Source organism: Syzygium oleosum, unplaced genomic scaffold, assembly GCF_021117445.2.
Source record: "Syzygium oleosum isolate NSW1041296 unplaced genomic scaffold, Sole_v2.1 Sole_v2.06, whole genome shotgun sequence".
NCBI lineage: Eukaryota > Viridiplantae > Streptophyta > Magnoliopsida > Myrtales > Myrtaceae > Syzygium > Syzygium oleosum.
In genome coordinates, this window is record NW_026607490.1 from 9852903 (window position 1) to 9997081 (window position 144179).

Genomic DNA, 144179 nt, shown 5'->3' on the forward strand with positions numbered 1-144179 from the left:
CTCGCCGGCGTTGGGCGGGGCTGGCCTCGCCAGATCTGGCGAGGGCTTAAGGAAAAAAAAGAAAATAAAAAAATTTATAAAGAAATTTGAAAAAAATAAAAAAATAATATTAAAAAATTAGTTGGGGTAAAATTGTCATAAGTATACCAGTTCGGGGTTTTTGATGGTTAAAAAAATAGTTCGGGATAAATTTGTCACAAGTGTACCAATTTGAGGTTTTTTGTGGTAAAAAAAAATAGTTTGGGGTAAAATTATCACAACTGTACCAGTTTAGGGTTTTTCATGGTATTAACCCCTTTGCTTTAATTTCGCTTCTCTTCTTTGTTTGAGACTTTTCAAGTGGATTGTTAGATATAATGTATAATTTAGGGTTTACTCTTCATTACTGTTCATTCTTTCCCTATATAAAGGGACTTGGCCTTGTAGTCTAAACTCATTTCAAACAATAATATACACAAAATTCTCTCATCTCAACTTGGTATCAGAGCTACATTGTTACCTGAGGAGCGCCCATCGAGCCTGCCACACCGTGGCCGCCACGACGCCAGCCGCACCGGCCGCGCCGCCCCGGTTCTCCGACAAGACCGAAGCTTTTCGTCACTGCTCGGTATACTTCCGCTGCTCATTTCGGAAAACCGAGACCACCAGCAGACTCGCCGCCCTCAGACGACCCACGTCCTGAAATTTCATCGCCAACAGCCGCCGGACGCCACTACACGCACCGCCACGCGCCGCCGCACTTCGGACCCAGGTAGCCCATTGCTGTTGACCGGTGTTTTGGATATCCTCCGCCGTGTTTTTCCAAAAGCCAACACCAACCCACGACTCGCCGCCCTCAGTATAGTCAGCCAGTCAAGTTTCGTCTCTTTTCGCCTCCGGACGCGCCCTCACGCGCCGCCCCAAGGACTGCGCGTGAGATCCACGCGCTTCCCCAGCTGACACGCGCCCGCACGTGCCTGGCACACGCCCGCCCTCGCCTGGCACACGCCGCACGCACCCGGCACACGCCCCAGCTGACGTCATCTGCCACGTCATCCATTTGACCGACCATTGACCGGCGTTGACCGGTGTTGACCGACCGTTGACCGGTTCAGCCCAAGCCGGTTCCGTCGATTTTCTGGCCATTTCGACCACTTTCTTACCGGTTTCCGGTGTTCTCCGACCGGTTCTTGAGGTATTCCGACGTCCTGAGTTCGTTTTTGCTGTTATTTTTCTCATATCAGCTCTCGGTATATTAGATTCTGCTGATTCCATAATAGTGAAGTGCATATCATGGATAGAATGGAAGTCTCAATGCCAATTCAGACTATTTTGAATGGTTCTAATTATATTTTATGGTCTCAAGAAATATCAAGTTTCTTGAAAGGACGTCGGCTTTGGCGTTATGTCACTGGAGAAATTAGGATACCTACTAGAATTGCTGAAGAAACTGATGATAAATTTGTGGATCGATTGGATGAATGGGATAGCAGAAATCACCAAATTCTCACATGGTTTCGAAATACTTCGATCCCATCTATCCGACTCCAGTTTGGCCTTTTTAATACAGCAAAAGAAGCTTGGGATCTTCTTGATCGTCGTTATTCTAGTTCAAATGTTTCCCATCAGTATCGGTTGTTAGGGACTTTATATCACATGCGTCAGGAGCCCAATCAGTCTATTAATGATTTTCTATCATCCATGCATACTATTTGGGATCAGTTGACCTTGTGTGAACCACGCATGGAAGGGGATGGTAATATCCGCAGAGCTACTGAACATCGTGATCGTATTCGTATCATGCAATTTTTGATGGCTCTGAATGATGAGTTTGAACCTGTGAGAGCCTCCATTCTACATAGAGATCCTTTTCCTTCTCTTGAGACAGTTATATCAGATTTATTGAATGAGGAGACTCGATTGGCCACCTTGAAAACGCAACGTCCTACTGTGCCCATATCCACACCGACGGATGCAGTACTTGCCACTCCAAGTTCTTCCTCCATGCGACGTCCATTTTGCAAACATTGTCGTCGACATGGTCATTTGGCATCGAATTGTTATCGGCTACGGCCTATGCAACCCACAGGATCGACCACTCAACCTCGTAGCCGAGGTCCCTCTGTCCGTCCATCTGCCAATGCTGCCATTGTCGAAGCTTCTTCCCATGGATCGTCCCACACACTAGTGTCTCTGGAGGATCTTCGTACCGTTCTCCGAGAATCTGGTACCTTTATCCCTCCTATTCCTAGCACTTCTGCTATGTCTACTGCTCCAGGTATTTCTGATTCTTGGTTCTTTGATTCTGCTTGTTGCAATCACATGACATCCAATTCTGCCTTATTTCAGTCTAAATCCTCCGCTTCACATGCACCTCATATTCTTACTGCTGATAATTCACATATGAGTGTTAGTCATACAGGAAACATTTCTACATCTACATTATCTTTAACTAACACCTTCCTGGTTCCTAAACTCTCACTCAACTTAATCTCTGTCGGCCAATTGTGTGAACTTGGTTTTGATATTCACTTCTCTTCTCATGGTTGTCATGTGCAGGATCCTCGGACGGGACAGACACTTGGGACAGGCCGTAAAGTGGGGCGCCTCTTTGAGCTTGTTTCCCTAAATATTCCGACCTCTTTTGCTACTTGTGCTGCCACAGTGTCATCTGAAACTTGGCATTCTAGGTTAGGTCATGCTTCCTTTTCTAGGTTAAACTCTTTAATTTCAAGTGGTCATTTAGGTTCCGTTGACACTAAACATTTTGACTGTCTGCCCTGTAAGTTGGGAAAACATCATGCTTTACCATTTCAGACTAGTGATTCTGTATCCCATGCTCCGTTTGATCTCATTCACTCTGATATATGGGGACCATCTCCCACTCCCACCATGGGTGGCTCTCGCTATTTTGTCATTTTTGTGGATGACCATTCTCGGTATACCTGGCTTTATCTTATGAAAAATCGTTCTGAACTTTCTCGTGTTTATCGTGATTTCGTTGCTATGGTTAAAACCCAATTTTCACGGGATATTAAGATTTTTCGTACTGATAATGCTATGGAATATAGAGATACCGAATTTCTTCGGATTCTTTCTCAAAATGGTACTATCATTCATCGCTCTTGCCCTAGCACCTCTCAACAAAATGGTAGAGCTGAACGTAAGCATAGGCATATCTTAGATGTAGTATGCACCTTACTCATCTCTGCCTCTTGTCCTGAACGTTTTTGGGGGGAAGCTTGTCACACTGCTGTTTACACTATAAATCGTACTCCATCACCTATTATAGGTCACATCTCTCCTTACGAGCGTTTGTATGGTAGCGTCCCAAATTACACTCTTTTACGTGTATTTGGCAGTGCCTGTTTTGTGCACCTTCATCCACATGAGCGCACGAAATTAGAACCTCGTGCCCATGTATGCTGCTTCCTTGGATATGGCATTGAGCACAAAGGGTATCGATGTTGGGATTCCACTTCCAACCGTCTTCGTGTGTCCCGACATGTCACCTTTTGGGAACACAAGATGTTCTCTTCTATTTATCTCTTTGACCCTTCTGCTCATGTTCCTTTCTTTACCAATCCTTCCGTGGACTTATTTCCAGAAGATACCACACTTCCATCCACATCTGACTCTTCCATTCCAGATGTATCTTTCCCTCATCTTGAAGCAGGGCCCTCTGATGACTCCACTTTGGCCACCTCTGACGTGTCTGCACCTTCCGCGGATTCTCCACCACCGGTCATTCCTTCCTCCTCTGATCGTCGCCCCACTAGAGTAAGTCAACCTTCTGTTCGGCTTCGAGATTACCATTGTTATTCTACGATAGCTTCCCTTCATGAACCTCGCACATATAGAGAAGCTAGTACTAACCCTCTTTGGCAGAAGGCAATGGCAGATGAGTTACAAGCTTTAGACAAATCTCATACTTGGGATTTAGTTGCTCTGCCTCCTGGTAAGTCCGTTGTCGGCTGTAAATGGGTGTACAAGATTAAGACAAAAGCAAATGGTACTGTGGACCGCTATAAAGCTCGCCTGGTTGCGAAAGGCTTCACTCAGGAATATGGTATTGACTATGAAAAGACTTTTGCCCCGGTTGCACGTCTTACTTCTGTTCGTAGTCTCCTTGCTATCACCGCTGTTAAGCGTTGGCCTACATTTCAGATGGATGTCAAAAATGCATTCCTAAATGGCGATCTCACCGAGGAAGTTTATATGGTACCTCCTCCTGGCTACACTCATTCTTCCCACCAAGTATGTCGATTACGTCGTGCATTATATGGATTGAAACAATCTCCTCGTCCATGGTATTTCAAGTTTAGCTCCACCATGGCATCTCTTGGCTTTAAATCTAGTCCCTATGACCACGCTCTTTTTGTTCGACATACTTCTCGTGGGTCTATTCTACTGCTCTTATATGTCGACGATATGGTTATCACTGGTGATGATCGTCCTGGAATTTCAAAACTCAAGCATTATCTTAGTCAACAGTTCGAGATGAAGGATCTTGGACAACTTAGTTATTTTTTAGGCTTGGAGGTTACCGCAAACACATCCGGTTATTATCTTTCGCAAGCCAAATATGCCACTGATCTTCTTTCTCGAGCAGGACTCACGGACACCAAGGTCGTTACGACCCCTCTTGAGATCAATGCCAAAATTGATGCCGGTGATGGGACTCCTCTCCAAAACCCCACCCTCTATCGACAGCTAGTTGGCAGTCTTATATATCTCACTGTTACTCGCCCTGACATCGCTTATGCTGTTCATATTGTCGCCAGTACATGACAGCACCTCGTACAACTCACTTTGTCTGCAGTTCTTCGTATTCTTCGCTATGTCAAGGGTACGTTATTTCATGGCCTTCACTTTTCTGCTCATTCGACATTGGAGTTGATTGCCTATTCAGATGCTGATCGGGGTGGTGACCCTCAAGATCGTCGCTCCACTACGGGTTACTGTTTTTTCTTAGGCACTTCACTTATCTCCTGGCGTAGCAAGAAACAATCCACTGTTGCTCGTTCTAGTACAGAAGCTGAATATCGAGCTCTTGCTGATACCACATCAGAGTTATTATGATTGCGATGGCTACTGGAAGATATGGGAGTCCGTCATCATAGTGGGACAGTCCTACATTGCGACAATCGTAGTGCTATCCAAATTGCACATAATGATGTTTTCCATGAACGCACCAAACACATTGAGATAGATTGTCACTTCATCCGCTATCATGTTCTTCGTGACACTCTACGACTTGTTTTTACTTCATCAGCTGATCAAACTGCCGATATCTTCACAAAGACACATCCACCGGGGCGGTTCCTAGATCTTCTCTCCAAACTCCAGTTGACTTGTTTCAACTCACCTTGAGTTTGCGGGGGATGTTAGATATAATGTATAATTTAGGGTTTACTCTTCATTACTGTTCATTCTTTCCCTATATAAAGGGACTTGGCCTTGTAGTCTAAACTCATTTCAAACAATAATATACACAAAATTCTCTCATCTCAACTTGGATAAAGATTCAAGAAGAGTCAAAGTCAAACTTGGATGCTTGCTCTAACACTCAAGGGTTTTGTTTTTTGACAACTTTGAAGGAACAAATTCTCTTGGACCGAGATAGGGTGGTGTCCAAAACATGGTACAATGAAGAGAAAAATAGGTGGGAAATGGATCCCATAGCTGTACCTTGTGCCGTATCCAAGAAGCTTATAGACAGTGCACGAATCAGACATGATTGGGGTGCTATGTATGTTGCTCTGAAGGGGGACACAAAGGAATATTATGTCAACATCACGGTGCTGCATCTTTCAACTTATAGTTTCTTCTTTACGTTATTCATTTCTTGGGGTTTTTAATGTTATTCTGAATGTTGCCAGGAATTTGAAATGCTGTTTGAAGAGTTTGTGGCTTTGATGGGTTGTACATGTAGATGCTTGCTTCTGGGATTCCTACTGCCGTTCAACTTATGTGGATACCTTTGTCAGAGTTGAATTTTCACCAGCAGTTCCTTTTGACGACAAGTCTGGGCCATCAATGCTTGATGGGATTGGGGAGGACTCGAGTCATATCATATGCTAGACGTTGGGTTATTGAAAAAGTCAGAAACATAAATGATGACATAGTGACAGTGATATTTTTTCCCATTGTTGAGTACCTAATCCCTTACCCAGTATTGATTCTTTAACCTTGCAACCTGTCTATTTTGATAATTTTTTTTTTCAAACTCACTGTAATTGTTAACTTTGTCCATAAGTTCTACTATTTTTCTGTGCCACAGGTAAGGATGCAATTAGGAATGGCATGGCCGGAGGAAATCGATCAAACTGTTGGCTCAACATGGTACTTGAAATGGCAATCAGAAGCAGAAATGAACTTTAAATCCAGAAAAACAGATGACCTCCAATGTTTTCTGTGGTTTCTGATTAGAAGTGCTGTATATGGATACATTTTGTATAATGTGTTCCGGTTTTTTAGGAGAAAAGTCCCCAGACTTCTTGGTTACGAGCCATTACGTAGAAATCCAAACGTGCAGAAGTTTCGGCTAGAGGTATTATTTTTTTCTTGCTTCCAATATCCTTTCTGATCCTTTGCTACAGTAACTCGGGCTTCCAATTCAGCCGATGCATGGCCGTTGACTTTTTGCTTTTCCTAAATGTCGTATGCAATTGGAGTTCTTCATCACTTTTGAGTGGAATCCTGTACTTGGTCTTTTGTGCTTTGAATTTGGAATGCATTGTGGATTGGGTCTTGACTCTTTACCAGCTAAAGTTCTTGTTAATTATATATGCTTTTCGGAGCTAGATATCCCTTGTAGATATTGCACTACGCTGTGATGAACTTACCCCTACATTGGGAAAGAAACTTCTCATCTATTCATTAAATTCTATGTGATCTTCACTGGAGTATTAAAATAGTCATTGAAGTCCTTTTTTCTGTAGCTTATGATGTGCAATTGACTGAATCAAATTTTACCTTTACGTCACCTTGCAGAAATCGTATATCCAGTATAAAGTAAGAAAAATCAAATAGAAGAAGAAGGCTGGCATAGATCTCATCAAAACTGCTTTTGATGGAATGAATGTTCTTATGCTGCAAAGTACTCTATAGTCTATAACCTGTTTCTCGAAAATTATTGTCTCACAATTAAACATTGTTTTGTGCAGAGAGTTAAAAATCCGCCGGTACCATTAAAGGAATTTGCTAGTGTTGAATCAATGAGGGAGGAGATCAATGAAGTTGTTGCCTTCTTACAGAATCCCCGTGCTTTTCAAGAAATGGGCGCCCGTGCACCTCGCGTACGTTTTTCTCTTGAAGATATCAAATGCCTCTATGCTCTTGGTTGTCTGCATAAAGTGGACTTCCGCAGTAGAACTCAATTTGTCTGGAAATGTTTCACCCCTGGTTGTTATTTCCTAGCATAAAGATGGAGTTTTGTCTTTAAAAATTCAGCCCAGATAAGTTGCTTGTCTACTGACAGAAATTATGCTGGACAGTTCCTTTTTCCCCTGTTCTTTGACACTAGCTTGTTTGTGGAGGGGCTCTGTGGAATCAATTAAGTCATATAAAGGGTTCTGAGTTGAACTATGCTTAGGTGGAATTTCCTATTCGGTGTGTATGTGTTTTCCATCAGCCACGTGATATTGTGCTTGCGTGAAGGCTTTGTGGATGACTAGTTGATGGAAATCTTTCTGCGGCAATTCTTCTCTCTATACCTACAAAATCGTATTGATAGTGTGCTTTTGAAAATTGATGGGCCATCACCTCTTTTGCTATCACTGATCAAAAGTTCATGGAAGAGGGTGGTACTTTCACAAGAGAGGTTCTCTGGTTCTGAGGCGAGGCATATTTAAAGCAAGCCTCATTTCCTATTTCCTTGTGCCCCTATTTATACTCTTAACAAACTGTTTTAAATAGGTCTGCTCTTGCAGAATATGATATTGCGTGAGCTACATTATGAGAATTGAAGGGTTATGTTGGACTTTTAGCAGTTGTTGTCAATGGTTGAATAGTCTATTGAAATGATTGCATGATGTATATAGCATAATCTAGTGGTAGTTGTTATTTTTTCAACTGATGGTGATGATTGAATTGTGTATCATTGTTTTAGGAATAGTCTCCCATCACATTTTGTATAAAGCAGTTTTACATGTCAGGAGCATCATGTTAGCATGTTTTATGTAACTTCCATGAGACTGGGGAATGTACCAGCTCACTAGATCAAGCATAACGATGCTGATTGTTGCTTCCTAGCTCTGAAGCCTTATATGTGGGGACAACGGGACATAAATGGAGAACATTTGCTATGTTATCTGTCGAGACTTTTGTCCAACCAAAGCAGCATTAGCAGAATCCTTTTCTCCAGTGTACCAATGAGAATCTGCCCAAGTTGAATAGACTGTTGAAATTGTGATTACATTCTGACAGATTGAGATTATGTGATTACATCCTGTGATGCTACTTTGTTTTCAGATGGAGAAAAATGTCAATGATTTCTCATAAAAGTAAATACAAGATGCAATAAATGAATATCTTGTCTAACAAAACAAACAAAAGAGTTTCCATATGTATTTCCCTCTATCCTATTTGTCGAATAATCAGTTCTGGGGTTTGTCATTCTTATATTGCAGGGTGTTCTTATTGTGGGTGAGAGGGGAACTGGAAAGACATCTCTACCATTGGCTATGGCAGCAGAAGCTAGGGTGCCCCTTGTTAAAGTTGAAGTCCAGAAGTTGGAGGCTGGACTATGGGTTGGACAAAGTGCATCAAATGTTAGGGAGTTATTTCAGACAGCCAGGGATTTGGTTGGCCTCTCTAACCCTTCATTTTATTTTTTTATTGTTTCATGTTGATTTATTTGCATTTAATTGTAGACTAATTTTTTCCCAATAAAATTTTACCCTTATTGTGTTAATCTTGATGTCCAGGACATTTCGGTTGAAAACAGTCTTGAATCTGTATCCATCGATGTTAGGCCTTGCATTTTTGCTTGAGCTTCTACACATTTTAAATACTGCCAAATACCTCATCATTTCCTGGTTTGGTAGTTGAGAAAAGGATGTTTCTGCACAAATGCATTTTCCTCCCAACTCGCAGTCTAAAGAGTTCTGAATCTTTTTTTCTTTTGAATAATCTGGCATCCTACGAGAACAGATGGTCTGTCTTGAAAAGAGAGAATAGAATTACTTATTATTCTCAAATTGTGATTATAGGGTTACAAATATATATATACATACATATATATATATATATATATATATATATATATATATATATATATATATATATATATATATATATATACACACATGCTTAACCCTACTCACAAACTAGATTACTATTCTACCCTTAATATTCACAATATTTCCCAACACTCCCCCTTAAGTTGGGACGTAGATATCAAATAATCCCAACTTGTTACATAAGAAGCTCACTCTATTCCCCCGTAGAGATTTAGTAAAAATGTCTGCTAGTTGATCTTCCATCTTTGTGTGCTGAAGAGTAATCTCGCCTTTTTGAACTTTTTCTCGCACAAAATGACAATCAACCTCAATGTGCTTAGTCCGCTCATGGAAGACGGGATTAGATGCAATATGAATAGCGGATTGATTATCACAATACAACACTGATGGAGTTGACAGTGACATTCCAATCTCTGATAGTAACATCCTCAACCATATTAATTCACTTGTCACATGTGCCATAACTCGATATTCAGCTTCAGCACTTGATCGGGAAACAACATGCTATTTCTTGCTTTTCCACACAACTAAATTGTCTCCCAGAGACACACAATAGCCTGAAGTAGATCTCCTATCCATAGGACATCCAGCTCAATCAGCATCAGAGAAACCTGCAGTGTTTAGATGACCATAATTCTTAAACTGTAGTCCTTTACTTGGTGCTCCTTTCAAATATTTGACAATTCGAAGCACAACATCCCAATGAGTAGTACGCGGAGAACTCATGAATTGGCTTACTACACTAACGGCGAAGGATATATCAGATCTTGTGATGGTAAGATAATTTAACTTACCAACTAATCTTCGATACTTCGCTGAATCATGTAATAATTCTCCATGTTTTGCGTCAAGTTTTACATTGGGATCCATAGGGATATCAACTGGCTTTGCTCCAAGAAATCCAACCTTACTAAGAATATCAAGTACATACTTCCGTTGTGATAAATTGATACCAACATGTGAGTAGGATACTTCAACACCAAGAAAATATCGAAGATATCCCAGATCTTTAGTACTGAATACTATATGTAGGAATTGCTTAAGTTTTTGAATACCACCTGAATTACTGCCAGTAATAATGATATCATCCACATATACAACTAGAAGGATACAACCAGCTAAAGAGACAGAGCTGAAAACTGAATGATCTACCTGACACCGCTTTAATCCAAATTTGATAGCCGCATCTCTAAATCTACCAAACCAAGCACGAGGAGATTGTTTAAGTCCATACAAAGCCTTGTGTAAACGACATATCACATTCTCCCCCTGAACAACAAACCCAAGTGGTTGCTCCATGTAGACTTCCTCAACCAGATCACCATGTAAGAAAGCATTTTTCACATCCAACTGATGAAGGAGCTAGCCAAATCGCGCAGCTAGTGAAATAAAGACACGAACATATGATATTTTGGCTACTGGAAAGAAGGTGTCATCATAGTCGACACCATAAGTTTGAGTATACCCTTTCGCAACTAATCGTGCCTTCAATCGATCAAGAGTGCCGCCTGGGTGAACTTTAATAGTAAAAACCCAACGACAATCAACAGGTTTCTTATCAATAGGTAAGGAAGTAAGCTCCCAAGTTCGGTTCTCCATAAGTGCTTTCATTTCATCCTCCATAGCATGACGCCAACCCGGATGAGCAAGAGCTTCATCAACACTACTAGGCATAGAAATAGAAGACAACGATGAGACAAATGCAAAGAAGGTGGGAGATAAACGATCATATGATAGAAAATTAGAAATAGGATGACGTGTACGGACACAATCAGAAAGACTGGAATAAGCAGCATACCGATCAACAGGACGACCAACACAGGAACGTGTACCTTTTCGAGAAGCAATGGGCTGATCAGGATCAAAGGTTGGTACTGTAACTGATGAGGGAGCAAATGAATCAGGTTCTGATGAAGACTTTACTATCATAGTCGGAACGGTACTGCGTCAATGATATGTGCGTTCAACAAACTGAAATTCTGTGGATGTAGCTGGAGAAATGGAAGGTGGTGGAAGTGTCAGTAGGACACAACCATCACCATCACCATCACCATCACCATCACCATCACCATCACTAGATGTCATTGGGACCACCGAAGAAGAAAAATATGACTGATCTTCAAAGAATGTTACATCTGCGGACACGAACATATGACGGCGAGTAGGACTGTAACATTTGTACCCCTTTTGAGTCCGAGAGTATCCCACAAAGACACATTTTTCAGCACGAGGATCCGGTTTATCAAGACCTGGAGTAAGAAAATGTACAAAACAAACACACCCGAAGACCCAAATAGGTAATGAAAAGAGAGGACGATTTGGATGTAAAATAGAGAATGGTGTCTCCCCCCGAAGAACAGAAGTTGGAAGCTTATTAATTAAATAACATGCTGTGAGAACAGCATGGCCCCAAAAATTTTTAGGTAGATGCATATGAAACATAAGGCAACGGGCAACATCAAGAAGATGCCGATTTTTACGTTCGGCTACACCATTTTGCTGGGGAGTGTATGAGCAAGAAGTCTGATGAATAATACCATGAGACTCAAGAAATGGCTGGAAACCAGAAGTTGCAGCAAGATATTCTCTAGCATTATCTGACAGTAAATATTTGACAGAGATATTATATTGATTCAATACTTCAAAATAGAATAATTGAAAGCAATGAAAAATCTCTGTACGGTCTTTTATTAGGAATAACCAAGTCATTCGGGAAAAATCATCCACAAATGTAACAAAATATCTGAATCCAAAGACATCATACACACGACACGGACCCCATACATCTGAGTGAACCAGTTCAAATGGACTAGACACACGACTCTGAATACGGGAAGGAAAATAAGTTCTATGATGTTTACCAAACTGACACGCTTCACACCGAAAGGAACTCACAAACTCAAACTCAGGAAATAGACGCCGAAGTATGTTCGGTGGTGGATGACCAGCACGACAATGCGTTCGATATACATCAGTGGATGTACGCTTTACAGCTCCAGCAGCTAACACCTTCTTATCAAGATAGTACAGGCCATTTGATTCATGTCCCCCGCCAATCATCTGTCTAGTCCTTAGATCTTGAAAGACATAACGAGAAGAGGAAAATGTTACGGAACAATTTAGTTCTTTAGTTAATGAGCTAACGGAAATCAAATTATAAGGAGATTTTGATAGGTGAAGAACAAATGACAAAGAAAGTGAGGGACTCAAATGTGCAATTCCTGTACCAGTAACTTGAGATTGTGAGCCGTTTGCTAATGTAACTGAGTTTGATAATAAAGGAGATGTAGAGTGAAATGAAGACAGTAGGTTAGAGTTACCAGTCATGTGATTGGTAGCTCCAGAGTCTATAACCCAAGAGTCAGATGCTGCAGACAACAAACAAGATGAACTACCTTTGGAGGTTTGTGCTAGAGTTGCAGTAGGAGCTGAAGATCCTATCACCTGTTGAGAGCGAACCAATGTATCATACTCAGCACATGTTAATGTAACTGAATCGCCTGTATCCTTCACATTAGTCGAACTTGGTGGACCTATTGAGGGAGGAACAAGAGAATCCTCAATTTCTGCATATGCAGCCAGGGGTGGTCTGAGTTCTGGGTGAAGTGTATAGCAATAAACTTCTGTATGTCCAGCTCTTTGACAATGATGGCAATAGCGTGAGCCACGACTATTCCTAGAATTCATGGTACCACGAGTACCAACTCCCCCATCGCGGCCTTCATGACCTCCACTATGAACAAAACCGCGTCCACGACCACGGTAACCACGACCTCAACCTCCACGTCCGCTAGGACCATGGGAAAGCATAGCACTCATCTCCACAGCCGGCGTGGAAGAAATCTTCTCAAGAATTGTGGAACGAAGAGCCTGGGAGAAGACTTCATCCACTGTAGGAAGAGAACTCTGAGATGTAATATGTTGACGGAGAGATGAATACTCGGGCCGCAATGATTTAAGATATAATATTACCCTCAAATCCTCTTGGCGTTTGGCCAAAATATCTGGATCATTCGAGGCAGGAAGATAAGTATCCAGTCGTTGGCAAAGGGTCGTGAACCGAGCATAATGATCAGATAAAGATTGATCTCCACGCTGAATATCAAACAGCTTTTCCCACGTGTCACATACTCGCATTTTATTATTTTGCGCCGAATAGAGTAATGCACATTTATCCCAAACTGCCTTAGCATAGTCACATTGAATAAAGTGAGGGCTGACCTTAGGATCCATGCTATTCCACAATAGAGTCCGAATCATCGCATCTCCTACAACCCAATCAGTAGCTTTACTCTTATCGGACGGTACCGTAGATGTGAGATAGTCAAGTTGCCTGGTGGCAGTAAGATAGACCTCAACAGCTTTAGACCAGGATTGATAATTAGTTCCATCCAACTTAACATATGTTAATTGAAAATGACCAAAAGGGATCTTGATCCTGAAGTTGATCCACTGTTCGCCATTAGTGAAAAAAATAGTGTGATTGAGCCCAAAAACTTTTCAATTCAGTAATCCAATCAAATACACGAGTAATTCCGAACAAAAAAGGACTCAATCCAATTGCCACCTGCAGTTCACCGACACTTCATAAAATCATTCCATCTATCAGTGGGTAATAACATAAATTACCAAACCACCAGCAAGCTTATTCTCATTGTTTCCTTCGATTCAATGTAATATCGCGCACGTAAATACTTAAGTCAGCAGCAAAAAGAATTTCAATGGAAAACGAAATGTACGTCACTTTCAAGTAGAGGAGCAGCAACTTTATCCTCTGTAGGAGCCATAAAATCCAAGCAACAGTGATATTTATGGAGAAGACGAGATTTCCTTGCGTATTCAGGTTCAATCTCGATTGAACATCGCTGGATTTGAGGTAAGCTAGGTCCAGCGACGTCGGAATGGATTACACAGTGCTAGATCTGGTCACCAAGGTTGAGCGACAGCAATCACAGAGTCAGGCGACGCCGGGAGACTCGAACGTTGCTAGATATGAGTCGTTGGGGCTCGACGATGGCTACTCGTGGGTCGCCATGGGTCGGCCACGGCTCGTCGTGAATCGCCGGGGTTTGGCGACGGCTACGTGTGGGTCGCCAGGGTTTGGCGACGGCTACGTGTGGGTCGCCGGGGTTTGGCGACGGCTGCTCGTGGGTCGCCAATCGGCGACGGCTGGTCGTGGGTCGCCGAGGCTTGAATCACCAATGCACGACCAGATCTGGGTCGCTAAAGGTCAGCAACGAGGTTGCTGAGGGTCGGCGACAGAGTCGCCGGAGTTTGTGTGCTGCCACCCGGCCAGGGGGGGTGGGGGGCTTCACTGGTGACGGAACAGTAGTTTTCGGCAATCTGGCGGCTAGGTTTGAATAGTTTTTTTTTTTTTTTTTTTGTGGGGCTCTGATAGCACGAAAAGAGATAATAGAATTACTTATTATTCTCAAATTGTGATTATAGGGTTACAAATATACATACGTGCTTAACCCTACTAATAAATTAGATTACTATTCTACCCTTAATATTCACAATATTTCCCAACATGTCTTATTATTAGTGGTTAGCTTAAATTGATCATAGTTAACATTAAATATAGTGAGGCATATATTTCGATCATGACTGACTAGAAATTTCATATGAGAAATTTGGTGCTGGGTATTCCCTCTTTCTTGCCTGTTCCCTTCTGCAAAACATTCTCTTTTGCAGTTGAACACCAAGTTTTATGTTCTTTGATGTAGGCACCTGTAATCATATTTGTCGAATATTTTGACCTTTTTGCTGGTGTCCGTGGCAAGTTCATTCACACTAAAAAGCCAGATCACGAGGCTTTCATCAATCAGCTTCTTGTTGAACTTGATGGGTAACTTCAACCATACTGTGTTTGTGAAATTTGTCTTTGCTTTTTTCTGTTTTCTTTTATCAACTCTAGATTTGCCACTAACCTCTCAACTGGTCTTTTTTCTAGATATTCTGCTCCTATTTTGCGTTCTTGGTCTTGGCTTCTACTAAGTCTTTGTGCTTGCTAATATTTTTTATATCATCTCCAGTATAAGGTTTCTCTGCATTGCAACTTGATTGCGACAATTTATTTCCAAGACCAGGTATTACTGAAACAGTATCATAGGCGAAACAGATATGAAGACATGCATATATGAGCTTTTTTTGTTTTCTTCCTGCTGCCCTATCTAAATGTTATTTTATTATAGGATTAACTTTCAGGACAAAAAAAAAAAAAAACTTTCAGGACAAAGGTTATTTCTGTGATTTCCCTGTTGTCTGGTGGAAGCTTCTGCATTTCTTCCATTCTGATCAGCATAATTATCTATGCAGATTTGAGAAACAAGATGGTGTTGTCTTGATGGCCACAACTGGAAGCCTCAAACAAATTGATGAGGCGTTGCAGAGACCTGGTCGGATGGATAGAGTCATCCATCTGCAGAGGCCAACTCAAGCAGAAAGAGAGAAGATACTACAAATTGCTGCTAAAGAAACGATGGACGATGAGATCATTGATTTTGTGGACTGGAGAAAGGTGATTCACCATCAAATAGACGTGCCCTATACTTTCCTTTTCAGTAAAAGATGTACTTTCAGTTGTCGACAAAAGCTGCTCATTTCCAGTAAAAATAAGCAGGTCTAGGACCTTCCAATTATGAGGTTTCTATGGCATTTGATAATGATAGTACTCTGAATGTCCTCTTAGTCTGCAGCTTTGGGATAGTTTGTAGATGGGATTTTCAGGTGCTAGCAATTACTGCCGACAGCTTGCCCTCCTGTTTGTTGGTGGATTAGCCCATTAAGACTGAAACCAATAAATCACTAGACAGTCTGAGAAGTTAGGAAACTTGTAGTTGTTTTTTTTCTTTTCTTTAGTGACCTCAATATGCAATTTATTTACCTTCACAGGTGGCTGAGAAGACTGCTCTTTTACGACCTATAGAACTGAAACTTGTTCCTGTGGCATTGGTAGGAAGTGCATTTCGTAGCAAATTTGTTGATGCGGATGAACTTATGAGCTACTGCAGTTGGTTTGCGGTAAGGTTATCATTAAAACTGCACTGGGCTTTGGGGTCAGTATATTGCTTGAGTGTTCCTACTGGTGCTTTCCTGCTTGATATTCTCAATATATCAAGTTTGTGTAAATGGCATCAACTGTCCTCAATCAGATTGCTAGTCTATCATTGTAAATAATTTTTCTTCTGAATCAATATTTGGTGAATTGGAGGGATTGTCCTAAATTAGAATATATTGGGATGATTCATGGCTATTGGGTCTAGTTACTCTAGTATGCAATTTTGTACGATATAGAATAATAATGCACAATGGTCAAGTAAGTGTTTATTCAAATGAGAGTGAGAAGATTGATTGGTGGTACATATAAATTCAATGGAAAAAGCTGGCTGATGAAGGATGCAGTAGCCGATAAGCTTATGTGCCAGCTGGTTTAGACATGTTGGGATAATTCATGAAAGTTTGCCATTTTTAATAAAGTGATTGAACTCTTAATTAGATGTTTTCCAATTCAATCGTGGGATATAAGAATCATGTGGTGTTTGTCATAATTTTGCCTAAAGTGACTGTTGAACAGGTGCCTGATTGTCTATTATAATAGGCATTATGGGATCTTTTCACGGTAAAATTTATACTGCTTGTTGACCGTGATTGATTTTTTAATGTCTCCGAAAGCATGGCCCGTAACTTCTCTGTTCGTGAGTCATGCTGCTGCTTTTTCTCCTCTTAGAAGTTTCCGTTCACATGACTTCCCTGACTATAATGTGAATTCTCCCATTTATATTTTTATGTGATATATCTTTTACTATATGCATATTATTCATTCATTATTTTGCATAGACCTTCAACCATATGGTTCCTAAGTGGATTCGGCAAACAAAAGTTGCGAGGCAGATTAGCCGAATGCTGGTGAATCATCTGGGGCTGACACTGACTTAGGAGGACATGCAGAATGTTGTTGATCTAATGGAACCATATGGTCAAATAACCAATGGAGTTGAACTTCTTAATCCTCCACTTGATGTATGTGTCCTTTCCAATCTATTTTGAGCTAGTGGAATGTGGAGTTGTGCTCAATTAATTCACTTGGATGCTTACTATTAGTTTGCTGGACTATGTTGGGCTATTGTCTTCTGAACAATTTTAAAATTGGCAAGATTCTGATCTATAAATTTCTATTGTTTCATTTTTTATGTGCTCTAAAGAATCAAGAGTACGACAAAGTAAGCTGTAAAAAATGGAACGTGGTAGGGTTATCACGACTCATCCTTCTAAAAATTTAGCTTGCTTGATATACCCAAACCAGCGAACAAATGATTATTTCTTTATGTGTACAAGTTTCTTTGGTTTCTTTGAGGCAACTAATATAATTTGGATGATTTGACGGTGGACAGAGGAAACCAAGTTCCCCCATGCTGTTTGGGCAGCTGGTCGTGGCCTTATAGCTCTTTAACTACCTAACTTTGATGTAGTCGACAATTTGTGGCTTGAACCATCTTCGTGGCAGGTTATTGTTCTCTCCTTCATTCTTGTAATGAAATAGCATGCACCTTACTAAGCTTGTGAGCAAGTACCTGCAAGGGCCATATTCCTAGTTTAGGGATTTATGTTCTACTGCTGAACGGTGAATGTCATCCTTCATGGATGTCAGCTCGCCATTTTAATCTTGTTTATTTTTTTCTTTTTGGCTCTTCTCAAGCTATGTGCACTGGCATGTTGTTCGTTATCGAACTTTTCATTCAGTAGTATTGACATCCAGTCATGCTCTCGACCTGTAAATTACCTTCTCTATCTGGGCACTCGTGAATCAGTCTCATGCTTCTGTTGGTCATGATCCGTGCTGTTGTATCTAAGGGCCTCCATCGGGAGTTTAATATGAAACCGGATATCAAACAGTCAAACACACTGACATGAGATGTCAATTTGTAGCTTTATCTGTTATTGGAGTAGTCTGGCAGACATATTATCATTGTGCTACATAACAGTGTATCCACGTGTCCTGGGTCGTTCTTGTTCTCCTCTTTGCAGGGGCAGTTACTTGCCGAGGCATGTCTTATGGGATTTTAGTGCCTTAGTCTTATAAAGATGTTTGCTTTGACCTCTTTCTTGCGGGGAATTGGCTGTACAAAGATCACCAAGGCACGGAGTGAAGGATCTGTTAATGCTAACTCAGAGTCAAGATCATACCTTGAAAAGAAGCTTGTATTTTTCTCTGGTTCGTATGTCGCTTCACAGCTTCTACTTCCTTTTGGGGAAGAGAATTTTCTCTCTTCTTCTGAACTGAAGCAAGCTCAAGAGGTTGGTCCGGTAACATTATGCTTTGAGAAATTTGTTGATATTCTCTACCTTAGGTTAACTTTTGGTAGAAAACTCTCACAGTGAAAGCTGAATACATGTAGATGTATATATTAATATACACACCCTGCGACGGATAGCGACAAGGACGGTCATTCAGTACGGTTGGGGGCCTGATGACGGTCCTGCAATTTACTATCACAGTAATGCGGTAACTTCTCTGTTCCATCTTGCATGCACTTTATGATCGTAAAATAAACCATTGATGATCAAACTCAACAATACTGTTATGTATTCAAGCTTCATGTTCCAGCTGGGAATCTTTGACGCGCTTTAGCTTAATTCTGGTTGTATGTTTCTATTTCACTAGGTTACAGCATTGAGCATGGGGAACAACCATAAATATGAGATTGCAGCTAAAGTTGAAAAGGCATGTGTCTGTTGCTGTCACGCCCTGTACCCTACGAAGCATGAACATCCGCGTATAGGTCGAAATGTGGTGCGACGCTCCCAGGTTACGTCACCGACCCGAAAACCCAAATCAGAGAAAACACGCCACATGCGGAAACGACGTATATATAATAGATATATATATACACCCAGACAATTTAAAAGCAACCATGAATAGCAAGAGATAACAAATTACGAACTATTAAAACAATATATACATTCATTATATCACTTATATACAACATCCATTATTATTACAAGCACACCGAACCAGTAATTATTAACTTCCAAAATACAAAAAGGATTAGCATTGTCCAACAGTGGGGCCCTCTCAATTTATTGTCTCGCTCCCAGAACTAGTCTCTACGCCCTCTCGGAGACGTCCACACTGACTCACTGTCCTCGGCATCACCACATGAATCCTCCTCAGTTGTCTATTCACCCGATGGCTCTGAGTCTGCCTCAATATGATCATGGCTCAAGCGGGGGCTCTGAAATGTCGGTTTTACCACAACCGTGAGAAATCTCAGCAAGTACAAACTACTAATCCTAAACTAGGCTAATGTGCATCTCCAGAAGGGTAAATAAAACACATAAATAATGAACCAGCACATCAACATAATTTCACCCGGGCTCACAGCCCAATACATTGTCTCATAGCCCTGCAGGTTAGGCATTTGACATTAACGCAAATCACGTGCAGTTATACCGACCCGAAGGCCCACAGTTGGAGATAACGACCCGTAGGCCCGACCCGAAGGTCACAAGTGATTATAACGTCTCGTAGGCCCGACCCGAAGGCCACAGTTAATAAATCGACCCGTAGGCCCGACCCGAAGGCCAACAGTTTGATAATATCGACCCGTAGGCCCGACCCGAAGGCCACAGTTTGAATATATCGACCCGTAGGCCCGACCCGAAGGCCACAGTTGGATATAACGACCCGTAGGCCCGACCCGAAGGCCACAGTTTGAATATATCGACCCGTAGGCCCGACCCGAAGGCCACAGTTTGAATATATCGACCCGTAGGCCAACCTTTGAATATAACTCAGACATGGATATCGTCACACTCAATTTCCACCAATCACCACTTGCTGTGCAAAACATATGCTCGGGAATTCAAGCCAAATACTGATGTCAAATTTACCAAGCATAACTATGTTCAAGTTAGACATATGCCACTCATTCCCGGCATTCCCAAACATTTCCATTCTAATCCAACCCATTTCAAGTTCATTCCGCGCATTCATTATACAAGTCAATTTAATGCACCTAAGGCCCGCCTTGGGCAAATCGATCTCGATAATTGTTCTCACTATCTCGGGGTCATTCAATAGGGTTTATTTAGATCCCAACCAAACCCCAATAATACCCAAGACTCAAACCGATATCCAATGAACCAATCAAGTCTCAAATTAAGTCCAAAATGTGCAATTCGGTTCTGGTGAACAGTACCAGAACCGAATGTCCAACATGCACTATATCACACTTAAACAATTCCATTAAACCTTAATCACATACCCTAATAATTCAACCACCAATTATACATAATTAAGCCTCAAATAAGCTTAATTAATCCTTACAATGCCCCAATCAAGGTCACTTACCAATGAATCCAACTAGTGCCACACTTAGACAATTTTACACAAATTCGGTGCCCCATGAAAAGTACCAGGGCAGGGTACATTTTGTCCACTAAACCACCATTAAACACCCTCATTAGGCTCTAGTCTCAAACCCTAATCACCCAAACACTAAATATACTTAATTAAGTCTCCAATAAGCCTAATTAGCCCCTAAAATGTCCATTTCTAAGTCATTAACAAATAAACCCAATTAGTGAAACTCTTAGACAAAAATGCACAAATTCGGTACTCAATGAACAGTACCAGGGCAGGGGGCTGTTTGGGCTTTAATCCACCATTAAACCACCTCATTAGGTCCTAATGACCTATACAAAACATCCCACACACAACTAAACATCATTAGGTCCTAAATGAGCTCAATTAACCCCTAATTACCCTCTAAGAAACACAATTAGACTAATTAAGGGTTTAGGGGTTTATACTCGCCTATTAATGACTCAGGACGACGAGAACGGGCGGTCGATCACCGATGCGCGGTAAGGATCGACGGCAGCGTTCCGGATGCAAGCCGGCGGTCACGGCGACGACGGGAACGACGATTTGCGGCTGGTCTTCTTCTGTTTGGGGCTGGAACCGGGCTGAGGGTGGCGGTTCAGGTGAGAGAATGATGGCTGGGAGTGGTGGTGCTCGGGGTACGACACGGCGGCGTCCGGCGAGGCCTCCCGGCGTCCGGCGGTGATGGTCCGGTTCTTGGCAGCACCGGCGACCAAACAGGGCAGAGAAAGAGAGGAACGGGAGAGAGAGAGTGAAGGGTAAGGGTGATGATCGGCTTGGGTGACCGGGACGGGCGGCCAGCGCCTCCGGCGGTGGATCGTTCGGCGTGAAATGCACTGGATGAGCAGAGTTGTCCACGGCAGAATTGAAAACGGGAAAGGAGAGAAATTTTGGGGAAAATGGCCGAATGGTCTGGGAAGAGAGAGAATAATCTGGTCAAATAAGGGTCAACATGGTGTTAGTGGAGTCCATGTGTCAAAATCTTGGGCCATTGGACAATTTTGCCCTTGATCCAAAGGCTAGGATTTGTTCTAACCCAATAATTTAGAGGTAAAATGGTCATTTGTCACTAACCCAAGGCTGACCAGACCTAGATTAAGCCAAACTCAGCTTGGTTAAACCCCCAAAATTTAACCAAATTCGGAATTGTCCAAAAATGGCTTAGGGGCATTTTCGTAATTTTCCAATCTCGGACTGAAATTCCAATTTTTGTCCATACCGGTCCTATATATTCACGGTAGACATAATATGGTGTCGGATCCTTAAAATTCATCCTTTAAGCCCTCGAAAATCAGTCCAAAAGTTTGGAGGGGCAAAACCGTAAATTCTCATTTTTCTCCCACCAAACGGCATCGGATTAATGCCGATCCTTCACGGAACTTTCTCGCCATAAAATACTGGTTCCAAAAACCCAACTTGCGTCTCGAACCAGTCATCACAGCCCCGTGAACAGTAATTCACAGCTTGTGAACAGTGATTCGCAGCATCTGAACAGTAATTCGCAGCCCCTATTAATCCGAATTTTCAATAAATATTACCCAATTTAATTCCTAAGGCCCGCCATAAAATTTCCACTCCCCATTCACGTAATTCCGCACCTAATTCCATACTGATTTTGCCCAAAATCGCCCGTCGATACCCGAAGTCCAAAATTGTGTTTAGAGCGCGACTTACTAAAATCAAACGAGCATTAACATACACTTCATTGGTCCCGGTAACGGGTCAAAATTCAGGATGTTACAGTTGCTATGAGGCTTTATTTGGCTTACTATATCCGATAGTGTGAATTGAAAGAGCAGCAAATATCTGGTTGATTGCTAGATTCTTTGATGTTCCTTCTTTGATGGATCCTTGTTTTGCAGATGTATGATTTGGCTTATTACAAAGCAAAGGAAATGTTACAGAAAAATCGTTGAGTTCTCGAAAAGATTGTCGACGAGTTGCTGGAGTTTGAAAACTTGACTGGAAAGGTGGATTTGGAGGTGTCCAGCTTACTTTAATAGCTTTAATATTATGTGGACTGAGTGATAGAATGTCACTTATATAGTTACAAGTCTATTCTTAGGAGCTTATCATACCACTGTATCTCATTTAGCTTCTTCCTTATAATACTTGAGGAAAAGTCTGTGTCCTCTCTTATCATCATAATACCTTTCTTAGCCAATTCTTCTCTTGATTTTTTAGTACCCTTTTTCCATTTGTCTTTGGAGTCCCTTGTTTCTTGCAGCCCTTTCCACAGATGGATGGTCATCTCCTTCGTCTCTTTCCTATCATCTTCATTTATGTCAATGTCAACCTGTTGAGCTTAAGTTCTATCCTGGCTGGAATGGTATTTGTAATGTGGATTAGACTCTGTTCTTTCACATATGAGCTATTGTGGTCAAGCTCTATCTGATTTTCTTTCAGTGTTTGAATGCTATTCATGAAAACTAATTTACAAAGCATGGAGCCATAAACTTTTTGTCTTGTTTGCTTGATTTGGTTTCTGCTTATGTGGGGATCATGTAAGTGCATACACCTTCAAATGCTGCCTTGCCTCACTCTATCAACGTAATCCAATTTTTTAATCAATTTGTTAGGGAATCCTCTGAAACTAGAGATGACATATTGATTGACCGGCAGGACTGGAAAAGGATGCTTGAAGAAAATGTTGGAATGCGGGAGAAAGGGCCATTTTCCCTCGTTCAACTTTTTAATGGACAGGTAACTCCGAGTTTTTACTTTGCCTGTCTGGTAAAAAATGTCAATAGAATGCAGTCAAGTTTTTATATCTTATTTAGTGAATTGATATATGAGGGACCAAATAATATTATCGTCGATTCTCAGAAAATTGAGGCGGCTTAAGGAGCTAAGTAACTCTGATTTTGTGCTTAGTGCTATGTTCTGCTGAGTGTTTGCTGATTTAAGTGCATAATTTACTAAGTTGGAATGGCTTTTTAAAAGATGACGACTTCGAGGTTGGCTTGTCACCTTGGATCCTGGAAATTGAAGTATTGACTGATCAGTGTCATTAGAATTGAAAACATTCTACTCAAACTGGGTAATTTGGTTCCTGAGAAAATTAAGGCAACGTAAGATTCTGGGTAACTCCAGCTTTGCGGTTGGTGCTGTTACGTTCTGTCGCTATTTGTGGTAGGAAATTAATTGGATTCGTTGCTGTCCCCTGTTTTCCCTTGTCGTGTCATCTTGTTTAACCAAGGCAGTAGTTTAGATCGAGTTAAATGTTTTGTGGTCTTTGAGTTTGAAATGTTTGGGATGCTTGTGCAGGCTGATGGCTGGACAGTGGAAAAGATCAGTCTACTGGCCAGCCCCAATCAAAAGCGTCCGGCTAGGTTTTGGGATGTCTACACCAAACTGAAAATATTCAACATGACTAGCTATAAAAAAAGGTGACTCTGGCTATTATGCATGTTTCTATGTTTCGGGATTGTTGGGGCAACAATGCCAACTTAAAATGGACGAACAAAGTGAACTTGTTCATTTTCAGATGGCTGAGTTTTTGGATTATCATGCGTAGATGATGTGCGTACAGATATTTTTCTTATATTCTCATATGGAGGAAAACATTCCCTTCTTTGTGCAGTTGTATACTTGGACACAGATACTATTGTGGTTAAAAGTATTGAGGATCTGTTTAAATGCGTGAATTTCTGTGCTAACTAGAAGCATTCAGAGAGGCTTAATTCTGGAGTCATGGTAGTGGAACCTTCTGAGACTGTTTTTAGTGACATGATGGGCAAAGTGCAAGCCCTGTGTTGTTACACTGGAGGTAATTGTCTTTTCTGAATGTTAGTGGCTGGTGATGTAATGTCAATTTATTTTGTTTAGTTAGTTCGAGTATGTTAGCTCCGATGATTTATGATGATTGGATTTTGACTTGATTATGGACCAAGGATGAGTTTGTACCAACGCATCTAAACAGTTATCCTTACTTATGAATTACTGGATGAAGTAGACTTTGTTGAGACGAGAAGGACATGGAGTTTTTGTCCCAATTTAATTTTCTTGAGTAAGGACATGCATGTGATGGAGTCTAATAGGGTCAAGATGCAAACCACAGATTTTCTTGCAGGCAAGAAAGATTTTGGCTTCTAGTGTTCACAAGTGGCACAAAATTACTCAGTCTCAATTGGATCACCAGTCTTCTTACTTCGAACTATTAGATTTGTTGTGGTTGTGTTTAAACAGTCTCAATTTCTCTATCCTTGTATAACCTAACACTAAAGAAAGTTATGTACATCTTCTTATTATATACACTCTGTTCCTCTTCTCCCTGTCTCTGACATTTTTCATTCCACTGGTGATCAGGGTTTTGTAAATTTGTACTATAGCGACTTTGCCAATGCTCATCTTGTCGAGCCAAATTTATCCCCAGAGGTGTTGAAATCTCGACCAGTGCCTGAAATGGGGCGACTTTCTACCCTATACAATGCAGATGTTGGTCTTTACATGCTTGCAAACAAGGTATGGCTACCTATATGTGAAAACAAGTCACTAAGCTGGCTCATTGAGACATTATTTTATCGGCATGGTAAGTGTAGATAAGAAAGTAGTGGTGTATTTGCTTCTTCTTGGATTTCTTTCCATCCTTTTTTATTTCCCTTTTAGAGTTGGTGTTTTGGGGGTAGGTGCGTCTTTCTTGACATTTTAATGAGCCCTTACTGTCTGAAAAACATTGCAATATTTTTTGTTTTCTGTAGGTCTTGTCTGAGGTTTATTTTATTCTTGTAGTAGCGCCTAATAAAACCTTTGATGGCTTCACTCTTATGATACCCGAAAAATGAATGCTCTAAAGAAAAAAGAAACTTTGATATACGATCTTGTTACATTTTGTGGATGCACAATATAGCACTTACACAACCTAGGCACATATGCAGTTCTATTGCTGAATGTGTATTGATACTGACGTCCTTGATGTTGCTGAACAGTGGATGGTCGATGAAAGTGAACTCCAGGTTATTCACTATACACTTAGACCCCTTAAACCTTGGGACTGGTGGACATCCTGGCTTCTGAAACCTGTAGATGTGTGGCAGGTATCATATCCAACTTCTTCTCTGGTGGTTTTTGCGCTGTTTAGATGAAAGGGAGACAGACACCATGCACGGTTGTGCAATTCCATGAATTCTGTTATTGTTTTATGCAGTGATCTGTATGTTTGGTGATAGAAACTCGTTTAACTTTGCATAGGACAGAATGTGAGGGAACAACTTGCTGATTCCCTTCCTGGAACTGGAGGGGGAAGAAATCCTAATGATGAGTTTCTAGTGAAGTTCCTTTTTCTGCTACCTCTTTGCCTTCTGCTCTTTGGGTACTACCGATCTCTTCCCCAGGTTGTAAGTCCATGGAAATCCTGTGGTTATTCTTCTTTGACATGCTGTTTCGTTAGGAATAGTCATTTTGATTATTTGATGTTTGATTTGGTGTAGGTATTGCTGCAATGTCGTTCTTGCAGAAGTTCGTTGGGTGATAACATTAGACAGCTTTTACATAGAATCAGATTTAATGGAGCATACGCATATTCTGGTGTTTCTACGGCATCTGGCATTACTTTTAACCAGCAGGTTACTTCCTTTTCCATGTTTATTTTACTAATATTTCATTGACAACACCTTAAAACGTTAGATTTCACAGTAATTTGCTCATGCTTCTGTTAAAGCATCAGTGGTGATCTTTCTAACTATAAGTTCGTTGATTTGCTCTCTAACAATTCTCACATGGTGCACCGTCAATGATCCCTGTGTATTTGGGTGGGATATCCATAATAGTATGTTTCGCTGCAGCTGCTGTGTCTCTCTTGCTGGCTCTTGCAGTTGTGCCTCGGCAAGTAATGCCGTGGACTGGTTTGCTATTGATGTATGAGTGGACATTTGCAATCTTCTTTGTATTGTTCAGAGGTTATCTCCATTTGGTATATAAACTTGGAAGGGCAGCAGCAGTTCAAAAGGTTGCACATGCTGACCATGAATCTGAGAAAGGTTGGTTGACTTGGAGCATTGGCATTTGATGTGCATATTTTGTGTTTTTTTATATTAACGAGGAGTCGTTTATACTGTGCAGGTCGTCAACGACAAACATCTTCTTGTAATATTACTACCTGCTGTTACTGGTCGGGCATGGCATTTTTGGCAATGGTGGCCCCAGCCTTACCATGCATTTTCGGGATTACTGCTCTTTTCGCGAGGTAATTCTTTTGGTTTGATTCTCAAAATGCCCCAATTCTCTTTACTAATTTAAATTACACCAAGTTTCATGATGATCTGTTGCTTCCTATATCATTTGGGATCAGAAATTTGATTGTTTATGATGTTTCTTTTATGTTCTTTGCTATTTCCTCGCTATGACGCTTGAGTGAGGATTGCAAGAACAACAAATTCGTGCATGCTTTGCGTCCTTCAACGGGTTGGGTTTGATGGCTGGTGGAGGCCTTATATTGGCATCTTTCATGACCTATTCTTCGGAGCACCTTGCTATCATATCGTTCATTAGAGGCTTTGAAGCGCGAGATTTGAGCCGGTAGCAGAAGCATATGTTTGTAATGTTGACAGGCGGCACCATCTCCACGCATAATTCTTTTTTCCTTCTCTGTTGTAACTTATCACATAGGCTACCCAATGATTGATGTGTAAAATATTGAGGAATCTTGGCCAGCTTAGAAGTTCTCCTTTTTCAAACAAGAGTGTCTAAACTGTAACATGCCTTCATGGAATGGGAATCCGATTTTCGCTTCAGATTTCAAACTTTTTGCCAACGAAAGTATGCATTTCTATTCAGGCGCTCAACTGTTCAGCTGAGATAATTCCTACTTTATGGCTATTCTATGCACTAATCTCATGAAGATTGCAAAATTTGGAAGAACTCTGCAAATTCCCATGGTGGTCACTTGTGCGACAGATTGAAGGGAAAAGGAAGGGAATTGGCATACAATTTGGTTTTTTCTTAAGCTGTAAAACAGGGCATACACAAGATTGACCTCATGGCTTCATTTAGTTCTTTAAGTATAAATATATTAAGTTTATCCACCATGGTGGACATGAAAATAAACTTCTGCTACCCTTGAAAGACAACTTAACCTAATCCAGAAAAGGTGGAGTAGCACTTTAAAGTTTAAAGTAAGGTGGGCAGCCCATATTAACCTTGTTATCTAAAAGCTCATTATTGAGTTGTCCAATGCGCTTTTGCGCGAGCCGCCATGTCCACCATCGATCCTCATGTGAAAAAGAGAGATCAAGCTGATTTCAAGAATAAGATATTCTTAAGATATTCATTGTTGTGTATGATGGTTTGTGTTATGCTTGCCACTTGAGCTTAAGATGCCAGAAGTCAAACTCAAATTCTCCTTCGACCAAAACAAAACAAAGAAGAAAAAAACCTCAAATTCTCCGAGTAATGTTTGAGTTTTGGATGGCCCGGTTAATAAATACGAAAAAAAAATTTCAAAGCTTGCAATTATTTCATCGAGTCATATCTACATTAATCATACGAGATCCCCAAGTCGAGGTCGCAAGGCTGGCCGGCATTCAAGCGAATCAAATCCTGGACATTCAAGCGAATCAAATCCAGCTATCCAGGATTTAAAAACAGCAAAGCAGAGCGCAATCCAAGTGAATCCGAAGAGAAAGGATAAATGTAAGGCCGTGAAAAGTTGTCCTGGCCTACAATTTGAAGAACGACCTAATAATGATTTAAGTAAAACAGACCTAACAATGATCATAGATCTAAGTAAAACATCGAGCCTCACCTATGCCAATGCTTAGCAGAAATAGTCATGGCGCCAGTGGATCCAACACGGCCAGTGCCTCCTCCTCTTCCGCCTCCGCCTCCATCACTGCTGCTGCCGCTGCCTCCATCGCCGCCGCCGGTGCCGCCGCCGGTGCCGCCGCCGGTGCCGCCGGTGCCGCCGCCGGTAGTGAGGGGACGAACGAACGGAAATTTAAGATGCGAATCCGTGCATGACGTTGTGTGAAATTCAGTAAAAACATCTACCATTTCAATAAAACACATCTAAGGGACTGAACTCAAGCAGCCAACAAAAGAGAGAGGGCGAAAAAAAAAACATACCTCATGGAACCTCCTGGTCTCTTTCTGCGGCAAAACAATATAGTCTCCACTGAAGGAGAAGACAAAAAGTCCAACATCGACTCCTATCATACTCATCGAATAGACCAGATGAACCCCGGCGGGCTGCGTCCCGTACAAATTAACTATAGCATCAACGCCGACGGCTCGCATCCCGTCGAAATCGACGTCGGAATTCGCATCGAAATACCTTCCGATCACTTGACGATTATGATCCATGACACTGTAAAACTCGCCGCCAAAATATCCTCCCATCTGACCGATATCCATGGTGAGAGCGAGAGGAGCGGGAGCTGCGAGAGCAGGACCAGGAGCAGGAGCGGGAGCGAGAGATCGGGAGGTGTGGTTTAGGGAGGGGACATTTAGGGTTTAAGATGGGCCGTGATGGGCCGCGTGTCCAGTCAGAGATTTAGCCCCCCCTCCCCCCAACACGAGAGTTCAATTTTAATATATGAAAAAAATAACAGGTTCTGAAATATCATGGGCACCAGAAAATTTTCTCATATTATGGTTAGGTCAAAGAGTATCCTACCAAGTTGAGTGCATATCTTGAATCTAATTAGATACAAATCATCCAAATCAAAGTAAATAAGAACCTTACTTTTACTTTTTATTTTATTTTATGAATAGTTGAATTATTCATAAAACAAATCTTATGTTTTCTTCATGTCCATGCAATTTTCTAGTACGCAGAAGTAAATTCTAGGCTTTTTATTATTATTTATTTATTAGTGGATTTAAATCAAATTTAAAAATAATAATTTATCGTGTTTATATAAAAATATATATTTAATATACAATGTGTCTTAACATGTCGAAATTCTCTATTTTTTAAGAAATGACGTGTCTCGTGTTGTGTCACATGTCGCGTGTCAGTGTTGGTGCTACATAAGTTATATGTTCGTGCATGCATACCTCTTTGAAGAAATATAGCATTGCATGCAACCATGATGTTCTTATGATAAATTGACAGGTATGCTCGTAGATTTCTAGTGCAAGGGAGACGAACTGAATATATGTCACGCCCCGAACCCTCGAGCGCGCGAACATCCTTCCTTGATCGTGAAATTACGACATCCCAGGACGCAACGTCGACCCATCCATTTTCACTTTAGATCATGCACATACGGAAGCGTATATCTCCAGACAACAACGGGGATAGACAAGAAAACATACAACATATATATACACATCATCAGTAGTACATCGGGGATTAATATATTACCAATCCGCCATGCCGACCTTCCCGATTACAACAACAACGGATAGGGGGTTAACCTAGCTCCTCTATCTACGAGGACAACCTCAATAGGTATTTCCCCCTCGACATAACCGTATCACAAGGAACGCAACGCGTACTCATACCTGAACACCTGAAAAGATGGTTAACAACAACGAATGAGATAAAATCTCAGTAAGTTAACGACCTAAGCCTTGACTAGGAGGTCAACTTATCTCGGATGCGCCTAAAACATGCAGCAATCTATCGATGACAGATCAATAGCAAAGAAACCCATGCTTTGCCCTAACTATTCACACGAGCAGGCTACCCAGCCCAACATAAACATACGTGCCACTAAACAATTGCAGACATTCTTACCTTACCTTGGCACACACGCCATGCACGTTATAAACCATCATATACAATCATAATGCAACAAGCATATAATATAATCAGAATACGCAACAATTTTCCCATGCACAATGCATCCACACGTGTCCCGATTATAAGGTGAAACTGCTTCGGCCCGTCCCATACCGTGCCTAGCAATTTCATCCCATAATCAAGCGCAATGCCACCACAATCTTTCACGCGTATTCCAATTACTACAGCCACACCAGGGGCTACGGCACAACCCGCGATATTCGCCTCAGGTTGGCAGTCTTCCGGTATATCCGGGCATCGTCCCGCCCCATCGGGCACGGCATCGTCTCACCCGACCACAATGACGGCATATCCCATAAATGGGTTCATTTCGAATCCGATTCGCGAATGACTACGTCTCCCCTGCTACCAGCGACGGCTTCCAATTACCAAATTGGGGACACCCGTTAGGGCCACGGCCAAACCCTAGGTTGGCGGTCATCCGGTATACGGTTTTCCGATATAACCGGGCACGAAAGGAACCTTTAGGTGATCATGCACACATAGCAACACTCAGGTTCCATCATTATAATTTTCAATAGCCGATGCAAACATAATCCGTGCTAATACGTTGAGATATCCAACTTCTCCACATAAAAATGTACTAAAATATTCACACGTGATTATGCACATATCAATAAATTCCCAAACTTGGCATGCTTCTATATTCAAGTATCCACAACATAATTCTCACATAAAACTTAACAAATAAACCCGACACCTCAGGGTTTATTAATTAAATACCCGACATGCTATACTTAAAATTAACCAAACAATTCAATTTGGCATACAAATCAATATATAAGGCAAATTCTAGCTTAGGCATCACAATTTAAGCCTAAAATAAACCCAATTTAATTTCGGAATTTCCACAAAAATATTAATAAAATAATAATATTTTTAATTCCGAAAATTAATAAAATATTATTATTTAATTTCCGAAAATTAATAAAATAATAATATAATTAATCCAATAGATTATCACTAATCCCTATTCAATTAGTACTAAGCACAATTAACTTAAACTAATCCGCTCTAATGAAGTTTAACCTACTAAGCAAGGGATTAGGGCGATAACTCACCCGTTAGCGAATCTGACGACACGAGCGTGACGGCGGCGGCGAGGCCTACGCGTTGCACGGTCCGAAAACGATACGGAACGATGACGGTGGCTGGGTCTCGGCTGAACAGCAGCTTTGGGGCGGCTGTTTTGCCTCGGCGAGGCTCGGTTAACGGTGGAAATGGCTTGGATGAGCGGCGTTCGGCTCCGGGGCGGTCACGGCTTGTCACAGCGCTTGACGGTTGGCTCCACGGCAGCAAAAATAGCAGCCAAGGGGCTGTTCTTGCTGCTTCAGCCGAACCAAAGAAAGAGGAGGGAGAGTTGGACGTGAATGAGGTGGGGGGGGGGAGGAGAGAGAGAGAGAAGTGGACGGATGGGGGGAAGAAGAGGGCTAAGAGAGATATTATTCTCAATAAAGAGAAGCCACCAAAGTCTAATTTCATGATGGCAAAGCCCCCAAAGTCTTCTTCATCAATTTCTTTTGTTTCTTTGTGATAAATGCAAGAAGGGCATTTTGGTAATTTCACCATTGAGACTATTCACGGTTACTATTCACGTGGGCTCGAGCTCGGGCCAGCAAACTTGGGCTCGGGCTTGAATGGGCCCAATTGGAAGAGAAATGGGCTTGAAAAGCTTAATGGGCTTTCCTTGGGATTTGGTCTTGGGCGTGAGGCCCATTGGGCTTTTTTCTCGGCCCACTCTCTTGTGGGCTTCCATTCTCGGCCCACTAGTTCCTTTGTCCAAAATTTCGAGGCCCAAAACTATTCCCGAGTTTTACCCCGACTAACTCGGACCGGAAAGTCTCGGAACAATCCTTAATCGAAAACCTATAATCGGATCAAGGCTTGTGGCAAAACTTCAATGGGAAGTGTCCCTAATACGGCCTATTCGAGTTAGGTGGCCTCTTGGGGTGTCGCTAGCGTGACTTATGGTTGATTCGTCAATCAATCCATATTCGACTCTCGTTAATCCATGGATCATTCTCGGTTGTCATGTAATCGTGTGGAATTGACTTATTTACCCGGGGCACGTGATCTGGTGAAATTGACTTAAGATCGTTCGGGTTTAGTATAATGATCATGCGGAATCACCTGCAATATGACTATGTATACTTTCGCCGAATCGATTCCTAACCTTTCACTGCTTGACCCGTGACATCATAATGTCATCCCACATCGATCCTTATGGTCGAGCTATTTCCATGGTCGAGTACTCTAGTCGATCGCATTGTCCAACCGTCAATTGCCTTTCCTAATCGAATAGTTGACCCATGAACGATTCGTGAATCGACTCATGGTCTAATCCTGCTATTAGAGCATTGACAATTTAAGCCACTTCACTTGCCGAATTAGGTTCCGAATCGAGGATGTCACAATATATGAAATGTTTTTTGGCAAGAAAAATTCCAGCACATCGATAGGTCAAATATTTGTGGACATTGCTGTCTATTCAAGCAATCGATGCTTTCCTTCAGTTTTATCATCCAAGGCAGGCAAGAGTTCCGTCTTTCAGTCGACTGGGCATTTCAAATGCAAAGACATGGTACGTTGCTCCTTGTTATTGAGGTCTAGAGACTTATGAGGCATGTTTTTTTTTATGCCTCTGTATTATATGAGAATGTTAGATTAAGACATGAGAAACTGTGCATATGCACACAGAGAATAGAGTTTATTGCGATAGTGTTTGAAATAGTAGTATCTCTCTTTCCCGGTTGCACTTTAAAGGTTCACGTGCTCATGGACGATGAGATCATTGGTTTTGTCGACTGGAGAAAGGTGATTCACCATCAAATAGACGTGCCCTATACTTTCCTTTTCAGTAAAAGATGTACTTCCAGTTGTTGACAGAAGCTGCTCATTTCCAGTAAAAATAAGCAGGTCTAGGACCTTCCAATTATGAGGTTTCTATGGCATTTGATAATGATAGTACTCTGAATGTCCTCTTAGTCTGCAGCTTTGGGATAGTTTGTAGATGGGATATTCAGGTGCTAGCAATTACTGCCGACCGCTTGCCCTCGTGTTTGTTGGTGGATTAGCCCATTAAGACTGAAACCAATAAATCACTAGACAGTCTGAGAAGTTAGGAAACTTGTATCTGTTTTTTTACTTTTCTTTAGTGACCTTAATAAGCAATTTATTTACCTGCACAGGTGGCTGAGAAGACTGCTCTTTTACGACCTATAGAACTGAAACTTGTTCCTGTGGCATTGGAAGGAAGTGCATTTCGTAGCAAATTTGTTGATGCGGATGAACTTATGAGCTACTGCAGTTGGTTTGCGGTAAGGTTATGATTAAAACTGCACTGGGCTTTGGGGTCAGCATATTGCTTGAGTGTTCTTACTGGTGCTTTCCTGCTTGATATTCTGAATATATCAGGTTTGTGTAAATGGCATCAACTGTCCTCAATCAGATTTCTAGTCTATCATTGTAAATGATTTTTCTTCTGAATCAATATTTGGTGAATTGGAGGGATTGTCCTAAATTAGAATATATTGGGATGATTCATGGCTATTGGGTCTAGTTACTCTAGTATGCAATTTTGTACGATATAGAATTCCCTGAAATAATGCACAATGGGCAAATAAGTGTTTATTCAAATGAGAGTGAGAAGATTGATTGGTGGTACATATAAATTCAATGGAAGGAGCTGGCTGAGGAAGGATGCAGTAGCCGATAAGCTTATGTGCCAACTGGTTTAGACATGTTGGGATAATTCATGAAAGTTTGCCATTTTTAATAAAGTGAATGAACTCTTATGTAGATGTTTTCCAATTGAATCGCGGGATATAAGAATCATGTGGTGTTTGTCATAATTTTGCCTGAAGTGACTGTTGAACAGGTGCCTGATTGTCTATTATAATAGGAATTATGGGATCTTTTCACACTAAAATTTATACTGCTTGTTAACTATGATTGATTTTTTAATGTCTCCGAAAACTTCTCTGTTCGTGAGTCATGCTGCTACTTTTTCTCCTCTTAGAAGTTTCCATTCACATGACTTCCCTGACTATAATGTGAATTCTCGCATTTATATCTTTTACTATGTGCATATTATTCATTCATTATTTTGCATAGACCTTCAACCATATGGTTCCTAAGTGGATTCGGCAAACAAAAGTTGCGAGGCAGATTAGCCGAATGCTGGTGAATCATCTGGGGCTGACACTGACTGAGGAGGACATGCAGAATGTTGTTGATCTAATGGAACCATATGGTCAAATAACCAATGGAGTTGAACTTCTTAATCCTCCACTTGATGTATGTGTCCTTTCCAATCTATTTTGAGCTAGTGGAACGTGGAGTTATGCTCAATTAATTCACTTGGATGCTTACTATTAGTTCGCTGGACTATGTTGGGCTATTGTCTTCTGAACAATTTTAAAATTGGCAAGATTCTGATCTATAAATTTCTATTGTTTCATTTTTTATGTGCTCTAGAGAATCAAGAGTACCACAAAGTAAGTGGTAAAAAATGGAACGTGGTAGGGTTATCACGACTCATCCTTCTAAAAATTTGGCTTGCTTGATATACCCAAACCAGCGAACAAATGATTATTTCTTTATGTGTACAAGTTTCTTTGGTTTCTTTGAGGCAACTAATATAATTTGGATGATTTGACGGTGGACAGAGGAAACCAAGTTCCCCCATGCTGTTTGGGCAGCTGGTCGTGGCCTTATAGCTCTTTAACTACCTAACTTTGATGTAGTCGACAATTTGTGGCTTGAACCATCTTCGTGGCAGGTTATTGTTCTCTCCTTCATTCTTGTAATGAAATAGCATGCACCTTACTAAGCTTATGAGCAAGTACCTGCAAGAGCCATATTCCTAGTTTAGGGATTTATGTTCTACTGCTGAACAGTGAATGTCATCCTTCATGGATGTCAGCTCGCCATTAAAATCTTGTTTATGTTTTTTTCGGCTCTTCTGAAGCTATATGCACTGGCATGTTGTTCGTTATCGAACTTTTTATTCAGTAGTATTGTCATCCAGTCATGCTATCGACCTGTAAATTACCTTCTCTATCTGGGCACTCGTGAATCATAGTCTCATGCTTCTGTTGGTCATGATCCTTGCTGTTGTATCTAAGGGCCTCCATCGGGAGTTTTATATGAAACCGGATATCAAACAGTCAAACACACTGACATGAGATGTCAATTTATAGCTTTATCTGTTATTGGAGTATTCTGGCAGACATATTATCATTGTGCCACATAACAGTGTATCCACGTGTCCTGGGTTGTTCTTGTTCTCCTCTTTGCAGGGGCAGTTACTTGCCGAGGCATGTCTTATGGGATTTTAGTGCCTTAGTCTTATAAAGATGTTTGCTTTGACCTCTTTCTTGCGGGGAATTGGCTGTACAAAGATCACCAAGGCATGGAGTGAAGGATCTGTTAATGCTAACTCAGAGTCAAGATCATACCTTGAAAAGAAGCTTGTATTTTTCTCTGGTTCGTATGTCGCTTCACAGCTTCTACTTCCTTTTGGGGAAGAGAATTTTCTCTCTTCTTCTGAACTGAAGCAAGCTCAAGAGGTTGGTCCGGTAACGTTATGCTTTGAGAAATTTGTTGATATTCTCTACCTTAGGTTAACTTTTGGGCAAAAACTCTCACAGTGAAAACTGAATACATGTAGATGTATATATTAATATACATACCCTGTGACAGATAGCGACAAGGATGGTCATTCAGTACGGTTGGGGGCCTGATGACAGTCCTGCAATTTACTATCACAGTAATGCGGTACTTCTCTGTTCCATCTTGCATGCACTTTATGATCGTAAAATAAACCATTGATGATCAAACTCAACAATACTGTTATGTATTCAAGCTTCATGTTCCAGCTGGGAATCTTTGATGCGCTTTAGCTTAATTCTGGTTGTATGTTTCTATTTCACTAGGTTACAGCTTTGAGCATGGGGAACAACCATGAATATGAGATTGCCGCTAAAGTTGAAAAGGCTTGTGTCTGTTGCTATGAGGCTTTATTTGGCTTACTATATCCGATAGTCCGAATTGAAAGAGTATCAAGTCTCTGGTTGATTGCGAGATTCTTTGATGTTCCTTCTTTGATGGATCCATGTTTTGCAGATGTATGATTTGGCTTATTACAAAGCAAAGGAAATGTTACAGAAAAATCATCGAGTTCTCGAAAAGATTGTCGACGAGTTGCTTGAGTTTGAAATCTTGACTGGAAAGGTAGATCTGGAGGTGGCCAGCTTGCTTTAATAGCTTTAATATTATGTGTGTCATTATACATTTAAATAAACAGTTGAATCCTCCTCTGTTTAACAGCACGTGGACTGAATGATAGAATGTCACTTATATGGTTGCAAGTCTATTCTTAGGAGCTTATCATACCACTGTATCTTATTTAGCTTCTTCCTTATAATACTTGAGGAAAAGTTTATGTCCTCTCTTATCATCATAATACCTTTCTTAGCCAATTCTTCTCTTGATTTTTTAGTACCCTTTTTCCATTTCTCCTTGGAGTCCCTTGTTTCTTGCAGCCCTTTCCACAGATGGTTGCTCATCTCCTTGGTCTCTTTCCTATCATCTTCATTTGTGTGAATGTCAACCTGTTGAGCTTAAGTTCTGCCCTGGCTGGAATGGTATATGTAATGCGGATTAGACTCTGTTCTTTCACATATGAGCTATTGTTGTCAAGCTCTATCTGGTTTTCTTTCAGTATGTGAATGTTATTCATGAAAACTAATTTACAATGCATGGAGCCATATACTTTTTGTCTTGTTTTCTTGAATTGGTTTCTGCATATGTGGGATCATGTAAGTCCATACACCTTCAAATGCTGCCTTGCCTCACTCTATCAACGTAATCCTTTTTTTTAATCAATTTTTTAGTGAATCCTCTGAAACTAGAGGTGACATATTGTTTGACCGGCAGGACTTGGAAAGGATGCTTGAAGAAAATGGTGGAGTGCGGGAGAAAGAGCCATTTTCCCTCGTTCAACTTTTTAATGGAAGGTAACTCCGAGTTTTTACTTTGCCTGTCTGGTAACAGAAGTCAATAGAATGCAATCAAGTTTTTTTATCTTATTTGGTGAATTGATGTACGAGGGACCAAATAATATGGTCCTCGATTCTTGTCCCCTAATCCACTAAAGGCAGTTGACTGGAGCTTTTTGAGCAAGTCCAGTTGTGGATACAACAACACGACTTGCTCAATAAGTCTTTTGATACTTGGACTTACTGCATTATTTGCTGCTATAAAGCATACAGATTTTACTTGGTTTTGGATACTAAAGCTCTCTTAAGACTAATTGACTCTTGAAAAGCAGATAAAAGAATGATTGAGCGAGTCTAGTGAAGACTGCAGAATTGTCGAGGAAATATCGATAGATCCTATCCTTACTGGACCTGAGGAATAATTTGTCATCGTCTTTGAATTCTTTGAGGGGGATTTATCTTTGACCCCTTCAAGTGCTCGTGTTGTTTTTTCTCAAGCCCCCATCATACTGGCCCAATAAGCAACCGATCGTTCAGGCCGAGTAAACTGGACCTTTGGAGTGAATCATAGACAACTTAGTTTGGCATTTGCAAAACTTCTTGTATAAGCTACATGCATTACGCTAGAGATTTTATGAGTGGAAAAAATTAGTCTCCCTCCTCCAGACTAAGATTTCATGAAAAAATAGAACATAAAAGACAATTAACCTACTAATACACGCGGCTCCTGTCTGTGAAGTACTCCAGCCTTTCCTAATTTATATATGGCTCTGTTCTGTCCGTCTTCTTAGCAGCAATATGCCATTTCTGGTGCCCATATCAAATAGTGGTTAAACCAAAATGAGATTCCCCAAGCCTTTTGTTGCAAATAGGCAAAGTAAACCTTTCTCTTCATACAAGATAATCTTGAAGCCTTTTAGCAAAAAAAAAAAGATGATCTTGAAGCCATAAAACCTTCCTCATCATTTTTACCCTCTAATAATACTCAACTGTAGAAATGTGGCCATGTCAAGAGACAGGTGTATGATTCACATGCATTTGTGGCCTCGAGATAGCATCTCAACATGCTTCTAATCCGCCGAATACATGTTCAGTGGAGAATGCTTTGCTTTCCCAGGACTGAAAGAACCATTTTCTTCCTGTATCTCAATATCTTACACGTTTCCACTAATGTTTGTTTGCTAATATTCATTGGAGAATACTTTACCCGTGTTTTTTTTTTGGACGAAGTATGCTTTCCCACCGCCGCCACTCCCAAATGAGTCGCCGCGGCGGTGCCCCGCTCCTCCTCCTCGCGGCCGCGATCCTGCTGCTCTCGGTCCGTCCGGCGGCCCCGATCGGATCCCAGCCTTCACCGCGGGGCGGCGAGGCATACGTCACATTCCCGTATGGCGACGAGTTCTTGCTGGGAGTCCGCATGCTGGGGAAGTCGATCCGCGACACTGGGGCCACCAAGGACATGGTGGTTCTGGTCTCCAACGGCGTCTCCTATTAGGCCAAGAAGCTCCTCCAGGGTCTCTCTATGTACCACACACGTGTAGTCTGCGGAAGGGAAAAAACAGTATTGTCTTTGCGTTTGCTTTTGAAGTAGTCAGCTGCGCATCCGGTTCGACAGCATGTTGAAGCGGATAATGCTCTAGGATTTGTTGGTTTCTCAGAAAATTGAGGTGGCTTAAGGAGCTAAGAAACTCTGATTTTGTGCTTAGTGCTATGTTCTGCTGAGCGTTTTCTGATTTAAGTGCATAATTTGCTAAGTAGGAATGGCTTTTTAAATGATGACGTCTTCGAGGTCGGCTTGGCACCTAGGATCCTGGAAACAGAAGTATTGATTGATCAGTGTCATTATAATTGAAAAAATTCTACTCGAACTGGGTAATTTGGTTCCTGAGAAAATTAAGGCAACGTAAGATTCTGGGTAACTCCAGCTTTGCGGTTGCTGCTGTTACGTTCTGTCGCTATTTGTGGTAGGAAATTAATTGGGTTCGTTGCTGTCCCCTGTTTTCCCTTGTAGTGTCATCTTGTTTAACCAAGGCAGTAGTTTAGATCGAGTTAAATGTTTTGTGGTCTTTGAGTTTGAAATGTTTGGGATGCTTGTGCAGGCTGATGGCTGGATAGTGGAAAAGATCAGTCTACTGGCCAGCCCCAATCAAAAGCGTCCGGCTAGGTTTTGGGGTGTCTACACGAAACTGAAAATATTCAACATGACTAGCTATAAAAAAGGTGACTGTGGCTATTATGCATTTTTCTATGTTTCGGGATTGTTGGGGCAACAATGCCAACTTAAAATGGACGAACAAAGTGAACTTGTTCATTTTCAGATGGCTGAGTTTTTGGATTATCATGCGTAGATGATGTGCGTACGGATATTTTTCTTATATTCTCATATGGAGGAAAACATTCCCTTCTTTGTGCAGTTGTATACTTGGACGCAGATACTATTGTGGTTAAAAGTATGGAGGATCTGTTTAAATGCGTGAAATTCTGTGCTAACTAGAAGCATTCAGAGAGGCTTAATTCTGGAGTCATGGTTGTGGAACCTTCTGAGACTGTTTTTAGTGACATGATGGGCAAAGTGCAAGCCCTGTATTCTTACACTGGAGGTAATTGTCTTTTCTGAATGTTAACGGCTGGTGATGTAATGTCAATTTATTTTGTTTAGTTAGTTCGAGTATGTTAGCTCCTATGATTTATGATGATTGGATTTTGACTTGATTATGGACCAAGGATGAGTTTGTACCAACGTATCTAAACAGTTATCCTTACTTATGAAATACTGGATGAAGTAGATGAGAAGGACATGGAGTTTTTGTCGCAATTTAATTTTCTTGAGTAAGGACATGCATGTGATGAGGTCTAATAGGGTCAAGATGCAAACCCCAGATTTTCTTGCTGGCAGGAAAGATTTTGGCTTCTAGTGTTCACAAGTGGCACAAAATTACTCGGTCTCAATTGGATCACCAGTCTTCTTACTTCGAACTATTAGATTTGTTGTGGTTGTGTTTAAACAGTCTCAATTTCTCTATCCTTGTATAACCTAACACTAAAGAAAGTTATGTACATCTTCTTATTATATACACTGTTCCTCTTCTCCCTGTCTCTGACATTTTTCATTCCACTGGTGATCAGGGTTTTGTAAATTTGTACTATAGCGACTTTGCCAATGCACATCTTTTCGATGGAGCATACGCATATTCTGGTGTTTCTAATGGAGCATACGATGATATTGCTACCTGCTGTTACTGGTCGGGTATGGCATTTTTGGCAATGGTGGCCCCAGCCTTGCCATGCATTTTCGGGATTACTGCTCTTTTCGCGAGGTAATTCTTTTGGTTTGATTCTCAAAATGCCCCAATTCTCTTTACTAATTTAAATTACACCAAGTTTCATGCTGATCTGTTGCTTCCTATATCATTTGGGATCAGAAATTTGAATGTTTATGATGTTTCTTTTATGTTCTTTGCTATTTCCTTGCTATGACGCTTGAGTGAGGATTGCAAGAACAACAAATTCGTGCATGCTTTGCGTCCTTCAACGGGTTGGGTTTGATGGTTGGTGGAGGCCTTATATTGGCATCTTTCATGACCTATTCTTCGGAGCACCTTGCTATCATATCGTTCATTAGAGGCTTTGAAGCGCGAGATTTGAGCCTGTAGCAGAAGCATATGTTTGTAATGTTGACAGGCGGCACCATCTCCACGCATAATTCTTTTTTCCTTCTCTGTTGTAACTTATCACATAGGCTACCCAATGATTGATGTTTAAATTATTGAGGAATCTTGGCCAGCCTAGAAGTTCTCCTTTTTCAAACAAGAGTGTCTAAACTGTAACATGCCTTCATGGAATGGGAATCCAATTTTCGCTTCAGATTTCAAACTTTTCGCCAACGAAAGTATGCATTTCTGTTCAAGCGCTCGACTGTTCAGCTGAGATAATTCCTACTTTATGGCTATTCTATGTCATGTAGATTGCAAAATTTGGAAGAACTTTGCAAATAACCATGGTGGTCACTTGTGTGACAGATTGAAGGTAAAAAGGAAGGGAATTGGCATACAATTTGGTTTCTTCTTAAGCTGTGAAACAGGGCATACACAAGATTACCCTCATGGCTTCATTTAGTTCTTTAAGTATAAATATATTAACTTTATCCACCATAGTGGATATGAAAATAAACTTCTGCTACTCTTCGAAGACAACTTAACCTAATCCAGAAAAGGTAGAGGGGCACTTGGAAGTTTAATGTAAGGCAGGCAGCCCACATTAACCTTATTATCTAAAAGCTCATTATTGAGTTGTCCAATGCGCTTTTGCGCAAGCTGCCATGTCCACCATCAACCCTCATGTGAAAAAGAGAGATCAAGCTAATTTCAAGAATAAGATATTCTTAAGATATTCTTGTTGTGTATGATGGTTTGTGTTATGCTTGCCACTTGAGCTAAGATGCCACAAGTCAAACTCAAATTCTCCTTCGACCAAAACAAAACAAAACAAAAAAGAAAAAAACCTCAATTTCTCCTAGTGGGGTTTCAAAGAAAAAGGTAGATCAGAGCAAAATCTTTAAGCCAAGTGTGTCGGTTGTTGTTCTCTTTGCTTTTGCTTCTCGTATTTATTTGAATCTTTCTCAATTTAAGTGATCCATTATGAGTCCTTCATAAAGAATTTTTTCTAATACCACGAAAAATCATAAATTAGTATTCACACGACATATTAATTCCAAATTAATTCTGGTCTTGCGAAAAAAATCAAACCAGTACCCCGCCCGATTTTACTCTCTGCTGGCAATCAATACCTACGCAGCAGATAACTACAAGACGGGTCTGATGTGAGAAATGGAAAATTTAACATAAAAAATTTACGTATTTATGACGCGCATGCATTGGGTTAGGGTTCTAGTTTTGGATTTTTTAATGATATTAGTCTTCTTCTTTTTTTCCCAAAGATCACAGTAACCTATCTCGATTCTTGATGAGTCATCAACCAATAGAAAATTTTCTAATGATGGCTCTCGTCCTTATTAACTGTTTTTCCTCCTCTTTTCCCAAGTTGCACGTCATTTTCCCACTAAGATGGACACATGGTGACTAACAAAGGATTTCAATCATGCAAAAGCTAAATGTACTAAAGTCGAATCGTCGTCCCTATCCTTAAAATATGGCCAATCACAATTCCTAAGTTCCATTAAGTTTCCGAAAGCTACGGATCCGTACCCCAAAATCTGGCTTTCCCCATTGACAGACAGTTGGGAGAGAAGGAGATACTTTGGTCCTTGACTTTCTTTCTCCTCCCTTTATTCTTTTCGTAAAGAAAACTTAAATTGGACTTTGAATTTTTAAATTGATTTCCTTGATTCGACGTGCAGTTCCGTACTGGTGAGGGAAAGAGATGGTGTGTATATAAATAGTAGAAAGTAGTATAAGACAGATTGTAAAAGGAAATTAACATGTACCGGATAGATGGCTACTTTCTTGTCAACATGGATATTTGGACCTCGGTTTAATCTATCTCCGTGGATGTATGCAAATCGTCTTGTTCGCTCGATAATGAGCGGTATTTGAGCTGGGTATAATCTTTAATTACCCTTCCTTGTTTTGCCTCTTAGATAGTTGCTGATTTTGCTAGACTTGGTGATGAGAGATTGCAGACTTATTGGAGATTGACATGGAGGATTTGGTCACTGTCAAAAACTTGTAGAGATTGCAATTTCTTTCTCTTTCCTCATCCATCTGAAGCATGCCAGGAATTACTAATTTCCATATACCCCTGCAAAAATCTGTTCAATGGAAAAACAAAAACCCATGTTTTGATTTTGGTAATGAGATGTCATCTCATATTTGCCTACGGCACGATACCCGACGAGCCACGACTAACTACATCAAAAGTCGATGTTTGGTATAAACCTTACTTTTTTTTTTTTTTGGTAACCGAGGATCCGCCACCATTTCCTCGGAACGAGCCCGCACAGGTAATCGGAGCGCCTATACCTCGGGGGAGACTAGCCCAGCAACCTACCATCAGGGCCCCCCACCTTACTTTTCGTGCGGTAAGTTTGAGAACTTATCATATAATATCCTGCTTCATTATTTAGATCTTTCGCATCATTTATCAATAAGTGAGACATCACATGCTCCATTGCTATAGTTAACAAAATAGATCTCTCACAAAGTTAGGCTGTATGTGGGCGCCGGAGATTGTGGGATTTCACAAGGACTTAATAAGATGCAGTAAATCATCACCACAAGTGATTTGTATGACTCAAAGAAAATCCTCTAAAGTGAAAATTTTGAGCTTTGGATCTGAACGAAGGCCTTATTAGATTATGAAGGACTAGCTGCTACACAAGGTCCATACACATTTTTAGAAGCATGCATAAACTCTTTCCATATCACATGGAACAAAAGATAACGTGCATATAAATGCTCACAGAATTATGTCCATAAAATACTGCTTGTCATGTATATAACCTTATGATACCTAAACATAGAAGGTTCACAAGCTGGGTTAGGATAATTAGAATTCGATAAGTGCAAATGGACAAAAAGAACATGGGGGAAGATAAGAGCAATGAAGTAAATTTCTTGGGTATTACATAGAGATGAAGAGAGTATCTCTTGCTGATTTTACAATGTCAAAAGAGGAAAGACAGACAGTTGCCAAGAAAACTACACAGCACCAATGAAATCTATGGATTAATTCTTAGCAACTAATTTACTTTTTATTCTCTATCTCTCATCTCAACTCTTTCTGGAAACCGAGTTGGTTTCAAGAGGGGAAAAGAACCAGAAAATGATGGGAATTAAATTTAAAGCGAAGCATCAGACTTGCCTAGAGGATTTAAAAAACAATTCCTCGAGTCATCATCTTCTTTTGCTGAGGAAACTGCGCTGGCCACGGCTCGTATGGAGTATTTCCATCAAGAGAGGCCAACCCTTTGGCTTTGACCATGGTTGAAGCTGGAAGCTTTCCTTCATATAACGATCTTTCCCTCATCTCCACAGACATGGCCCATGTCTTCACAAATGGAGTTTCAAAGAAGCAAAAGGTTCTTGAATGAGAAAATGCAGATGAAGAAGATGGGGATGAAGGAGAGAAGAAAGAGGACAAGAGAAGGAGAGGAAGATGTTGAAAACTGTATGAGTTGTTGGGTGACATATATAATGGCGATGACTTTTTCTTTTATTGGTTTATTAACCTCCTTGTTGGTGTTAGCAGACGGATAAAACAAGGATTAAGGAAGAGAACAAGCATTTGCTACCTACATAGGAGGGCCTACCTCCCATGTTTTGTTTGATTAATTAGAGAGGGAGAATCTGTCACTGAAGTAAAGAAAACAATATAAAACCCTAAATTAAACTAAGAGTGGGAATCTAAAAGGAAGCATCTCATTGTCCAACACAACAAAAGCTTTTGAAAAAGAAAATAATAAAAAAAAGGTTTTTGAGTATGGGTCCATTCACAATTCATTTTCTTGACACCAGGATGAAGATTATATCCTACCTAGTGTCAACATGATTTCCTCTTTTTTACCCATATCAATATTAAAATAGCAATAAATATATATTAAGATTGATTTACAAAATCGAGATATAAATCGATGTGATATCACATCCGTTGTTTTATAAACTTTTGAGAGTTAATTTTAATTTACAGAATTTAATAATGATCATCGTTACGGATAACTCATTATTGAAACTATGCATGATATGCAGTGCATGTAATTTTATCTTTGTCGGTGTTTTATTTTATTTGAACAATACTCACGAACATCTAATCTGTCTTTAGATCTTGATGTGAATCGCTTGATGTCATGAATACATCTATTCCCTTCACCTAAGAAAAGAAACAAGGGAGTATGATTTCGATTTTGGTGAAATGATTTTGATTCCTGCTTGTCCTTTGACATTGCCACGTGTAACTTGTAGCAGCTACCTCTCATCATAGGTGGCGCCAACTATAAGAATTAAAAGAAGGATTTTATTAATGGGTGTCCAAGGCGTACTTATTTTTACAATCAATCTTCGGGAACACTTGTCAAATCTGCATTACCTAGAAAATTGAGTTATTTCCAACTTAGCAAATCCCTCGGGATACATGTCAACAACACTACTAAAAAGAAAAGGACAAAATGTATAGACATCACAATGCTGATAATTAAGTTATTCCAGAAATTAGTAGAAAGAAATTAACCAAGAATCACTCCACAATTTAATTTGGAAAAATTAAGGAAAATATGGAAAAGAAAATCATAATAAAAAAAGAATGAAGTCATTCCTTAGCTACAAACTTACAGAAATATACACCCAAGTTAGCGGCTACATACAAACCAAAAACTGTAAACTAAACTAAGTTTACCAACCACTACAGATCCCATTAAATTGAATAATTACAATGACAAAACTAAAACATTGGATAGTTGATCTCATAGATGATTGGAAGCAGCAGACAAAACTGGCTCAATTCGTTTATTCATAATCATTAACTAATTCTTAGTAGAATTGATTATCTTCTATTCGAATAAAAGACATTTTCTTGGCCTAATTCCAAAAAAAAAAAAATTTTACATTGAGTGACAATTCTGACCCGAATTTTTTTTTGTCTCATAAAAAATTATCAATTTTCACTTAAATCCCAACTCTAACCTGGCAATTTGAAAATTTCACATTAAGGAGGTCAGATTTGGGATTCGAATAAAAGTTGGTACTTTTTATTGAGATAAAAAAAGTTCGGCTCAAGATAAAGTTTGTGTTTTTCTTTGGAATTAGCCATATTTTTCTTTGTAGAAAACACTAGAATATCCCACTCTTTTCTTAAATACCAAGTTAGGAAATTAGGATCGGTTTTGGTTTAGAAAAGAAAAGAGAAAACCAAAATTCCATAATCATAAATTCCCCCATGCATTCAAGATTTATCTATACAAGATGGGCTTCCTAGTCATAAAAATTATTAGGAAAAATAATATATGGTTGTAAGGGAAAAATAAAATGTCCACTTTTGGTATATGTGGAGTTGCATATTTATTTCCAATTTCCTAACCAAGAAAATAAAAAGTCCACTTAGGCTGCGCATGGCAACCATTCTGTGCCCGGGAATAGATTCTGGTCAGAAATGATTCTTTTTGATTCTGTGTCCGGGAACTGATTCTGAACATTTAAAGGCGTTTGGTAACGGTCCAAAATTCTGTGCCCGGGAACAGAAATGCGTTTGGTAACGGCACAAAATTTCTTTTTATTAATAATATTTTAATAACATTTTAAATATTTTAATATTTTTTTCTTTTCTTTTTTCTTCTCCTCCTTCTTGGCCATGGCCGGTAAAATATTTTTTAATTAATAATACTTTTATTAAAAATAATTTTTTTATTTTTTTGGTCATGGCTGGTAAAAAATTTTATATTATTAATAATTTTTTTAAAAAATATTTTACTAAAAAATATTTTTATTGAAAATATTATTTTTACTTTTTTTTGCCATGGCCTGTAAAATATTTTTTTTATTAATAATATTTTAATAACAAATATTTTTTTATTAATAATATTTTAAATAAAAACTATTTTTATTGAAAATATATTTTTTATTTTTTTTGACATGGCCTGGTCGCTGGCCATGGCCGGTAAAATTTTTTTTATTAATAATATATTTTTTTATTTTTTTCGCCATGGCCTGGTCGCTGGCCATGGTCGGTAATTTTTTTTTTATTAATAATATATTTTTTAATTTTTTTGCCATGGCCGGTAAAATTTTTTTATTAATAATATTTTTTTATTAAAATATTTTAATCTTGCCAAATACGGCAAGGGTGGCCCTCGCGCCGGACATTAGAAGCTATATTAAAAACCAAAAAAAAAGAAGAAAAAAAAAATTGATTCTCATTTTTGTTCCCAGAATCAAGAAGCTACTTTTTTTTTTATTCTTGATTCTGCTCCAAAACTGATTTTGGGCACAAATTTGCAAGAATTTGTGCCTAGAATCAAAAAATTAAACAAACGGATTTCTATTCCCAAACTGATTCTGGGAACAAAAGAACAGAATCAAACACTATTTGGCAAGTTGCCATGCGCAGCCTTACTGCAACAACTTATTATGTCTTCATTCTATTACACTACTGTCAAGTAATGTTCCAAGCCAGTTTAAATAATACATCTGACTAAAATCTAGTTTCCCTCGTCAAGAAATTAGCAATAGGTGATGTGAATTCTTTGTCTCGTTCGTATGGTTAGGGGTAGCGTATGAAAGTCCAAAGAAGGCAAGAATCTATTTTTTTGGTAATACGAAGGAGAAGCAGAATCGTATATTTCAGTGGTTCTTCATATCGATCACAAATTCTCGGCCCCTTCGTTTGGCTTCCACTCCAGTTGACCTCTCTTCTTTCCATCTCTCTGCGAGAATGTAGAGAGCAAAACCAACCCAGCAAACCACTAATGCTATGCCCCTATTCCAGCCTTCCTACTCCTTTCAGGGCTTGTCCGAAAGAGAATACAGTACTTCTTGATCGTGAATATCTGAATAGTACGAACCATTTCGTGGATATCTTTGCTTTGGAATAAAAAAAATTCTTTTTCACAACGTGCGGTTTCAATCCTCGTAATTCGCCCATCAATAAATGGACCATTTGTTATGGAACTCTTTGTGCAGTTTCATAATGTTCCTCACCAACAATTCGAGGTTGGAGCATAGTTGACGATGAATCTAAAGGATCTATCGCTAGATAGATACCTTTAACAGCTAATCCTTTTAATAGTACAGTCGTAGCACTAAATGTGCAAATGTAATAGCAGGAGGTTGGGCAGTACTTCATTGATTTGACTTCACAGCTGCGCTTAATATGCGCGTTGGATTAGATTTAAAGTAGGAGACATTTCTATTTTTCGCTCGAGGAATCTTTTGAATTACCACTGCTTAGCTTTCAATTTGCCTCTGACCACAAAATAAAATGTGAATAAGTGATGCTTTTCGATAACAAAAGTTCAATATCTTTCCGGTGACCTTTCAGGAGATGGTGATCGAGTCTTTGTTCGGTCAAATGAGGAAAGGCTTACGGTGGATACCTAGGCACCCAGAGACTAGGAAGGGCGTAGTAAGTGACGAAATGCTTTGGGGAGTTGAAAATAAGCGTAGATCCGGAGATTCCTAAGCGAGACCGATTGAATTCCTTGACTATTGATTCCGATGTCGATGTGGGATTTCAAATTTCTTCTTTTATCCATTCTCTTGCGCTGAACTAAGGGACAAGAAAGATTGATTTCATTATGCTTAAACGAAGTTGAAGGCTATCTAGAGTCATGAAGGAGACTTTCTCTTTCTCCTTCCCTTTTTTCGGAAGAAAAGTAGGATCATGGGCATGACCATCGGTAGAAATTTTGTAGGAGAAGAAAGTTCTCCGCATAGAAAAGAAAGGAGAAATCGATGTTGAAAAACGGGAAAAAGCATAATTAGAAAACTCGCACTAACTTGCTTTGAACCACCTTCTACTCCCGAATTTGTCCAACTAACCTGCATGGAGCTTTCCATCCCATTTACAAGTTGTACTGTAAAAAAATATAAAGAATATAGGCTTAATATAGAGATCCACTAGGGATCATAAATTGTTGAAGTAAGAACAAGACTTTTCTTTTGTCCCTTCTATGCGATCGAAACATAAAGATACACGTCATCATGTATGATGAGGCATTTTGCTGAAATTATGAGACTCTCTGTTTACTGCATTCTCTCGATTTTCTTTTTACCTAATATATCGATAGTTCTGCACTACGGGTCCTGTTTACTGGTTTTTCATGCGGGGGTCTATTTGAAGTACCGGAAGAACGAATACTTCTCATGCTCTATGGGATCAACAATTGCTGGAGAAATTGGTGTATATGGCTATAGACCCTTCCGTACTCATGGATATGCTTGCTGATGAGAGAGCTGAAGTTGTTAGAAGCTTATATGAGGTCTTTTTCTGGGGATTGCTCTACTTCAGGCCTGGAAACTGCTTTGCGATCTGACTCACTAGACCGGCCTAATACTAATTCTGTTGACAGGACTGAAGAATGCATGCATGTCATTGTTACATATAATAGTCATACATCCACGTTTCTGAAAGATCAACTGTTGGTCTTAATTTGTCCATCCTAATTTTTGTTGCATTTTTAAACAGCATAGACTTGGTTAGACTAGAAGAAGAGGTATATCCTTCCAACCTCAATCCATGCTTATCTCATTTTCGTAGCATTGTTAAACCTTGTTCCTCAGACTTTCCTTGACATTGGTGGCCACTTCTCTAATAAGGCTGAGTTCGGTGTTAGGCCTTGCGAGATTGATCTTCATTAACTTTAGTACGAAGATCTTTACGAACTTGTCTAGTACAGGGCAACTGAGAAGAGAATGCTTGGCCGAATCGATGCGTCTAACCAAAAAATCCTATTTCCTTCCAATTTTGCAATCTTCCCATTCTTTACCCGTGGCTCTCTCTTCTCCTAATTCCTTCCAAACCACTTCCTTCCTGGTAGCTCCCAAGTAAAATCCCGAATTGGATTCCATATTGACCGGTTTAGTGTGAGCTTGTCCATCGTCTTTCAAACCGTGCATATTTAGATTTGTCTCAAGGCTATGAAAAGGAATAAAAAGAACAATTCTAAGTAAAATAGCGAGCCTATCATATCAAGATATAAAACGGTGAACAAGAAATAGCAATCTGACAAAGGTAGACTCAATCCGAACATGCACTGCAGAAAGGATAGAATATGACCCTAATCGTTCTTCTCCAGTACGATAGATTGAGACAAATTCAAGCGAATCAAATCCAGCTCTCCGGGATTTAAAAACAGCAAAGCAGAGTGCAATCCAAGTGAATCCGGAGAGAGAGGATAAATGTAAGGCCGTGGAAGGAGGTACTGGCCTACAATTTTAGGAACGACCTAGCTAGATGGCGGGCTAAAATCAGTTGATGATACCATGAACACTCACACCACAAGATCAACAACAATGGTCTAAGTAAAAACAATCTTATTTACCAGACACTACCGCAGTAGACCTAGAACATCGAAAAAAAAAAACATAAGGCTGAAACTCAACTCCCCCGGCTGCCTTCGTAAAGTAAAGCCACCAGCCGCCTTCTCCTTTGGTCTCGGACATTCTTCGCGATCAAGCCAAGGCGGCCCGATGATTGTTGAAATCATAAGCCGACCAAATTTGTTGGGCTACGTAAAAGCTATCTCCTTCTCCTTCTGCCGGTGGTGATGGGATCAAATGGAACGACTGAGGGCAAGAATCAGATACACACGACTCTCAGTATGCAAAATACGAATGATTAAACGATTGATAGAGAAAAATTGCAAAGAAATCACACTTTCTTTCTGAAACGCTACGATTCGGTTCGCCATGGAATCTTATATACAGATTGCTCTTGCTTTTCAACAATGGACGAAGGGATCACCCAAGGTGGTGGCGTCCAAACAAACCATCCTTCGACACTCGAAAAAAGGAATTAAACAAAAAACATATCGATGGATGCTTCGACCTGGTTGAAAAGGAGGGCGTCCGGCTTGCCGTCAAGCCACATGTAGCCGGTGACCATGACGATCACGCCGCCGGTTTCGCTCAAGGGAAAGCAGTCGATGTGGCCAATTTGGTGCCGGCACTGCTGAAGTGAGGTGAGCTTGGCGACGATGGCCTCCTTGCCCTCGATCATCCGGCCGCTGAAGTTCACCAGCGACTCGAACCGGTACACTTTCGCCAAGTCCGCCCGGTTCGCGTCGAACGTCCTGTAGTAGTCCTCCATGAACCGCTTGGCCTCCGCCATCATCGGGTCGTTCGCTCGATCGATCATCGCCATCTCTGCTCCTCCTTCCGGTCGGTTCTCCGTGCCTTCACACCCCCGCGCGATGCAGACGAAGAGAGAGAGAGAGAAAGCGAGCCGTTAGGGGTTTCGAGAGTTCCCCTTTTATTTGGAATCGTCGGGTCCACCCGACCCGACCCGAAACCCGTCCTTCGGGTAGAAAGACTAAAAAGCCCCCCCTGTTCTTCTACTCATGTTCGGACGCAGCAGTAGAGAGAGATCCGGAGAGTTCTGCCTCCGGCTTCCCTCTAGATTGACAATATTTCTTAACGGAGGCACAGAACAATTATGAAATTAATATCTGTAAATCTGCTAAAAGGTAAAAGGTAAAAGGTCCTCTAGGTTTAACGAGGAGATCATCGAGAAGTTCTGGGATCAATTTCTAAATCAACTAGGTGGCCCAAGTTCGAGTTCTAGTGATGTTCACCTGTATCATGATGATGTTTTTAATTTGTTAAAACATTATGAGGCTGAAAATGATGCAACTGATATGTGTAAGTTGTATGATTCACAGCATAGAATTGAGAATCTAAAAATGTACTACGACAAAGAAAGTATTTATAAAAATACCCCTTATTTGTTAAGTCGATTGACTCAGGGTGACTTCCCAACTGCTATGGATTACCTAAAAGCCTTCTTAAAGGAGGAGGAGAAGGAGGAGTTCGGCTAAGCCGGAAAGATAGATCGAGTTTAGCCTCTTGATTGACTTTAGGACTAAAAGGGCCGGTAGCAAAGGAAGTGGCAGCAGTGCTTTATATCCCCTAGTCTGTCAGGAAAAGGGGCTCTTGGAGAAAGAGAAGTAGGGGAGGAGACCCGGCAACCAAGTCCCCGGCAAAAGCAAAGATGAAAGTGCTATCGTGAAACATTATAGGCAAGGCATGGTCTCTTGGAAGAAAAGACAGACCATCCAATTTGCTTATCATGGCAAGGCTAGTATATTTTAGTGTAAAAAATATACTAGAGAGAAAGAGAAAGCCATATATTTTCTAGGAATTGGCAGACTCCATATTTCAAAAAAAAGAAAGTCTATTTATTTTCCAATCAGTGTCTAGGAAGCATTGCTAACACAAATGTATTCACTATGATCTCTGAGGGTATCCGCCCGATGGTGGCACTCTTTTTGACACACAAATCCTGAGGAAGACAAGCAGCTGTATTCAACATACACGATCAACAAAGTCTTGATCCCGGAAAGACATTGATAAATTACATAGCGACCTACGACCCTAGAGGGCTATCTATATCAAATACATAAAAGCGGTGGTCAAGTCTTCCATATCAAGCAAGGGCATCGTCAGATTTAACAATGCTTGTCACGCCCCGAGCTCCCGTCGAGCCCGCGACATCCCGCCTCCAGTCGATCAGTTGCGACGTCCCAGGTTGTCGCCGACCTCATCTAAACATCAGAGATTTAATTGCGCACACGGAATCCATAAAACACCCGAACAAAAATTTAACTGGGGAAACATTGGGAGAATATATACATTTCCATTACTCGGTCAAACTTGTACCACCATATTTACAAAATACAAACCTTAGTTTACCAGTACACACATTACTAACCCTTCAAGAGTAAGAACAAAAACCGATGACCTGCCATCCAACCCGTAACAACCTTTAACACCCCTTGCTTGGCATCCACTCAGAATCTAACTCCGCATCATCCCATCTCCCATTTGAAACTCAGCTGTCTCATACTCTGTATGCACTGGAACTCCAAAACGTACTGGAGGTGGTGGCGATGGAGGATTCATGACTCAGGTTTGGGTTCTGAAATATTTGGTTGAAAACAACCGGGAGACACTTCTCAGTAAGTACACCCCTAAACCCAACCTAGGCTATCACGTACCTCCAGACAATTACGCAATCACACACATTCACGTATATCAAGTAATCACAAAGCAGGCACATCAATTAATATGGTCAGGCTCAATCATGCGCACACCCGCACTCAATCACAATTACATCATATGCAAACACGCGCATGTACCATTCTCATCTTGCACACATTCTTTCCGTTCTCAAATCCTCTTTCCCACATCACTCGCCAGTGACCCGCGCAAACGTACACGCTTCAGGTACACTGCGACCACTCATCACCACACTTCCGGCCCGCGTACTCGTTCACGCCTCAGGCCCCGATCGCGACCTGAGCATCACGCGCCCCAGGCCCGATCCCGACTCAGCCCGCGCCAAATGCGACAGGCCTACATGATTGAAACCCGAGCTTAAGATGCCTCGGTCCAATCCCGGTCTCACCCGAGCTGGTCATGCCTCGGACCGAATCTCATACTTGCTTTTTTCAAGCCTCAGCCTGTGCCAAATGCAACAGACCTACATGATCGCTGCCCGAGCTTATGATACTCGGCCCGATCCCAACCTCGCACTTTCACCCTTTCACATACTTTTCACAATCACTTGCCACACCGCAATTTCCCTTCTACTCAAGTCCACGCTCAACACACGTTTACCACACGCAACTGGCCCAACACACGGGGTTCGTGCACACATCATTTCACACACAAAACATGCTCACTCAGTAATTTACACGACCAATGTCAATAAATAATTCAATTTAGCTCACGTGTGCACCAAACAAGCATATTCAGTCACTTAATTGCACAACAGTATACTCAACTTAATTACCACAATTTACTAATAATTTAAATATACATCCAACACGATAATTCCCATTTTTCTCCACCCAAATGGCGTCGGATTAATTCCGATCCTTCACGGGACTTTCTCGCCATAATTTCTAGGTTCTAAAAATTCAACTTGCATCCCAATCGGACCATCACAACCCCGTGAACAGTAATCCACAGCCAGTGAACAGTGTTTCGCAGCATATGAACAGTAATTCGCAGCCCCCATTTTCTGAATTTCCAATAAATATTACCCGAATTAATTCCTAAGGCCCGCCATAAAATTTCCACTCCCTATCCATGTAATTCCGCACCTTATTTCATACTGATTTTGTCCGGAATTACCCATCGATAGCCAAAGTCCTAAATTAGGTTTAGACGCGACTTACCCGCGTTGGCTAACTCAGCATATCACATGGTCAATTGAACAATCATTTCAATTGAACCCAAACGTGCACGAATCAAACATATTTACACCAGCCCATTGCACAGATGCGCACACAATTCTACCACCACAACTCAATTATAATTAAAACACACGTAAAACACATAAAATTCTATTTTTCTCCCACCAAACAACGCCAAATTGATTCCGGTCCTTCATGGGACTTTCTCGCCATTAAATACCGGTTCTAAAAATCCAACTTGCCTCCCGAACCGAGCATCACAGCCTCGTGAACAGTGATTCTTAGATTAAAATTCCCTCAAATCGTCCTCCAAAAATTCCAAATTAATTCCTTAAGGCCCGCCATACATTCCCGGTCTAAAGCCCCAACATTTCGCACCCGCACAGGTCCAATTTCACCCAAAATCAAATTGTTCGGCGATACCCAAAATCCTAAATCGGGATTAGAGTATGACTTACCGCGTTCTAGGCTAAAACGGCTAGAACGGAAAGCGGTGGCGCTCTACGGCGAAGGCGAACAACTCACGGTGGTTTCCGGCTTGCACGGCGGCGGTCCGGCAAAGGGAGAGAGGGAGAGAGAGTATACGGTGGAGGGGGAGGGGACTCACGGTTGAGGGGGGGGGGGTTTCACGGGGAGAGGGGAACCGAATGGGAGGGAGAGAGAAAGGAGAGAGAGAGTCAAAGGCTTAAAAAAATTAATTTTGACCACTTTTTGACAAATTACCAAAATATCCTCCTCTAATCTTTTTTATCCAACGGTCGAGATTCGATCTAATCTTAAAATCAATGGCCCAGATCGAATCTTACTTAAAAATATCCAAGGGTAATTATGTCAAATCCAACTTAGGGCCTAAAATGACCAAAATGCCATTGTCCAACAAAACTAACCCTTTATTAACTTATAGGGGTATTTTGGTCACTTTCTCATTTTCTTGCCGAAATTGAATTTTTCTGAAGGATTCGGGTGCACCAAAAATTCACACGCGTCACGTGCAACGTCGCCCTAACGTTCCGGCGTGACTTCCTAATTTTCCGGTGTCTAATTTGGGCAAAAATTCCATAATTAAATTCTATTAAACGCAACTCGAGCGTTTCCCGAGCTAACGGGCGGCTTGCTAGGGAAATTCGCAGAATCGACGCATGACTGATACTGAATCGAGTCACGTGCAAGTCCGTTCAGTGCGTGACGATCTCGGTTGTCATTAAAATCGCGAAGATCAATCACTTGATCCGAGGGGTACGATCGTTCGGTATAATTTCGGAATCATTTCTCACGTCGTTTCGTGGTCCTATGGAATCACCCGCGATCCACTACTAGGACAGTGGTGAACTGACCCCTAACTATCCTTGGATCGGCCAATAGTGGCTCAAAATATCACTTACGCGATTTAATGGTCGAAGTCCATTCACGGTCGAATTTTCTTTAGTCGCGCGAATTTAATTCCCCTATTAGCCTTTCCCTAATGGTTAGCATTCCCAGGAATGATCAGTTCCGGGCGAGAATTTACTGCGAGCACATTTCATAAAACTGAGTTATTTCATAATATCCAATTGGCGGAAATTTCGGAATGTCACAATGCTCGAAGATCCCGAAGATAATAGTACTACCTACATCTGCTGGAGTCGAATCCACCGAATCCTGCAAAAGAGGACCTCTTTAGGGAGAGGAGATATACGAAGTCTAGTTTTCGTACGAAAGGAAGAGGTTCTTGTCTCTACCAAACCAAGTGGAAGCGGAAGCGTAATTGTCGACCGTAATTCATTAACATCTTATTAGCCGCCGACAGATGATGAAAGACTAGATGATTTATATATTGACAAGTGGATCTCGAGTGCCCACCACCCTGAGGGATTGATTGCCCAGAAATCGATCGATTGCCCACCACACCCGGCCATCTAGGGAGTCTAATATATACTTCATTCCAGGCTGAAGGAGGGAAGGAAGAATGAACTCTGCAATCGGTTAGTCAGATTTTGATTTCGACAACTCTGAACCAAGTGGGCATTGAACAAGCCTTTCTTCCCCAGTTGGGGGGGGGGGGGGTAAATAGAGACAACAACCATTCAGGGAATTTCGCGGGAGGGACGGGGTGCTGGTTTATATGAAACGATTCCTATTTGTTTGAAGGTTTAAACGTGTGACGCAGTCTGCCATGGCAGAACTAAACTAGAAAAATGTTTGAATAACAGAATAAGGTCTCCACCTCAAGCATGATCCACCCATCTCTCTCCGGAGAGTGAGGAAAGGACGGGTACCATCGAGTTCAGAGCCAAATACCCCTTAAACAAAAGAATCAGAAGCAAAAGTCACCAGATCTAGTGCCAAAGCTGAGTATAGGGCTATGGCCCATGTTGACAAGGGTTTAAGGCTTTCAAGTAGAGCCTTGATATATTCCTTAATAAAAGGTTTTCCAGTTTTCTTTTTCAGTATTCTTCATCTTGAAACTTATTCTAGTTCAACCAACTAGAGAATTCGTAGTTGATTCACCTAAATTGAGTGCGAGGTAATAGCGTTGGCTGTCATGCGACTCTTATTGAAGTGCGCATACCATACAGGCAAGAGTTATGGTAAATTTACCTTAGGTTATAATATGAGAATACCTAAAGACAATTCATTAACAAGCTCAGAGAACATTATTTATAGAGAAGAGATTGCCCTTATAGTAGACCCCGCTATATCTTTGACAGATAATGATGGAAATATGCGCCCTAACATGGATGTTTTTTATCGGGTTCTCAAAGCTGCCATGAAGTATGCGCCCTAAAGTAGATGGTTACGAAACACTGGTTTAATATGGTAATTAAGGCTTTTATTAACAAAATATTTGATTAATAGAATACCATCAAATCGTCTTAAATTATGGAAGTAAACGGTTCGAATTCGATTATTTCCTTTGGCTCTCACAACAGCTTTTAGACGTTCTATAAAGAGAAAGAACATTCTGTTGCTGCTATCTTCAAATTCCCCAATTAACCCAAGATGGTCTTCACTGAAATAAGTTTCTATCGAATAATCAGGCTTGGCAGCGACATCTTCACCAGGGCGGACCACTTGAAAACGAGCTGCGTAAGGTACATGTTCGTCATTGACTAGAACCGTTTCTAAATCAGCTACAATGAAGGGCCTCAGATTCGCTATCCGCGGGTTGTGGTGTGTTATATATTTAGGAATACTCTTCTTACTTTTCTTAATAGGTAAAGCCTTTCTTTCTTCATCACTGCCGTAATTACCAGAATTTTCGGTCTTCATTAATTCTTGAATTATGCGAGCTAATTCTTCGGAGCTCAGGCCCAACATAATCTCACTAGATCCCGAATCATCTTTAAGGTAGATTCGACAGAAGAGCCCAGAAAGCACTCCTACCCCGTATGTATCTGCTTTTTTCATGGCAGCTTTGAGAACCTGATAAAAAACATCCATGTTAGGGTGCATATTTCCATCATTATCTGTCAAAGATATAGTGGGGCCTACTATAAAGATAATCGCTTCACTATGAATAATGTTCTCTCAGCCTGTTAATGAATCGTCCTTAGGTATTCTCATATTATAACCTAAGGTAAATTTACCATAACTTGCGCCCGTATGGTATGCACACTTCAATAAGAGTCGCATGACAGCCAACGCTATTACCTCGCACTCAATACACCGCACGTGAGGTGTAAAGCTAACCGAGGCTTCCCTAAATCCCAAATAAGGGGCCTTGCAAATCTCTTTATCTACCCTAGATATTAATCGAGCCCAATAATAAAGGAAATCTTCCTTCTCAAACGAAATGCCGCCTTTTCTTTAAATCATGGTTATTCGTATTTCGCCTACCAAAGTGAAATTTCTATGGTATATGTGTACAAGATGTTGATGAACTCGCTGTACGGAAGATTTGGAATTCAACTTGAAAGTACAATTATAGTAATCCGCGAGAAAGCAAAATATGAGTCTATGCTTTTGAAAAAGAATTTTCTTGAAGGATTTAAGCTAAGCGAGAAATATTATCTATTCAGTTACATTAGCAATAAAGAACATGATCTCGGCGCTGATTGGGACCCACCTAGGGTATCAGCTGTTCAATTGCCGCATTGCATTCTGTTGCTTCGATTTATCCTCCGTTCTATTGCCTTATCTTTGTCTATCTGCTAGCTTGTGATATCGAAGGTTCGTTGCATCCACTTAGCTTGTGATGTCCCCTCAATATCATATGAGATGATTAATTTGGACACGGCATCATTGAAGCCGATGCAGTGGGGATGCACGGTAAGATTTTGTTGGTTATTAAACTCATGAATAGCATCCAACATGCTGAAGGGCTTGACACGATGGGTTCTTTCAGATTGTTGATGAAGGAACTAACTAATTTGTCCCCTGTGCGAAGGAGCAAAATATCGGACTTCAACGTCTTAGTGAAAAATCTCATTTTTTAAGTGGAGTGAGGATAATCATGTTTTGTTCATATTTGCGATGCATACCATCATGCATACACGAGACATTTTGTAGAAATTATGCGATTCTCAATTTACTGCATTCTCTCGATTTCTTTTTTTCTTTTTACCTAATATATCGATAGTTCTGCACTATAGGTCCCGTATACTGGTTTTTCATGCGGGGGTCTATTTGAAGTACCGGAGAACGAACACTTTTCATGCTCTCTGGGATCAACAATTGCTGGAGAAATTGGTGTATATGGCTATAGGCCCTTCCGTACAAATGGATATGCTTGCTGGTAAGAGAGCTGAAGTTGCTAGAAGCCTATTTGAGGTCTTTTTCTGGGGATTGCTCTCCTTTAGACCTGGAAACTGCTCTACGTTTGACTTATTGGACCGGCCTAATAGTAATTCTTTTGACAGGACTGAAGAATACAGGCATGTCATTGTTACGTATGATAGTTATATATCCACGTTTTTGAAAGATCAACGGTTGGTCTTAATTTGTCCACCTTATTCTTTTGTTGAATTTTTAAATAGCATGGACTTGGTTAGACTACAAGAAGAGGCATATCCTTCCAACCTCAATCCATCTCTCTAGTCTGCTTATCTCATTTTCGTAGCACTGTTGAACCTTTTTCGTCGGACTTTCCTTGACATTGGTGACCACTTCTTTAAGTTCTAGGCAAAAGGACACTATAAGTGCCATAAATTATGTATGGAGGATATTTTGATGCCATAACTTTTTTTCTGATCACTTTGGTGTCAACGGGGATGTCACGCCCCGAACCCCAACGGGCACGCGACACCCCTTCCATGGTCGTATTAAACGCGACGTCCCAGGACGCGTCGCCGACCCAAACGAACTACGCAAGCGGAAGCGAAATAAAACAACCCAGACAGTAAAATATGACGAAGGGATAGCACAAAACAATAATTCCAAATACACAACATTAAAACGGAGTAGTGGTTGGATATCCTACTTCGCTATACAAAAGAGGGGCACACAAAAATATGGGGCAACTTGACCCGTCCTTGATCTCCGAGATACCCTTGCAGTGTCTCCAGTCACTCATGGTCGCGGATCTGAAATGGTTATATAATAACCGTGAGAACGAGTCTCAATAAGCAACCCCCTATACCCCACGTAGGCCAATGCGTACCCCGACAAGTCGTACATGCAATCTACCCCATAACATATAAAATCCACGTCATTGTACTTACCTCGCCATCAAACGCATGCTCTGCACGTTAGTTAAACGTGGTAATGCAATATTAATAGTCTAATAACATATCACAATCACTCAAGCACCAACCACACTAGCACTCAATCAATCCAACCAATTCAATCACACATTCAATCAGCCAGTCCAATCAATTCAATCACACTCAACTCGCATACGTGGCCGAACAACTTTCCACGACCTCCCAGGTCCTTTCACACTGCCCGCGCCACTGCGCCTCAGGCCCAATCTCACAGCCCGCGCCACTGCGCCTCAGGCTCAGCCCTTAGATCAAGCCGGGCTCGGTCCCGCGTAACCACGCCTCAGGACATTTTTCCCCTTCCATTGACCCGCGTAACCTACGCCTCAGGTCTGGTCATGCCTTTCTCGCCACACCCGCGTAACCACGCTTCAGGTTGGCAGCCCTCCGATCAATCCGGGCTTTTCTCATGCACATGCACCATAACACAATTCGCAATTTTCACAAATCATACCAATCGAACTCAAGGCATGCTCATCACAATATTCCACCAACCCGACCTTCAAGTCGGTCACATTCAACTATCAATTCCACTCACAAATGCCACGATAAGCCAATCATTGACCCACCAACAATAGCCACAAATATGTACCCTCAATCATCCCAATTTCAAAACACAAGCTCACGATTCCGACATTCAAGTCAACACATTCAATTAATCCAATTCACCCACAAGCGCCACGACAATTCAGTCATGCTATTTATCTCAGTCAATCACTAAATTAATCACACAATTACCGCCACAATAATTCACAAATTGAGCACAATCAGTCAAATCAGCCCACGCCTAATTTAATTCCTAACCCGGTACCAAACACATCCTAAACAAGTCTAAAAATACCCATAGTCCTAAATAAGGAATAGGAGGTCACTTACTTGATTTTGGCCCGGAGAAAATCGGCTCGGGCCTAAAATGGCCCGGGTGAACAGTGCCGAACTAGGCGCGGGCACGGGCCAACGGGCACGGTGGCCGGCCAACACGGGCACGGTGGCCGATCGGCGTGCCTGGCGCGCGGCGCGGTGGCCGAACGGCGTGCCGGGGCGCACGGCCGAGCGGGATGGGCGACGTGCCGGACGACGGCCCGGCTGAACGGGCAACGCGCCGGGTGCACGTGCGAGCGACCGAACGGGACGGGCTAAGGGCCGAGCAGCGGGCGAGCGGCCTGGTCGCGTGGGCAACGGGCCGGCCACGGCCTAGGCAAGCTCGGGCACGGCTGGGCAAGCGGCCTGAGCTGGCTTGGGCTGCTGGCTGGCCGGGGCTGGGACGGCCGAGCGATGGCGGCGACGGCGACGGGGCGGCGACGGCGACGCGGCGGCGACGAGCTGGAGGGGAGGGAAAGGTGAGCCGGGGAGGTGGTGACAGCGGGAGGGAGAGAGAGAAGGAGAGAGAGAGATCGGGGCTGAGGAAGAGGGGCAAACCGGCGGCGACGGGGCGGCACGGCGGCGACTGGCTGGGCGGCGGTGCTAGGCGAGCGGCCGGACGAACTGGCCGGCGGCAGGGACTCCGCGGACGCGGCGGCTAGACGGTCGGAGCCGAAACAGGGAGGGACCGGGGAAGAGAGAAACAGGGAGAGGGACGAGTCGCGCGGCGGCCGGAGGCGGCACGGCGGCGTCACGGGTGGCCGGGCGACGGAGGACAGGAGCCGGCGGGCGGCCGGCGGCCGCCGGGCCGCGGACTCGCCGGCGAGCCTTTGCTGCCTCGCGCGCAGCCGGACAGAGCCGGTAACAGGCGGACAGGGCCGACGAGCGGCGGTCGCGGGCGACGAGCGGCGTCACGGCTCGGTCGGGCGACGGTGGCGCGAGGCGGACGGCGAAGGGCGGTCGGCGGCGACTGGTTGGACGAGCAAAGGCAGAAGCAGAACCAGTCGGGGTCGACGAAGGAAGAAGGAAGAAGGAAGAAGAAGGAGAGAGAAGGAAGAAGAAGAGAAAGAAGGAGAGAGAGAGAGATGCGTGGATGAGTCTGACAAGGGGGGGCCAAACGTGCGCAAGGGGAAAAGGTGACCGGGGAGAGAGAGAGAGAGAGAGAGAGAGAGAGGGAGAGAGAGAGAGAACGTGCGCGGTCAGAAGGGGGAGCGTGCGCGCGGAGGAGAGAGGAGAGAGAAAAACAATAAAAAAAATTAACTTCAATCAAATATTAAATGCGATCCGATGACCCAAATTCAAAACCAAAAGCGATCTACCGGTCCAAAATAAGCCTCGCATATAAAAAGGGACAAAGGCCGAATTAATTAAATCAAACTATAGCGAGGGAGGTCTACTAGTCCAAATTCGCACCTGGTCAAAAACTCCCCTTTTTCCATTATTCCTGACAATCTCAACGCTGGCTACGATAATATTGACACCGTCCAATTTATTTCGTCCTGAAACTCCCGAAAATCGACTGCCAAGTTCGGGGTCTAAATAACGGCCGGTCGATCGAGCGCGATTCTAGCGAAATCTCAATTTTAAAATAATAACCGAGAGTGATCGGTTCCGGGCGAGATTTTACTATAAGCACACCGACGAATTACACGTTTTATAAATCTCAACTATGGGCCGAAATTCGGAATGTCACAACTCTTCCCCCCTTACAAAAATTTCGTCCTCGAAATTTACAATCCAACCCAACTATTCAAACAAATGGGGGTATTGGTGTCGCATCAACTCTTCACTTTCCCACGTCGCACCTTCGGTTCCATGGTGTTCCCAAATCACTTTAACCATCGGAATTGTCTTGTTCCGCAACACTCGCTCCATTCTGTCCTCGATCCGAACTGGTTTTTCCACGTACGACACTCTGTCGTCCACGTCTATTTCCTCGTAGTTCAGCACGTGGGTCGGGTCCGGTTCATACTTTCTTAACATTGACACGTGGAAGACGTTATGAACTTGCGACAAATTCGGCGGCAAGGCGAGACGATATGCCAACATCCCAATCCTTTCCAAAATCTCGAATGGGCCTATATACCTTGGACTTAGTTTCCCTTTCTTGCCAAACCGAGATAGTCCTCTCATCGATGAGACCTTAAGAAACACATGGTCGCCAACTCGAAACTCCAACGGTCTACGCCTTCGGTCTGCGTAACTTTTCTGACGACTCTGAGCTGTTCTTAGCTTTTCCCGGATAATCTTTACTGTTTCTACCGACTGTTGAACCAACTCTGGACCCGTTATACTTCTTTCCCCCACTTCATCCCAACACAACGGTGTTCTACACGCTCTGCCATAAAGTGCTTCAAACGGCGCCATCCCAATACTCTGCTGAAAGCTGTTATTGTAGGCGAATTCGACTAAATGCAGCTGTTCCTCCCAACCACCTTTAAAATCCAAAACACATGCTCGCAGCATGTCTTCCAATGTCTGAATCGTCCTTTCAGACTGGCCGTCCGTCTGAGGATGATAGGCCGTCTGAATTGCAACTTAGTCCCCATGGCCAATTGCGGACTTTTCCAAAAATTCGCGATAAACCGAGGATCACGGTCCGAAGTGATCGATACCGGTACTCCATGCAATCGGACTACCGCCGTACATATAAATCTGCATATCTTTCTAGCTCAAAATCCTTTCGCACCTTGCCGGAAGTGCGCTGATTTGGTTAATCATCCACTATCACCCAAATAGAGTCGTGTCCCCTCTGGCTCCTTGGCAATCCCGTTACAAAATCCATTGTAATATGTTCCCATTTCCATTCTGGGATTTCCAACGGTTGCAACATCCCACCAGGTTTACAATGCTATGCCTTCACTTGTTGGCACGTCAAGCACTTAGCCACATGCCTGGCCACATCCGCTTTCATTCCGTTCCACCAATAGTGCTGTCGGAGATTCTGGTACATCTTCGTGCTGCCCGGATGAATGCTATAATTGCTCCTATGAGCTTCCGATAAAATCTCTTCCTTAAGTTCCAAATCATCGGGCACGCACAACCGTCCTCGAAACTTAAGAATTCCGTCCTCGGACGCTTGGAAGTCCGGTTTCCTCTTAGTGCCATCCATCTCCAGAATTTTCTGAATCTCAGGGTCCGTAGACTGTAACGCCTTAATCTTGGTTTGCACTTCCGGTTCAATCCTTAACGTTGCCACCAAACTGGAGAGGCGTCCTACCTCGAACTTAAACTCTGAGTCTCGCGCTTCTTCCAATAAAATCCACTCTTTGACTATTAATTGCGCGATGCTCGATTTCCGGCTTAAGGCATCCGCTACCCGGTTGGTTTTTCCGGGATTATACAAAATATCACAGTCATAGTCCTTCAAAAGCTCCATCCAACGCCTTTGCCTCATATTCAATTCTTTCTGCGAAAATAAATACTTGAGGCTCTGATGGTCCGTATAAATTTGGAACCTTTCTCCATATAAATAGTGCCTCCAAATCTTAAGTGCGAAAACAATTGCTGCCAATTCCAAGTCGTGAGTTGGATAGTTCATCTCATGAGGCCTTAACTGACGCGATGCATAAGCAACCACCCTTCCATGTTGCATTAGCACGCATCCCAATCCTTTGAGCGAAGCATCGCTGTAAATCTCATATCCTCCCGAATCTGAAGGGATCGTTAGCACTGGCGCAGTCGTCAATCTCTGCTTCAACTCCTAAAAGCTCTCTTCGCACTTCTCCGTCCATTCAAACTTAGTCTCCTTCTTAAGCAACCTTGTCAATGGAGTGGCTATTGCTGAGAATCTTTCCACAAATCGTCTATAGTAACCTGCCAGTCCTAAGAAGCTTCGAACCTCAGTAACCGTCGTCGGTCTCGGCCAATCCATCACTGCTTCAATCTTTGCCGGATCCACGGAGATTCCTTCTCCGGAAATTACATGCCCAAGAAATGCTACTCGGTTCAGCCAAAACTCGCACTTGCTAAACTTAGCATACAGTGCATGCTCTCTTAACGTTCGTAGAACCTTTTCCAAGTGTACCTCATGTTCCTCGGGGCTCTTTGAATACACCAAAATATCATCTATGAAGACGATGACGAACTGATCCAAAAACTCCTTGAATACCCGATTCATTAAGTCCATAAAAGCAGCAGGGGCATTAGTCAGTCCAAACGGCATTACCGTGAATTCATAGTGCCCATACCTCGTCCTGAATGCCGTCTTTGGGATATCCTCCTTTTTAATCCTCAGTTGATGGTACCCCGTCCTCAAGTCGATCTTTGAAAACATCGATGCTCCTTGCAACTGATCAAATAGGTCATCTATCCTTGGTAGTGGGTACTTATTCTTAATGGTCACTTGATTTAACTGTCTGTAGTCTATGCACAACCTCAAAGATCCATCTTTCTTTCTCACGAATAACACCGGTGCTCTCCATGGAGACGCACTCGGGCGGATAAAGCCTCTATCTAGCAACTCCTGCATTTGGACCTTCAATTCTTTCAATTCAGACAGTGACATCCTATAGGGCGCTTTCGAGATTGGTTCCGTCCCTGGGGCTAACTCAATCACGAACTCCACTTCTCTATCAGGTGGCAGTCCCGGCAATTCCTGAGGAAAGACATCGGGAAAATTGCACACCACGGCTATATCTTCTAGCTTCGGCTCTCCAGCCGTCGAATCAACTACATTTGCCAGAAATCCTTGGCACCCTTCATCCAGAAGCTTGGCTACTTCGAGCGACGAAATCCAAGGGATCGAGGTTCCTCCTCGGTTTCCCACAAACTCAAATCTAGGATGTCCAACCGGATTAAATTGGATCACCCTGCTACTACAATCCATAACAGCTCTCTGTTTGACTAGCCAGTCCATACCGACAATCACATCAAAGTCATGCATAGATAAAACCGCCAAATCTATCCTTTCTTCCCTATCACCGATCACTATCTTACAATCGGGACATCCCAACACAATCAGTACTTTATCATTCAGCGGAGTAGTCACACACAGCATAACATCAAGCGGTTTTGGCTCAATCCCAGATAATTTAACGAACTGCTCAGATATAAATGAATGCGACGCCCCCGGATCAAACAAGGCATATGCAGCATGATCACAGAGAGAGACCGTACCTGTGACCACGCCAGGCGCGTCCTGAGCCTCCCTCCTTGCCATTGCATACACCCGTCCTTGGGTGGCGGCCTATTCGATTGGCCACTGGATAGCTCTAAAGCGATTCCCATTCGGGGTGGCGGCGGCGGCGGGAGTGCGAGTGACCGGTCGCCTATTGTTAGGACATTCCCTCATCTCGGTGGCCCCTTCCACCACATGTAAAACATACTCTGCCCCTATTTGGGCAAGGTCCATTCCCGTGCCTTCCTCCACATAGCCTACACTGGGCGTTCTGATAACGGTTTGGCTTCCCAATATTCCTCCGAACGGAAGGGACAAAGCGACTATTTCCTGCCATGGGTCTTTTCCCAAGTTGACGGTCGTCCCTAGCCGGGGCATACCGCGATCCAGAAGCGGCAGCTCGATCCGTTTGATCTCGCTCAATTGCCTGGGCCCTTTCATATATCTCGTTATAACCCCTCAAGTTCAATGAGATCATCTGACTGCGAAGGTCCGGCTTCAGCTCATCCCGGAACCTCCTAGCTTTGTCCATTGGGTCCTCCACTATTCTGGGGGCAAATTTGGACAGCCTTGCAAACTCGGCTTCATACTGATCTACCGACCTCTGACCTTGGCGGAGTCTCATGAATTCTGCCAGTTTCTGTTCTCGGGCACTTTCTGAGAAATACTTGCCGTTGAAGGTCTCGGTAAAAACGGTCCAATTTGGGGCAGTACCAGCGGGGAACACTTGACCTTTGGTGGCTCTCCACCAATCGCTGGCATTTTCCTGAAGTTGGTAGACTGCTAGCGTTACCTTCTCTTCCTCAGTACACCCCAGCACCTCAAAAGCTTTCTCTAGCTCTTCTACCCATCTTGGTGCAGCCTCGGGGTCACCTCTCCCATCAAACCTTGGGGGTTTCAACCTCAGAAACTGCTCGACCAGCTTGGACATTGGCCTGATTGCATTTACTCGCACTGGACCAGGATTTCCACCAATCACATTATTCCCCTGACCTCCATTATCCCCAATAATCTCACTAGCAGCTGCAGCGGCGACAGTAGCACTTCTTTCCCCCGTCTGTCTACCTGATAATATTCCCGCATCCTCTAGCGCCCTCCACATTTCATCTACCCTGGGGTCCCCCATTAGTTCAGCTAGCGGGACTACGCGACCTCAACCTCGACCTCGACCTCGACCTCGACCTCTACCTCGACCTCGGCCACTCATCTTATTGATTCTCACAAACGCTCACCTGCTAAGTTCCACGCAAGAATTAAAAACCTAGGCCAACTATACCAGTCTAAGCTCTGGGCAGTGAATCACAACAATAATTCACTAAGCAGACAGCCAATCACATACAGCACTCAATCTCAGTCAACCGAGTTCGTGCACTTACCTCAAGTCCCGACGCACCTGCACCTCACACATTATTGCATAAAAATCACTTAGCAAATCACAATCACACAGTCTGGAGTACGCATTGCACACAAATTTCCCTAACTGGCTACCCCGAAGTCATCGCTCCTTATCACTCCAGATTTCGACCACTTGGATCGAGCTGACCTTGCTCTGATACCAACTCAACGGGGATGTCACGCCCCGAACCCCAACGGGCACGCGACACCCCTTCCATGGTCGTATTAAACGCGACGTCCCAGGACGCGTCGCCGACCCAAACGAACTACGCAAGCGGAAGCGAAATAAAACAACCCAGACAGTAAAATATGACGAAGGGATAGCACAAAACAATAATTCCAAATACACAACATTAAAACGGAGTAGTGGTTGGATATCCTACTTCGCTATACAAAAGAGGGGCACACAAAAATATGGGGCAACTTGACCCGTCCTTGATCTCCGAGATACCCTTGCAGTGTCTCCAGTCACTCATGGTCGCGGATCTGAAATGGTTATATAATAACCGTGAGAACGAGTCTCAATAAGCAACCCCCTATACCCCACGTAGGCCAATGCGTACCCCGACAAGTCGTACATGCAATCTACCCCATAACATATAAAATCCACGTCATTGTACTTACCTCGCCATCAAACGCATGCTCTGCACGTTAGTTAAACGTGGTAATGCAATATTAATAGTCTAATAACATATCACAATCACTCAAGCACCAACCACACTAGCACTCAATCAATCCAACCAATTCAATCACACATTCAATCGCCCACCCAATCAATTCAATCACACTCAACTCGCATACGTGGCCGAACAACTTTCCACGACCTCCCAGGTCCTTTCACACTGCCCGCGCCACTGCGCCTCAGGCCCAATCTCACGGCCCGCGCCATCTGCGCCTCGGGCTCGGCCCTTAGATCAAGCCGGGCTCGGTCCCGCGTAACCACGCCTCGGGACATTTTTCCCCTTCCATTGACCGCGTAACCTACGCCTCGAGTCCAGTCATGCCTTTCTCGCCACACCCGCGTAACCACGCTTCAGGTTGGCAGCCCTCCGATCAATCCGGGCTTTTCTCATGCACATGCACCATAACACAATTCGCAATTTTCACAAATCATACCAATCGAACTCAAGGCATGCTCATCACAATATTCCACCAACCCGACCTTCAAGTCGGTCACATTCAACTATCAATTCCACTCACAAATGCCACGATAAGCCAATCATTGACCCACCAACAATAGCCACAAATATGTACCCTCAATCATCCCAATTTCAAAACACAAGCTCACGATTCCGACATTCAAGTCAACACATTCAATTAATCCAATTCACCCACAAGCGCCACGACAATTCAGTCATGCTATTTATCTCAGTCAATCACTAAATTAATCACACAATTACCGCCACAATAATTCACAAATTGAGCACAATCAGTCAAATCAGCCCACGCCTAATTTAATTCCTAACCCGGTACCAAACACATCCTAAACAAGTCTAAAAATACCCATAGTCCTAAATAAGGAATAGGAGGTCACTTACTTGATTTTGGCCCGGAGAAAATCGGCTCGGGCCTAAAATGGCCCGGGTGAACAGTGCCGAACTAGGCGCGGGCACGGGCCAACGGGCACGGTGGCCGGCCAACACGGGCACGGTGGCCGATCGGCGTGCCTGGCGCGCGGGCGCGGTGGCCGAACGGCGTGCCCGGGGCGCACGGTCGAGCGGGATGGGCGACGTTCCCGGGCGACGGGCCGGCTGAACGGGCAACGCGCCGGGTGCACGAGCGAGTGACCGAACGGGACGGGCCAAGGGCCGAGCAGCGGGCGAGCGGCTGGTCGCGTGGGCAACGGGCCGGCCACGGCCTAGGCAAGCTCGGGCACGGGCCGGGCAAGCGGCTGAGGCGCTGGGCTGCTGGTTGGCCGGGGCTGGAGCAGCCGAAGCGATGGCGGCGGCGGCGACGGGGCGAGCGGCGATGACGGCGGCGGCGACGAGCGGCGGGAGGTGGAGGAGGAAAGGTGAGCGGGGAGGTGGTGACGGCTGGGGAGAGAGAGAAGGAGAGAGAGATCGGGGCCGAGGAAGAGGGGCAAACCGGCGGCGACGGGCGGCACGGCGCGGCGGACCCAGGCGGGCGGCGGTGCTAAGCGAGCGGCCGGACGAATCGGCCGGCGGGCCGGGACTCCGCCGGACGCGGCGGCTAGACAGTCGGAGCCGAAATGTGAGGAGGGGCCGGGGAAGAGAGAAACGAGGGGAGAGGGGCCGAGTCGAAAGCGGGCGGCGGAGGCGGCACGGCGGCGTCACGGGTGGCGGGCGACGGAGGACAGGCCGAGGCGGGCGGGCTGGCAGCCGGCCAGCCAGACATGCAGCGGACTCGGACGGGCTCACTGCTGCTTCAGCAGCGTCTGTGTGAAGACAGCCGGCAACGTTTGGCGGACGGGGGCCGACGAGCGGCGGTCGCGGGCGGCGGCGGCGTCACGGCTCGGTCGGGCAGACGGTGGCGCGAAGACGGACGGCGAAGGGCGGTCGGCGGCGGCTTGGTTGGACGAGCAAAGGCAGAAGCAGAACCAGTCGGGGTCGACGAAGGAAGAAGGAAGAAGGAAGAAGAAGGAGAGAGAAGGAAGAAGAAGAGAAAGAAGGAGAGAGAGAGAGATGCGTGGATGAGTCTGACAAGGGGGGGGCCAAACGTGCGCAAGGGGAAAAGGTGACCGGGGAGAGAGAGAGAGAGAGAGAGAGAGGGAGAGAGAGAGAGAACGTGCGCGGTCAGAAGGGGGAGCGTGCGCGCGGAGGAGAGAGGAGAGAGAAAAACAATAAAAAAAATTAACTTCAATCAAATATTAAATGCGATCCGATGACCCAAATTCAAAACCAAAAGCGATCTACCGGTCCAAAATAAGCCTCGCATATAAAAAGGGACAAAGGCCGAATTAATTAAATCAAACTATAGCGAGGGAGGTCTACTAGTCCAAATTCGCACCTGGTCAAAAACTCCCCTTTTTCCATTATTCCTGACAATCTCAACGCTGCGCTACGATAATATTGACACCGTCCAATTTATTTCGTCCTGAAACTCCCGAAAATCGACTGCCAAGTTCGGGGTCTAAATAACGGCCGAATTCGATCGAGCGCGATTCTAGCGAAATCTCAATTTTAAAATAATAACCGAGAGTGATCAGTTCCCGGGCGAGATTTTACTATAAGCACACTGACGAATTACACGTTTTATAAATCCCAACTATGGGCCGAAATTCGGAATGTCACAGTCAAGTTGGAGGAAAAGAGATCACTTAAGTGTCAATTTGGCCGAAAATCCGACGTGGCATATTTTATTAATTTTTGACGCCGACGTGGCTCGCCGGAGGATGAGTCAGCGTGTACAGTCAGCATTTTTTATTTTAAATAATTTTTTTCCTTTTTTTTCTCTTCTTTCTTTTCTTTTTTTTCTTTTCTCCCCTCGCCGGGCAGTTGCCGGTGGTCGGCCCGGCCATCGGCGAAGCCCGGGAAGGGCTGGGTGAGGGCGGCCTTGCCCATGGCCGGCGAGGGGCGGCCTCGCCAGATCTAGGTGAGGCGACCCTCGCCGGCAACAAGCGAGGCCGCCCCTCGCCGGCCATGGGCGGCCTCGCTGGCGACTGGCGAGGCCGCCCCTCGTTGGCCATGGGCGAGAGGCGGCCGGGCCGGCCACCGACACTGACACCGACATATAAACCATGTACGAACATATAACCCATGTAACACCGACATTGACACGCGATATGTGACACGACACGAGACACGTCATTTCTTAAAAAATAGAGAATTTCGACACGTTGAAACACATTGTATATTAAATATATATTTTTATATATACATGAAAAATTATTATTTTTAAATTTGATTTAAATCCACAAATAAATAATAATAATAAACCGAGAATTTACTTCTATGAACTAGAAAATTGCATGGATATGAAGAAAACATAAGATTTTTTTTTGGTAAAGTATTTTTTTTTTGGTAAAGGAGAAAACATAAGATTTGTTTTATGAATAATTCAACTATTCATAAAATAAAATAAAAAGTAAAAGTAAGGTTCTTATTTACTTTGATTTGGATGATTTGTATCTAATTGGATTCAAGATATGCATTCAACTTGGTAGGATACTCTTTGACCTAACCGCAATATGAGAAAATTTTCTAGCGTCCATGATATCCTAGAAACCTGTTATTTTTTCCATATATTACAATTGAACTCTTGGGGGTTGCGGTAAATCTCTGACTGGACACGTGGGCCCACCATGGCCCATCTTAAACCCTAAACGTCCCCTCCCAAAACCACACCTCCTGCTCCTGCTCTCGCAGCTCCCGCTCCTCTCGCTCTCGCCATGGATTGCGGTCAGATGGCAGCGCATTTTAGCGGCGAATTTCACGGTGTCATGGATCATCATCGTCAAGTGATCGGAAGGTATTTCGACGCGAATTCTGACGTGGATTTCGACGGGATACGAGCCATCGGGGTTGATGCGATAGTTGATTTGTACTGGATGCTGCCGGCGGGCATTCATCAGGTCTACTCAATGAGTCTTGTAGGAGTCGGTGTTGGAGTCCTCTCCATGAGCGGAGATTATACTGTTTTGCCGCAGCAACGGATCAGGAGGTTTCAAGAGGTTTGTATTTTTTTCTCCCTCTCCCTTTTGTTTGCTTCTTGAGTTTAAGTCTTTAGATGTGTTTTATTGAATTGCTAGTTGATTATGCTGAATTTCGGGCATCCTTATGCACGAATTCGCATCTTAAGTTTCCGTTCGTACATCCCGCCACCGCCGGGTCCGACGGCACCGGCGGCGGCAATGGAGGCGGCGGCAGCTGAATTGTTGGCGATGGAGGCGGTGGCGCATCCAGTGCCGCTGCCGCCTCCATCGCCAACAATTCTGCTGCCGCCGCCTCCAGTGCTGCCGCCTCCAGTGTTGCCGCCTCCATCGCTGCCGCCGGTGCCGGCGGTGGCGGGATGTATGAACGGAAACTTAAGATGCGAATTCGTGCATAAGGATGCCCGAAATTCAGCATAATCAACTAGCATTTCAATAAAACACATCTAAGGACTTAAACTCAAGCAGCTAACCAAAAGGAGAGGGAGAAAAAAACACAAACCTCTTGAAACCTCCTAATATGTTACTGCAGCAAAACAGTATAATCTCCACTCATGGAGAGGACGAAAAGTCCAACACCGACACCGACTCCTACAAGACTCATCGAGTAGACCTGATGAATGCCCGCCGGCAGCATCCGGTACAAATCAACTATCGCATCAACCCCGATGGCTCATATCCTGTCGAAATCCACGTCAGAATTCGCGTCGAAATACCTTCCGATCACTTGACGATGATGATCCATGACACCGTGAAATGATTGTATGATGTATATAGCATAATCTAGTGGTAGTAATTATTTTTTCAACTGATGGTGATGATTGAATTGTGTATTATTGTTTTAGGAATAGTCTCCCATCACATTTTGTATAAAGCAGTTTTACATGTCAGGAGCATCATGTTAGCATGTTTTATATATCTTCCATGAGACTGGGGAATGTACCAGCTCACTAGATCAGGCATAACAATGCTGATTGTTGCTTCCTAGCTCTGAAGCCTTATATGTGGGGACAAGGGGACACAAATGGAGAACATTTGCTATGTTATCTGTCAAGAATTTTGTCCGACCAAAGCAGCATAAGCAGAATCCTTTTCTCCGTTGTACCAATGAGAATCTGCGCAAGTTGAATAGACAGTTGAAATTGTGATTACATTATGATAGATCGAGACCATGTGATTATTAAGGAAATGAAAAAGACAAATAACCTTTATCCTGTGACGCTACTTTCTTTTCAGATGGAGAAAAATGTCATTGATTTCTCATAAAAGTAAATACAAGATGCAATAAATGAATATGTTGTCTAACAAAACAAACAAAAGAGTTTCCATATGTATGTCCCTCTATCCTATTTGTGGAATAATCAGTTCTGGGGTTTGTCATTCTTATATTGCAGGGTGTTCTTATTGTGGCTGAGAGGGAAACTGGAAAGACATCTCTAGCATTGGCTATAGCAGCAGAAGCTAGGGTGCCCGTTGTTAAAGTTGAAGCCCAGCAGTTGGAGGCTGGACTATGGGTCGGACAAAGTGCATCAAATGTTAGGGAGTTATTTCAGACAGCCAGGGATTTGGTTGGCCTCTCTAGCCCTTCCTTTTATTTTTTTATTGTTTCATGTTGATTTATTTGCATTTCATTGTAGACTGATTTTTTCCTAATAAAATTTTACCCTTATTGTGTTAATCTTGATGTCCAGAACATTTCAGTTGAAAACAGTCTTGAATCTGTATCCATCCATGTTAGGCCTTGCGTTTTTTCTTGGGCTTCTACACATTTGAAATACTGCCGAATACCTCATCATTTCCTGGTTTGGTAGTTGATAAAAGGATGTCTCCGCACAAATGCATTTTCCTCCCAACTCGCAGTCTAAAAAGTTCTGAATCTTTTTTTCTTTTGAATAATCTGGCCTCCCATGAGGTCAGATGGTCTGTCTTTTTATTAGTGATTAGCTTAAATTGATGATAGTTACATTAGATATAGTGAGCCTTATATTTCGATAATGACTGACTAGAAATTTCATAGAAGAAATTTGGGGCTGGGTATTCCCTCTTTCTTGCCGGTTCCCTTCTGCAAAACATTCTCTTTTGCAGTTGAACACTAATTTTTGTGTTCTTTGATGTAGGCACCTGTAATCATATTTGCCGAGGATTTTGACCTTTTTGCTGGTGTCCGTGGCAAGTTGATTCACACTAAAAAGCAAGATCAGGAGGCTTTCATCAATCAGCTTCTTATTGAACTTGATGGGTAACTTCAACCATACTTTCTTTGTGAAATTTGTCTTTTCTTTTTTCTGTTTTCTTTTATCAACTCTAGATTTGCCACTAACCTCTCAACTGGTCTTTTTTCAAGATATTCTGCTCCTATTTTGCGTTCTTGGTCTTGGCTTCTACTAAGTCTTTGTGCTTGCTAATATTTGTTATATCATCTCCAGTATAAGGTTTCTCTGCATTGCAACTTGATTGCGTCAATTTATTTCCAAGACCAGGAATTACTGAAACAGTATTATAGGCGAAACAGATATGAAGACGTGCATATATGAGTTTTTTTGTTTTCTTCCTGCTGCCCTATCTAAATGTCATTTTATTATACGATTAACTTTGAGGACAAAGGTTATTTCTGTGATTTCCCTGTTGTCTGGTGGAAGCTTCTGCATTTCTTCCATTCTGATCAGCATAATTATCTATGCAGATTTGAGAAACAAGATGGTGTTGTCTTGGTGGCCACAACTAGAAGCCTCAAACAAATTGATGAGGCATTGCAGCGACCTGGTCGGATTGATAGAGTCTTCCATCTGCAGAGGCCAACTCAAGCAGAAAGAGAGAAGATACTACAAATTGCTGCTAAAGAAACCATGGACGATGAGATCATTGATTTTGTGGACTGGAGAAAGGTGATTCACCATCAAATAGACGTGCCCTATACTTTCCTTTTCAGTAAAAGATGTACTTTCAGCTGTTGACAAAAGCTGCTCATTTCCAGTAAAAATAAGCAGGTCTAGGACCTTCCAATTATGAGGTTTCTATGGCATTTGATAATAATGGAACTCTGAATGTCCTCTTAGCCTGCAGCTTTGGGATAGTTTGTAGATGGGATATTCAGGTGCTAGCAATTACTGCCGACAGCTTGCCCTCCTGTTTGTTGGTGGATTAGCCCATTAAGACTGAAACCATTAAATCACTAGACACTTTGAGAAGTTAGGAAACTTTTATCTGTTTTTTTTTTCTTTTCTTTAGTGACCTCAATAAGCAATTTATTTATCTTCACAGGTGGCTGAGAAGACTGCTCTTTTACAACCTATAGAACTGAAACTTGTTCCTGTGGGATTGGAAGGAAGTGCATTTCATAGCAAATTTGTTGATGCAGATGAGCTTATGAGCTACTGCAGTTGGTTTGCGGTAAGGTTATGATTAAAACTGCACTGGGCTTTGGGGTCAGGATATTGCTTGAGTGTTCTTACTGGTGCTTTCCTGCTTGATATTCTCAATATATCAAGTTTGTTAAATGGCATCAACTGTCCTCAATCAGATTGCTAGTCTATCATTGTAAATAATTTTCTTCTGAATCAATATTTGGTGAATTGGAGGGATTGTCCCAAATTAGAATATATTGGGATGATTCATTGCTATCGGGTCTAGTTGCTCTAGTATGCAAGTTTGTACGATATAGAATTCCCTGAAATAATGCACAATGGGCAAATAAGTGTTAAATCAAATGAGAGTGAGAACATTGATTGGTGGTACATATAAATTCAATGGAAAGAGCTGGCTGAGGAAGGATGCAGTAGCCGATAAGCTTACGTGCCAGCTGGTTTAGACATGTTGGGATAATTCATGAAAATGAGCCAGTTTTAATAAAGTGATTGAACTCTTAATTAGATGTTTTCCAATTCAATCGTGGGATATATTGTTATTTGATGTTAGTCATAATTTTGCCGAAAGAGACTGTTGAACAGGAGCCTGATTGTATATTATAATAGGAATTATGGGATCTTTTCACTCTAAAATTTATACTGCTTGTTGACTATGATTGATTTTTTAATGTCTTCGAAAGCATGGCCCGTAACTTCTCGGTTCGTGAGTCATGCTGCTGCTTTTTCTCCTCTTAGAAGTTTCTGTTCACATTACTTCCCTGACTATAATGTGAATTCTCCCATTTATATTTTTATGTGATATATCTTTTACTATGTGCATATTATTCATTCATTATTTTTCATAGACCTTCAAGCATATGGTTCCTAAGTGGATTCGGCAAACAAAAGTTGCGAGGCAGATTAGCCGAATGCTGGTGAATCATCTGGGGCTGACACTGACTGAGGAGGACATGCAGAATGTTGTTGATCTAATGGAACCATATGGTCAAATAACCAATGGAGTTGAACTTCTTAATCCTCCACTTGATGTATGTGTCCTTTCCAATCTATTTTGAGCTAGTGGAATGTGGAGTTATGCTCAATTAATTCACTTGGATGCTTACTATTAGTTCGCTGGACTATGTTGGGCTATTGTCTTCTGAACAATTTTAAAATTGACAAGATTCGGATCTATAAATTTGTATTGTTTCCTTTTTTACGTGTTCTAAAGAATCAGGAGTACCACAAAATAAGTGGTAAAAAATGGAACGTGGTGGGGTTAGCACGACTCATCTTTCTAAAAATTTGGCTAGCTTGATATACCCAAACTAGCGAACAAATGATTATTTCTTTATGTGTACAAGTTTCTTTGGATTCTTTGAGGCAACTTATATAATTTGGATGATTTGACAGTGGACAGAGGGAAACAAGTTCCCCCATGCTGTTTGGGCAGCTGGTCCTGGCCTTATAGCTCTTTTACTACCTAACTTTGATGTGGTTGACAATTTTTGGCTTGAACCATCTTCGTGGCAGGTTACTGTTCTCTCCTTCATTCTTGTAATGAAATAGCATGCACCTTACTAAGCTTATGAGCAAGTACCTGCAAGAGCCATATTCCTAGTTTAGGGATTTTCGTTGTACTGCTGAACAGTGAATGTTATCCTTCATGGATGCAGCTCGCCATTTTAATCTTGTTTATGTTATTCTTTTTGGCTCTTTTCAAGCTATGTGCACTGGCATGTTGTTTGTTATCGAACTTTTCATTCAGTAGTATTGTCATCCAGTCATGCTATCGACCTGTAAATTACCTTCTCTATCTGGGCACTCGTGAATTAGTCTCATGCTTCTGTTGGTCATGATCCTTGCTGTTGTATCTAAGGGCCTCCATCGGGAGTTTTATATGAAACCGGATATCAAACAGTCAAACACACTGACATGAGATGTCAATTTATAGCTTTATCTATTATTGGAGTATTCTGGCAGACATATTATCATTGTGCTACATAACAGTGTATCCATGTGTCCTGGGTTGTTCTTGTTCTCCTCTTTGCTGGGGCAGTTATTTGCAGCGGCATGTCTTATGGTATTTTAGTGCCTTAGTCTTATAAAGATGTTTGCTTTGGCCCCTTTCTTGCAGGGAATTGGCTGTACCAAGATCACCAAGGCACGGAGTGAAGGATCTGTTAATGCTAACTCAGAGTCAAGATCATACCTTGAAAAGAAGCTTGTATTTTGCTTTGGTTCGTATGTCACTTCACAGCTTCTACTTCCTTTTGGGGAAGAGAATTTTCTCTCTTCTTCTGAACTGAAGCGAGCTCAAGAGGTTGGTCCTGCAACATTATGCTTTGAGAAATTTGTTGATATTCTCACAGTGAAAGCTGAATACATGTAGATGTATATATTAATATACACCCCCTGTGACAGATAGCGACAAGGATGGTCATTCAGTACGGTTGGGGGCCTGATGACAGTCCTGCAATTTACTATCACAGTAATGCGGCACTTCTCTGTTCCATTTTGCACGCACTTTATGATCGTAAAATAAACCATTGATGATCAAACTCAACAATACTGTTATGTATTCAAGCTTCAAGTTCCGGCTGGGAATCTTTGATGCGCTTTAGCTTAATTCTGGTTGTATGTTTCTATTTCACTAGGTTACAGCTTTGAGCATGGGGAACAACCATGAATATGAGATTGCAGCTAAAGTTGAAAAGGCATGTGTCTGTTGCTATGAGGCTATTTGGCTTACTATATCCGATAGTCCGAATTGAAAGAGCAGCAAATCTCTGGTTGATTGCGAGATTCTTTGACGTTCCTTCTTTGATGGATCCTTGTTTTGCAGATGTATGATTTGGCTTATTACAAAGCAAAGGAAATGTTACAGAAAAATCGTCGAGTTCTCGAAAAGATTGTCGACGAGTTGCTGGAGTTTGAAATCTTGACTGGAAAGGTAGATTTGGAGGTGTCCAGCTTACTTTAATAGCTTTAATATTATATGGAGTGAATGATAGAATGTCACTTATATTGTTACAAGTCTATTCTTAAGAGCTTATCATACCACTGTATCTTATTTAGCTTCTTCCTTATAGTACTTGAGGAAAAGTTTATGTCCTCTCTTATCATCATAATACCTTTCTGAGTCAATTCTTCTCTGGATTTTTGAGTAACCTTTTTCCATTTGTCCTTGGAGTCCCTTGTTTCTTGCAGCCCTTTCCACAGATGGTTGCTCATCTCCTTCGTCTCTTTCCCATCATCTTCATTTATGTCAATGTCAACCTGTTGAGCTTAAGTTCTATCCTGGCTTGAATGGTATATGTAATGCGGATTAGACTCTGTTCTTTCACATATGAGCTATTGTTGTCAAGCTCTATCTGGTTTTCTTTCAGTATGTGAATGTTATTCATGAAAACTAATTTACAATGCATGGAGCCATATACTTTTTGTCTTGTTTTCTTGATTTGGTTTCTGCTTATGTGGGGATCATGTAAGTCCATACACCTTCAAATGCTGCCTTGCCTCACTCTATCAACGTAATCCTTTTTTTTAATCAATTTTTTAGTGAATCCTCTGAAACTAGAGATGACATATTGATTGACCGGCAGGACTTGGAAAGGATGCTTGAAGAAAATGGTGGAATGCGGGAGAAAGGGCCATTTTCCCTCGTTCAACTTTTTAATGGACAGGTAACTCCAAGTTTTTACCCTGCCTGTCTGGTAACATAAGTCAATAGAATGCAATCAAGTTTTTTATCTTACTTAGTGAATTGATGTATGAGGGACCAAATAATATGATCCTCGATTCTTGTCCCCTAATCCACTAAAGGCAGTTTATTCGAGCTTTTTGAGCAAGTCCAGTTGTGGATATAACAACACGACTTGCTCAATAAATCTTTTGATACTTGGACTTACTGCATTATTTGCTGCTATAAAGCATACAGATTTTACTTGGTTTTGGATACCAAAGCTCTCTTAAGACTAATTGACTCTTGAAAAGCAGATAAAAGAATGATTGAGCGAGTCTAGTGAAGACTGCAGAATTTGTCCAGGAAATATCTATAGAGCCTATCCTTACTGGACCTGAGGAATTATTTGTCCTCGTCTTTGAATGCTTTTGACGGGGATTTATCTTTGACCCCTTCAAGTGCTCGTGTTGTTTTTTCTCAAGCCCCCATCATACTGGCCCAATAAGCAACCGATCGTTCAGGCCGAGTAAACTGGACCTTTGGAGTGAATAATGGATAACTTAGTTTGGCATTTGCAAAACTTCTTGTATAAGCTACATGCATTACGCTAAAGATTTTATGAGTGGAAAAAATTAGTCTCCCTCCTCCAGACTAAGATTTCATGAAAAAATAGAACATAAAAGACAATTAACCTATTGATACACGTGGCTCTTGTTTGTGAAGTACTCCAGCCTTTCTTAATTTATATATGGTTTTGTTCTGTCCGTCTTCTTAGCAGCAATTTGCCATTTCTGGTGCCCATATCAAATAGTGGTTAAACCAAAATGAGATTCACATGCCTTTTGTTGCAAATAGGTAAAGTAAACCTTTCTCTTCATACAAGATGATCTTGAAGCCATAAAACCTTCCTCATCATTTTTTCCCTCTAATAATACTCAACTCTAGAAACGTGGCCATGTCAAGAGATAGGTGCATGATTCACATGAATTTGTGGCCTCGAGATAGTATCTCAGCCTGCTTCTAATCCGCTGAATACATGTTCATTGGAGAATCCTTTGCTTTCCCAGGACTGAAAGAACCATTTTCTTCTGTATCTCAATATCTTACACGTTTCCACTAATGTTTCTTTGCCAATATTCATTAGAGAATGCTTTACCAGTGCTTTTTTTTTGGACGAAGTGTGCTTTCTCAGTTTTTGAACGTGTCTTGTGTGGACTTTTTCAAGTTAAAACTTGAATCACGCTGCGGCTATCTGTTCGCCATACAAATATAAAATCCCAGGGCAATGGAAGCTCCAAAAAATGCTCCTAGATTTTTTTCTTGGAAAAAACAAAGGGGAGATATTTCCCTGAAAAGACAAATTTTGTTTTCATTTTTGCATTTTTCATTTTTCCGGTGTTGTTCACGCACTTGAAGAAGAAGAGTCAATACCGGCGTCAAGAAGCGGAACCAAAACTGCAACTCCCGAAAATTCAAAAACTCTCCCAATTTTCTCGAGAAAATCTCCTCCCCAGCGCCCCCGATTTTCTCGAGAAAATCCCACCGCCGCCACTCCCAAATGAGTCGCCGCGGCTGTTCCCTGCTCCTCCTCCTTGCGGCTGCGATCCTGCTGCTCTTGGTCCGTCCGGCGGCCCAGATCGGATCCCAGCCTTCACCGCGGGGCGGCGAGGCATACGTCATGCTCCTGTACGGCGACGAGTTCTTGTTGGGAGTCCCGCGTGCTGGGGAAGTCGATCCGCGACACCCGGGCCACCGCGACAGCGTCTCCTATTACGCCAAGAAGCTCCTCAAGGTTCTCTCTTTGTACAACACACATGTAGTCCACGGAAGGAAAAAAAAGTATTGTCTTTGCGTTTGCTTTTGAAGTAGTCAGCTGCGCATCCGGTTCCACAGCATGTTGAAGAGGATCATGCTCTAGGATTTGTTGGTTTCTCAGAAAATTGAGGTGGCTTAAGGAGCCAAGAAACTCTGATTTTGTGCTTAGTGCTATGTTCTGCTGAGTGTTTGCTGATTTAAGTGCATAATTTGCTAAGTTGGAATGGCTTTTTAAAAGATGATGACTTTGAGGTGGGCTTGTCACCTTGGATCCTGGAAGGAGAAGTATTGATCGATCAGTGTCATTAGAATTGAAAACATTCTACTCAAACTGGGTAATTTGGTTCCTGAGAAAATTAAGGCAATGTAAGATTCTGGGTAACTCCAGCTTTGCAGTTGGTGCTGTTACGTTCTGTCGCTATTTGTGGTAGGAAATTAATTGGGTTCGTTTCTGTCCCCCCTGTTTTTCCTTGTCGTGTCATCGAGTTTAACCAAGGAAGTAGTTTAGATCGAGTTAAATGTTTTGTGGTCTTTGAGTTTGAAATGTTTGGGATGCTTGTGCAGGCTGATGGCTGGATAGTGGAAAAGATCAGTCTACTGGCCAGCCCCAATCAAAAGTGTCCGGCTAGGTTTTGGGGTGTCTACACCAAACTGAAAATATTCAACATGACTAGCTATAAAAAAGGTAACTGTGGCTATTATGCATGTTTCTATTCGGGATTGTTGGGGCAACAATGTCCACTTAAAATGGACGAACAAAGTGAACTTGTTCATTTTTAGATGGCTGAGTTTTTGGATTATCATGCGTCGATGATGTTTGTACAGATTTTTCTTATATTCTCATATGGAGGAAAACGTTCCCTTCTTTGTGCAGTTGTATACTTGGACGCAGATACTATTGTGGTTAAAAGTATTGAGTATCTGTTTAAATGCGTGAAATTCTGTGCTAACTTGAAGCATTCAGAGAGGCTTAATTCTGGAGTCATGGTAGTGGAACCTTCTGAGACTGTTTTTAGTGACATGATGGGCAAAGTGCAAACCCTGTATTCTTACACTGGAGGTAATTGTCTTTTCTGAATGTTAGTGGCTGGTGATGTAATGTCAATTTATTTTGTTTAGTTAGTTTGAGTATGTTAGCTCTGATGATTTATGATGATTGGATTTTGACTTGATTATGGACCAAGGATGAGTTTGTACCAATGTATCTAAACAGTTATCCTTACTTATGAAATACTGGATGAAGTAGACTTTGTTGAGATGGGAAGGACATGGAGTTTTTGTCGCAATTTAATTTTCTTGAGTAAGGACATGCATGTGATGGAGTCTAATAGGGTCAAGATGCAAACCCCAGATTTTCTTGCTGGCAAGAAAGATTTTGGCTTCTAGTGTTCACAAGTGGCACAAAATTACTCGGGTCTCAATTGGATCACCAGTCTTCTTACTTCGAACTATTAGATTTGTTGTGGTTGTCTTTAAACAGTCTCAATTTCTTTGTCCTTGTATAACCTCACACTAAAGAAAGCTATGTACATCTTCTTATCATATACACTCTGTTCCTCTTCTCCCTGTCTCTGACATTTTTCATTCCACAGGTGGTCAGGGTTTTCTAAATTCGTACTATAGCGACTTTGCCAATGCACATCTGTTTGAGCCAAATTTATCCCCAGAGGTGTTGAAATCTCGACCAGTTCCTGAAATGGAGCGACTTTCTACTCTATACAATGCAGATGTTGGTCTTTACATGCTTGCAAACAAGGTATGGCTACCTATATGTGAAAACAAGTCACTAAGCTGGCTCATTGAGACATTATTTTATCGGCATGGTAAGTGTAGATAAGAAAGCAGGGCTGTATTTGCTTCTTCTTGGATTTCTTTCCATCCTTTTTTATTTCCCTTTTAGAGTTGGTGTTCTGGGGGTAGGTGCGTCTTTCTTAACATTTTAATGAGCCCTCACTGTCTGAAAAACATTGCAATATTTTTTGTTTTCTGTAGGTCTTGTCTGAGGTTTATTTTGTTCTTGTAGTAGCGCCTAATAAAACCTTTGATCGCTACACCCTTATGATGCCCGAAAGATGAATGCTCTAAAGAAAAAAGAAACTTTGATATACGATCTGGTTACATTTTGTGGATGCACAATATAGCACTTACACAACCTAGGCACAAATGCAGTTCTATTGCTGAATGTGTTTTGATACTGACGTCCATGATGTTGCTGAACAGTGGATGGTCGATGAAAGTGAACTCCGGGTTATTCACTATACACTTGGACCCCTTAAACCTTGGGACTGGTGGACATCCTGGCTTCTGAAACCTGTAGATGTGTGGCAGGTATCATATCCAACTTCTTCTCTGGTGGTTTTTGCGCTGTTTAGATGAAAGGGGGACAGACACCATGCACGGTTGTGCAATTGCATGAATTCTGTTATTGTCTTATTCAGTGATCTGTATGTTTGGTGATAGAAACTCGTTTAACTTCGCATATGACAGAATGTGAGGGAACAACTTGCTGATTATCTTCCTGGAGCTGGAGGGGAAAGAAATCCTAATGATGAGTTTCTAGTGAAGTTCCTTTTTCTGCTACCTCTTTGCCTTCTGTTCTTTGGGTACTACCGATCTCTTCCCCAGGTTGGAAGTCCATGGAAATCCTTTGGTTATTCTTCTTTGACATTCTGTTTCGTTAGGAATAGTCATTTTGATTATTTGACGTTTGATTTGGTGTAGGTATTGCAGCAATGTCATTCTTGCAGAAGTTCATTGGGTGATAACATTAGACAGCTTTTACATAGAATCAGATTTAATGGAGCATACGCATATTCTGGTGTTTCTACGGCATCTGGCATTACTTTTAACCAGCAGGTTACTTCCTTTTCCATGTTTATTTTACTAATATTTCATTGACAACACCTTAAAATGTTAGATTTCACAGTAATTTGCTCATGCTTCTGTTAAAGCATCAGTGGTGATCTTTCTAACTATAAGTTCGTTGATTTGCTATCTAACAGTTCTCACATGGTGCACCGTCAATGATCCCTGTGTATTTGGGTGGGATATCCGTAATAGTATGTTTCGCTGCAGCTGCTGTGTCTCTCTTGCTGGCTCTCGCAGTTGTGCCTCGACAAGTAATACCGTGGACTGGTTTGCTATTGATGTATGAGTGGACATTTGCAGTCTTCTTTGTATTGTTCAGGGGTTATCTCCATTTGGTATATAAACTTGGAAGGGCAGCAGCAGTTCAAAAGGTTGCACATGCTGACCATGAATCTGAGAAAGGCTGGTTGACTTGGAGCATTGGCATTTGATGTGCATAATTTGTGTTTTTTATATTAACGAGGAGTCGTTTATACTGTGCAGGTTGTCAACGACAAACATCTTCTTGTGATATTGCTACCTGCTGTTACTGGTCGGGCATGGCATTTTTGGCAATGGTGGCCCCAGCCTTGCCATGCATTTTTGGGATTACTGCTCTTTTCGCGAGGTAATTCTTTTGGTTTGATTCTCAAAATGCTCCAATTCTCTTTACTAATTTAAATTACACCAAGTTTCATACTGATCTGTTGCTTCCTATATCATTTGGGATCAGAAATTTGATTGTTTATGATGTTTCTTTTATGTTCTTTGCTATTTCCTTGCTATGACGCTTGAGTGAGGATTGCAAGAACAACAAATTCGTGCATGCTTTGCGTCCTTCAACGGGTTGGGTTTGATGGTTGGTGGAGGCCTTATATTGGCATCTTTCATGACCTATTCTGCGGAGCACCTTGCTATCATATCGTTCATTAGAGGCTTTGAAGCACGAGATTTGAGCCGGTAGCAGAAGCATACGTTTGTAATGTTGACAGGCGGCACCATCTCCACGCATAATTCTTTTTTCCTTCTCTGTTGTAACTTATCACATAGGCTACCCAATGATTGATGTGTAAATTATTGAGGAATCTTGGCCAGCTTAGAAGTTCTCCTTTTTCAAATGAGTGTCTAAACTGTAATATGCCTTCATGGAATGGGAATCCGATTTTCGCTTCTGATTTCAAACTTTTCGCCAACGAAAGTATGCGTTTCTGTTCAGGCGCTCGACTGTTCAGCTGAGATAATTCCTACTTTATGGCTATTCTATGCACTAATCTCATGTAGATAGCAAAATTTGGAAGAACTCTGCAAATTCCCATGGTGGTCACTTGTGTGACAGATTGAAGGGAAAAGGAAGGGAATTGGCATACAATTTGGTTTTTTCTTAAGCTGTAAAACAGGGCATACACAAGATTGCCCTCATGGCTTCATTTAGTTCTTTAAGTATAAATATATTAAGTTTATACACCATAGTGGACATGAAAATAAACTTCTGCTACTCTTGAAAGTCAACTTAACCTAATCCAGAAAAGGTGGAGGAGCACTTTAAAGTTTAAAGTAAGGTGGGCAGCCCACATTAACCTTATTATCTAAGAGCTCATTATTGAGTTGTCCAATGCGCTTTTGCGCAAGCCGCCATGTCCACATCAATCCTCATGTGAAAAGGAGAGATCAAGCTGATTTCAAGAATAAGATATTCTTAAGATATTCATTGTTGTGTATGATGGTTTGTGTTCACTTGAGCTTAAGATGCCAGAAGTCAAACTCAAATTCTCCTTCGACCAAAACAAAACAAAGAAGAAAAAAACCTCAAATTCTCCGAGTAAAGTTTGAGTTTTGGATGGCCCGGTTAATAAATACGAAATTTTTTTTTCAAAGCTTGCAATCGTTTCATCGAGTCATATCTACATTAATCATACGAAACCCGACCCCCAAGTCGAGGTCGCGAGGTTGGCCGGCATTCAAGCAAATCAAATCCAGCTATCCAGGATTTAAAAACAGCAAAGCAGAGCGCAATCCAAGTGAATCCGAAGAGAGGATAAATGTAAGGCCGTGAAAAGTGGTCCTGGCCTACAATTTTAGGAACGACCTAATAATGATTTAAGTAAAACAGACTTAACAATGATCTAAGTAAAACATCGAGCCTAACCTATGCCAATGCCTAGCAGAAATAGTCATGGCGCCAGTGGATCCAACCCGGCTGGTGCCTCCTTCTCGTCCGCCTCCGCCTCCGCCTCCACCTCCATCACTGCTGCTGCAGCTGCCTCCATCGCCGCTGCCGGTGCGGCCGCCGGCAGTGGGGACCGAACGAACGGAAATTTAAGATGCGAACCCGTGCATGACGTTGTGTGAAATTCAGTAAAAACATATACCATTTCAATAAAACATTTCTAAGGGACTGAAACTCAAGCAGCCAACAAAAGAGAAAGGGAAAAAAAAAACATACCTCATGGAAACTCCTAATCTCTTGCTGCGGCAAAATAATATAGTCTCCACTGCAGGAGAAGACAAAAAGTCCAACATCGATTCCTATCATACCCATCGAATAGACCTGATGAACCTCGGCGGGTTACGTCCCATACAAATTAACTATAGCATAAACGCCGACGGCTCCCATCCGGTCGAAATCGACGTCGGAATTCGCATCGAAATACCTTCCGATTACTTGACGATTATGATCCATGACACTGTGAAATTCGCCGCCAAAATACCCTGCCATCTGACCCAAATCCATGGTTAGAACGAGAGGAGCGGGATTTGCGAGAGCGGGAGCGGGAGCTAGAGCAGGAGGTGTGGTTTTGGGAGGGGACGTTTAGGGTTTAAGATGGCGCCCGCGTGTCTAGTCACAGATTTAGCGCAACCCCCCAAGAGTTCAATTTTAATATATGGAAAAAATAACAGGTTCTAGGATATCACGAGCACTAGAAAATTTTCTCATATTACGGTTAGGTCAAAGAGTATCCTATCGAGTTGAATGCATATCTTGAATCCAATTAGATACAAATCACCCAATAAGCAACCGATTGTTCAGGCCGAGTAAACTGGACCTTTGGAGTGAATCATAGACAACTTAGTTTGGCATTTGCAAAACTTCTTGTATAAGCTACATGCATTACGCTAAAGATTTTATGAGTGGAAAAAATTAGTCTCCCTCATCCGGACTAAGATTTCATGAAAAAATAGAACATAAAAGACAATTAACCTACTAATACACGCGGCTCCTGTCTGTGAAGTACTCCAGCCTTTCCTAATTTATATATGGCTCTGTTCTGTCCGTCTTCTTAGCAGTAATATGCCATTTCTTGTGCCCATATCAAATAGTGGTTAAACCAAAATGAGATTCCCCAAGCCTTTTGTTGCAAATAGGCAAAGTAAACCTTTCTCTTCATACAAGATAATCTTGAAGCCTTTTAGCAAAAAAAAAAGATGATCTTGAAGCCATAAAACCTTCCTCATCATTTTTACCCTCTAATAATACTCAACTCTAGAAATGTGGCCATGTCAAGAGACAGGTGTATGATTCACATGAATTTGTGGCCTCGAGATAGCATCTCAGCATGCTTCTAATCCGCCGAATACATGTTCAGTGGAGAATGCTTTGCTCTCCCAGGACTGAAAGAACCATTTTCTTCCTGTATCTCAATATCTTACACGTTTGCACTAATGTTTGTTTGCTAATATTCATTGGAGAATACTTTACCCGTGTTTTTTTTTTGGACGAAGTATGCTTTCCCACTGCCGCCACTCCCAAATGAGTCGCCGCGGCGATGCCCCGCTCCTCCTCCTCGCGGCCGCGATCCTGCTGCTCTCGGTCCGTCCGGCGGCCCCGATCGGATCCCAGCCTTCACCGTGGGGCGGCGAGGCATACGCCACGTTCCGTATGGCGACGAGTACTTGCTGGGAGTCCGCATGCTGGGGAAGTCGATCCGCGACACTGGGGCCACTAAGGACATGGTGGTTCTGGTCTCCAACGGCGTCTCCTATTACGCCAAGAAGCTCCTCCAGGGTCTCTCTTTGTACCACACACGTGTAGTCTGCGTAACGGAAAAAACAGTATTGTCTTTGCGTTTGCTTTTGAAGTAGTCAGCTGCGCATCCGGTTCCACAGCATGTTGAAGCGGATCATGGTCTAGGATTTGTTGGTTTCTCAGAAAATTGAGGTGGCTTAAGGAGCTAAGAAACTCTGATTTTGTGCTTAGTGCTACGTTCTGCTGAGTGTTTTCTGATTTAAGTGCATAATTTGCTAAGTTGGAATGGCTTTTTAAAAGATGACGTCTTCGAGGTCGGCTTGTCACCTAGGATCCTGGAAACAGAAGTATTGATCGATCAGTGTCATTAGAATTGAAAAAATTCTACTCGAACTGGGTAATTTGTTTCCTGAGAAAATTAAGGCAATGTAAGATTCTGGGTAACTCCAGCTTTGCGGTTGCTGCTGTCTCGTTCTGTCGCTATTTGTGGTAGGAAATTAATTGGGTCCGTTGCTGTCCCCTGTTTTCCCTTGGCGTGTCATCGAGTTTAACCAAGGAAGTAGTTTAGACCGAGTTAAATGTTTTGTGGTCTTTGAGTTTGAAATGTTTGGGATGCTTGTGCAGGCTGATGGCTGGATAGTGGAAAAGATCAGTCTACTGGCTAACCCCGATCAAAAGCGTCCGGCTAGGTTTTGGGGTGTCTACACCAAACTGAAAATATTCAACATGACTAGCTATAAAAAAGGTAACTGTGGCTATTATGCATTTTTCTATTTTTCGGGATTGTTGGGGCAACAATGCCAACTTAAAATGGACGAGCAAAGTGAACTTGTTCATTTTCAGATGGCTGAGTTTTTGGATTGTCATGCATAGATGATGTGCGTACAGATATTTTTCTTATATTCTCATATGGAGGAAAACATTCCCTTCTTTGTGCAGTTGTATACTTGGACGCAGATACTATTGTGGTTAAAAGTATGGAGGATCTGTTTAAATGCGTGAAATTCTGTGCTAACTTGAAGCATTCAGAGAGGCTTAATTCTGGAGTCATGGTAGTGGAACCTTCTGAGACTGGTTTTAGTGACATGATGGGCAAAGTGCAAACCCTGTATTCTTACACCGGAGGTAATTGTCTTTTCTGAATGTTAACGGCTGGTGATGTAATGTCAATTTATTTTGTTTAGTTAGTTCCGAGTATGTTAGCTCGGATGATTTATGATGATTGGATTTTGACTTGATTATGGACCAGGGATGAGTTTGTACCAACGTATCTAAACAGTTATCCTTACTTATGAAATACTGGATGAAGTAGACTTTATTGAGATGAGAAGGAAATTGAGTTTTTGTCACAATTTAATTTTCTTGAGTAAGGACATGCATGTGATGGGGTCTAATAGGGTCAAGATGCAAACCCCAGATTTTCTTGCTGGCAAGAAAGATTTTGGCTTCTAGTGTTCACAAGTGGCACAAAATTATTCAGTCTCAATTGGATCACCAGTCTTCTTACTTCGAACTATTAGATTTGTTGTGGTTGTGTTTAAACTGTCTCAATTTCTTTGTCCTTGTAGAACCTCACAATAAAAGAAAGTTATGTACATCTTCTTATTGTATACACTCTGTTCCTCTTCTCCCTGTCTCTGACATTTTCATTCCACAGGTGATCAGGGTTTTGTAAATTTGTACTATAGCGACTTTGCCAATGCACATCTTTTCGATGGAGCATACGCATATTCTGGTGTTTATAATGGAGATATAAATCGATGTGATATCACATCCGTTGTTTTATAAACTTTTGAGAGTTAATTTTTATTTACAGAATTTAATAATGATCATTGTTACGGATAACTCGTTATTGAAGCTATGCATGATATGCAGCGCATGTAATTTTATCTTTGTCGGAGTTTTATTTTATTTGAACAATACTCACGAACAGCTAATCTATCTCTAGATCTTGACGTGGATCGCTTGATGTCATGAATACATCTATTGCCTTCACCTAAGAAAAGAAACAAGGGAGTATGATTTCGATTTTGGTGAAATGAATTTGATTCCTGCTTGTCCTTTGACATTGCCACGTGTAACTTGTAGCAGCTTCCTCTCATCATAGGTGGCGCCAACTATAAGAATTAAAAGAAGGATTTTATTAATGGGCGTCCAAGGCGTACTTATTTTTACAATCAATCTTAGGGAACACTTGTCAAATTTGCATTAGCTAGAAAATTGAGTTATTTCCAACTTAGCAAATCCCTCGGGATACGTGTCAACAGCACTACTAAAAAGAAAAGGACAAAATGTATAGACATCACAATGCTGGTAATTAAGTTATTCCAGAAATTAGTAGAAAGAAATTAACCAAGAATCACTCCACAATTTAATTTGGAAGACTTAAGGAAAATATGGAAAAGAAAATCATAATGAAAAAAAGAATGAAGTCATTCCTTAGCTACAAACTTACAGAAATATACACCCAAGTTAGCAGCTACATGCAAACCAAAGACTGTAAGCTAAACTAAGTTTACCAACCACTACAGATCCCATTAAATTGAATAATTACAATTACAACCGAGAAAATTAAACTAAAACATTGGATAGCTGATCTCATAGATGATTGGAAGCAGCAGACAAAACCGGCTCAATTCGTTTATTAATAATCATTAACTAATTCTTAGTAGAATTGATTATCTATTATTCGAATAAAATACATATTTTTCTTGGCCTAATTCCAAAAAAAAATAAAATATTTTACCTTGAGTGACAATTCTAGCCTGAATTGTTTTTTGTCTCATAAAAAATCATCAATTTTCACTTAAATCCCAACTATAACTTGGCAATTTGAAAATTTCACATTATGGAAGCCAGATTTTGGATTCGAATAAAAGCTAGTGCTTTTTATTGAAACAAAAAAAGTTCTGCTCAAGATAAAGTTTGTGTTTTTCTTTGGAATTAGCCATATTTTTCTTTGTAGAAAACGCTAGAATATCCCACTCTTTTCTTAAATACCAAGTTGGGAAATTAGGATCGGTTTTGGTTTAGAAAAGAAAAAAGAAAACCAAAATTCCATAATCATAAATTCCCCCATGCATTCAAGATTTATCTATACAAGATGGGCTTCCTAGTCATAAAAATTATTAGGAAAAATAAAATGCCCTTTTTTGGTATATGTGGAGTTGCATATTTATTTCCAATTTCCTAACCAAGAAAATAAAAAGTCCACTTACAGCAGCAACTTAATATTTCTTCATTCTATTACGCTACGTTCAAGTAATGTTCCAAGCCAGTTTAAATAATACATCTGACTAAAATCTAGTTTCCCTCGTCAAGAAATTAGCAATAGGTGATGTGAATTCTTTGTCTCGTTCGTATTGTTAGTGGTAGCGTATGAAAGTCGAAAGAAGGCAAGAATCTATTTTTTTGGTAATACGAAGGAGAAGCAGAATCGTATATTGCAATGGTTCTTCAGATCGATCACAAATTCTCGGCCCCTTCATTTGGCTTCCACTCCAGTTGACCTCTCTTCTTTCCATCCCCTGCGAGAATGTAGAGAGCAAAACCAACCCAGCAAACCACTAATACTATGCCCCTATTCCAACCTTCCTACTCCTTTCAGGGCCTATCCGAAAGAGAATACAATACTTCTTGATTGTGAATATCTGAATAGTACGAACCATTTCGTGGATATCTTTGCTTTGGAATAAAAAAAAATTCTTTTTCACCACGTGCGGCTTCAATCCTCGTAATCGCCCATCAATAAATGGACCATTTCTTATGGAACTCTTTGTGCAGTTTCGTAATGTTCCTCACCAACAATTCGAGGTTGGAGCATAGTTGACGATGAATCTAAAGGATCTACCGCTAGATAGATACCTTTAACAGCTAATCCTTTTAATAGTACAGTCGTAGCACGAAATGTGCAAATGTAATAGCAGGAGGTTGGGCAGTACTTCATTGATTTGACTTCACAGCTGCGCTTAATATGCGCATTGGATTAGATTTAAAGTAGGAGGCATCTCTATTTTTCCCTCGGGGAATCTTTTGAATTACCACTGCTTAGCTTTCAATTTGCCTCTGACCACAAAATAAAATGTGAATAAGTGATGCTTTTCGATAACAAAAGTTCGATATCTTTCCGGTGACCTTTCAGGAGATGGTAATCAAGTCTTTGTTCGGTCAAATGAGGAAAGGCTTGCGGTGGATACCTAGGCACCCAGAGACTAGGAAAGGCATAGTAAGTGACGAAATGCTTTGGGAGTTCAAAATAAGCGTAGATCTGGAGATTCCTAAGCGGGACTGATTGAATTCCTTGACTGTTGATTCCGATGTCGATATGGGATTTCAAATTTCTTCTTTTATCCATTCTCTTGCGTTGAACTAAGGGACAAGAAGGATTGATTTCACTATGCTTAAACGAAGTTGAAGGCTATCTAGAGTCATGAAGGAGACTTTCTCTTTCTCCTTCCCTTTTTTCGGAAGAAAAGGAGGATCACGGGCATGACCATCGGTAGAAATTTCATGAGAGAAGAAAGTTCTCTGCATAGAAAAGAAAGGAGAAATCGATGTTCAAAAATGGGAATAAGCGTAATTAGAAAACTCGCACTAACTTGCTTTGCACCACCTTCTACTCCCGAATTTGTCCAACTGACCAGCATGGAGCTTTCCATCCCATTTACAAGTCGTATTGTAAAAAAAATATAAAGAATATAGGCTTAATGTAGAGATCCACTAGGGATCGTTAAATGTTGGAGTAAGAACATGACGTTTCTTTTGTCCCTTCTATGCGATTGAAACATAAAGAAATAGTTAATAAATTCAACATAATTACGTATTTACAAAATACCATGTCAATTCACCCTATTTGATTAGATCTGGGATGTGATGTGGTTCCAAAGGATGAACTGGATATGCTAATTCTGAAATCCCTTCTCTACACCTCCGAACACACCCTTATCATATAGGAAAAGGTGCTCTAACATTTTCTTAACCCCAAATGGCAAGGGATAGGAAGTTAGAGCCGTAGCTATGAGTGCTGCAGATGGTCTAATGAGAGGAATGAAAGTAATTGACACAGGAGCTCCTCTAAGTATTCCAATCGGCGGAGCGACTCTCGTTATGCAAAGAAAAAGGAGAGCACTTCGACAATTCACTTTGAGTTCAGGGGAAGTCTGCTGGTAGGAATTCTTTAGGGCGTATCACGATTTTTCGTCGATTGAAGCCAATAATTGATCTAAAACGAAGCACTCCATCCATGGGGACTGCAAAAAGGATAGAATATGACCCTAATCGTTCTTCAGTAGATCTAGAACAGGAAAGAGCAATCTAACAAAGGCAGACTCAATCCGAACATAAACATCCACTTAGACATAAGCATCCACTTGAGACATTGACGGTTCTAATCTTATTTACCAGACAGTACTGCAGTAGATCTAGAACATTGAAAAGAAAAACATCAGAGACTGAAACTCAACTCCCCCGGCCGCCTCCGTAAAGCCGCCGCCGCCGCCTCCTTCCTTCTTTCGTCTTGGACATCCTTCGCGTTCAAGTCAAGGCGGGAGGAGGATTGTTGAAATCATGGGTCAACCAAGCCTGTTGCGCTATGTAATAGCTTCCTTCTGGTTCTTGCAACAAACGGAACGACTGAGGGCAGAATCAGATACACGACTCTCAGTATGCAATACGATCGAATAAACGATTGATAGAGAAATTTGCAAAGAATTCACAAGAAATATAAACTTATTAAAAAGGGTAAAATTTCTTTAGGCATCAATTAGCGCTTTTTTCCGAAACTTTCATCGGAGCAACAACAATTCGGTTCACCATAAATCTTATAAACAGATGCTCCGCTAACAACAATGGACGAAGGGATCACCACCCAAGTAGGAGATATTCACTCAACAAAAACGCCATCTCATCCAAACCACCATCCTTCGACACTCAAAAAAGAAAAAAATTAAATAAAATATATCAATGGATGCTTCAACCGATACACAGAGAGAGAGAGAGAGAGAGAGAGAGGCCTGGTAGAAAAGGTAGGCGTCCGGCTTGCCGTCTAGCCACAAGTAGCCGTAGGCCAAGGCCAACACGCCGCCGCTTAGTTCGCAGGGCAAGCAGGCGATGCCGCTGATCTGCTGCTGGCACTGCTGAAGGGAGGCGAGCTTGGCGACGATAGCCTCCTTGCCCAGGATCATCTGGCCGCTGAAGTTCATCCCCGACTCTTCCCGGTACAGGTTCACCAAGTCCTCCCGGTTCGCGTCGAACGTCTTTAAGTAGTTCTCCACGAACCGCTTGGGCTCCGCCATCATCAGATCCATCTTTTCTCGGTTCCTCGCAAATTTCGCCTTCAGCAGATCCATCTTTTCTCGGTTGCTCGTCGTCATCTCTCCTTCTGGTTCTGTGTGCTTCACACCCACGCGATGCAGACGGCGGTAACCCAAGACGACAAGAGAGAAAAAGCGAGCCCTAGGGATTTCGAGAGTTCTCATTTTATTTGGAATCGTCGGGTCCACCCGACCCGACCGACCCGAAACCGGTCCTTTGGGTAGAAAGACTAAAAGGGCCCCCCTTTTCTCTTTTTTTTCCAGTTCAGCCACTGTTCTTCTGCTCTGTTCGGACGCAGCAGTAGAGAGACATCCGGTAAGTTCTGCCTGCGGCTTCCTCTAGATTGACAATATTTCTTAAGAGGAGGCATGATTCTCGGTATTTGTTGGTGCTGCATTGCATTCTGTTGGCTTCGATTTGTCCTCCGTTCTATTTCCTTACCTTTGTCTATTTGCTAGCTTATGATATCGAAGTTTCGTTGCGTCCACTTAACTTTCTACGGCTCTACTGATCTGAACAGACGGCACGTAATTCTTGCTGATGAGATGGGTCTTGGGTTAGTCTTTTCTCACGAGGAAAATTTGTGCGCTGAAATTGCTTCTTTGTTTTCCGTGTAAGCTGTCCTTTATGTTTTTTGCGGCAAAAAGTACTGCCTTTTTTTTTTTTAGCATCTCCGTTTGAAGAAAATCCATACCCATTCTTAGTTGTAGGTCCACTTTCTACCTTGCGGTGACTACGAATTTCGCTTTCCCAAAAGCAAGCAAGAAGCTCAAGAAAATAAATATGGCCAGCTGGTTATTGAAACCAAACAAGATAGCACAAAGCTCGATATCCCCTTAATATCATATGAGATGATTAATCTGGACGCGGCATCATTGAAGCCGGTACAGTGGGGATGCACGGTAAGATTTCGTTGGTTATTAAACTCATAAATAGTATCCAACATGCTGAAGGGCTTGACACGATGGGTTCTTTCATATTGTTGATGAAGGAACTAACTAGTTTGTCTCCCGTGCGAAGGAGCAAAATATCAAATTTCAACTTCTCGGTGAAAAATCTGATTTTTAAGTGGGGTGAGGATAATCTTTTTTTGTTCATATTCGCGATACACGTCATCATGTATGATGAGGCATTTTGCTGAAATTATGAGACTCTCTGTTTACTGCATTCTCTCGATTTTCTTTTTACCTAATATATCGATAGTTCTGCACTACGGGTCCTGTTTACTGGTTTTTCATGCGAGGGTCTATTTGAAGTGCCGGAAGAACGAATACTTCTCATGCTCTATGGGATCAACAATTGCCGGAGAAATTGGTGCATATGGCTATACACCCTTCCGTACAAATGGATACGCTTGCTGGTAAGAGAGCTGAAGTTGCTAGAAGCCTATATGAGGTCTTTTTCTGGGGATTGCTCTCCTTCGGGCCTGGAAACTGCTCTGCGGTCTGACTCACTAGACCGGCCTAATAGTAATTATGTTGACAGGAATGAAGAATACATGCATGTCATAGTTACGTATGATAGTTATATATCCCCGTTTTTGAAAGATCAACGGTTGGTCTTAATTTGTCCATCCTAATTTTTTGTTGAATTTTTGAACAGCATAGACTTGGTTAGACTAGAAGAAGAGGTATATCCTTCCAACCTCAATCCATGCTTATCTCATTTTCGTAGCATTGTCAAACCTTGTTCCTCAGACTTTCCTTGGCATTGGTGGCCACTTCTCTAATAAGGCTGAGTTCGGTGTTAGGCCTTGCAAGATTGATCTTCATTAACTTTAGTATGAAGATCTTTACGAACTTGTCTAGTACAGGGCAACTGAGAAGAGAATGCTTGGCCGAATCGATGCGTCTAACCAGAAAATCCTATTTCCTTCCAATTTTGCAATCTTCCCATTCTTTACCCGTGGCTCTCTCTTCTCCTAATTCCTTCCAAACCACTTCCTTCCTGCTAGCTCCCAAGTAAAATCCCGAATTGGATTCCATATTGACCGGTTTAGTGTGAGCTTGTCCATGGTCTTTTAAACCGTGCATATTTAGATTTGTCTCAAGGCTACGAAAACGAATAAAAAGAACAATTCTAGGAATTAAAGAAAAAGATGTAGAGGAGGACCTAGAGTAGTCAAAAAAAGTTATGAAGCAATATACTGGTAGGATGAACGTTATATTGGAGGGAATCCCTGAACACAACCCAAAAAAGTGAGTCTCAGTCCAGTATTGAGGCAATTGGGCCCATGCATTTTTTTTGTTGATCTGCAGATTTGGATCAACCACGAATGCCAGAAAAACTACGGATACAAAAATAGTTTGCATTACACAGTTACACTCGTTTTTATGTGACATCATTGAATTATTAGTATGAGATTGTCTAAAAGATAAGCTGTCTCGCTCTCCTACCAAAACAAAAGATTATTAAATCATGTACCAAATAGTAGATCAGACATTTGGGCACCCTCCATGTGTAGGTATATGGATGACAGCAGGGTCTGTTCGTAATCTTGCTTATTTGGAGATTGGTATTTGAGGTCGTCCTATGATTTGGGTTTGGTAGTCTTCTAGAACCGTAACTAGCAAGAGCTGCCAATGCCCTGTTTGCAGCCTATGCTGTCAATTGGTCAGTCAGCCTATCTGTATTCCAATATCTGCTAAAAAAGAATCTACATGATGCTCGTGTTTTTACATCCTATGTTTGTTGCAAGGATAAAATTCTCTTACTTGAGTATGTAGCTGCCCAGAGTTTAGACTTATTTAAGTGAGGATTCCCTGTTTTGACATCTTCTGTGGAAATTTGCTTTCTGTTTTCTTCGAATATCGCTGGTACTTTGCGTGTGCATCTTATGTTTTACCACTGATGATTAGGTATATTTTTGTTGAGATACAAAACCAAATGAAGATTAGAAGTTAATTTTTCTCACTTCTGGTTGCTTGTTAAGTTCTCGTGTCAATATAACTTTTCTCGGGTCTACAGTTTCAGTGGGGGAGATTTCAGAGCATGAACACTCTGATCCTCTTGTCTACCCTTGCATCAGTAATCTGAAAGTTAGTTCTGACGTCGAGTTGGGTTTAATTCTCTAAACTCCGATACTCACTACTATTGCACGTGCTAATAGCCTTTCCATAGGTGTGTGTTCTGTTATGTATGTGTTTATTTAAATTTCCTATTTTCGGTGCTCATCATTATCGTGCGTGTGCATACTACGATGAACGTGACAATTGAATTTCATTGTGCTTTGTACTAGGTAAAATCTACCTAACGGACGTGGTCACTCCCCACTGCTGCTCATCAATTGCCCATCCCAAAGCACCATGTTTAGTTTCCAAATTTCCAGGATTACTAAAGCTCTCCCTCTCCATGACAAAGTGTTGTTGATATGATAAAGACTCATTTTAGGCAGAAAGGCGCAGTCCTTGACAACCAACGAATTCCTAACAATTCAGTTCCATCTCATGACGAACATTAGTTTCCATATGTAAAGCTTTTGCGGTGAGTGCATGGTTAATTTTCTCTTTTGTCCATGGTACTAGCCTTTGTCTGTTACCGGGAAGTGTTTCTTCACGACTCTTTAAGCTCGATGTGTATTGGTGCAGAGTACGGCAATGATCAGCTACAAAATGCCAGCCAGCTGATGATTTAAAAACCGTGAAGGACTACAGGGACTTGCTCACAGAATCTGTGTTCTTCATGCCCTAAACCAAAGTTTCTTCAAACAATCTCGGGGGAGAGATCCGCCCTATTTCTCATGTTCAGCTGATTCAGATGTCTTAGTTCGTCCACCAAAGGCATACATGACAGCAGCATTGTGCAGAGGAGGAGGAACCCTGGAGGCTCCAGAGTCAATTCTCACGGAGGTAAATTCATCTTGTTTTGATACAGTTCTTTGTTGTATATCCTTCTTCAACCACACTCATGCTAAAATAGATTTGGGCTTGAGGTAATAGGCGAGTACCTTTCAGCTCTTGAAAAGATGTGTGTCTGGCACCTTTAAGAATTTCTTTTCTACCAGAACCTTGATGAAAACGGGCTTTGATTGGAGAAAGGAGTTATGATAACTCCACCGGCATATAGCATGACATCACATGTGCGAACAAGCGCATACTTGACAGGCATCTTTTTTTTTTTTTGGGTAAAGTAAGAAATTTATATACTTTTCCAAGGAAGGCTTACAGAGAAAAAAGTCGTACACAAAAACCTCGCACTTGAGGCGACACAACAAGTGTCCCGACAGGTGCAACGGGGTAACGACTCATGCAAAGGCTACAAGCAACAGCAAAGCCACAAAGAAGTCCAACCGGAAAAGAGACCTATAGACTACAAACAAAGTAATCAAAGGATTACTCAAAAATGGAAGGGGATAAGCCCCAATTTTGCCGAATTCTTCTGTTGCGGTCATTATCAAGCACCGGCTTCATGGATAAGGCTTTGTCCCTTACCAACTTGATGAGATGATTGCGGATGGCTGGCATGAAAACAGGTCGATTCCTAAATAGAATGTTGTTTCGCTCCAACCAAATAATATGGCACATTGCGCCAAGTGCAAATCGAGCGATTTGCTGGTGAAAATTCTAGCCCCGTATAGTTTGGGTAGCCCACTGGAGGTTTTCTTGCCATGATCTATTACGCCAAATTAGATTACATTTGTTTGCCCAAATTAAGGCAAGGGACCCAATAACATTACAACCAAAAAAAAAGATGGTCAATAGAGTCGGGTCTGCTTCTACAAAAGGCGCAAACACCATCGGATATTCTGAGGTATCTTAGCAAAATGACTTGCGTAGGGAGTCTGTTCAAAGAAATGAGCCAAAGCAAGAAGCTGTACTTTGGCGCAATCGCTCGATCCCATACAAAGGAGCTCCATGGAACATAAGTGCCTTTGTTTCGAATTAGTTCCCTTGCCGAAGAAGTGGAAAACAGACCAGAGGAGTGTCCTTTCCAGGTAAAGCGATCAGGCCTCACCGCATCAAGAGCCGGGATGCTATCTGTCCAAGAGTTGAAAATGTCCAAAAAGTTTGAGTTTTGCCAAACTGAAGAGAAAAAATCCCGAAGCGTTGCATTTCTCGGGATGCCATATCTATATATGTCTCTATCGGTAAAAAGGACGTAAAGAGGACCCCTTGAGTGCCAATTATCAAACCAAAATGATATGGATGTCCCATCACCCATCTTCCAAAGAAAGTTCAGCTGGAAATCCGATCGAAGTTCAGGGATTTTTTTCTAGCTCCAAGAACAGAAAGTCGGTTTGGTTGCTACCCAGAAATTTCTTTTCCGAAGAAAGTTGGAGTGTATCCATTTGCACCATATGGACTCCTTATCGGTGAATAGGAGCCATATGTGCTTGAGCATTGTAGCTCTGTTGTAGTCCACAAGCCTTCGGATACCGAGTCCTCCTTCCCTTTTTGGTAAACAGACTTCATTCCAGGGGACTTTTACGCCTCCCGCTCCCAAGTCGGGTCGTTTCCATAGGAATTGCCTCGGTATTTTTTCAATACTCAAAAGTACTAATTTAGGGAGAGTGAAGACACTTGCCCAGTATACCTGTGTTGCGTGGAGCACTAAAGTGATGAGTTGTAATCTTCCAGCAAACGAGAGAAAACGCTGGGACCAGGATCGAACTTTGGCCGTGATTTTGTTGATCAGATGGCAGCAGTCCGCTTTGGACAGTCTAGAGGCTATTACAGGAACCCCGAGATATTTAAAAGGAAGTGTTCCTTCCTTAAAGCCAAGAAGTTGTAAAATCTGGGTTCGTAAAGCCGTTGAATCACCTGACATGAAAGTCTCACTCTTATTAGCATTTGGCTTGAGGCCAGACCAACTAGAGAATAGCCTAATTCCTTCATGCATAAGAGTAATGGACTCCAAGTTTGCCTCAGAAAAAAGGAGCACATCATCAGCAAAGAAGAGATGGCTGAGTTCGGTGATCTTGCAACGCCAGAAAAATTTGTAACCAGGCAACCGAGTTTGATGGTTAAGGATGCCTGACAACACTTCCATGGCCAGCGTAAAAAGATAGGGAGAAAGAGGGTCTCCTTGTCTGATGCCGCGGCCGCTAGAAAAGAAACCATGAAGTTCACCATTAATGGCCATAGAAAATTTCGGAGAGGTGACACATTCCATAATAAGCTTGATCATAAAAGATGGAAAGCGGAATGCTTGGAGAACTGCTTCAAGGAAGTTCCAATCAAGAGTGTCATACGCTTTTTGAAAATCAACCTTAATGGCACATTTCGGAAGGTAAGGCTCATGTTGGAATCCTGCAAAAAGTTCCTGAGCCAGGAGAATGTTATCAGTGATCCTCCTATTCTTGATAAAAGCATTTTGGGAGGACCTGATGAGAGTTGGCAGAACTGTGGAGATGCGGTCAGCCAAAATTCTGGAAATACATTTGTAAATGGTGTTGCAACACGCTATAGGCCTGAAGTCATTCATTGACTGAGCATTAGGGATCTTTGGCACAAGTGCTAATATGGTAGTGTTGAGTTCTTTTAATAAAGATCCAGACTGAAAAAAAATCAGAGATTGCCGAGATGACAGAGGAGCCAACAATATCCTGGTTAGCTTTAAAGAAATCAACATTATACCCATCAGGTCCAGGAGCCTTGCCTTTGGCCAGAGAAAACATAGCATTATGAATTTCACTAACCGTTATCTCTCGAGAGAGTAGGAGGATCTGATCATCATCCAGACCATGTTGGAGGTAATTCCGAATGGCGTCGATATCAGGCGGAGAGGTTGTTTTGTCAGCCGCAAGAAAATTTTGAAAATGCTGAACAATGTGCTGCTGAACAAGGTTCGGGTCATTAAGGATTACACCATTGGAATCAGAGACCGAAATGATGTGGTTCTGAAGGTGTCTCTTATTTACAAAGTGGTGGAAATATTTGGTGTTGCAATCACCTTCTATCAACCACTTTATCCTCGACTTTTGTTTATAAAAGGATTCCTCTTGAAGACGTAGTTCGGAGAAAATTCGAGATTGATCCTTTTCTAGTTGAGCCAGAACAGTATTAAAAGGATCAGAGGCTAGAGCATCCTGGGTATTAAATAATGCTAACCCGGCCTGCGCGGTTCGATTTAACATATCCGAGAACGAATCTCTATTAAGAAGTTTAAGGCGACCTTTTAGCTGCTTTAGCTTCTTGCATAGAACGAACATGGGAGTGCCCGTAATATGTGAGTCCCAAACCTCGTTGATTATATCCAAAAAGGAAGGGTGAGCCATCCAAAAATTGAAAAATTTGAATGGTTTCCTGGATAGACGAGGGGGAAAGATTCTGATGATCATAGGCGAATGGTCAGAGATTCCCGGAGCAAGAAATGAGGCCTCAGAAAAGGAAAATTCGCGGCTCCAATGCTCGTTGATAAGGACTATCTATTTTCCGTTGTTTCCGGAGAATGCCGACGGAGGTGGACCAAGTATATCTATGCCCCACATATCTGAGATCATCCAGGCCAGCTTCTTCAAGACAAGAGCCAAATTCATCAAAGGCGGGTATCCAAGAGTTTGAACTGCCAATTCTGTCAGATTGGTGACGAATGGCATTGAAGTCTCCAGCCACAACCCAAGGAAAATCCGAGAACAGCATGCTAGAATGTATTAGATCAGCTCATAAAGTACGTCGGTTCACAAAGGTGTGTTCTCCATAAATAACCGAGAAATAATATGATTTACCGAGAGCCAGCAGACTTGCACGGGTATGAATAGCTTGGGAAGAAGAAGACTAAACTTCCAAGATCAATTCTTGCGGATTCCAGCCCAACCAGATTCTGCCCCGAGGGGAGGAATTGTAATTGCATGACCAATCCCAACCCGGTAATAATCCAGTAGATATAGATTCAAAAAGGGATTGATTCACCTTGGTCTCAAGGATGCCAATGCAAGAAAGATGATTAGATCTCACAAAAGCTCTAATTTCCGCCTGTTTGAGGGGATGCACTAGACCCCTGATATTCCAGACACCAAAAAACATTATGGAGGGGAAAGAAAGTTACCGCATTTTTGCTCGACCTCTCCTCTTGGATCTGGAGGTGGTCTGTTTATTTAAAGGGGGCTTACTAACAGGGGCCGGTTCAGCAACAGTTGGGGCCAGCAAAGCGGCCACACTGACTTCCTTTCCCGGACGTGGTGGGGCATCTTCCGAAGGGGGGGGGGGGGCTTACTCCAGGTCGTTCTTGGCAGGAGTCGTGACTCACAGAGCAAGATTCCTTTTGCAAGGAGGCTTTGGGACGAGATGTATTCTGATCTGGGGAAGGAGAGTCTGAATCACTCGACATATCACTAGCCATATCTTCGTTGGATTCACCATAATCAGAGGATGCTGAAGATTCACTTCGGGGGGACCTGGGAGGGGCAGAGAGTCCAGATACATCACCCTTGGGCAAAGAAGGGGAGGTCCGTGGAGCATGGGGCAAAATGGGGGCTTCTACCTCTATCGTGGAATGATCAACGCCGAGAGTGCCAAGCATACTCCTGGGCTTTCCAACCCCTTTCCTTTTGTTTACCTTCTGCCATGGCTCTTCCACTGTGGGGAGGGGAGCAGCAGGAGCAGGAGGGTGCTGCAGATTCTTTTCTGAGATTATAGTCTCCGAGCTGGGCATGGGGCATCTATGGCCAAAAGTGCCACAGCATATGCAGGAGATAGGCCTCCATTCATATTCAACCTTGACAATCCATATTTCATCATTGAGCTTGACATCAACTGAATCTAGCATGATTTGAGAAGCCTTGATTTCAATGCATGCTCTCGCATAGCAGAGCATCCTCATTTTCTCAGTTTGTGAGTCCACATGAAGTGGTTTACCAAGTGCACTAGCAATAACGCTAATACCAGCGGCTGACCACAAAGCGTATGGGATATCCCTAAGCTTCACCCATATAGGAATGGACTGGTGTTGGTCCTTGACGAGCTTAAGATTGGGGTGCCATTGCTTCAAAATCATAGGCGCACGCAGAATAATGATGGGGCCTCCATCAAGGACTTTCCGGCAAAAAGCCTCGTCGGGGATGTGGAAGAAAAAGAAACCATCCCCGTTTGCCATTACATCCACGAGATTATTACCCCATACATTCTTCATAGCAGTCTCAGTGAGCATAAAGGGCAGTTTTTTGCCCACAAAATACCCTACTAGGCATTCCTTCCATTTGGGGTTTGAATCTTCCGGTATAGCTTCTGAGATTTGTACCAGCGGTTTACCATCGACAATGGTAGGAGGAATAAATGATAGGCCATAACCTTTTTCAGCCGCCCTTGCAACAGCTACCCAAGAGCGTTGCGTAATTTGTGAATTTTTGGTCAGAGGCTTTCCTTTACTGCTGTTGCGGTCCGTACCAGTCATTGGTGCACCTTGCTGGCCTGTTGAAGTCCCAGCAATATTCTGGATAACATGAGAGGGGTTAGGCATGGATCTTCCCCTGCTTCGGCCTCTACTGCGAGACCTTCGACCTTTAGGGTCAGTAGCTTTGGCTTTCATCGTGCCTAGCTTATCAAACTCAGCCGAAGTGTGAGCAACAGGGGTTTTCACTGCACTAATGGAAACTTGGGCTTTTGATTTTGCATACACCACCGAGGAAGATGGTCTGCGAGTGGCATCAGAAGGGTCAGCATTAACAGCTGAGGGGTGCTTTGGGAGGATACACACATTTTTGCCCGTCTCCAGTGGGTTAGATGGTAGTGGCTCAGAGCCCAGCTCCCGAGAACAGGGGTTTTCAGTCATGGGTTTCACAACAGTACATACATTATGAATCCCAGTGACCACTATCCGTGTAGTAGGATCAGGAGTGAAAGGGATTACTTGGGGGGCGCCCTTGAGAATAGTACCGCAGAAACCAGAACCGTCCCCACAGTAGACCAAATGCAAGATGAAGGACTTGCCTGGACAAAGAGAGGTGCCTGGCGATAGAATCCTCAAATTTCCAGAAGGAAAGGACCAGCGAAGCTGTAGAAATCCAGAAAACCCAGTCGGGTGAACAGTATCTCAGTCACCAGAACACAGAAATTCCCAGATCTGCTTTCCCGATTTGAATGGGTCACCACAATAGAAATCCTTCGGTCAAGTCATTACTTAGCATCTGGCGAAGCCCAGCACCAAGAATCAGCTAGAATCGCCGATCAGAACGACGAGAATCAGTGAGAAACCCAGCGGGTGAACAGTATCCAATCGCCTGCAATCGGGAGAGAAACCTGCACAGTACTGGATGAACAGTACCAGGGCGTGGAAAAGTAGGTTTTCAACTTGACAGGCATCTTCACGCCTTCTTATTTCCAGTTTGTTTTCAGTGTTCAGCAATAGGTTTGTCTATCGCTTGCTATGCTCAACTCGTCCAAATTATGGCGGCATTGAGGTCGAGGGGTCCGCGCCCTCGCCGTTGGTCCGGTCGCCATGTCTCCGGTGTTCTTCCTGACTCGGATCCATCTCCAATTGAGATCGCCGGAATCTGTGATTCCTACCTCGGTTGGATATGCGAATGTAGTCAGTGTCGAAGCGTGGTCATGTGGTGAGTTGCGTTGTTGTTTCAGGCAGAAAACAGGAATTCTTCCGCTGCCAAGCGTGCTAGAACCGACGGTAAACCATGTCATCGTTCTCTCTCTGGTGTGACGATTTTTTTTTCCCTCTCGTTTTTGGTATTGGATAGTTTGAGCCAGTTCAGGACGAAGAAGAAAGACAATTGATCCAGAAAGAGGAAGTTTCTTCTATGAATTCGATGGAGTAACCTATGTTGTTTGCATGACTAGAATTCTGATTTTCACCTACTAAACATGCTTTCAAGAAAATTGGAAGTGGGGACAATAGTCGACAATGACGACATTATCGAAATCAAAACAAGACCAAGAAGGAGGAAGTAGGAAACCCTCTTTCCTGGTTTGTTTAAGCCAGTCTAAAGGGGAATTCTGATGTATTTAGAAATTCAAAACATGCTTTCTCTGTGTTAATACAGTGGGTTTCAGCTTAACTCATGGTTAGCAGTAATTCTTGTCGTTATTCCTCAGAGAATAGATAGGACATGCTCCCGCTTCCTTCCCTGTTCCTTTTAGATCTCCGTTTTGATATGTTGATTAGGTTAAAATTGCAGGTAGACGGAGGGAAGATGACTGGACTTGCCCTAGCCGCGAACTTTTCATTCCGGACAACTTGCAACATGCGTGATTGCGCTCAACCAAGGCCAGCCGATCATAACTCGGTAATATGTGACTGTTTGTGACGTAAATTCTCTTTATAGCTACATGCTCAGCTGATAGTTGTGGCCACACTCGCGAACACAACACCAAGTATTATCGTGCTTGTTCCTTTCTTCCTCCTCCAAGATTTTCTACTCGACACTTGATATTCCATTGTTGTGATTCAACGCTAAATAGGTTGTTCGTGTTGCGTTTGTCGAATGCATTTTGTCCGAAGATACCTCCCTGCTAATTTTTGCTTGTTTAATTGATGGAATTAGTTATGCAAATTCATATACTAGCTTTGTGCATTATTAAATAGGAGATGGGGCTAGCGTGTCGTCTGTCTCTATGTCCCGATTAATTGTTCCCGTCTTTGTTGGAGATAAGTATCAAGATCCCCAAGACAATAACCTTTTCTGCTCATGTTTAATAAGCTCGCGTTTCCTTGGCTGGATCCACATCATTATCCAAGTGACTTGCTTGGTCAATGGTTGCTGTTGCTCTTAGATATGCAGTCCGGGTTTTACTATATTTCATTCTAACACTGTTGATCTCCTTGTGAGTGTTTGGGGCAAAAATGTCCTGAAATTATGTTTCGGCCGCCTTTTTCTAATCAAAAGGCAGCTCAAAGAGCCCGTGGGTATCTGGATTATGTGGTATCAAGGTGGTATGGGATAGCATTGCAGGCATAAGAATTCTTTGCTCGGAATTTTAGTTGCTAATCGAAAGATATGATAACATGGAGGCTTGTATGCTTAGTAGGCCACATTCCAAGGTGAAAAGCCAATGCGCGTGATTAGTGACACATTTTCTATTGTCGAGATGATCAGTGTTGCTATTCGGCTTAGTTTATGTTTGCGCTGCCGTCTTTTGGCAGTATAATAATCGCAATGTGATGTTGCTGAGTTTTTTTTTTTTTTTGTCTTCTTTTCTTTTTTTCGTCAGAAGTTTGCGACCAAGCCAGTGCAGCCCCCTCAGAGTTACTCATGGCCATCCCCATATATGGGTGTTGGGGGGCCTTCCTCAATGTATGTGGGAGTGCCACCATAGGGTTCTCTCTTTAATGGTTCCTCAATACCACCATATGACGTCCCATTTTCTGGGGGCTCGGCATATCATTACAATCATGGCAGTCGCCTTTCCGCTGGTAGTCCTTATAGACGGCTTTCTCTATCTGGAGTGGCACCTTATTCGAGTGGATCGATGATTGGAAATGGTAATGATTATTTTGATTTTGCCATGACTTTGGTTGTTGTAGTGACTGCTGGGTGGCAATTAGGATTTTAGGTCTTGAATGGTTAAAAGATCCTTGCCTCTAAATTATATGTGGTTGTTTTCTAATACTGTTTGGCCTGAGTATTTTGGTTTTCATCGTTCATGTTGTATATCTTTTGCTGAAAGATTTTCCACTTGTTGAGCTAAATCACAGATTAGTGGAGTCACACGAGTGAAAATGAAAAGCAGTAATTGACACTGCTTGTGTATTGTCTTTAGGATGTCTCCACAAGATCCTGTATAATTGCTGATTGTTAAGCTTGTAAGTAATGGCTGCCCTTTGTTCCTTCTCAGGTGTAATGTATGGGATGCCTCCTATGATGGACAAATATGGCTGGGGCTTCCAGTGGGCCCTGGTGGCATGGTATATGTGAAATTTCTTTCTGTCTTCGGATGTTGCTGCGTTTTCCTTTTCACTGCACAAATACGTTATTCAGTGTTGCTCTTTCAGATATTAGGCATGTCATTGTTCTGGTATCTATTCTCCCAGGGACCACAGCCGGGAACTGTCCCTGGTGATAAACTTCCAAAGAAGGGGGCAGGTTTGTATTCCATGGCTGGTTACTGCTTTTAGAATCAACAATAAGAATACTGGTTCATCTCCAACCGACATTTGATTTCCTTGAAATACGTTGTAGAGGCAACACGTGATAATGATTGGACGTGCCCGAACTGTGGAAATGTTAACTTCTCTTTTAGAACAGTGTGCAACACGAGGAAGTGCAATGCTCCGAAGCCTGGATCACGGGTTTGTGTTGCTTTGGCACACAATTTGGCAGCTTGAGGAGATCGAACTTTGTGGCTTTCTTTTATGTGTTTGTTGTATTCCTGGGTTATAATTTTGCTCTCGCCAATTTGTTTGAGCTGAAGATTGCTTATCGGTTTAAATTAACGGATTTTTATGCTCTTCAACTGCAGGCTTCAAAATCTGATAAAATCTATAGTAAGTTATCGCTACTGGCCACGTTGCTTGCCTCGTATTTTTCTATATTGGTACTCATATGTAAAGTTGCTTACAAAACAAAAAATGCCTGAGGGTAGTTGGAAGTGTGTGCAATGCGGTAACATAAATTATCCATTCTGGACAAAGTGTAACAAACAGAATTGCGTTGCCGACAAACCATCTGAGCCTGAGAAATCTACCCCTCCGGCTGAGGATGAAAATGATCAGGTCGGTTTTGTAATGTGCTCCCTGTACTTCCGCTACCTGTATTTATGGTTGTTTCTCTCAACCATCTGGACAATTATCAATAAACTCGGTGGAAAAATAATACACAGCCATGTTGAGCCAGCAAATGTTCATGAAGTTTTTATCTTGGATTTGTTTTATAGTACGACTTCTTTCGTGCATTCATAGATAGGCAATTGCCCACTGTTCCAGTGAGTACTAGGGCAATATTTGAGGGTTGAGAAGGTCCAGAGTTGTCGTCCAGCTTTGCAACAATGTGGTTGTCTGAAAGTCAGTCCTGTCGTCCTCATGTTGCAGCGGTTGTCAAACCACTCTACCCTCTCATAATTCGTGTCGAGGCGGTTGTGTCAGATGATGGTTTATATGGTCTTCATGGATCCTTCAAATGCATTATCTGTCGGCCAGCTTGACTGGCAAGGATTATTCAGTTTGGATTCTGTTTAATACTTTAGGCTGCTGAACTGCGAGTCATCTTCTCCAGCCAGTAAGTGTTATGCGCATCGACAAAGTTAAAAAAATGCACGGATACCTCTTGGGCTAATGTTTCTGGCTCCATGTGTTTAAGTTGTCACCGGGTAGTGGCTGATCCGAGGAAAGAGAGAAGGAGATTCTCGGCAACGGTGAAGTAGAATTATTCCAAATGCTTTTCCCTCTATAGGCAGAGGTTCTCAAATCCTGGTTTTGTCTGTTGACCGTAAGTTGACAGAGTCCTAATCTTTTAGGTGTCAGTGAGTTGGTGTCAGGTATTCTATTGAGTCCTGTTTCATGCCGAATGGGTCAGGCTCACTTTATATGGACATAGAGCATTGTTAGGGGCACGAAGTATTTGCTATAATATTCTTTACTAAATGATGTGCCGGCACATATGACATGCTTTAGTTATGAATTGCCATATATTTGAACAGTGGGGTCCGGTGAACTTATTTCATCCAACGATAATCAGTTGTCATATCATTTAGCAAACAAATTTCAGTGCACTTGCTTAGCACACATCGCATTTATCATGGGCATATGCTCTCAGATGAGGACTTCCGTGTGCCATCATTATGTATGTCCCTCTGACTTTGACTTTCGTGGAAGTTGCACGGTGGTATTGCTTATGTAGTCATATTGTTAAATATTAAACTTCGTCACTGTTCGATCCAAAAAAAAACTTCGTCACTGCCTGTTGACACCTATTTTTAATTTGCCCAAAAGATATGACCCCTTTTTTATGTTAAAAAAATTGGAGGTCGGTCGCGATAGTGTCAATGTCATAAAACAGCGAGTCAATTTTACTGAGTAATATGTTGCCACGAGTATTAGAAGGCCCTGCCTCTGAGTTCATAGCTGCTGCCAAAAATTAATGTCTGCATTCCAGGTCTTCCCCTTGCATGGTGAATTTTCCCTTTGTGGGCAGCCGGGGCGCGTAGCATTAGGAAAGGGGGTGTTAAGCTGCTTCAAGCATTAAGAACGAAGGTTTAGTTTGGTAATGCGCCCTTCTTTGTAGAAAAACGCTAGAATATCCCACGCTACACTCGATTTTGGAAACGATTGTTTGGTTTAACATTTTTACCACAGTTTCGGCTGTGAAACAGGTTATTGCAGTTTTTATAAGGCATTCGACAAACACTTTATTGTTGCAGCGGTTCCAAAGCCGTAGCGGCTTAGAGCAACCTTGAGGAGATGAGATGGCGTGCACAAGTTCTAAGGTATGAGAAAGCAACGGAATTGGAAACTTTTGAGTGAATAAATAGTCGTCGGCCAAAAGAAAAGCTCATGGAAGAGCCTCGCAAAGCGCCCGTATCCGCAAGTCCGTCTTGAGCCCCTCAACTAAGATTTCGCAAGGCACGAAATTTCATATTTCGCGTTGGATTTCTAAGTTATCTAGTCCACAACAATAACTTAGGGCGAACGATTTTCAACATGATCGGTTTACGCGGGATGTAGTTAACCGGGTTCGTGTCCTAAGTGGGTAAGTCCGTTTTCACACAAACAATGAACTTGTTGTGTAGGGTTCCAACATTTATGGGATAAGTGCATTGAAAGTCTCATAACTTGTCACGAAAGTGCAATCGAGTCCTAAAAGTTGTCACGAAAATACAATTCAGTCTTAAAATTTTCAAAATGTGCAATCAATGGAAGGAAGGACTTAATTGGACCAATTTAACCAGTTTTAGTACTTGATTGCAATTTTTGAAAGTTTTAGTACTCAATTGCACTTTTGTGACAAGTTCTAGGACTTAATTGCACATTGTAAAAGTTTTCTGACTCAATTGTACTTTCATGATAAGTTTTAGGACTTTCAATGTACTCATCCCAACATTTATAGTGCATTTAGACACGTCTAATTAGATGGGGTTATAAATGTTATTCGAATTGACGTGGCATGTCCACTAGACACATTTAAACACGTGTATGGACACCCAAACCCACGTTAAACATTCATATCAGGCATCACATCTTGCGCACATCAATCATGCCACGTCGTATGTGTAGCTCGTTCAGTGAACACCGCGTCAAGGTTTCAACGTGATGACACGAATAACAAATGGGCAATTAGACCTAAATTTGACATGACACTTTTATTACGCGGAATAATGGATGAGCCTAGATGCTCTATTACCATTAAGTTTTGCTTCTTTTTTTTTGTCGAAAGAAAATTGTAGCCATTGCTTAAAAGGATACATGGGAAGTACAGCGACTTTCATGACAAAGAAAATCAAAGCAGGGCAAATCCCAGAATACAACAAAACAAATCCAAATCCAAATCCAAAAAACAAAGAGGATCAAAAAAGCATCAGCAGGGTTAAGCACATACTCATTTCATAAAAACGGATCTGTCAAGCAAAATAATCGGTGGTCGATCACTGGATCTTAAATCATCTTCAATGATGAGCACACGCCGGAAAGTCCTTCTCCAATAACTACGGCGTTGCCTGTTGGCGGTGCACGCCCAAATTCGGCTTCCTTTGCACCATTGCTAGACAAAGACAACTAAAACGGGTTGAAAAAACACAGATCTAACTCTTGGAAGAGCAAATCTTTGTGGTTCAGCAAGACACCAAAACTCCTATGATCATCAATGAAATTGGAGGTGGAGAACCTGTACAAAAACAGAGCACGGGGATATCGAATCCCCAAAAACATTATTAAATTCCCAAATCTAAATCGGGAGAGAAAAGCTCATAGATCTAGAACTAAATAAGGAGTGTTGACACTCTTGATTATAGAATTATATCGGGAAAAGAGAGCTCTCAGATTTAGATCGGGAGAGAAGAATTAAAAAAACAAAAACACTCGAATAAAATCAACGGGAGGGGAGGGTGAGACTAGCTCAAACCCTCCCCCATGGCTGAAGCTCGAAGAAGACGATGGAGAGACAATAGAGAGAAAAACTTTTCGGCTTATGTGAAACTAGTTTTTTGGGCACCATTAAGTTTTGTTAAAAATGTGTTTTGTTTAACACGCGCTAAACAATCGGGAGCACAATTTAAAATTTACCTATAAAATTTGTTTGCCAAGTCATGCGACAGATAGCAAATGAGTATTTAATCATATTCCTATTACACCCAATAAAAGTTGAGCGTATCACTTAATATACTAATTACATGATCCAACACTAAATACCAAACGTAGGTTACGATTTCTAATGCATTTAATCTTTCTCAATATCCTCATGATTCCATTTCAAATTCTAGGATTAAGTTGTCTCGATTATGTAAAGAGACGATTAGGAGGAAAAAGTAGTGTTTGAGTTTCGGATGGAACGGTTAATTAATAAAGGTTTTTTTTTCAAGCTTGCAATTGTTTTATCGAGTCATAGCTATATCAATCATATGAGCAAATCTCTCTCTTTGCTTAGTTCTTCAAAAGTAACAAAATCTCTTCAATATCCGGGCCAAATTGCAAAATTGGCTCCTCACTTGCAATCAATGTTGACACCTATTTTTAATTTGCCCAAAATTAATTACATAAAATTTAGGAATTAATGTCCTTAATTCCTAAACCAAAAAGATTATTGTTATTTCGTTTATAATAGCATTGCATGTAGACGTAGGTGCATTTTGCAATATTAGAATATATTAAAAAAAAATTCGAAAATTTTTAAAAAAAAATCGGAATGGGCCGGGTCGGGGCCGGGTCGACCCGGCCCTCTCTTTTCTTCCCCCCGCGGGCCCAACCCGCTCCGCCTTTTTCCTTTTTCCTCCCCGCGCGGCCCAGCCCGCCTTTCTCTTTTCTTTCCCTTTTCCCGCGCGAGCTGAGCCCGGCCCGGCCCAGCTCCTTTCCCTTTCTTTCCCTCCAGCCCGGCTGTCCCTCTCTTCCCCTGCTCCTCTGCCTTCCTCTGTCCCGACCGCGCCTGGGACATGCGGATTATCCGCTCCACCGCGCAAAATTGCCACGAAAGTCTTCAGTAGGAGCTAAGGCCGGTGCAGAGCATTGAAGGAAGCAGAGAGTGGCGTCATCATCGTCGACTATACAGGTCAGCGAGAGGAGAGAGAGATAGAGGTCGGCGAGGTTCGATTTTGTGAAAAAAAAAAAAAAACAGAGAAGCCGGGAGAAAGGGAGAGATTGGGAGAGAACCGGAGAGAAACAGAGAAGAGAGAAGAGCCTCGGAGGGTCTTGAGGTCCCAGTCAGCCTCGCCGTCTCCAACAAGCCGACCGGCAACCCCCGGAAGCACCCCCGGTCGGCGGTTTTTGAAACGAAAACAGAGAGAGAGAGAGAGAGAGAGAGAAACAGGGAGATGAAACCGAAAGAGAAAAAGAGAGATTGAGCGAAAAAGATCGCTCTTTTTGTCTGCAGGTTGAAGAACCAAATCACAGGAACCTCCCCGTTGAGTCAGAGGCAGCTGTGATCCACTGAGCTGACGCCTCAACCGGTAAGTCCGCTCGGCCCCCTTTTTTCCCCTATTTCTCCCCTGTTTTTTTTTGTGCGTCGATTGGTCGGGACTCACGCCGGCCGTTAGGCGCGAATCCCGGCCCATACCGATCCTCCTCCTGGTCCATAGTCGCCGGCGGGGGCTAGCCGTAGTCGCCAGAGTTCGCCAGAGCCCGGAGGAGGTCGATATCCCTTGATTTTTGCCGCGCCCCCCATCTGCTCGATGAAATGCCTCAAAGCAGGCTGATTTGTTTTTGGCCGCCGGACGCCGGACGGTAAGTGGACGGCAGAGGAAGCTCGAGGACAGTCCCAGAGGCCGGATTTGGGGCCGGCACCGGTCTGGGTCGGCCAACGGAAGGCCAATTTTGGCTCCGCCGGCGTCTCCGCGTGTTTATGCACGCGGGGTTGACTCAACCCGGTTCAACCGACCCGACCCGGGTCAACGCCCCCGGTCGGATCTGTTGACTCAGGTCGGTTCCTACCCGATCCGGATCAACTGACCCGACCCGGGTCAACGCCCTAGGTCGGGTCCATTGACCCGAGTCGGACTTGACCGACCCGACCCGACCCGGTTTTTTAATATTATATTATTTTTTATTTTTTTTTTAAAAAAGAAAATTTTAAAAATTTTAATTTTTTTGTTTTTTTTCTTCCGAAAAAAAACTGAAAAAAAAATTTTCTCTGTTTTTTTCCTAAAAAAATCAATTTTTTTTAAAAAGAAAAGAATTTTTTATTATTATTATACCTAAGTGTTTTAATTTATTTTTGTATTATTATGCATGCTATTGTCTTGTTTAAATTAGACAAGCCTGAGGTTGCGTGGTAGTATTTTGCATGTTATTTTTATTACCATTGTCTTATTATGCATGTTTTTAATACAATTGCATGAACTGTTGTGTTTTTTAATGTCATCTGACTTAGTTAGGGCTGAAACCTAGGGCTGCATATCTATCCTGACTGCTGATCGTTTATGATTATGCACTCGTTCAATCACCTCACATGTTAGGAAAAAGGTCCTAAAATTAATCAAAATTGCCTGACAAATATTTTCAAAAAATGAACAGGGTGAAAAGGTACCGAAAGGGCATTAGTTATTCAACTAGTGTAACCAAGTCCCCAAACTCGGTTAATCTCTGGTTCTCAGGAATATGATGATTCTCCCATCATCTTATTTGGGTTTTTAATCGACCCACCTCAAATCGATTAGTGGCGACTCTTTGGTATAAATCATTTGCATGTTAAATACTTAACTCTAAGTCGCGATATGGTATGGGCTTGGGAGAGCCCGAGTTAAGTCCTGAACCTAGACTTAGCATGTACCAGGCGAGCCCCCCTTCTTTTTGCATGTCGTTCGATAAAAGGGGGCGGGAGGTCGGTCGCGACAATCAATTTTTCTGCTACTTTACTGTACAAGAGCAAACCGATTACTTCAGTAAGTAATGGGATCCCATTCTCAGAGTCGATTATATCTTTTGAAGTTTCATCAAAACCAATAATTGGAAGATTTCTTCGCAGTGCATGCTTTTTGAAAAAGCTCAAGGGCTTGATCATCTCATCATGTTGATGCCGTAAACATGAGGAAATCTTGAGATGTGGACTAAGAATAGATTTGATACTAGTGTTGCAATTATCCTAGTTCCAAAACCAAACCAATCAAGCTTTTCTCCGGCAACTTTGTGGAGATGCGACCGTACCTCGTATTCGGTGATATCTCTTTAAGATAAAAATGGAATCCTTTCGCAACACGATCAACCTCGTGTTCTCGCTTTAGGATATCGCACATCAACTTGCTTTGCAGAAACCAAACACCTCCATGTTGTTTCGTAGCTACTCCAATATCTGCACGGAAACTACAACAGTCGAATCGAGATGAGATTTGCTCGTAAAAGTGGCAAGAGTCCCCATCCCCAATCTTCACTATGCATGGATCAGCTCAACTCGTCCTTTCCAATGCGGGCGGCACAAACTTAATAGCCATTTCGCCAAGACACGGACCCGTCATGCTTATGTTCTGGAAATCGCGCTCTTAATATAAGGGAGAATGAAAAAACATCATCATCTTGGCGTTCGCGGTCCTCTTTCCTTAGATTGAACTCCACGCATATAAAAATGGAATCCAGCCATTATGAAAAGAAGAACACGCCATGACCAATACGGATCCAAGGCTCCGACTTGGGCACACTCTTTTTAGAATAATTGGTCTAATTTTTTTTCTATTTTTTTTATAAATACTAATGCAACAGCAAGGTGAATGAGAGGTCACCCTGATGGCTGCATAAGCCATACAATCCATATCTGTAGATAGAGTCTCCGGGATTCAAATCTTCAGGCCTCACCACCTTGGACATCAACTGCATCCATATTGTCATTACCTTCTCAATGATCTCCCTCACCATTTTGGCCCTTACTTCACGCACTTGGGCCAGTGCTTCAGGATAAAGCAACTGGGATTGTTACTGCGAGTCCCATATCCCTTAGATGTGAATATTGCGGGCCGCCTGGCCCAGCCCCGACCGCCAAGTCGAGGTCGCGAGGCTGGCCGGCAGGCGGCAAATTCAAGTGAATAAAATCCAGCTCTCCAGGCTTTAAAAACAGCAAAGCAGAGTCCGGATAAATGTAAGGGACGTGCTGCCCACCTTGATGGTGGGGGCTAAAATCAGTTGATGATGATACCATGAACGCTCACACCACAAGATCAACAACAACAATGTAATGGTCTAAGTAAAACAGCGAGCCTATCATATTTAAGAGATGAAACGGTGAACAGGAAAGAGCAATCTAACAAAGGCAGACTCAATCCGAACATAAACATCCACTTAGACATAAGCATCCACTTGAGACATTGACGGTTCTAATCTTATTTACCAGACAGTACTGCAGTAGATCTAGAACATTGAAAAGAAAAACATCAGAGACTGAAACTCAACTCCCCCGGCCGCCTCCGTAAAGCCGCCGCCGCCGCCTCCTTCCTTCTTTCGTCTTGGACATCCTTCGCGTTCAAGTCAAGGCGGGAGGAGGATTGTTGAAATCATGGGTCAACCAAGCCTGTTGCGCTATGTAATAGCTTCCTTCTGGTTCTTGCAACAAACGGAACGACTGAGGGCAGAATCAGATACACGACTCTCAGTATGCAATACGATCGAATAAACGATTGATAGAGAAATTTGCAAAGAATTCACAAGAAATATAAACTTATTAAAAAGGGTAAAATTTCTTTAGGCATCAATTAGCGCTTTTTTCCGAAACTTTCATCGGAGCAACAACAATTCGGTTCACCATAAATCTTATAAACAGATGCTCCGCTAACAACAATGGACGAAGGGATCACCACCCAAGTAGGAGATATTCACTCAACAAAAACGCCATCTCATCCAAACCACCATCCTTCGACACTCAAAAAAGAAAAAAATTAAATAAAATATATCAATGGATGCTTCAACCGATACACAGAGAGAGAGAGAGAGAGAGAGAGGCCTGGTAGAAAAGGTAGGCGTCCGGCTTGCCGTCTAGCCACAAGTAGCCGTAGGCCAAGGCCAACACGCCGCCGCTTAGTTCGCAGGGCAAGCAGGCGATGCCGCTGATCTGCTGCTGGCACTGCTGAAGGGAGGCGAGCTTGGCGACGATAGCCTCCTTGCCCAGGATCATCTGGCCGCTGAAGTTCATCCCCGACTCTTCCCGGTACAGGTTCACCAAGTCCTCCCGGTTCGCGTCGAACGTCTTTAAGTAGTTCTCCACGAACCGCTTGGGCTCCGCCATCATCAGATCCATCTTTTCTCGGTTCCTCGCAAATTTCGCCTTCAGCAGATCCATCTTTTCTCGGTTGCTCGTCGTCATCTCTCCTTCTGGTTCTGTGTGCTTCACACCCACGCGATGCAGACGGCGGTAACCCAAGACGACAAGAGAGAAAAAGCGAGCCCTAGGGATTTCGAGAGTTCTCATTTTATTTGGAATCGTCGGGTCCACCCGACCCGACCGACCCGAAACCGGTCCTTTGGGTAGAAAGACTAAAAGGGCCCCCCTTTTCTCTTTTTTTCCAGTTCAGCCACTGTTCTTCTGCTCTGTTCGGACGCAGCAGTAGAGAGACATCCGGTAAGTTCTGCCTGCGGCTTCCTCTAGATTGACAATATTTCTTAAGAGAAGGCATGATTCTCGGTATTTGTTGGTGCTGCATTGCATTCTGTTGGCTTCGATTTGTCCTCCGTTCTATTTCCTTACCTTTGTCTATTTGCTAGCTTATGATATCGAAGTTTCGTTGCGTCCACTTAACTTTCTACGGCTCTACTGATATGAACAGACGGCACGTAATTCTTGCTGATGAGATGGGTCTTGGGTTAGTCTTTTCTCACGAGGAAAATTTGTGCGCTGAAATTGCTTCTTTGTTTTCCGTGTAAGCTGTCCTTTATGTTTTTTGCGGCAAAAAGTACTGCCTTTTTTTTTAGCATCTCCGTTTGAAGAAAATCCATACCCATTCTTAGTTGTAGCTCCACTTTCTACCTTGCGGTGACTACGAATTTCGCTTTCCCAAAAGCAAGCAAGAAGCTCAAGAAAATAAATCTGGCCAGCTGGTTATTGCAACCAAACAAGATAGCACAAAGCTCGATATCCCCTTAATATCATATGAGATGATTAATCTGGACGCGGCATCATTGAAGCCGGTACAGTGGGGATGCACGGTAAGATTTCGTTGGTTATTAAACTCATAAATAGTATCCAACATGCTGAAGGGCTTGACACGATGGGTTCTTTCATATTGTTGATGAAGGAACTAACTAGTTTGTCTCCCGTGCGAAGGAGCAAAATATCAATTTCAACTTCTCGGTGAAAAATCTGATTTTTAAGTGGGGTGAGGATAATCTTTTTTTGTTCATATTCGCGATACACGTCATCATGTATGATGAGGCATTTTGCTGAAATTATGAGACTCTCTGTTTACTGCATTCTCTCGATTTTCTTTTTACCTAATATATCGATAGTTCTGCACTACGGGTCATGTTTACTGGTTTTTCATGCGGGGGTCTATTTGAAGTACCGGAAGAACGAATGCTTCTCATGCTCTATGGGATCAACAATTGCCGGAGAAATTGGTGCATATGGCTATAGACCCTTCCGTACTCATGGATATGCTTGCTGATGAGAGAGCTGAAGTTGTTAGAAGCTTATATGAGGTCTTTTTCTGGGGATTGCTCTCCTTCAGGCCTGGAAACTGCTCTGCGGTCTGACTCACTAGACTGGCCTAATACTAATTCTGTTGACAGGACTGAAGAATGCAAGCACGTCATTATTACATATAATAGTCATATATCCACGTTTCTGAAAGATCAACGGTTGGTCTTAATTTGTCCATCCTAATTTTTTGTTGAATTTTTAAACAGCATAGACTTGGTTAGACTAGAAGAAGAGGTATATCCTTCCAACCTCAATCCATGCTTATCTCATTTTCGTAGCATTGTCAAACCTTGTTCCTCAGACTTTCCTTGGCATTGGTGGCCACTTCTCTAATAAGGCTGAGTTCGGTGTTAGGCCTTGCAAGATTGATCTTCATTAACTTTAGTACGAAGATCTTTACGAACTTGTCTAGTACAGGGCAACTGAGAAGAGAATGCTTGGCCGAATCGATGCGTCTAACCAAAAAATCCTATTTCCTTCCAATTTTGCAATCTTCCCATTCTTTACCCGTGGCTCTCTCTTCTCCTAATTCCTTCCAAACCACTTCCTTCCTGCTAGCTCCCAAGTAAAATCCCGAATTGGATTCCATATTGATCGGTTTAGTGTGAGCTTGTCCATCGTCTTTTAAACCATGCATATTTAGATTTGTCTCAAGGCTATGAAAACGAATAAAAAGAACAACTCTAGGAATTAAAGAAAAAGATGTAGAGGAGGACCTAGAGTTGTCAAAAAAAGTTATGAAGCAATATACTGGTAGGATGAACGTTATATTGGAGGGAATCCCTGAAAACAACCCAAAAAAGTGAGTCTCAGTCCAGTATTGAGGCAATTGGGCCCATGCATTTTTTTTTGTTGATTTGCAGATTTGGATCAACCACGAATGCCAGAAAAACTACGGATACAAAAATAGTTTGCATTACACAGTTACATTCGTTTTTATGTGACATCATTGAATTATTAGTATGAGATTGTCTAAAAGATAAGCTGTCTCACTCTCCTACCAAAACAAAAGATTATTAAATCATGTACCAAATAGTAGATCAGACATTTGGGCACCCTCCATGTGTAGGTATATGGATGACAGCAGCGTTTGTTCGTAATCTTGCTTATTTGGAGATTGGTATTTGAGGTCGTCCTATGATTTGGGTTTGGTAGTCTTCTAGAACCCTAACCAGCAAGAGCTGCCAATGCCCTGTTTGCAGCCTATGCTATCAATTGGTCAGTCAGCCTATCTGTATTCCGATATCTGCTAAAAAAGAATCTACATGATACCTGTGTTTTTACATCCTATGTAAAAACCGTTTTCTTTTAAGTTAATAGAGGTTTTAAAACTTATTATCAGGTTTTAGGATCAGGACTAGTTCACAGGTGGCTCGTAGAGGCCAAAAAATTCCTTATGTTAACCCCAATAGTATGAATAACTAGAATTGAAACCCCTGCGATGCACGGAAACATACAACTCCATAAAAGTTCAATAAAATCAAATTTATACTTTTAGATAAATATTGTAGTTTCAATAACAATTACTTAATGGAGTTCATCAAAAATAGGTAAAAATGTAGATAGACATTCATATGTATCATTCTTCTCATGAAGAGAAATCTTTTTGTGCCCAAATTTGGTTTTCACTATAATCAAGGTAATGTGTAACTCATATGGTCGACCAATTAAAAAACTGTAACTTCTTCTTATGTTCAATGATATATAATATAATGGTAATTTGTGGAGCTATAACATATATTTTTGGGTGTCAACAAAATTATATTTTCATAATGATCTATTTACTCGGTTCTCAAGGAATAAGAATAATCTCTGCAAATTGATCATTGACCAATCATACTACAAATTTCCTAGCCAGTTTCGTTGTCATTATTTTTATCGATTTAACAACATATAAATGGTCTTTTTATATGAATCTTGCACATAAGATATATTGGTCTCGATTTTACTATAGCGGGGTATACTGTTACAAAGACTAGATATAATTTTATTAATTCATGTATATTTGTAGTGGGAGAAAAATAAGGTGCCCATCTAGCACCGCGTTATGTCATTGAGAAATGCAAAATGGCGAATTTTTCTTTTTTTGAACTTTTTTTTTGGGTAAAGTTTCTTTTTTTGAACTTTGTTTGTTATGTAATTGGAAAATCAATATTGGATGTCTAAGCATTGTTTGAAATGATTTGTGAAAACCAGTCTCGTATAAAATGATGTGAACTCGATTGTTCTATTGAAAGAAAAGTAAATATTTTGATAAGATTTGCAAGTGGATGATTGGTTTTGGTGAATGAAATGAAATAAGGACTTTTTTGGTCGGAATAAATAAGTACTTAGATATACCAAAGAATATGTATATTTTTTGTGGATACCCTATTAATCACCAATTAGTTCCAATATTTTAAGAGAATAACTTTAGGTTATGTATAAAAGGAAGTGTGAAGTTGAAAGAACACAAAATGAATAGAAGTTTTCAAAAGGCCAAGGAAATTGTTTAGGATAATTACAGCACAAGTTTCAAAACTTGCCAATTTCGTGTATTTAAGTTATAAATTTTTTTTAACCGACCAAAAAAAAAGTTAAAAATTTTTTATTTCGTGCACTTGTGTCCTTTCATTACCTCCGTCAATTTAAAGTAAAAGAAAATACCACATGATTTATTTTATTATTTCCCCATTTAACCGTTGCCCTCACCGATGGTCATGCGACGGGCGCTGACAAGTGGGCTGTCCGCCTCCGATAGCCCTTGACCTCTACAATCTTCTTTCTTTTTTATTTATTTTTATTTTCGGTCTTTGTTTATTTTCAAGTAATTTTTACTTTTAGTTATATTGGTAATTTTTAAAGTTAAATTATATTGGTAATTTTTCTATTTCTTTTTCTTAAATTTTAATTTTTTATATTTATGATGCAACGCCAAAAAAGGACGTTGATTTTGTTTCAAGAGCGCTCCATCACCATATCAATAGCCATATAAGATTAAAAATGCAATAAAAGAAAGCCATGTGGCTTTCTCTTTTTTTTCTACCCATCCAGAAAATATTCAATAGTATTAATGCGCCACGTCAGCTGCTAATATGCCGTGCATTTACCTAGTCAGTTTACTCACAAATTGACACGTGGCGCCGTGTCATTCTATAAAATAAAATCATATGAAAAAGTTGACTGATGGCATAAATGCAAATGGCAGCTTTAATAAAAACAAAAAAAATTTGAATGCCCACCCATATTTTTTCAGAAGCGGACCGTTTCTTGTTTTCCACTTCAGAGAGAGCTTGTCGTCCAAATTCTGTTTTCGCTCGACCTTCATCTTCGCTCAACCGCCCGCTTCGAAGGCCGCCGCTTTTGCTTTGAAGACAACCCGACTATGGCTTCAAAGACCTACATTTTCGCACGAACCGCCGCTCAACCGTTGCTTTGAAGGCCTCCATTTTCACCTCCATTTTCACAAAGACTGCCGCTTCGAAGTGTCAAACCACCTATGCGCATATAGACGGAACTGGCAAGATTTTCTCCCTGGGCAAAGCGATTATCTACTCTCTATTTCTCAATAATCCTTGGCCATGTTTCCATCTTCATAGCCATCAATTGTCGCCGGAAATCGGCTGTGTTTGTACTTCATAGTTTCGATCTCAGCGACGTTCACCGAAGAACCGGAGTTGCATTTGTCATTACCTATTTCACCGGTTTGAGTTTTGACAATGTTCATTGCCCTTCGTTGTGGTCCTTTGCCGTGAACTACCCACCACAGCTATACCTGGGACTCCTCTGTTCTGCCTTGTTTGCTATAGGAGTTGAAGAGCTCCTGCAAGCACGATTGTCTTGCCAACCTAGATCTCAGCATTCATCCTCGAAGCTTTCAGCCTCGACCCAGTCGCCTGTTGCAGCCTATTCATCCTCAGACGACCAGGTAATGTCATCGTCCCTGGTTTGCCCTGTTCTTGGTAAGGCCGAGTAGTGCTCATGCATGTTCGGATGAAAATCACTCGAAGTCCAAGGTGTAGTTCGATGATTTATGACGGCTTCCCCGTGTCAATGTTGTTTATGGAGAAAAAGAACTACTTCAATTTCAGGACCAGTTCAATTCCTTCGGTGCGTATAAACCGTTTGTTGAAATGCCTTATTAAAATTGTGAAATGTTTTCAAGCAAGAATAGCTTAAATTTACAGTACATTTTCACATCACGTCAAAAAAATTCGTGTTGTTTATGTTTTGGGCGATTTGAACCTGAAATCTAGGAGGGATTGAACTGGTCACGAAACCGAAGTATTTCTTTTTCTCCATAAACAACATTGACACGGGGAAGTCGTCATAAATCATCGAACTACACTTCGGACTTTGAGTGATTTTCATCCGAACACGCATGAGCACTAGTTGGCCTTACCAAGAATAGGGCAACACAGGGACGATGGCATTACCTAGTCGTCTGAGCGTGAACAGGCTGCAATGGGTGACTGGGTCGAGGCTGGAAGCTTCGAGGATCGTCGAATGTCGAGACCGACTGGCAAGACAGTCGTGCTTGCGGTTAGCTCTTCACCTCCTCTATGCGAAACAAGGCAAAACGGAGGAGTCCCAGGTATACCTGGGGTGGGTAGTTCACGACAAAGGACCACAACGAACGGCGATGAACATCTTCAAAACTCAAACCGGCGAAATAGGTAACGACAAATGCAACTCCGGTTTTTTTGGTGAACGTGGCTATGAAGTACAAACACAGCCGATTTCCAGCAACGATAGATGGCTTTGAAGATGGAAACACGGCCAAGGATTATCGATAAAGAGAGAGCAGATAATGGGTTCGTCCTTTGAGAAAATCTTGCCGGTTCCGTCTATATGCGCGTAGGTGGTTTGACGCTTCCAAGCGGCAGTCTTTACGAAAATGGAGACCTCCAAAGCTACGGTTGAGTGGCGGTCCAAGCGAAAATGGAGGTCTTTGAACTGATAGACCGACTGTCTTTAAAGCAAAAGTGGCGGTCTCGCAATGGAGGTCTTCGAAGCGGACGGTCGAGCGAAAACAAAATTTGAACGACAAGCTCTCTCTAAAGAGGAAAACAAAAGAGGGTCCGCTTCTAAGAAAATATGGGCGGGCGTTCAAATATTTTTTTTTGTATTTAATAAAGCTAACAGTAAACTATTTCAGATGATTTATTTAATAGTATGACATGGCGTCACGTGTCAATCCGTGAGTAGATCTGATTAGGTAAATTCGGACCACGTCAACAGCTGACGTGGCACTTTGATATTACTGAATATTTTCCTGATGTGACGTTTTGATACTATTGAATATTTTCTCCTAACCATTTCCTCGAGTATCACAAATATAACTTAAGTGCACGAAATCAACAAGTTATGAAAATTATGTACACAAAATGATACTTTTAAGACTGAATTGCAAGAAGTTGATAAATTTTAAAATTTGCGCTGCCATTTTTTTTAACTTTTTTTAAAATAGTTCTTTTAGGTTATGTGAAAAGTAAAATCATGGGCAATAGAGAGAGAATTATCAACACACTATCTAATTACACACCCAAAAGGTGCGCATTTGGCGAAAAAAATCCAAAATCATTAAAAAAAATCTCTCAAAAGGACACGCTATCCAATTACACACCTAATCTCTTTAGTATATTTTGGAATTTTAGCTGTCAATAGAGAGAAATATTGACACATGGCTACTCACGTTTTTTATTAAATTTTTAAATAATGTCAATCATGTTGGAATTGTATGTGCATAATGGCTAGAAATAAAATTCTATTTGTTTCGTGAAAAATGAATAATTTAAAAAGTACTTTTCTAAAATAATAACTTATATTACTTGAAAGAATTAGTTAATGAAAAATATTTTCATTATCAACAATCATTTATATTTAAATATTTTCGCGAACGATACAAATATTTTTTGTTTATTTATTTTTATAAGCGATACCGGCAATTACTAAAACGTTTTCCAAATTATATATTTTTCAAAAAATAAATGTACCCTAAAATATTCAACGTTAATAGTTTCGTCATATATCAACACATGGCAAAATTCCATCTCTTCCCATCAAGTCGAAGGTTGTCATAATTGGATTTGTGGATCCTTAATTTCGATCCTAGCCTGGGTATGGGGGGCTTAGAAAACAGCTTGTGTAACGCGCTAAAGGGACGCAATGCATGACATATGCTTCTTCTTCGGCTTTGGCCCGATAGAGAAGGAACAGCAAGATGGCATTGATTTCAGCTGAACTCTTTTGGCATTTCCGAAAGAAAGAAATGATGTTGCAAATCATTGTGAACGACAACACTTTCAATCCGATTAATTCTCGATAAATTAGTTTTTTTTCCAAAGTTGCTAGCATTAGGAGTTGGTACTTTCCGTGTTCCAAGTGGACTTTTGGCCCAATTTATCAGCTTGCAATTTAGCATGATATACACTAAGATTTTATGATGTGATTTGCTTGAAGTTTCGAAATTGATTTTAAATGCGAGCAAGTGATGCTCTCGAAGCTATTGCTTAAGAGGTTTAATCATATTTGGGGCATTTATCATGTAAATCCCAAAATTTACGAAAGATATAGGGGATTTGACCATATTGCTTTGATTTGTCTCAAAAAATATTCTTTCACTAGCAAATTTCATCACTAAATGGCAGGGAATTTCCATTTCCATCTTGACTAAAGAAAATTTTAAAAATATTGGATCCAATCATTTTTCTAATTCAAATTTAACATTTTCTCGAATTTTTCAATCAGTTGTCATTAATTTCCATAACACTCTAATTCATTTGAAAAAACGACGTAAAAAATTGCGCAAGAAGACTAATCAATCTCTCTAAATAACTTCAATGCCACAAATTTACAAACTTCTTCTCTTTGACAGCTGATCTCTTAAAAGTTCGTTGAATGGTAGGCACAAATTTTTTGGAAATCACCCCCGAAAAACAAATCAATCGCTGCAAAATTCTCGAAATTGTCCATCTTTTTTTGTGATGTAACTAACTTACGCACTAAATGGCCGGTCGAGCCTGTCAAACCAAGCCCCGAGAGGACCCTCTGCCACCGTCGGTAGCCATATCAAAAGCCCACCTCTCCGACTGGGCCGCCCAGTTGAGCCAATCCAGCCTGCTGGAGTACCTCCCTCAGCAGCACCCTTCGCCTCCGCATCGGTATCCTCGCCTCAAGCAACCTTCCAAGGGCAGGACCGGCCCAGGCAGATCCATCAATTGCTTCCTCACCTTGGTGAGCAACCTCAAGGTGAAACACTAGGTGTCCTCACTTAGTTGGACTAGCGAGTGCCCGGTTGAGTGCGAACGAGGAAACCTCTAGATCCTGCCTAAGCCACCTATTCGGTTGCGACTATTGAAGTAGCCGCTCTCATCCTTGTCCCACAAATTTGGCGGTTGGATTTGCTCTCGTCCTCCTTCTCGTGGGCTCCTCTCTAGCATGTCGCCATCGGGCGGAGCTACCTCGATCGTCACCTCAACCCACGACGGCTCGGTGCCCGACTCGGCGAGTTGACTAGCCGAGTCGCTAGGCGGCTGCAACGTGAGGCTGACGTCGCTGACTGATGCGGCAGATAGGGCAGGTGGTGTGGGAGGTGAGCCACTTGCCGATGCAGTTCGAATGGAACACACGATCGCACTTGGGGATCAGGCGGATAAATATTTACCCTAAACTAATTTTTAACCACCAAAAATCCCAAACCAGTATATCTGTGATAAATTTACCATATGATACGTGATAGTTGATGGATATACCAGTTTGGGGTTTTACTCTCCATTTGTTGCATGTTTATCAGTTTGTGATTTTTCGTTGTATTAATCTAATTTAATGAAAATTTATGGAGGGTAAATTTGTCATAAATGAACCAGTTTAGGATTTTTAGTGATCAAAAAATTAGTTCATGATAAATTTATTACAAATATATCAGTTTGGGGTTTTTCGTGATATTCACCCTTTATTTTCAAGATTTCAAGCATTCAACATTAGAAAAAGTCAAAATGCGTGTAACTCAGAATTTTATAAAAGTACTAAGTACCGAGAAAAGAAAAGTCACTCAGTACATACATTCACATTCGAAATGACAATGCAAGGGGAACTTAGGGGGCTTCCTCGTTTTCTATAAGTGGAAAAAATAAAAATAAAAACATAAATTGCTTTTCGCACATCCTTCATTTTACCTCATTTATATCCAAGTCTTAAAATTTAGAAACTAGAAGAAAGCTTCACAAGCAAAAAGAGTTAACTGCCCTTCATCTACATTACATATTGCGTATCTGGAGAGAGAGAGAGAGTTATAAGCTCGAGTTGCTTGGTCAGCGGGTTAGGGTTTTTTTGTTCAGATAAGTAGCAATTTCTTATATAAAAGTTACGATGTAAAACTACTACTAGCGTCCAGTAGCATAACTCAAGATACAAAATTAAATTTTAGCTTGATTAATTTAGTGAGTGGATGAGAGTTTTATTTCCCCTCACAGAAAAACCGTGATTTCTTATATAGAAGTCGCAATGTTAGCTACAGAGTCTAACAACAAAACTCACGAAATCTAATCTTATATTATGTGTATATTTTCGTGCACAAGCAATTAACTAGCATTGATTAACGTATTTCTATGAGTGAGACATGTCCCACTAATTAAACAGAAAAAAAAAAGCATGTCTCACCAAATAAAGTATTTGCTTTTTCATTCAAATTATGCTTCCTTTTATTTTTCTTTCAAAAATTTAAAAAATAATTACCCAAATATAAATTTTCAAATTAAAGCAGTATTTTTTGCTTGAAAATCAGAAGAAATATTTTAATTTTGAAAATTACCACAACATTTCAAGACTTTAGATGATCTCGAAAGTTCATAATTATATAGTTTTAGGAATTCGAAGTGGTTGACAATAAACAGAAATTAAAGATCAAATGCGGAGGGCTGACGGTTTTAAGAAAAAAGGTCAATTCAAGTAGTGTCTAACTTCATTTGGTTTTCGACCAAAGAAAAAACTTCATTTGGTTATTATTTAGGGTGCGCTTGTTTCGCAGAAAACTCAATGATAACAGAAAATAATTTCCCGAAAAGCATTTTCCAGAAAAACGGTTAGTTTTCCTTTATTTTGTGACATGTGATCGAAATTGCTTTATGATGTTTAGATTTTACTAGAAAATAATTTCAACTCCATGATTTTATCTTACGCCAAAAAAATCGAATTTTGAATTTTGAATTTTGATTTTGATTTTTATTATTTAAAAAAAAATCGAATTTTTAATTATTTTTTAAATTTAATTTTTCTCTTTTCTTTTTCTTTTTTCTTTTCTTTCCTTTACTTTTTTCCGCCTTCCTCCGCCGCGACCAATCGACCGATGATGGCCATAGGCAGTTGAGCTCACCGAGATCTGGCGAGCGTTGGGCTTGTGCGAGGCCAACGAGGTCAAGGCTTGTCGGTGTGAGCTCAAGGATAGCCGAGATTTGGCGAGCCTTGAGCTCGCTGGCCTCATGTGAGGTCGAGGCTCGCCGGCGCAAGGTCAGGGCTCGCCGGGATTTGGTGAGCTTGAGCTCGCGCAAAGCCAGCGAGTCGCAACCTAGCACCGCCTCTTGCTTGTGGTTGGTTGCCAGTCGTCGCCGAGACCAGCGACTAGCAGAGGTCAGAAAAAAGAAAAAGAAAGAAAAAAAGAAAAGAAAAGAATAAAATAATAAAAAAGTTAAGAGAAGCAATTTCGAAAAGTGTTTTCACCTCTTCAGATTAGGGAATTCACTTTTCTAATATTATTCATGAATGTTTTCCTTGAGCGGAAAGTGTTTTCAGTTAACTTATCATTTTCGGCGAACAAAACGGGTGAAAGTCCGAAAAACGAATTCCCGAAAAATACTTTCTCTTAGACAAACGCACCCTTAATTATGATAAGTATACTAAAAATCCTAAAACTTGTCACGAAAGTGCAATTGAGTCCTAAAACTTATCATGAAAGTGCAATCAAGTCCTAAAACTTTCAAATGTGCAATCAACGAAATGACTTAATTGGACTAATTTGACAAGTTTTAGGACTTGATTGTACTTTTTGAAAGTTTTAGGACTCAATTGCACTTCGTAAAAAGTTTTAAGACTTAATTGCATTTTTTAAAAGTTTTAGGACTTAATTGCACTTCGTGACAAGTCTGAGGACTTTGAATGCACTTATCCGTACTTAATTTTACTAAAATAATTATTTAAGCAACTTGAGTTTGAAATCTGGAAAGCATTATAAGTAGGTGGATGGTCATTGTTTCATTGCTTATATTCCTCCAAGAACGTATTAATTAATGTGCAATCACCATCCAATTATATGCAATTTACTTGAAAATTAACTAAAACAGTTCTAACTCTAATTTGAATTTATCTTCTAATCATGGTTGAACTTTGTAAATTGAAATTATCTAATCTATTATGAGCATTTATATCCTTAGAGTGGAGACACCAACAAAATGTGGTACAATTGCATTTAGTTATTTCAAAAGTTAGTGTGAATTAGCCATAGAATAAAAATGGAATATAATTCAATCTAATACGAAGTAAACATGAAAAGAACTATTATCCATATTGGCCGGTGATCTCCTCTTCATTTTTTGCTAAATCATATAGATTAATAATAAAGTTATAAGTCTAAAATATTATCATTTGTCTAATAATTCTTAATCCGAAGGGTTTCAAGCAGCAGCTTGAATAATTAAAGAGGGTTTCTGAAAGGTCTTTTCCTTCATATCAAAACCCTGTTCGCGAGGAACCACCAAGCAACTTATTGAATCATCGAGCGACGATCCCCAGGTTTTCAATTTTCTTCAAGTCTTGCAGGTGAGGACCTTTAGACAATATTCACATCTTCAGGCAAAAAATCCCTAGCCTTACTGTCAAAGACCCACAAAGATCTTCAAGAAGCTTTTCGGATCCCCAGGTGAGTAGCTGCAGGTACAAGTTCTACCTTTGCCTTTTTATAGCATTTCATTGCATTTTAAAAAAATGGGGATAGTCTCATTGAGATCTATCTTCCCGACAAAAAGAATCACTCTGCATAGCATTTGCATGGTTAATACCATTTGTCTTTGAATGGAATATCTGTGAGCTCTCTTTCAAAGAAGGGACCATTATTTACGCCTAAGTTTTGACGACCCATTTAGTCAATCATTATATTGAAAATTAAAGGGCGACTCCAAACCCTAAATAAAAAAGATTATTTAATTTTCATATTAAGAGAATTTTTCTTTTAATTGTAATAAGCACACATAAACTGCACTACAATTGGATTGACTTAATCAGTGAAGCTTTGTGCTTAATTGAATCATCTGTACTAAGTCCATAGAAGCGCAAAATTTAAACAAGCCCATAATTCCTCTAAATTAGCCGAATATACATGTGCCTAGCACGTGCGGTATCTCAAAATTAGGAAATATTGATATATTGAGGCAAACTTGGGGAGTGATTAAGCTCTTTATTATCAAATTTGTGTTATGTAGCAATATAAGAGTATAAGGGTGATTTTCTAATCCTGAATATATATATATATATATACACACACACACATGGGATATGCTTTTGATTTAAATTAGGAAATTCCATATAAAAAAAAGTCCTAATATTTGTCTATATAAGCACACTTTGCTCACATTTAATTAGGAAACTCATGTGCTGACTAGTCAACCAATTGGGTCATTCACTCTTGCAATACGAATGACACCTTAATTTTAGATAGGCCACCAAAAGGTTTGATTCCTTTATTGCTAGGAGATCAGGTTGAATCTAGTTTCGTTATGCGAGTTTTGGTGTAACTTTTGAGGTTCACCCCTTTCAATACCAAAGGGGTTGTTTCGACACAATGAGGGGGAGACTACGTAATACAGAGTCAGAAAAGAGAGAGAAAAGCTCTCCCTTTGGCCCATAGCTTTTCTTTGCGAGATTGGACTCGTCGTCGCGCCTTGACGCTGCTCAACCTCACGCTACCACCGCTATGCTAGAGCTGCATCATCTTCCACGCTGCTACCCGATGCCTGGCTGTGTCTCCAGCCCACTGCATCAACCTCGGCGTCATCCCTGTAATCCCGGTGTTGCAAACAGAATCACCAATAAATAGCCCGGCTTGCAGCGATGTCAAATCCTTCACCGTTGCTTCCAGTCGCACCAAATCAGCCCTTCACGAGCACCTGCTTCCGTGCCATTTCAACCTCCGGCAAGTTTTCTTGCAGGTTCCCGACGAGTTGTTGTCGCCCAATCCTCACCAAGCACGAACCTTCACTGTGCGTGACAATAATTCGCACCAGTCATCACGTCGGTAGCCTCGCTGTTGTCACTCTTGCCGCCGGTTTAATTGGAATTGAAGTCCAATTTAGATATGTCCTTAAACTATGCCTAATTCAAATAAATCAATCACCTAATTGGAATTATTATCGATTTCAACTTTGATTTGTTTTGATATTTTAGAAGTATCCTAAATAGGAAGTTTCCTTTTTTCGAGTTGTGCATATAACTGGGGTTTCGATCTTTAAGTCCTCAGATCGGATCCCCGATTACCTTTATTTGTTATTTTGGATGTGGAGTTTATATATTGCATGTCATTAATGTAGGAAACATTCCTTTTACAAATTACAAGAAAAATTGCGTTGCATTTAGGATAGATAACATGCATTTAGTTTCCTAATTTAGAAATTGTATCTTTTTTTTTGGTAGATAGAAATTGTAGCTTAGATGCATTAGAAATCATGTAGTAAACTCTTAGATGCCAACCAAGACAGTCACCCATACAAAAAGTGGATCGACAGTTACTCGTCTGAGGGTTTCCAGGTTGGTCATACACTTCAGCTGTGACCTTTTTTCCTTTCTCGTACTTGGAAGATGATGTGGTTTTCAGTTTGCTATTTCAGCTCTGGTGTGAAATACATTACTGGAAGGTCCTCTTACTTCAATAGCTCAGAATTTTTATTCTCTTAATTTAGGCAGAAGCTCTGCAAATTGAAGACTTGCTGGATAAACTGTCTCTTTGACAGGCGAGAAGCTTGACGTCATTGAAAATCTTTATCACCAAGCCATGAAACTTGAAATAGAGTTCTTTCTTGCCCAACCACTTGCCCAGCCTACCATTGTCCCCATGATTAGAGAGCCCAGTTTGGCAGCGAATCGTCTTATGTTATTTTCTGATTTTGATCTGACTTGTACAGTCGTTGATTCTTCTGCCATTTTGGCTGAGATTGCCATAGTTACTGATCCGAGAACTGATACAAGTCAGTCTGAAAGTCAACTTGCTAGGATGTCATCAGCTGAACTGAGGAAGACATGGGACATCCTTTCGAGACAGTACACAGAGGAGTATAAGCAATGCATAGAAAGAATTATGCCGGCCGAAAAAGGTATAGTTTGCGGCATTTATTGTTCAACACCTTGAAACATTCTCCTCCCGGCACTGTCTAGAATGTTCTTTACATTTTTTGTTTAATATTTGCAGCTGAGGCATTTGATTATAAAGCACTTGACCAGCTGTCCGATTTTGAGAAACAGGCAAATTCAAAGTGACCGAGTCCGGGGTCCTAAAGGGTCTGAAACTTGAAGACATAAAGAAAGCAGGTGAGAGGATGATTCTTCAGGATGGTTGCACCAGTTTCTTCAAGAAACTCATCAAGGATGAGATGGTGGATGTCAATGTCCATGTACTCTCGCACTGTTAGTGTGGTGATTTAATCAGATCAGCATTTTCTTCAGGTAAACTCCTTTCCTTTTGGGGGCTACCCATCTTTAGCATAAGACTTTCTACTTGCATGTATACCAAAATACATAGAAAGCACCTGGGAGTGCTACTACCATCTTTTGATTGCTCAAGTCCATCTACAGTCTGTGCATTTGAGCACTTAAGAGATCGATATCTGGCTAGGGCATGTAATTTACTCACGACATTCACGGCACAGGGGACTTACAGCTTCTGAATGTACGTACAAATGAGTTGACTTTTGACGAGTCTTTTTCTACTGGTGAAATTGTCAAGAAGATGGAATCTCCCATTGAAAAGGCCAAAGCATTTGATGAAATTTTGAAGAACAGGGAGGACAATGAGAGGAACTTGACCATCTACATTGGAGATTCAATAGGAGACATACTTTGCCTCCTTAAGGCAGATATTGGAATTGTGATTGGGTCAAGTTCAAGCTTACGGCAGGTGGGAAGTCAGTTTGGAGTATCTTTCTTCGAACTTTACCCTGAGTTAGTCAAGAAGCAGAAAGAGTACAGCGAAGGGAGCTCTGCTGATTGGAAGGGATCATCTGGCATTCTTTATATCGTCTCTTATTGGGCCGAAATACATGCATTTATTTTGGGGTGGTAGCTGAAAATTTCCTTTCGCGTATCCTCATTCTCTCACTAAAAGGACAAACAAAACCTACCTCAATGAACTTTGTGCAATATCGAGGAAGACTGCGTTTGAACCACAAAAGAGAAATTACATCACCCGCACCAAGTCCCTGTTCAACAATGGAAGACATTGGTACACCAGCGTAGCACGGCTCTTCCCCTGCAAAAGACGAATGCATTAATTTAGTACAACAGAATTCTTCCACCATCAACATCTAAAAAACTTCTTTCAATTTTACATTTCTGCAAGATTACCTCTATCATCGGAGATGGTTGAAATAATGTGAGTTGGAGCCCGAACTTTCCCGCTCTTAATTGCCGTGTTAAGATCCTCAGGGATCTGTGGAGGCGCGACTTCCTTAACTGGTGAAATCTTTCCTTCTTCAACCTAAGAAAGGATCATAAAATATGCATCAAGACTCGATCTTTGGGTAGGGCCCAAGTGGGAGTAGAACCACGTGCCCTGCTCTTTGCATGTGTTAAAGAGTCAACAACATGCATTTGATGACACCGTCTCATGTTCTACCAGTGGCCTCATCCCTGCAAACTGAAAACAATGCTTGCCGGTTTCTCAAAGGTTTCCTTGATTGCGGTCTCCAAAGCTTCATATGAAGTAGGAACAACCGCCCCTGCTTCCCTAAGTGCTTGATTCTTTGCTTGTGCCGATTCCATTTCACCACCGCTTTTTGCACCCTAAGATGGTATTAAGAAGGAAGAACCACTTAAATCTTTTATGATTTAGTTATTGGGCTTGAAAAATTATGAAAAGCAATGAAGGCAGTCACTTACAGCATGACCAAATTGCACTTCTGACTTGAAGAGTCGTGCACAAGTCCCACTAACCCAAGCCACCACTGGTTTGGTCACTTTCCCCTGCTTTAGAGCTTCGACTAGGGAGTACTCGTCTCGTCCACCAAGTTCTCCAAGTACAACTATCATTTTGACCTGAGACAGATTAAAGAGCAGATCAGAGAACACGCTCTTGAATGACAAGATTGCTTAACTAGTAATGGAACTTTAAATTGGCATCTTAAAGCCAAAGAACACTAGATGCCCTATCATCTGTTATAAGTATTTACGAAAAAAAAAAATGACTCAAACTGCTTTATGATTCAGACTACACAAACAGTTCACAGTAAGCAAGCAAAACAACTCTATATTGCTATACCTGAGGGATATTGTTAAACCTCAGTATATGGTCAGAGAGAGTAGAACCCGGGACGACATCACCTCCGATGGCATACCTACAGAAAAGAAAAGAGATAAATCGACTGTAAACTTGGCACTCTTCCACATTGTTAAGTGCCACATAAATTAGAGGCATATCTGCATACCTTCGTAGATTCCATCAGTGACACGGGGCAACAGTGTTGTAAAGTTCATTAGACATGCCTCCCTGCAATAAAGAGTCAATAAATTACTGCAAATCGACAACAGTGTTCAAACTAGCTGCCCAGATGAACAATCAAGAAACAAATTTAATGTAGCTTTGTCTGTGCATCTCAAAATGTTCTTCAAGAGAGCAATCCAAACTTTTGTTTTAAAGCTCTTTTCCAGTTGTCGGGCCAAACGTCGCAACAACATGTGTCGAAGCATAGGAACTTCAAGAATACGTACAGACTTAGAGACAAAACCAACGGATCCAGTTGTCAATAGTCCCAGCAGTGTCACCGATCTTCAATGCACCAGCTTGAATGCCTCCAACAGTTGCTGCGCCAATTACAACCCGCAATACCAGCAGGGTAAGAAGCTAACTTGACCGACTATTTGCAAAATTATGGTGAATAGCAAAATAAAGTCTCGCAATGCTTTCGGATTCTACTTCATCTATAGCTAGAGTTCTTCTCACCTTATTGTTTGCACGAGCATATGCAATTAACTGTTTGGTGTCTGACTCTGGAACACCTTCAGCAATAATGGCTACAACTCTTATAGTTTGCTGTTTTAGAGCAGCCAGTGATGAAGCAGCAGCACTGGAAAAGAAAAAAAATTGAATTCCACGGCAAGTACTTTAGCAATCAAAGTTAATGTCAATTAGTACCTAGTACTTACCTTCTGAATGAAGCAAAGTTGATGGACCCATCAGCAGTAGGATGTACCGCACATGCTGCTTCAGTGCTGCAAGAGTAATAACATGCTTGTAAGATACAGACTCCACAATGTGCAATCGCCCCTTAAACTGCAGGTTGCTCCAAGAGTCCCAAACTGGGGAAAACATGATAGAACTCGACCATACTAAACTGCTATAGTTGTGCTAGTGTACAATGAAACAGGAAGTTACTGTTGCACTATCTGCAGCATACTAAGCGTAGATGTAGAACTTCCACATCACCTTGGCCACTAGGCTAATGAAAATCAACGATGCTGTCAATAGATCACAGGGCATGGGATTCCTTTATATTCCCTGTTTTCTTTTTTTTTTGCGAGTAATCAAGTGGGCATTTCAAGTCTTAATAATAGTAGTTACTGCTGTTGTCTCCTATCCTTCTAAAAAATGTATTCATGGGTTAATTTTATCGCAAAAGCAAGCCACCGCAAGAGATTTAAAGAAAATAGAAGAAAAGAAAGGTAATTTCTCTCCATCATTTATGATGGGTATAATCAACAGAGCACTTTGTAGCAAGTTAGCCACCAATCAGAAGCAAAATTCAGCTCACTGTTTGGTTAGCTTTACAATCTAAGAATGATGGGGAAGAAAAAGTAAGATGTGAATGACGTACGTCGAATGAACTGGGATAGCAATTTCCTCCTGGCCAAAGAAGAGTTTCTGAAATCCCTCAGAACCAGGGTTGATAATACCTGCAACCGATGGTGTTTCCCCCGCCCTACACAAAACAGGAAAGTTCGAGTAACATTAATGACTTCCATTGAAAAGAAGATCCCAGCAAGCATATTAAGGAAAGAAACACATAGATTGCAGTGGCCCGACTTGTCCTACACACTACAAAGGAAGTCAAAATCAAGCATCCGCTGGATTGGGAGTTGCTTGTAGTTATAGAATAGAGCTTGCGTGGTGCGGGAGAATAGATGTCCAGTGGCCATGATGAAGAAGTACCAAAAACCTGCATGAATGAAGGAACAAGTCTCAATAATAAATCTAGATGCCGCATCGTAAGCTCCAGCGGCGTAACACTACTTGAAAGAACAAAGCACACGGAAGCCCAAAGATCTTGAAATCCCTCATTTGGAAAACCGAGTACGATGTGTTTACGTGGAAGCATGTAAACAGCCATTCACAACATCAGCTGTATGGTGTAACTCAGAATTTGCGCCATTTTGCAAACTTTTGTACAAAGATGAGCCTCGTATAGGCTGGCCTGACTTGGAAATTCAGCCCTGGGTCCCACCCCTCCCCCATATTTAATTTTATTTATTTATTGCGTTTTCATGATCGAGATCCGAAGCGTGAGATATGAAGATCAGCTTTCGAATTTGGAGATATGGAGACCATCAAACAACACACCGTTGCATCTTTTTTGTCCAATCTCCGACGCCCCTTTTCAAATTTCAGTGGCTTAACGCTTTCCTCCGAGGCTCTTCAGTGACAGGACATCACCATACTCCGATTCTTCCACGAACTCGCAATATGCATATTTTATATTTGTGCTGCTCCACTCAGCTTTCAACTCACCAGATTCCACCAATTCTTAGTGCAACTCCAAGCACTGTTGACCAGGTGACTCTCTTCAAAGCATTTGAGTCAGGGATGAAGGTGTGCGACAACGAAGAGGAGGAAGAAGAAATTGGAGGTAAGATAGCGAAATGAGGAGCGGCCATGGTTTTCTTTCGTCAGTTGAGCTAAAGATGCATTGTACAGTGATAGTACGAGTTTCCAGTTTCATTTCTCGGGAAAAGACGGGACTCCTTTTTTAGAGAAAAATGACAAGTTGGAAGGAAGCGTGGTTTTGTTTGGTTTCTCTGTTGAATAAGATAGTAGCTCCGAGTCATTAGGCTTGTTCTCATCACTGGGACTGATTGGTTCGAACTAAAACAGGGTTTGGTGATTTAGACTTTCATATAGAATGCCATAGGCAAGCCTGCACGATACGATCGGGTAGGGGACAGTTTGATCTTCTCGTTATTGAAAACCGGTCGTAGCAAAAAAACAAACAAATTATATAGGATCAGCGACAGGGTTGTAGTTGCGGATCACCGATGAGCCCTTTTTCCTTTTTGCAGGGAGGCTAAATGGATTGAGAAAACAAGCAGCTATCTTATCATGACAAAAAGGACCGCGCAAATTCGTTGGAGCGTTGGACCCCCTCCAACGTATGTATCGAGTACTGTCCATCCTATATCCCAATCAAGAGATTCAGGGAAAGCACAAACGATCTGAGATCGGAGTAAAACAATCATGAAAACAAAGTGCCACTGGGGTGAATGTCCAAGAACAAGGACTGAATGCAAGAACAGGGAGTTTTTGCAAGGACCCTAAGCAAGCAAGTTCAGAAATCCTGGGAATACTACCTTCTTACAATATTTCCGTATAGAGAGCCCTCAAATCAAAATGCTCTCCCACTTTCTCCGTGTAAACTGCCTAACTCTCATATCAACAGAAGGAAACTAAGCCTAACTCTCATATCAACAGAAGGAAACCAAGCTTAACTCTCATATACCAAGCCTAACTCTCATATCAACAGAACGAAACCAAGCCTAACTCTCATATCAACAGAAGGAAACAAGCAATAGCAATCTGACATTCCTGTCACGCAGCGCTTCCCTCCCTCGCCGCTGCTCGGTGGTTACTCGAACAACGCCGGCGGCGGCGGCGGCCCCACGACACCCGACCGGAAGACAGAGGACTCGATCAGCGGTGGAGCTCGTGAAAAATCCACAATAAAGGTCTACCAAACACAGCTTGTCTGTGTCACACATCTGTCTAAGGGAAAACGCCAAAAAAAGAGAGAGGATACATGAAAATTACCTCCACGAACCTCCGGTCTTCTCCATCAGGCAAAAATCGGAAGTCTCCGACGAAAACAACCGCATATCGTCCGCCAATGTATCCGAAAACGTTCATCGTGTCCACGCGATGAATGCAGGGATCCACCATCGCGTGTAACCCAGATATCTCCTCTAAGTCGTCGGCAGTAATGCTGTCGAAGTCGACATGGGAATTGGGGCCAAAGAATTGAACAATGAGATCGCGGCAGTGGTCGAACAGGGTATAGTATACCCCGCCGAAGAATGCTGCCGTTTGATTCGGATCCATGGAGGGATCGAGATCGAGATCGAGATCGAGAGGGAGAACAGGGAGAGGGAGAACAGGGAGAGGGAGAGCGGCGAGAGGAGCGAGAGGTCGGGCGTTTAGAGTGTTGCGCAGGAAGTTTAGGGTTTTATAACCCCGACCCGAAAAGAAAAACCCCGTTTTCTTCTTCTTTTTCTTTTTTTCTTTTCTTTTCTGTTTTCCGGTTCTTGTCGAAGCGTGGTCATCTTTAGCAACTTCGGAAACCATACCCGCGGATTATGTTGTGAATGTTGGGTCTGGTTCGACCGTGTATTTGTCTTCGTATCCTCTTGTGACCCCTATGCCTAGACCAAACCGTACGTTTTGATTAATGTCTTTTCCAGTTTTGTGTTTTCCCTTTTTGGTAATTTGTTGATATATATTGCGAAAGTCTTTTGTTTTTTGCTATTTTCTTTTGGGATCGCAGCTATACGAAGATTGATATGCGAATTTGGTATACTTAACAGTGCGACAGACAATAAGTAGTCAATCAAATTCAACACCCAATAAGAGTCTATACATCGCTTAATGTTCCAGCAATTTAGTATGTTTAACATTATCTTTTCCTTAATCAAATCCAGTTCAATTCTTGTGAAGTTGATTGAGCAATGTGATTCATTGCAATGTTCTCAAGAAGCATCAGTCTTGAGTACGAGGGACAGGGGACCAATATTCAATGTCGGGTAAATGTATGAGAAAAAAATAAATCAGCTATACACCGATTAAGTATTGCGATGACGTGGATAGAATTCTTGTGTCCCCCATCCTTTCGTCCTCTCACTGGATTAAACACTCATAAATTCGCGGAAGAGCGTCGTTTCAAGGTTCGCATTTTTTTTGTCTTTTAAAAATGGAAATCAAACGCCTATGAATTTCCCTTCATACCATTCCATCACTTTATTGAAACCGATTGACTCACTTCTCCACGCCGGCAGTAGAACGGATGCATGATATGCTTTCTCCTATGTTGCCGTAATAACCAGTCTTGTGCCAATTGGTCAATATAATCTTGTTCAACGAGTAATATTCAGCGCCTTCCCCTAGGCCCTCCAAAAAAAAAATTAAATAAATAAAAACACTAGGAGCTAGTTCTCGTTCTCCATGACTTCACAACAGCGGCAACATGATTAGAAGCCTAGGTACTTTGTGATTAACGACGTACAATCCAGCCTATGCAGTTGTACATGCGAAGGTCTTAACTTGTCGTGCTTCATTCGAGCCGGACTATGCAATGAATAGTTAGTTTTTGCTCGCATATCAGAGATTCACTTCAAATGTGGGATTGAGTTTTCACTTAATTTAATGGGTGGCATGCCCTTGTGTTCTCTCCACGTTTCTTTGACATAGACACTGGGAATATCTGGCGTGAGCTGTGCATACGTTATATAATGCTGGGTTTCTTTACCATTTTGACTTATGAGAATGGAATTCATAAATGGTTACAAGATTCCACCAATGCTATAAACTGGTCAAAGATTCTTTGGGGTTTTCTAAGTTCATTATACTGTCACAGGCCATTTAGTCCTGTTGCCTTTTCGCCGCCCTCTTGCGGTCATCCAACTTGAGGTTTTGCGGTTTCAGGTTTTGGCGGAAGCTTGCTGTTTCAGAATCCCCGTCGGTTGAATGTTTCTACTGCCAGCTGCATCTTCAAGATTCGTGAATGATCCATGATTCCGAGTCTCCCAAGCAAACCATGGTTGGAACTGGTCTTACGGTCTTAAAATGCCGCAAGCAAGAAATCGCTTTTCCTTCTTGTTTGCATATTGCAATTCAATATCTATCTCGGCGAGGGGGAAATAAAGAACACTCCCATCAGCCGTCGCATGTATAGATACCACGCACTACTTTAGTCGTAGAGTTTCAGAAGATGGTAATTCTTCATCGATGTGAGTTTAGTCCATTTTTGGCTGTTCAGGATTAGTCTGTTACCTCGCGATCGTGTTTTCTTCCTGTTTTCCCCCTCTTTGTTCTTCTAGCAGACAATTATGCAAGTTATATCTGTGAGGAGACAAGAAGCCAAGAAAAGAAAGAACCAAAGCTAAATACAAAAGAGCAAACCCTGTCGAATAAGACCATTTCCCTTCTTGTTGCTACTTACATCATCTGTCCTCCGAGAGCTGCCCCAAAACACTAGCTTTTCGCAGCATCACAAGGTTGTCTACCACTTCAAATATTAATAATTCGATAATCAAACAATTATATAGAGCTTCAATTAGCTGTATTAACTATAACAAAAGGGATGTGAATTAGTCTTCGTCAAAATTTTTTTTAATAACTCGAATTAAAAATAGATACAGGTAGAACAAATGCTTAAGAACACGCAAGCCACGGATTGCTACTCATGTTTCTTTCTCTTCTCTTTTCTTTCTCGCTTGCAAATTCTAACTGTGTCACCTGAAACAATAATGATTTTTCATCACAATTGTGGATTGTGATTATATATGGATATTCCAAGATTCGGGTTGAGTGTCAAAGTCGAGAGTCGGATCGTAAGTGCCATATTGAACACCCGATAGTCGAGTCTATCGCATCGCGGCTAATTTTGTTAACTAGTCTCCACATACCTACCGTAATTTGAGATCTATAGCCGGAGAGAGTGGCCGTGGATATGATTTGAACTCTCTTTACTGAAACCATATAGGGCCATCAAATCGATTAGCAAATGTTCTGAAGTTATTCAAGAACATAAGCTAGCAACTTGTGGTGAGAATGGCCTGTGCTCTTTTGTAGGGTTGAATGTAATGGCTTTTCTCATTACTCTTGGAAGACGTACGTGCAAAAATCAACTGAATCCAGTGAAGCAATCCAGTTAGAGCAGTAAAATAGATATGATATACTACAGATTGCAAATCGATTGCTATCTTGGCGGCTCATCCAAAACCCTAGGCTCCGTTTGTTTCACGGAACATATTTTTTGGAAAAAAATTTTCTTCATTTTCCGGCGTTTGAATTGGTTAGGAAAATGAGTTAATGAAAAACATATAGTTAAATTCAGGAAAATGATTTCCTCTTTAAAGAATCGGAAATCATTTTCCAAAATATGACTAGATATTGACATTTAAATCGGCAAAAGAACACTACAAGTGCCATAACTTGTGTACGGCGCTCACTTTAGTGCCATAACTTTTTTTTGGATCACTTTAGTGCTAAAATTTTTGAAAAACGATAATTTAAGTGCTAAAATTTTTGAAAAACGATCACTTAAGTGCCAACTCCGGTGCCGTACACAATTTTTTGCCGGAAATCTGACGTGGCATTTTTTTTATTAATTTCTGAAGCTGACGTGGCTCGCCGGAGTCTCGCCGGAGATTGGCACTTAAGTGATCGTTTTTCAAAAATTTTAGCACTTAAATATTCGTTTTTCAAAAATTTTAGCACCTAAGTGATCGTTTTTCAAAAATTTTAGCACTAAAGTAATCCAAAAAAAAAGTTATAACACTTAAGTGATCGTTTTTCCTCCGACTTGGCACCAAAGTGATCCGAAAAAAAGTTATGGCACCAAAGTGAGCGCCGTACACAAGTTATGGCACTTATAGTGTCCTTTTGCCCATTTAAATCTTAAACTTTGCACTTGGACATGAGAATCCCAATGCTCGTTCCCGGGCCCTTGGCAATGAGGCCAGGTCTACCGAGGTCCACCAAGGGCAAGCTCGGGTCCATCGAGGCTGGGCCAAGATCTCAGAGCCCGGGCCCATTCCCATCGAGGCCGGGCCTGGGACTCTTGTGCCCTAGTCCATTGAAGCCAGGCCTAAGACCCTAGTGCCCGAGATCGAGTCCTCAGGGCTAGTACCCGAGTCCTTGGAACCCTTACGCGGGTCCCCGGCGCCCATGTCCATCAAGGCCGGGCCCGGGTTCCTAGTGCCCACACCCAGGTCCATCGAGATTAGGCTCGGAACCCCGGTGCTTGTGCCCAATTTCCTAGCGCCCCAACTCGGGTACATCAAGGCTAGGCCCGAGTACATCAAGGCTAAGCTTGGGACCCTAGTGCTCGTGTCCGAGTCCCTAGTGCTTGTGCCCAGGTCCATCAAGACCGGGCTCGAGACTCCAACACCCGTGCCCGGGGCCATCAAGGCCGGGCCTGGGACCTTGGCACTCGAGCTCGGGACCCTAGTGCTCGGGCCCGAGTCCATTGAGACTAGTTCCGGAACCCTGACGCACTTGTGTCCTGATCCATTGAGGATTGAGGCGGGGCCCGAGACCTCAGGTCCCCGTCCATCGCAACCGCGACCATTGATGCCAGGTCAGGTCCATTGAGGCCAGGCCCGGGTCCATAGAGGCCAGGCCGAGGACCCAGTGCCCAGGCATTATATTAGATCTTCAGTCACATAACAAGGACAAGAGAATTTCGACCACGATCCACAAGCAAAAGTATACAACATCATGCGTATATTCCGCATCATGATTTTTGTCCGGTTTATCCACGCCATCGGTACAAAACAAGAATGGGCAATGAAAAGTCTTCTCTCTCTGTCTTCAACGTCACTCCGTCCTTGCCCTATATGACCAACACAACCACAACCAGATAGTCCTCTCTCTCTCTCTCTCTCTCTCTCTCTCTCTCTCTCTCTCTCTCTCTCTCTCTCTCAAACACCACCATCTTCATCTTCACTTCCAAAGTGCTCCATCATCAAAACCACCTTCACCTATGGAGATCAAATGCTCAGCCTCGGACCTAGCCTCGCTCACCAACTCCACAGCCTCCAACTCCAACAATGCCCTCATGTCCACCTTCCTCTGCAGCCGCCTCGACGCGCATCTCCAACAAGTTCGCCGACACTGCCCACGCGGTCGACAACACCTACCTCCTCTTCTCCGCCTACCTCGTCTTCTCCATGCAGCTCGGCTTTTCCATGCTCTACGCCGGCTCCGTCTGCGCCAAGAACACCATGAACATCATGCTCACCAACGTCCTCGATGCAGCCGCCGGCAGTCTCCGCTACTACCTCTTCGGCTCCCCCTCCAAGGGCTTCGTCGGCCTCCACTTCTTCGGCCTCAAGAAGATCCCCTCCGACCCCTTCGATTACAGCTTCTTCCTCTACCAATGGGCCTTTGCTATCGCCGCTGCCGGCATCACCAGCAGGTCCATCGTCGAGAGGACCCACTTCATGGCCTACCTCATATACTCCACCTTCTTGACGGGCTCTGTCTACACGATAACCTCTCATTGGTTTTCGTCCGCCGACGATTGGCCCAACCCATTCCGGCCTGACGGCAAGCTCTTCTTCGGGTCTGGCGCCATCGACTTTGCCAGGTCGGGCGTGGTCCACATGGTGGGAGGGATAGATGGCTTGTGGAAAGCCTTCATTGAGGGCCCGCGCATCAGCCGGTTTGACCAGGCTGGGCGGGTCGTGGCCTTGCGGAGTCACAGCGCGTCCCTCGTTGTCCTTGGGTCATTCATGTTGTGGTTCGGGTGGTACGGGTTCAACCTGGGCTCGTTCCTCACCATCTTAAAGACGTACAACACCATCAGCGGGTTCTACAGCCGATGTAGGACCGTGGGGCGGACAGCCGTCATGACCACGCCGGCCGACTCCACCGCCGCCCTCACCATGCCTTAGCAAGCGATTGTTGGCGGGCCATAGGAACATCATCGACGTGTGCAACAGCCTACTTGGCGGGTTCGCAGCCATCACGTCCGGGTGGGTCCTCATCGGTTTCAACAAGCTCGCGGAGCTGGCCAAGTTCAACGACCTGCTCGAGGCGGCCCAGCTTCACGGGGGCTAATCTTCACGAGCCTATTCGCAAAGCAGCGGTATGTGGACGAGGTGTACGGCGGGTCGGGCCGTAAGTACGGGTGGTTCACAGGCGGCGTGGGCAGCTGCTGGTGGCCCAAATCGTGGAGATCCTGGAGATCATGGGGCAGGTCACAGCCACAATGGGCCTGCTGTTTATGGGCTCCACAAGTTGAAGTGGCTGAGCGTCCGGCGATGATGAGAAGGACAGCATGGATCTAATGAGGCACGGCGGACTCGCCTACATTTACCGTGATTAGGACGACCAGCTGATCATCCCTCCCATCACGAGGAGGGTAGAGCCCACGAATCGGAGCCCCGCCCCAAACGTTGATGATCAGAATGACACACGATCCGTCTGATCCTTTCTTGCATGGGAGTGGGCCCGCATGCGTAGGATTTGGATGGCTGGGATTCTCTTTCAAGATACCCGGGGTGTGTCCAAACCAGGGGGTCCTGTGTATTTACAGCATTTTGTCGCCATCTCTCTCGTGTCCTTTTTTCTTTGGACTAATCCTTAAATCGAAAAAATAAAAGAAAAATGAAGAGGATAAGCTATTTATTCGAATTTTATTGTAATTTTAATGCGTAAATTATATCGAAAATAAGTGTTGTCTACTCTTTATTAAACCAGCGATAGCAATAGAAGGGAAAAAACTAGACTTGAATATCGAAACTCACTCGACAACGATTCATTTGCAATACCGATCTGCCTTCTTCTTCACTCAGTCATCGAGCGCGTCCTCAACGAGCGAGCAAAAGGTGGGAGGCTGACCTTCAAGGGCGAAGCCCTAGCGTCCCGCAGCAAGTCCATCGACAAGAAGCAAAAGAAGAAGCGCAAGCAGAAGCTCAAGGATGCCGCCGCCGCTGAGGACAGCGAGATCGAGCAGCAGCGGGTGGAGGACGGCGACGGCGACGCTGCGGCGGCGGCGGCGGGCCAGGACATTTACCCCATCGACGCGGCAAAGAAGATGAAGTACGAGGAGCTGTTCCCCATGGAGGCGAGGTAGTTCCGCTACGACCCCAAGTTCAAGGCCAAGACCGTCGAGGACGCACTTGATGACCGAGTGAAGAAGAAGGCGGATCGGCACTGCAAATGAATCACTGTCGAGTGAGTTTCGAAAATAAGTGCTGTCTACTTAAATTAACTATCGAAAATAGAAGAATGGAATCGGCCTATTACCTCTCTGAGGTTAAGATGCTTGCTCTGCTTATCCTTGTCAATGTTATTATAACACAAATGCACAGCCAGTGACTAAATGTTGTGAACCTTCTGCATGTTAAATGTAACAATGGCATGATATTCCGAAAAATCGGAAGCAAATCACCAACAAGGCAAGTCCTTTAATGGTGAAGACGTGTTAGGAGCACCTATTACTGGATTTTATTTCTTTTTCCACACAATAAT

The 144179-nt window shown here is 42.0% G+C and overlaps 7 protein-coding genes, 1 long non-coding RNA gene and 5 pseudogenes across 8 annotated transcripts; 8 read left to right on the forward strand and 5 right to left on the reverse strand.

Moving 5' to 3' along the window:
• Nucleotides 1–5498: 5498 nt before the first annotated feature.
• LOC115665924 (probable inactive ATP-dependent zinc metalloprotease FTSHI 5, chloroplastic) lies at nucleotides 5499–82445 on the forward strand (annotated as a pseudogene).
• On the forward strand, nucleotides 16599–24973 carry LOC130138360 (probable inactive ATP-dependent zinc metalloprotease FTSHI 5, chloroplastic; annotated as a pseudogene).
• On the forward strand, nucleotides 26235–27341 carry LOC130138361 (inositol phosphorylceramide glucuronosyltransferase 1-like). Its single transcript, XM_056312181.1, has 3 exons — nucleotides 26235–26588; nucleotides 26671–26793; nucleotides 26960–27341. The coding sequence occupies exons 1-3, from the start codon at nucleotides 26342–26344 to the stop codon at nucleotides 27097–27099; spliced, it is 510 nt and encodes a 169-aa protein (XP_056168156.1). The 5' UTR covers nucleotides 26235–26341; the 3' UTR covers nucleotides 27100–27341.
• Nucleotides 50448–51209, reverse strand: LOC130134517 (nuclear transport factor 2B-like). The gene is made up of 2 exons (XM_056312187.1): nucleotides 50848–51209; nucleotides 50448–50585 (listed from the first exon to the last, which is right to left on the reverse strand). The coding sequence occupies exons 1-2, from the start codon at nucleotides 51160–51162 to the stop codon at nucleotides 50472–50474; spliced, it is 429 nt and encodes a 142-aa protein (XP_056168162.1). The 5' UTR covers nucleotides 51163–51209; the 3' UTR covers nucleotides 50448–50471.
• On the forward strand, nucleotides 71634–84022 carry LOC115667453 (uncharacterized). The gene is made up of 21 exons (XM_056312724.1): nucleotides 71634–71900; nucleotides 71979–72269; nucleotides 72412–72519; nucleotides 73274–73447; nucleotides 73997–74118; nucleotides 74563–74764; nucleotides 75141–75269; nucleotides 76090–76272; nucleotides 76637–76756; nucleotides 77361–77546; nucleotides 77648–77722; nucleotides 77881–77940; nucleotides 78069–78176; nucleotides 78829–78909; nucleotides 81288–81408; nucleotides 81598–81783; nucleotides 82316–82479; nucleotides 82944–83051; nucleotides 83211–83348; nucleotides 83445–83579; nucleotides 83726–84022. Exons 1-21 carry the CDS (start codon nucleotides 71634–71636, stop codon nucleotides 84020–84022), a joined length of 3255 nt encoding a protein of 1084 aa, XP_056168699.1.
• Nucleotides 84023–92889: 8867 nt separating this feature from the next.
• LOC130138364 (nuclear transport factor 2B-like) lies at nucleotides 92890–93982 on the reverse strand. Its single transcript, XM_056312184.1, has 2 exons — nucleotides 93546–93982; nucleotides 92890–93165 (listed from the first exon to the last, which is right to left on the reverse strand). Exons 1-2 carry the CDS (start codon nucleotides 93903–93905, stop codon nucleotides 93067–93069), a joined length of 459 nt encoding a protein of 152 aa, XP_056168159.1. The 5' UTR covers nucleotides 93906–93982; the 3' UTR covers nucleotides 92890–93066.
• A 145-nt stretch (nucleotides 93983–94127) lies between these two features.
• On the forward strand, nucleotides 94128–95172 carry LOC130138349 (uncharacterized). The gene is made up of 3 exons (XR_008816754.1): nucleotides 94128–94402; nucleotides 94515–94748; nucleotides 95050–95172. It is a non-coding gene; the product is annotated as an uncharacterized LOC130138349 (long non-coding RNA).
• Nucleotides 95173–104168: 8996 nt separating this feature from the next.
• Nucleotides 104169–107684, forward strand: LOC115663772 (ranBP2-type zinc finger protein At1g67325-like; annotated as a pseudogene).
• Nucleotides 107685–114981: 7297 nt separating this feature from the next.
• Nucleotides 114982–116232, reverse strand: LOC130138348 (nuclear transport factor 2B-like). The gene is made up of 2 exons (XM_056312138.1): nucleotides 115796–116232; nucleotides 114982–115417 (listed from the first exon to the last, which is right to left on the reverse strand). Exons 1-2 carry the CDS (start codon nucleotides 116153–116155, stop codon nucleotides 115319–115321), a joined length of 459 nt encoding a protein of 152 aa, XP_056168113.1. The 5' UTR covers nucleotides 116156–116232; the 3' UTR covers nucleotides 114982–115318.
• Nucleotides 116233–131380: 15148 nt separating this feature from the next.
• Nucleotides 131381–135589, reverse strand: LOC130138502 (ATP-citrate synthase beta chain protein 2-like; annotated as a pseudogene).
• A 301-nt stretch (nucleotides 135590–135890) lies between these two features.
• Nucleotides 135891–137112, reverse strand: LOC130138469 (uncharacterized). The gene is made up of 2 exons (XM_056312671.1): nucleotides 136737–137112; nucleotides 135891–136656 (listed from the first exon to the last, which is right to left on the reverse strand). The coding sequence occupies exons 1-2, from the start codon at nucleotides 137022–137024 to the stop codon at nucleotides 136555–136557; spliced, it is 390 nt and encodes a 129-aa protein (XP_056168646.1). The 5' UTR covers nucleotides 137025–137112; the 3' UTR covers nucleotides 135891–136554.
• A 4572-nt stretch (nucleotides 137113–141684) lies between these two features.
• On the forward strand, nucleotides 141685–143196 carry LOC115669761 (ammonium transporter 1 member 2-like; annotated as a pseudogene).
• On the forward strand, nucleotides 143161–143876 carry LOC130138503 (uncharacterized). The gene is made up of 2 exons (XM_056312725.1): nucleotides 143161–143231; nucleotides 143406–143876. The coding sequence occupies exons 1-2, from the start codon at nucleotides 143161–143163 to the stop codon at nucleotides 143779–143781; spliced, it is 447 nt and encodes a 148-aa protein (XP_056168700.1). The 3' UTR covers nucleotides 143782–143876.
• The last annotated feature ends 303 nt before the right edge of the window (nucleotides 143877–144179 follow it).

Bases quoted from the DNA above. Each gene is read 5' to 3' on its own strand.
- LOC130138469 (XM_056312671.1), bottom strand. From the start codon at position 137,024: ATGGATCCGAATCAAACGGCAGCATTCTTCGGCGGGGTATACTATACC. The intron at 136,657-136,736 runs GTAATTTTCATG...TGTGTTTGGTAG, and splicing joins AAGACCGGAGGTTCGTGGAG to ACCTTTATTGTGGATTTTTC.
- LOC130134517 (XM_056312187.1), bottom strand. From the start codon at position 51,162: ATGGCGATGATCGATCGAGCGAACGACCCGATGATGGCGGAGGCCAAG. The intron at 50,586-50,847 runs GTCGAAGCATCC...TCTTGCCCTCAG, and splicing joins ACGCCCTCCTTTTCAACCAG to TCGTTCCATTTGATCCCATC.
- LOC130138361 (XM_056312181.1), top strand. From the start codon at position 26,342: ATGATCCCTGTGTATTTGGGTGGGATATCCATAATAGTATGTTTCGCT. The intron at 26,589-26,670 runs GTTGGTTGACTT...TATACTGTGCAG, and splicing joins TGACCATGAATCTGAGAAAG to GTCGTCAACGACAAACATCT. The intron at 26,794-26,959 runs GGTAATTCTTTT...GCTATGACGCTT, and splicing joins GATTACTGCTCTTTTCGCGA to GAGTGAGGATTGCAAGAACA.
- LOC130138348 (XM_056312138.1), bottom strand. From the start codon at position 116,155: ATGACGACGAGCAACCGAGAAAAGATGGATCTGCTGAAGGCGAAATTT. The intron at 115,418-115,795 runs GCCTCTCTCTCT...TTCTGCCCTCAG, and splicing joins ACGCCTACCTTTTCTACCAG to TCGTTCCGTTTGTTGCAAGA.
- LOC115667453 (XM_056312724.1), top strand. From the start codon at position 71,634: ATGGCAGCGCATTTTAGCGGCGAATTTCACGGTGTCATGGATCATCAT. The intron at 81,409-81,597 runs GTAACTGTGGCT...TTCTTTGTGCAG, and splicing joins CATGACTAGCTATAAAAAAG to TTGTATACTTGGACGCAGAT. The intron at 83,580-83,725 runs GTTACTTCCTTT...GCTATCTAACAG, and splicing joins GCATTACTTTTAACCAGCAG to TTCTCACATGGTGCACCGTC.
- LOC130138364 (XM_056312184.1), bottom strand. From the start codon at position 93,905: ATGACGACGAGCAACCGAGAAAAGATGGATCTGCTGAAGGCGAAATTT. The intron at 93,166-93,545 runs GCCTCTCTCTCT...TTCTGCCCTCAG, and splicing joins ACGCCTACCTTTTCTACCAG to TCGTTCCGTTTGTTGCAAGA.
- LOC130138503 (XM_056312725.1), top strand. From the start codon at position 143,161: ATGCGTAGGATTTGGATGGCTGGGATTCTCTTTCAAGATACCCGGGGT. The intron at 143,232-143,405 runs GTATTTACAGCA...TTATTAAACCAG, and splicing joins TCCAAACCAGGGGGTCCTGT to CGATAGCAATAGAAGGGAAA.